The sequence below is a fragment of the Struthio camelus genome, chromosome 2 (genome assembly GCF_040807025.1).
Source record: "Struthio camelus isolate bStrCam1 chromosome 2, bStrCam1.hap1, whole genome shotgun sequence".
Classification (NCBI taxonomy): domain Eukaryota; kingdom Metazoa; phylum Chordata; class Aves; order Struthioniformes; family Struthionidae; genus Struthio; species Struthio camelus.
In genome coordinates this window covers 51,671,457-51,815,635 of record NC_090943.1, presented here as the reverse complement: position 1 = coordinate 51,815,635, position 144,179 = coordinate 51,671,457, and the positions used below count along the sequence as shown (strand labels likewise).

The 144,179-nt window shown below is 40.5% G+C and overlaps 2 protein-coding genes across 9 annotated transcripts; one reads left to right on the top strand and one right to left on the bottom strand.

Moving 5' to 3' along the window:
- Positions 1-13,885: 13,885 nt before the first annotated feature.
- Positions 13,886-20,467, top strand: CCK (cholecystokinin). 3 transcript variants are annotated; one of them, XM_068935682.1, is made up of 3 exons: positions 13,886-13,974; positions 15,077-15,334; positions 19,670-20,467. In XM_068935682.1, the coding sequence occupies exons 2-3, from the start codon at positions 15,079-15,081 to the stop codon at positions 19,804-19,806; spliced, it is 393 nt and encodes a 130-aa protein (XP_068791783.1). In that variant the 5' UTR covers positions 13,886-13,974; positions 15,077-15,078; the 3' UTR covers positions 19,807-20,467. The 3 variants fall into 3 exon arrangements, with proteins under 3 accessions (XP_068791783.1, XP_068791784.1, XP_068791785.1); XM_068935683.1 differs by having other exon boundaries at positions 13,912-14,058; XM_068935684.1 differs by lacking the exon at positions 13,886-13,974 and adding an exon at positions 13,983-14,095.
- Positions 20,468-27,748: 7,281 nt separating this feature from the next.
- On the bottom strand, positions 27,749-141,081 carry TRAK1 (trafficking kinesin protein 1). Of its 6 annotated transcripts, none has more exons than XM_009687799.2 (17): positions 140,962-141,081; positions 116,126-116,418; positions 99,346-99,540; positions 67,489-67,565; positions 64,096-64,212; positions 59,333-59,433; positions 58,434-58,542; positions 56,677-56,755; positions 56,112-56,242; positions 55,511-55,585; positions 54,191-54,328; positions 52,494-52,570; positions 50,653-50,889; positions 49,420-49,736; positions 44,577-44,906; positions 35,589-35,691; positions 27,749-30,681 (listed from the first exon to the last, which is right to left on the bottom strand). In XM_009687799.2, exons 1-17 carry the CDS (start codon positions 141,045-141,047, stop codon positions 29,883-29,885), a joined length of 3,264 nt encoding a protein of 1,087 aa, XP_009686094.2. In that variant the 5' UTR covers positions 141,048-141,081; the 3' UTR covers positions 27,749-29,882. The 6 variants fall into 6 exon arrangements, with proteins under 6 accessions (XP_009686094.2, XP_009686098.2, XP_068791781.1 ...); XM_009687803.2 differs by lacking the exon at positions 140,962-141,081 and adding an exon at positions 127,142-127,305; XM_068935680.1 differs by lacking the exons at positions 99,346-99,540; positions 116,126-116,418; positions 140,962-141,081 and adding an exon at positions 84,439-84,780 and having other exon boundaries at positions 44,751-44,906.
- Between the last annotated feature and the right edge of the window lie 3,098 nt (positions 141,082-144,179).

Below are 144,179 nucleotides of genomic sequence, written 5' to 3'. Positions count from 1 at the left end.
CCAGAAAGACTATCATTTTATGATCAAAACCATACCATTGAAATATTGAGTTGATTTCCAGTTACACAATAAGTAACTGCTGGAAAAAATTTTTGTACCCATCTTAGTTTTGAAACATACCAAATACTCATGAGCTCCCTCTTGTTCACTTTCAGAGTATGCCTACACTGAGAAACTCCTTATGTGTTCCTGCATAGTGGCTTGCCAGCTAGCATTCATGGATGGCCACTGAGAGCTCTTTGAAACTTTTATTATCTATTGCTCTAAAATTCAATTTACATTCCCATCTATATATAGGCAGCAATTTCCTGTACCTATGCTGTACAAGAGGAAAGCACATTTCCAAAGAGAAAGAGAAGGCGAATTTAACTTGCTTCCTCTCGCTTCCATTGTTACAGACTTTATAACACAGGCGTGAAGATGCACAGTCTGCTCCTCATTCTTTCATTCATATGTAGGCACACCGAACTCTTGAAAAATGCTGTGATCCCAGCCATAGACTTGTGTCATCAGTATGAGAGAGAGAGAGCAAAAGCAAACTATTAAGCTCTGTCAGATACTTCAGAGGATTCTCAGACATGCGATAAATTCACAGCTCTAAGTATATGAAATATTCATGTAGATACAATTACAAAAGATTCCATTATTTATCATGTCCATTCACTCATACCCTGTTACAGACAAAAACACTGATATTTCTACTATCTAGTCCAGGTTCTATCACAAACTAAATAAAGCAAAACGCCTGTGTGTATGGGAGAGCGACAAATCTCCTATAACCCACGTCTCCAACTTGCCCTGGCATCATATGTTGACTCAGGCCTAACACAGGGAGCTTGATCCAGTAACAACAGACCTGAGCACCTAAAAATTCTGCTTCATAATAATATTTGACTAAATGATTCCTGGTTCCTAGAGTAGAACCTAAAACCCTCAGTGAGTCAGCTATCCTCCATATGGCGCTTATAAAGAGTATGATCTCCTGGGGCCGGAAAGCGGGGAGGAAGTCAGTATTGTTTTATTTGGAGCAGGCAAACAATGAAATACAAAGGATAAGGATGCATTTTAAATTTTCTCCTTCTCAGAGGCTGCAGAAAGACGTCTCCTGTAGCTTGGGATCCAGGGCCCTTACCTCACTCCTGAAAGCTGATACTTACAGACTTTCTCTAATAGCAATGAAGCAGTGTCACTTTTCTGAAGCATAGCTAGAGGGGGAAACGCCAGTTGCAGAGGTTGTATCCATTTGTATGTAGACAGTTAGAAGTAGGATGTGGCAGTAACATTCATTCTTGTTAAACTGGTATCAGCAAATAATTTTCCAGATTCACTGAGCTAAGGAGGGAGAGCACAGTCAAGTGCTATGTTTCTTAATCATTATAGGAGAAAAAGCAAAGTACTATTCACTAGATGGAGAAATAACTATGCAAGACTAAAAGGAGACAACTTACTGATTTTCTGGGGAAAAAAGATGTGTTCTAGCCGGCTACATCATCCCTGGGCAAAACTAACCTGATCTTGGAAGATCTGTTGCCCACTTCTCTCCCAGTTTATATGCTTCACGGTGTTACGTGGTGACGTCAAATTATTTGCTATTTTCTCTATAATCAGGCTGCTTTTAATCAACTGATTGGCAGGTCACACAAACAAGAGGAAGGTGAAGGAAATCTGACATTTGACTTTAGAAGAAGTTCTGGGGTACCAGCCAGAGCAGTGAGACAAAAGCAAGGGAAAAACGAAAGGTCTACAGCAGAGCTGTGGGAACATGTACTAAAGCCACTTTGAGCACAGATAATTTACAGACCTAGAGGTTTTCTGCTGTGGCATGTGATCCTCATATTCAGAGGTGCTCAAATCTTTCGAAGGGTATCTGCAGCTTCTACAGCTTTTACATCTTAAAAGGAATGTATGGGGGCGATACACTTTGCAGTGCAAGGTCTTACAGGTAACCAATTGGCTAGACGTACGCTTAAGTTTGTTTCTAAAATGGCATAATGAAATACTCTATTGATTTCCTATGCTGTTGGGCAGTATATTAGACTAAATGCATAACACATGACACTATTTACACTGCATCTGTCTTCCCAAGGAAGTATTACTGTTTAGAGAATGCTTTCCAGTCCCCCATGTCTGCAGGTCTGTCTTCTGAATACTGAATGTTTGTTTCTCTCACACAATTTTGTACTTGGAAGGAAATATCCTAAACCCCATCTTAACCATAAATGTCCTCAGGGGTATGGAAGAAAAGATACAGCTAAAAGCTCAGCAAAACTTTTACAGTAACAAACACTGATGAACTGCAATATTCTCTCTAATATTAGTATACAGTGTCATTATTACTGTCTTACACTTCTTCTGCTCAGGTATTGCAGTTTTCTATAGAATATTCCTGCCTAAGGCATAAAGCAGAGCCAACTTCTCTTCTTCATTATTTTCAGCACTGAAACAATTATTCCATTGTGTAAATAACTTCAGAGGCAATGTGGTCATGCCGCAAAAATCTTATTCCCATTTGGAATATCTGTTATTCATATTCAAGGTTTGTGTGCAAACCTCTCAAAAAAGACACTGGAACCCTCTTAGCATTTAAACCACCTCCAAATTAAAGAACGCCTCCAGGGATAGGGTTTTAGATGAGGTCTATTTCTATTTTTAACTTTATGATAAACTAGATGAGGGAAAAATGTTCAAGCACCCGAAGATTCAGAAGCCTCAGGCCCATTTTCACTTAGTCATCAGCATCAGAGCTCCAACACGCCTATGTCACTGTGGCGAAAGGCTTGTAGGCCCCTAATTCACTACGATAATCTTAAAAATAACTTTTTCCAGTCACATAGTAGCAGGCCTCAACAGGGCAAAATAGCAGTAGTAATAAAGTTGGGTTGAGGAATTGCCTGTTCTTTGATTTTGTTTTGAATACAATATTTAATATTAGACCTTGCAAACAGTCTGTAAAACTGAAACCGATTTGTAAAGCTCTCACCTCTATAAACCTTGTCAGTGCATTTTCATGTGAAATATCTCATTCTCTCTGTAAAAGCAAAAATCCATTTTGGCATAGGAAAAACATACATAGACATTTTCTGCTTGAGGTGAAAAAAAAAAGAGCATGAGGAGAGAACCAGTCCCAAAGGCTACTTACTCTCATAGATGGAAAACATGGTGCCAAGAAAACCTCAGCTACTGCCTTCCCCACACCTACACACACATGCACACAATTGCTTAACCTTAAGGGAAATTTCTATTTGCTAGTATTCCAAAGGAGCAGGACTTGGCCCTTAATTAATGTATGGTGAAAAGGCTCTTAAAGAATTACATGCAAATTATGTTAGAAACACCAATAAAAGCAAGCATAAAACTGGAACATTCGGAAAGATCCTCCTATGAGGACTGCTATCTGTAAGACTTTGTCTAATATCTACAGCTACTGTTATCCTGACAAGCCAGGTAGTGCAGGAGGCATCACACACTCTGTTTTGCCATTAACTCCACTGAGGAACACACACAGAGGGTTGCCAGTCTCCCCTTCTGCTCTTGGTGGAAAGCTGATCCATTGCCTCTAAAATCAGAGAAATGCTATCTGCTTCTGTTTTCAGCAGCCAATCTTTTAGAGTGGCTCTCTGCACATGGGCAATGTTTACTTTATCAAGGAAGCTCTTGGACACTACACACAAGCGCTGGCATATTGTCCCGCTACTGCTAGCTGATACAGCACAAGGATTAAAAAACACTGAGCTGCTGAAAAATGTGAGTCTGACCAAACAGACAACCGAGTGTTGGAAAGTAAAAGTAGTTCAGCCCAAACTGAACATGTTTCATTTCAAAATTACTCATATTCAGAAATACTCATATGATACTCATAAGGTGCATATGATGAGCAAATAATGCTCTCATTAAACCTATAGTTCATCTGTCTCATACTTATTCAGCCTCTGCGAGCTTCAGAGTCCTTACCAAGGATGAAACATGGCTGTGATGCACATGATGAATTGCTGCTTCTCTCTAAGGAGAGAGGTCATCAAGGCAGTTGCAGTTCAACAAACAGTATACTCCATGGAGGAAAGCAGAAGTATGAATCACCTAAACTTTGCTGAAGCTTTGCTGGAGTACTATAATGCTTGGTCCACATTTCAGGGCTTGAGCTGAAACACTGTTCACTGTGAATAAGGGTATCAGAATCAGGCCCATCATAAACAAGGAAAGCAATAGAAAAATAATGCCAAACAAGGTAGAACATAAATAGCTAAGTTATACAAAGAAAACTTCATCTCGTATTTGTAGTAAGATAACACGATCGTAAAGAAATATGATGATGTGAATTTCTGTTCGTTTTATGTGAGCCTTTGCTTTTTGTTTGTTAGTTATGAATAGATGAATTTTTACCAGATAAATGAATATTCAGGAGTTGCTCTCTGTTCTTTTCAAAATGCAAAAAATAACACTACAAAGATCTATGTTTCAATTTAATTGTGCACTTAGAATAAGTGCATTATTTAATGCACTATTATGCATTACTATGTGCATTATTTAAAAATGAAAGGCTTGGCTTTGAATAAATTCAAGATAATGATTTAAACTCCTCAGTGAAGAACTTTTAAGATAAAACCAACAAACTACCCTGAATTAATCTCTCTATTATGTTAAAATATGCCAGAAGTTTACATTATGATTAATCTGAAGGATTTGAGAGTATGTTGTTCGTGACCTGAAATTTTCTATGAGGAGAGTATCACAGAACACCAACCCCTGTACTGCAATCGGTGGAATGCTGAACAAGAGTGCCATTAGATCCAACACTATATGAGCAGAGATGAATATTTCAGATGAGGTTGTTCTGCTTAAGTAACCAAAAACTACTACTTAGCAGAGCCTACGTACATCCAAACAGCGGATGCTGTATTATATTGCCAGAACAAGAGGACAACGTGTACAGTCCTTACAAAGTTGACAGTTTTATCTGTTTTGTTGTCCTCCCACTGGCGTTCTCTCCTGAAGAACATGCTAGTATGACTGTGTCCCCACACGGGTCACACTGGGAACTCCAGCATCCTTAGGAACACCTGTGCCTGGGTTATGTCACAGGTGGCCCTACCGATCCCAAAGAACAAATACCGCGCATACGTCACCAGGCAGGCAGCCACCACCACTGCCAGTCAGTGCGGGAAGGACAGGACAAACAGGACATACTCTTTCTGCCCATGTGACTTATTTCAGACTAAGACGAAGCAAAGGCAGGGAGGAATAACAAAACAAAACAAAACAAAAGACAGAAGCAACATGAATTTCTATAACTCTGCCTTGAATAAACATACACAGACAGAGGAACAGGAAAAGGAATCACTGAATTCCCTTCTATTTTCTATACTTACATACCTGACAACAGCTTTTCACTATTGGCACTAGGTCCTGAATAGACTGTAAATAAACAAGCCACCATGTTACATCAGTGAAGTCATCAGTAATCTTGCTATTTCATTTCAGAAGACTACAATCAAGACAGAGACAGCTCATTCCAACTGTTTTTATCCCTGTTTCCACAGGTCAATAGTATTAGGTAAGTACAGCCAGGACCTTGAGCCAGCTCTTAACCAGAGCAGACTTTTGGTGGAGCTCATTTATTTGTTCTAAGACCATGTTAAATAAAATAGAACATTAGTATGGTGTTAAATAAAATATATACTAGTATTATCAAACAGTGAGCCTATGGCATTGTTGCCATATAGGACAATGTCATGAATCAGTCTTTTTAAATTTAAGAATTGTCAACCTGAAAGCAGATTTATTTAAATGCCTCATAAAGTTGTGTCTTTCATGCCACATAGCACCGTGCAAAACAGCTGATTTTAAGTAATTCCAGACTCTACTCTGAATACAGTATATTTTTTTATTTAGAAAACCCTAATTTAGAGACAGATAGCTAGAAACAATAAAAAGTGAGCAGCATGGAAGAAGTGAACAGCATGTAAAAAGTGAGTAGCATATAGCAAGCCCTCCTTGCTTCCAAAAAATTGTTCCCTCTAAATTTAGCTATACTATCTGGGTAATAATTCATTTCTGTCAATTCTGTTCATAGTTCCCAGTGCTTTCAAAATGTTTTTATGCAGTAAACTGTCTTAATTTAGAAATCTTCCATTTTTTTAAGGGAAGGTTCACCCACCAGGGGGCAACTGAGATGGGGGCAACTGAGATGCATTCGAAGTAGATGCCTGAATTAACTCTCTCTTTTTCCTCAACCTTTGAATCATTTGAGCTGACTGAATCAATTTGGCCTGCTCTTAGAAATCACTAGGATTAGGGCCCACATTCGAAGCTGTAAAGCAGTTATAGTCGTCACAATGAGAAAAGTTCAGCTGTTTCTGAGCATTGAAACACTGGGCCACAAAAGATGAAGTGTTAGACTATGGAGTCTCCTGGTTAATGCTTCTTTCCATCCTGATTTCTGGCAGGTAACTACCCTGGTACATCCAAGCGATATCGCTGAGCAATCAGTAAAGGAGCAGCCTTGCCCAAAGCGGGGAACATTGACACCACTCAGTGGGTGAGCCCAAGGGCCTCCAAGAATCTCCCTTACAACGTCCTTATATCAAATTCCTTCCTTGGGCTCACTGTACTACAGTCAGGGTTGTTTAAACATGTCATCATTATTTAATCATCCCATTCCAGCCATGCAAAACAGCTACGTAGCATCTACACCTTCCATGGACATTTCTGGCACCTCTATTCTAATCAGAATTGTCAGAACAACAATTTGTATTTCACAGCCAGGTTAATTCAATTTCCTTCCATCTTACGAAGTACAATTTAACAGCAGAAGTGAAAAAGCAAGACTCCAGCTGTTCCATGCACTTATGTCTCAAACAGAAAGCCTCTATCTCCTCCGAGGGCACTGGGAGAAAAAAAAAAAAAAGTCTGCCCAATCTGTCTAGTGTCAAATTAGTTTGTTATCCTTAAATTCTGATTCGGACCTTAGCATAGATGAAAACATGCAAATGTATGGAAGACAAGAAGCTAATATATGGTACTTGTCATTTATAGAGCTCCCTTCTTGGGATTTTAAACTGTTTGACGAACGTTGATTAGTCAGACATTCCCCTTTTACAGGAGAGGGCTGTGGGGTGAATGACATCTCCAGCAGCATTCTGTTATTGCCACACAGAGGAAAGATGCTTTCCCTCTGCATGCAGGTGGCGGGGTAGGGAATACATCTGAAAAGTACAAAGTACTTTCCAAAAGTACAGTGTGTTTCCTTTCTGTACTAGATTTTTTTATAATAAATAAATATATACATTGCAGTGTGTCAGACTGTTTTCTCCTACATAAAAAGAAATATTAATTTTGCCATAAAATACAGTTATTAAAAAGAATGCATAATCCCGTTTGTGTAAAAAGATTCCAGTATGGGTGAACACATATACTTCTTTCGTAGACAAGAGTGTTATCATAGCTGCTTTCTCAAAGAGTATCTGATGAAGCAGGTACTTCAGGTTTGAATGGCAGACAACACAAGGTCTGCCTCAAACTTCTCTGAAGAAGGGCAAGGACTCTACTGAGGATCATTGCACACATCTCAGGTGTAAGAGAGAGCGAAGAGAAGGTGAGAGAGGGAAGCTCAGTCAGATTTTCAGTTTTAGACATATGAATGTGACAAAGCCTGGGAAATCACAACCCTAGGATCTCAAAATAGCAAAGAACAAGTTCAAAGAACAACAAAGCAGTGTCACAACAAAGCCGTTTGGGACATATTTAAAGGTGCGCCATCCTACTCCTGCTAATAAATCACATGTGCACATGTTTATATAACCTCTGTCTTTACAGGAGCTTAAGCACATGCTTCAATACTTCACAAGATTAAGGGTTAAAGCACATAGCTAGGAATGAATTCACATGCTTTAGGCACAGCTAGCATAGGAAGTCGTTTTCTCCTTCCTTTTACACTGATATGTAACAGTTATTTTTTATTATTTGTTTTGTCCCATTTTTTAATTGAAATGTACATGGTAAAGGAGCAAAGGTATGCTACAGACAATAAAGGAAAAAGAAGACAAGTAGTATACGGCAAACCATTCCACAAAGCAGGCATTAAAAAGACTTCCCATTCTTCATGAGTGACTAATTATTGCACTTTCATTTTGTGCTTGTCAGCGTTAGCCTTCATGCACCTTTTCAAGCACCACAAAACCTCTCAAAGTACTGCTGAAATCACAGAGAATTTGTCAGAAACAAACGTTTTATGTACCTTTGTCATTTTCTCTAGTACTTTGATTCCCTTTTCCAGTTTTCTCCTTGCACAAAAGCCTCTATCCTGCAGTCAGATTTGGAAAATATATAGCCAATTTCCACATAAGATCATGGCTTTTTTTTTTTCACAGAGAAAAAAATATCAAAAAAGAAAGTGATTTGGGTTTAGGTGATCTCCTAGAAAATGGTTGACTCTAGATTTTTCTCTGTTCCACTTTATCATATGCTCTTGAAACCACAGAGAACCCAATTTGGAAATATCATGCAAAGAAGTTTCACAGCTAACCTATAGGAAGTCTACACATCAAAGTGTCTAAATTTCATAGAACAGAGGTTAACATCTAATTTTCTAAACAATTCAGCCCTACTCCCAGGAAGTGGGATCCTCCTCTTATTTTCCTTCTTCACGCAACTTCAGGATAATGTGGAACTCTAAGATAACGAGCGAATTTACATTAGAATAGGTAGCTCACATCAGGAGTGCCCTTTTGAAGCAGATTTCCTGATCATTTCGACTTACTGCACTTCCGCTTGCATTGCAGAACAGACTTGGAGTGTCTCATCTGGATTCCCTTTGAATGAAACTTGAAGTGAAAGAGGGAAGCCAGGAGTACACCCAGCGCGTTTCAGTTACTAATGAACTTTCAATCCCTGGAACCAGAGGAGGGCTAGTCCTAAGCAAAACCCCTGAAACACAGATAGGGTGGGTCTTCAGTCCTCAGCACCAGCTCTGCTGATCTGTTTCTCCTGGACCCCAGGGTTGATTTGTTAGGTTGAGGCACTGCTCTGCAAAAGATGTTCAGCACTCCTCAGGCTGAGGTCCCAGACTTCTTGTAATTGCATGCAACACTCCTGTTTGCATTCTTAGGACCAAAATTTCTCCCTCAGTTTCTGGGGTGGCTCCAAGCAGAGTTTATGCAAATTCAGAAAAAAAGAGATTAAAGGGAAAGCGTTTCGGTCATTTGATAGAAATTACTGAACTAAAACTCAAAAGGTTTGAAAAAATGAAAGGCCAAAAATGCAATAGCTGAATCAACACACCTCAAAACAGTAGCAGAACAATGTGCTTCCTGTCTGAAAACGTATTCAAGGCTGTGTTCATACATCTATAACCCATGCAGTTGGTCCAAATAATATATTCACCAATTGGTCTGTTCGTTCCAGAAAATTATACCATTCCTCTCCCTGCTACCCTTTGCTAATTCTTGCTACTTCATTCTAAACACCCCAGCCACCGCTCCATCGATTACACAGAAAAAATAAACTTACTCCAACATAGCAAAGCATATTACCATTAAGTATCAAGGTCCAAAGGAAAGCAAAAAAACACTGCATAGTGATAATCAGAAAAGGATATAGTACTCAGAAAGGAAAAAATATGTTTCTTGTTACCCTCCTGGGCACAGGGTTTCCTCAAGTCCCACAAGATAGCCATCTGGCTTTATCCTTCACAGCCTAAATTCCCAGTATACTAATACTTGTCAGTATACTACTCCTCATTTAGTATTCAGCCTAAAAAGTCTTAGAATCCAAAGCCACGCAATAACACGTAGTGAGTAAGATCCATATGTTTCCTTTTGGGCTAAAAAGAAAAGGCATCAGATATAGGCATCAGAAGTTGCTATGCTGTCCACATGGCAACTGTGCTGTTGCAAACTGCACATGATATTGCCATGAAAAACACATACTAAAGAGACAAAAGTCACATGCACATTGATGGAAATGAGGCATTGCACCGCAATTGCATGCTCACTACAGTAGGAAAGAGCAGGGCGTTTCCAAGCTCCTTGCCACTTTCTGCCACTCACAGACCAGCTCAGCAGCAGAGAGACGATGAGATATTAATGCTCACAGCGCCTTGCTGCACTCTGCTATTGGCACCGGCCACCTCTCTTGCAGAACAGGCATAAGAAAATATGTGCCCGTCCCTTGGGGCTCACGCTCACTTCTTGCTTCAAGCCCATCTCTGAGCTTCACACCAGAACAGCTTATACTCAACCACACGTTCTCTTTTGCCACCTCTGCTACATGGGGGAAAATCTTTGGCAGATAAATAAATAAAGCAGTTGAGGGTAGAAATATCTGGATTGTGATGGGGGGAAAGGTGGAAAAGCTCAGATCCTTTAACAGAAGCTTACCAGAAAACCTATTTAAAAAAGCTTGCAGCCTTTAAACTACAGTGTCATCTAGCTGCTACCTAAGAGGTGCATCTATTTTAATGATTTACTGCATTGCAGGGTTCTTGTTGGGTGTAAATTTGTTTTGCATCTATACTTGGAGTCTAGCAGTATTGCTCAAGCTCTGGTTCAATCAAAACAGTTTCGCCCCCCCGAGGAAGTCACGCACCACAGCAGTACGTAGTTCGCCCCAATTGTAATGGCAGCACAAGACCCACCTGCAGTTAACAGTCTACAGACACGTGGTGCAGGTCTAGGACGAGCAACTCATGAAAACTTGGGTCCTGGAACCATAACAGAGTACTGCAAATCAAATGCTGATTCTTTCCGTTTTGTGCCACATCAGTCAGTAATACACAGCCTAAGCTATCCCAAGTGCCAAAGTCCTATGATCACGTTTTTCAACCTGTAACAGGCTTTCCATTCCCTTATCTGTCTAAAATAACACTAAAATGCCAAATTGACACTTATTTAGCAAGAACTAGTGGTTTCACACCACTTCAAACTTTTACTGAAGGTAACATCAATAAATCAGAAAATGATTTCTAAGACTTTTACATACTGGTATTAAGGAACTCACTGGGGAGAATTTAGTATTCAGAAATCTATAATCAAAGTTACAGTTTTTGACAGTGCAGTACCACTGACTTTAATAACTTGACGTGATGCTGTAGCCTCACTAATTTTATTCATACACCATGATGCCTAAACAGGGAAAAGAAAGAGGGTTTTGCAAGTAGTATAAGAGAGCACATGGGTAGCATGAGGCAGGAAATCTCCTGCTGAACTCACACTGTTGAATCTCTGACTCTTTCATTGCAAGCACAGATATTTGATCGACTCAGAGGTACAGCGAAAAAGGTAGTATATGATCTTTTAATAGCACAGAGATCCCGTACAATTTTTATATGCATGTAAATGTCCAGCAGACATTCCTATCTTCACTATTTGAATTTTTATGCCACTAAGCATATTCTGATGTTTTTGTCCTGTATTCCCATGTGAACATACAGTTCAGTAAGCTTGGCTGCTCCGCTCCCTCTCCACACACAGAGGCTTTCTCTCTGCTCATGTGGAGCCCTGGAGTTTCAAGAAACAGTGACAGGAAGACACAACAGACTCAGCAGCAGCAGCTTTATGAACTGTAAATGTTTACATTCAATGGATACCCTGTCTTATTGCATAGTGAAATTTACCTGTCAAGAAATACACAACTTCTGCCAATTTGAACCAAAGGGAACCTTCTGCGGACTTTTACAAAGACAAATTAATAATCGAACTAATATTCCAAATCAACTCAAAGTAAATGAACTTGTTCACAGAGATAAATGTGTCAGATTAAATGTTTGCATTTATGTTTATACTTCTGTAATACAAATTATGCATAGCATGTATTACTAAGTTCTCTGTCATTCTCTTCTATTAAGCTTTGGACTGGTCCTTTGAGAACTCATTATCTACACTGAGTTTCCCAGGGACTTGATATGACTCTACTAGAATTGCTACTGTCTTGTACTTTCCCAGAAAGATTGTGATACTTTTCCCAAGAACGTACAGTTTGACTCTTGACTATTTAATCGTCTAATATCAGTGAGCATTTTTCCCACCAGGGCCAAATAGTGAAACTGAGTTATCAGCAGTATTATTGGTTTATTCAAAGACAGAGCCATTAAACAAGCCCATTCCCCTGGAGGGAATTGCTGGAAGTATTTCAGTGTTGTTCTTCTTTGCTCTGACAATTCCACTTCAACTTACTTTTCTGTTTTCAAAGTAGGTTTTGGTTTTGGTTTGTTTTTTAACTTCCTTGGGATGGCAACTTCACCCAGCGCTGGCACTTATGTGGGAAGACAAAAAGCAGTCCACAGCTCAGTCAGAACATCCTGTTCAGTGACAAATATCCTGGTTAGAGGCTCACAGTGACAGAGCTTGTGCACCTCCATCCCCATCACCCCGTCCCACCACCATCATCACTCCCCCGTCCCACCACTGTTCCCATTACCCTCTGTCCCACTACCATCCCCATCACCCACATCCCACCATTGTCCCCATCACCCACTGTCCCACCACCATCCCCATCACCCCCATCCCACCATTGTCCTCATCACCCAACGTCCCACCACCATCCTCATCACACCCTGTCTCACCACCGTCCCCATCACACTCTGTCCCACCACTGTCCCCATCACCTGCTGTCCCACCACTGTCACCACCGCTCCCCCGTCCCACCACTGTCCCCATCACCTCCCATCCCACCACCATCCCCATCACCCCCACCACTCTCCCCACCAAGGCGAAGCCACAACACCCCTCTCAGGCCAGCAGCGCTACCAGCTGCGCCGGGATGCCGGTGGCTGCTCTCCCTGCGCCCAGTGTGCCGCAGCCGGGCGACACAGGGAGCGGCAGGGGTCCGGTTTGGGTGGGGACGGGGCCTGGCGGTGAGGGAGCTGCCCCGCAAAAGTGACAGCGCCTGGGAGAAAGCGGCTCAGCGGCCCTTCCTGGCAGCAGCAGGCTGGCTTTCTCTTGGCCCGCTGTGGGGCACCTTCCTGCCACGGGGTTTCTGCCTTTCGGATGACTTGACCCCTCTCTTGCACAGCAGGCGGTTGGCGCTGGGATGCCCCTGCAGGCCCGGGGCAGGGCTCGTCCCGCGGCGGTGCCGAGGAGACGGGGAGCAAGGGCGGCTCCCGCCAGAGCGGCCCCTTCCTAGGGGCGCTGCGCCCGGCCCTGGAGGGTCCCCAGAGCTGCTGCTTCAGCGGGGTGCCCCTCGGGCCGGCCCCCGGCCCAGCCGCCGCCGACACGCGGCTCCCAGGGGAGGCTCGGTGCCTGGTCAGCCAGCCAGGCTCTTTGGCCGACGAAGGAGCCGGGGTGGCAGCCTGAGCAGCGGGGCAGGATCACGCCGGAGCCCAGCGCCATCGCTGCCCGTGGCGCCCTGCAGCCCGCTCGGCCCCACTTGGGGGGGGGGGGGGGGGTCGGTGTTCCCTTTCCCCTCTCGAGGTCTGGGGGCTTTTCAAAAGAAAATGAGGGGCCCCTTCTCCTTGAGCAGGCGGGAGGGTGCGCTCGGCACAGCCGAGAAAAGCCCGAACCGTTTCTTCCCCCCCGAAAATAAACGCCGGCGCGTGTCAAGAGTGAAAAACCCGCCGCCCCCGGGCAGGAGCCGCCACCGGCAGCCCCTCACCGCCGTGTTTGGGCTGAGGGAAGGCGGGGGGGAGGGAGAATCCCTTGGCTGAGGTGTAGTTTTAAAATCTCCAGCCGCCAGGCAGCCGGCGCTCGGGCTGAGAGTTTCACCTCAGCGAGGGCTGAGAGCCCGACGCGCCCCGGCGGGGGCCAGGCAAAGCCCAACGGCGCCAACCGCCGCCGCCTCGGGGAGGGGCGCCCCGCTCCCCCCCCCCCGGCCCCCGACCCGGCTCCCCCCGGCCCGGCGGGCGGCGGCGGCTGCGTCAGAGCTGTGCAAACAGCCGCCGCCGCTATTTAAGGGGCCGGCGGCAGAGGCGGCCCTGACTGAGTGCCGAGCCTGGGCGCGCACGGCCTCGCTCCCTCGGGTCTGGCCTCGGCGGCGCAGCGGCAGGTAGGCGGCGGCGGCCGGCACCCCGCGGCGGGCTGGAGTGGGACTTCAGTGGCGCTTTGATTTCCTCTCCCGCCCTGCCGAAAGGTCGGGTTTTGCGCACTGCCAGTGTTTTCGGTCTAAGGTATACGGGGTGGGGGGGGTGGCGAATGAACTTCGTGTTTTTTTGGTTTTTTTTTTTTTTGCCCTTCTTATGAAATTGTAAGGCGGTTGTTCGGTGCGCTGTTCAGGAACTTAAACTGAGTCACCAGCTCCCGTGCAGGTAACTTGTGTAAGTGGGAAGTAGCCTTAAAGCGTTAAGCTTTAGCTACGTTGTTTCGCCTGTTTTTACGGAGAGTAATTTTTATGTGTCCGGAAGAAAAGCCTGTGTCCGTTTATATAATCAAATAATCTAGCGAAAGGACATCGTTTTTTCTAATATTCGTTTCCTTAAGGAAGCAGCAAACAAAAATCATTACACTTGAGCTCTCTGCTTTACATCAAGAAGAGTATTGCCACGCTGCACGTTATTTCTTACTCCCGACCAGCTTTTACCACCTCAACGGTTAGATCCAGTGCTGGGGGGGAGGTTATAGATTTTGGTTTTATTTTCCTTCTGTGGCTGCTTTCCTCCTCACTGTGTGACAAGATAAAGCCTCTTGAGCGCTGCAGTTCAAACCAAAGAAAGGTTGCTCGAAGTAATGGCTCCGTAAAACTTTTCAAAATCAAGTATTTGCAGTAACAGTGGGTTTTAGCACAACAGCGGAATAGTGGTGTTTTTTAATCCTGGGATTTTCCTCGGAGCTGGATGTGTTTCTTATGTTTTAGTGAAATGCAGCTTCCAGAAAAGCGAGGAGGAATGGAGTGAATCAAGGAGATGCTGCACAAAGCACAGTGAATTGGTTTTATCCCTTCCTGTGTTACTTAACAGCCCACAGATGCTTCTGCCTCTTACCCAGGGATATTTAACTATTAATGTACATGTTTTCCAGCTTAATGCTGATCCCACAGTTATCCCTGTTTAAAAAAAAAAAAAGCTTGCTCAGAAGCCGTTGCCTCCAAAAATGAAGGTGGGGATAACATAAAATATCTGATCGTTTTAACCCCTGATTCCTATTCTCTCCAGCAATGTACAGTGGTATATGCATCTGCGTGTTCCTTGCTGTGCTCTCAGCAAGCTCTTTCGGGCAGCAGACTGCGGGCTCACACAATGGGAATCCACTGGCTGCCGAGCTTGAGCAGAGTTTGACAGAGCATCACCGGCACGTCCGCGCCCCTTCATCCACCGGCCCGCTGAAACCTGTCCCGCGGCTGGATGGAAGCATCGACCAAAGAGCTAACATTGGTGCTTTGTTGGCCAAGTATCTCCAGCAAGCCAGAAAAGGTAATAGCCTACTTCCTATGCTGCTTCTGCGTTAGTGGAGTTTCCTTCAGAAAAACCTAGATGTTAAGGGAACCCTGTCATAGTCCAGCATGGATTACCACAGAAGATAGGAGGTAGATTTTTGCCTAGTTATTCCTGAAGTAGAGAGCATTCTCCTTTTCTGTTGTTGCAAAACTCTGCCAAAAAGATTTTTCACGTATCATCCACTGGCTGAGAGCTGGGTACAGGTAACAGGAAAATTTAAACCTCCCTGTCAGGTTCTAGCTGAGCATTTATTTATTTATTTTCACTTATTTTCATAGCCTTGTAATTATTTTGGTATGTTTTGCAGCATGTTTTATTTCACCCAAAATCTAGTAATTGCATTTTCTTGAACTTTTTCATTTAAAAAACCTCCATTCCTCTTTGAAGTTAGGAGAGCAGGAAAGCTTTTCTGTGGCTAAATACAGACCAAATGGCTAATCTTTCCTCAGCCAGGAACATCCACAACAGGGAAATCTTCTGAGTATTGGACTTTCCATGTAGTTGTTCTCAGGGAGAAGTTACAAAAGCATGCGAGCTTTTGAAAGATCGGAACTTGCATTTATGAACACAGTGCTAAAGCAGTGGTAAATAAAAGTGTTTGCTTCAAAATGTGTCAATTCCTATTTGGTTTTGAGTCCCAGGCAGCCTTGGAGTACAACAGAATCTTGCAGTTACTTAAAACCTCCATGGCACTGCATTTGTAACAGGGTGTGAAGCACTGACAAGAGTAATGGAATTTGAGGGCTTGATTTTTTTCTTATGTGATATAGTCATTTAAGGAAGAAACTGTATTACATACATGAGCTAGCTAGGGAAAGAATAAAGCTGTATAATAAAAGTATATATTTTACATGCACACACACATATGCTGTCTGTACTATCAGTAGATGTGATGGATCAAAATGGTTTCATATAGTTCCCCGTTGAAACTCTCCTAAAAGACACTTTTCCTTTTGAAGTATCTCATCTGTGTATTGCTTTCTGTCTGAGTAGAGTAGCACTGCGGGCAACCTAATTGCTGTCGACTCCATGGGAGAGAGATGGCTGCCAGCCTCAGCAAAAGCCACCACGCAACTTGTGGAGTTGCACAAATCTTGTTTACTTGCTATAGCTTCTGGCTGGTCTATCTCTGGTATTGCAGGGGAAAAAGGACATATTAGAAGCATAGAGGGCTGAAGAGAGAGACAGTAATTATGATGACCTGGACATATGGACATTGTGTCCATATGGACACAATTGCTTAACTCACAGACCCAGGCTCTGTTTAGGATGAAGTTCACTTTACGTAAGTAATGGCTTTCTCCTCTCCTGTCTCTCCACATTACCTTGTGCAGTTTACTTCATCTTCCCCTCCTGGTAGCCTCACTGCTGATCCCTGCACTAGGCAGAATCCTTTCCTTATTTTTGAAGGAGGTCTGCAATTAAGAGATCATGTGCATTTTATACTTATGTATGCCGGCATACACACTCATTTGTATACACGGAGTATGATCAAATTAGAAACAACTGAAAAAGTTGTTTTTATTCTGAGAGACATCATCTTATGTTAGCAATTCTCACCATGTCTGTTAAGGAACTCACTTTTAGCAGTTCCCCTCTCCTAATGGAAAGGCAATTCAGATACAAAGTTCCACAATTTGATGCTATAATTAAAGGTGCTACTGGATAAGATTCTTAATTACAGGAGTCTGCAAAACAGTCTTCATCACCTTTCTCCAGTGTGGTTATTGTCACCCAGCTGCATGAAAATTGAATTCGTTATTCTAGTTTATGTGACCTCTTAAATTTCTAGCTTAAATGGATGAAGTGAGAAAAACACTTTGGATTTAAGCTATATTTCCCTAAGTATTATACAAGGGAGAATTTACTGCATTTGTGTTTGTAGATTATATATATCTAATTAACCCTACAAAGCAACTGTTAGCAGATGGTGGGATTCTTGTGACGTTGCTAAGCTCATTGGACTCTGAATTGCAAATAAATTGGCTAGTAGAGAAGAGACAAGATTTGCAGGGACAAAGCAATATATAGTTAACTTATAACACAGCATATAGTGTCCTGTCAACTGTGTTACAATCATAACATTATGTTATGTTCCCATTTAACATAAAGCCTCTGGGCAACACTTTAGAAATCTCTACAAAACCTGTCTGCTGTATTAGTCACTTTTGACTCCCTGGCCAGATCATAATACACTAGAAAATTCTGTTGAGGGGAAAAGAGAGCGTTGGCTAGTGCTCGCAATGATCAGTGATGGCATTTGCCTTTGCAGTTAATGGAAAGGCTCATTTTAGCTGATACTTCCAGTGATAGCAGTGACAGAATTAAAAATCTCTCAGGACAATAGGGCTATACAGCAGCATCTTTGCCAAACTGCTACAATTTTGAGGCTGTTTGTCGTATGTTGATTCTGCAGTGTCTGCAGGCCATCCTCAGTTATTTGAGGAAAGGTAATTAAGGTGCTGTTAAGAAATTCATTTCATTGTGTATGACCCTTAGCTTTCAATAACTTCATCTGCAGGCTTTACAGCATGAATCTGGCACTGTGTAGGTGAGACATAGTAGCTGTCAAGTCAGCAACGCACACATTTATTATCCTCTAAGGAACCCTTGCCAAGCCAGACCATAATGGCACCAGGGGAGCCATTGCAGCCCACAGGCCACTGCAGGCTCAGAAGTCTCTTAAATATCAACATCTGAGTGATGGTTTTGCTCCGTCCTAGCACTGCCTGATGACAGTGCCAAGAAGCCATTCTCATCAACTTTAATTACATATTTTGAATTATGTATGTGAATTTCCTGGGTTTTGAAGGTTAATGGTAGACGAATGTTCTTTTGTAGAGAGAATTTTTTGCCCCCTTTTTTTTTTGAAATATCTAAAACACTGCTGTTTCAGTTTTATGCCACATGCTTTTTACTCTCCTATCCCTTTGCAGCCACTAAGAAAGCAATGTGGGTTTGGATTTTTTATGAATTATCTTCATTAGAGAGATCATTTTATGATAAAAATCTTGAAATATGAAAGCACAGACTGAGCAAAGATTTATTCAAAACACAAGAAACAGTAAGCAGAACAATTGTATGGATTTGGATTTGTGGGCTCTGGCCTGGGCTTTTTTTTTCCTTTTTTTCCATTTAAGTCCCCCTCAATCCTTGGTCTGAATTAAATATTAGTCTATTGAATCTCTTCATCTTCCTCACTCAAGGCTTAACATACAGCAACAATTAAGATGAGCTTAACTTTGGCAATTTTCAAGGAGCACAGAGAAAAATAACTTGCCTTTCTCCTCCATTTTTAATTACATAATGTGGTGATATCAAGCTGGAGCATGATTCTTTTTTGAAGCATAAATCCCCCTTGCAAATAATTTGGGTCTTTCATCTCCTTGGTGCCCTAAACAAGGATAACAGAAAGACTAAGGCAAGATTAAAGATCAGCATCCAACATCAATATGAGAGGAGTTACACAAGCTGTAGATAAGTAATAGAAATGTTACTGTTATGGTAAGCCATGTATGGGGATATCTGTCAGCAACAGCATCTCTAGCTGTAAATTCCAGCCACAATGTTCTCATTTTCAAGACTGTTCCCACTTCTGAAAAATCTGGGATTCATAATTACTGCACTTGTCCTGAAGTTGCCTTATAGGAGCTCCTGTGCTTGTATTCACTGTTCCTCAGGCAAAACAGGGTTATGGGCAGGAGTCCTGGCTCAGGCCTGAGTCTGCTCTCAAGCAGAGTTATTTTGACTCTGGAATATTCCTCCCTCTACCAGCAAACAAGAGTGCACTCCTGTAGCAAGAATGGGAAACGATCTGGACTTTCTTCCTCTTTCTAGTGAGGTGGCAGAGGAAAGGAAACAAGGAGAAACGCACCCACATTCCTTCCAGCAGTCTGGAGCAGACAGGGAGACAGTGATTTTTCCCCCCCCAAGGGAGCTGTACAGAGACCAGCAGCACAGCTCCTGCCACTACTTTCTTTACAATCCCAGGGCACTCCCTGCAGTAACAGACAAGTGCTGAGTGTTCACTGCACTGTGCTAAGTTCAGAAGTGATAAATGCCAGAAACAAATCTGCTTGGTCCATTTTCTGTTTCACATTAAAAAAAAAATCACTTTCAGGGCTTCTCTCATAACATTTCTATGACATTTTTCCCAATGACATGACAGCAGTGTTATGTGGTCTGTGTAAGTCAAGCAGTTGCAGCTATTTCATGCCAACATCTGTAACAAATATAAAACAGATTAGAAAATAGATGAACCTGAAAAATGTGTGCACTTATTCTCTCCTCTCCCCATCTCCTCCTCTTTAGGTCCTACTGGAAGGATCTCAGTTATGGGAAACAGGGTACAGAGCATCGATCCTACGCACAGGATAAATGACAGAGACTACATGGGCTGGATGGATTTTGGACGCCGCAGCGCTGAGGAATACGAGTACTCCTCCTGAAGAACCGCACACTATAGCAGCAAGAAAAAAAATCACACTCCCATGTCTGTACAGATGGAGAAAAATTAATTTGTTGTCCTCTTCAAATCAGTGTTTTAAAATATATTATGTACTGGATGTAAATTTGTCTGTAAGACTATACAATGCAATATATACATATGCAGAATTTTCCAGGAAATGTTTTCTTTCTTCTGTGGTTTCTCATACACTGATATTATATTAAAATAATTTCACTTATCCCTTCTTGTCCTGTCACCACACACTGCTGGGTATCTTACAATAAAGAGAGGCAGGAAAATCCATCAGTCTGCAATGTAAATGTATTCCATGTGTTAAGTAGTCAGATGAATGAGTCCCTTTATAAAGAAATCTTGTAACGGTCACAATAGTTGTGAACGCTAAGGAGAACTTGTCCAAATGTAAATACAGTAGTGCACTATTGCCAGAGAAGGCCAACTGTCTTCATGGTAACCCCCTTTGTAAAGGATTGAGCTTCATACCAAACCCACAAGTTTATGGTGAATAGTCAATACCGTTAAAACTAAAAGACGACGACTAACAGTGTGTTTCACCTTCTTAGCTTATTTATTTTATATTGTGAACTAAATGTGAAAATTCTGCACACAGCTACGAATCATGGAATAAACAGAGCATTCCTTGCTGTGTGGTGAGCTGAACGTTGCTTTGGGGAAGGGGTAAGGACAGCGGTGGAAACGCAGCAAAAGGTGACTGCAAGGGAGGGGGGAGGAGGCACTAGAGTAGGTTAATCACGGTGTAGTCACAGGAAATAGTGACTCCCGGGTTTCACAGAGGCAGCCTGAGTTAGCTGTCTGCCACTTGGTGGGGAGGGAAGGAGGCTGACTGTGTCCAGCCCTTTCCTGACAAAAAGAAGGGCAAAGAGCTCCACGCTCAGCCAGAGAGTAGTCTGTGGTTGTCCTCTGCTAGGTGCAAAGCCAGCAGATCCCAGGAGGACTCTGCCACGTGGGCCCCCTTGCCTGCTGGAAGGCAGGCTGGAGAAGTTGTTCCACATTCACTCTCCTCCTCTGCCCCAGATAACACCTCTTGCAGGTGCTGGATCGGCTAAGGAATTCCCCTGATGGACAGAAGGAGGTGATTTTGATTTGCAGAATTTCTCCCAAATGTGTGAGTTAATAAGAGGGGCTTAACATTTTCATATTCGGGAAAGCGCGTGCTTGTCAAACGAAAGAGACAGACGAACGTCTCGGCAATTTCTATAGCTGTTGATAGATAAGAACAATGCACAGAAAAGAACAGAAAACAATTAAGAGTAAACCAAAATTCTACCAAAACCAAGGCTGGAAAACAAAATAACTGCTGAGCACAGCAAAAACAAGCCAAACATTTTGGAGAGTTGTTCCTAACACCAGCAGAGACACCACCAGTAGAGCGCTGTAAAATTTTGCAATGCAACAGATACTTCAACAGATGGTAACAGGGAATTTTCTTTTTTAGTAATATCAAAGTTCTCTTTCTGTGGCTCTCATCTTGCAAAGCCAGTGCAACTGCGTTTCCATATGAACTTTTCTTCTTCTCAAGCTCCTTCCAGTCAACCACTTCCCAGGCCGCCTATTCTGGCTTTTCTCAGCTCCTTTCCAAATATAATGAGCCTGTAAATACCTTGTATGTGCTCCTTACTTTTGATTATTGCCTATGGGAGAACAGTCCAAAATGCTCTTTTTTTTTTTTCCAACACTTTCGAACAGGAGATTAAAACCAATTACATATTTTCAAAAAAAGGAAAACACAAGCTAATCTTAAAAAAGCATATATTAAAATATTTCCCACCAAAGTGGTGGGTTTTTTTAAAAGCAACTTGCAGACATTTTACTTTTTTTTAAGTTAATGACGGGAGTGTTTAAACAACACTAAAAATGTTTCTCTCCCTGGCCTATTTTTTTAAAGAATGTAATGTGTGCGTGTGCGGGAGGGGATTTTTATAAACCTAGGATTATTACCGGAGAATGTCATCATGAGAAAAAAAAAAAAAAAGCTCTAGTTCTATTCTCCCTCTCATTTCCTGCAGGCGGCAGAGCGGAGCGGCAAAGGCAGTAACCCGGCTTTTCCTCCTGTTCCTCTCTTCTGAAAGTCACCCGAGATGCCCATGAGCATGAAGGGTCCTGCGTGCAGCTGGCTGACCGTGTCAGGGCTTTGGCAAGCCCCCTCTGCCAGAACAGAGGGATCCCACCGTTCCCGCCGCGCGCACAAGCCTTGCTTCACCACCGCGCTGCGCACGAGGCTCTCGGGTAAGAAGAGCCCTTCACGACCCCATGTCTCGAGGGTGAAGGCCAGGTCCCCGGAGCGACTTGAGGGCTGTCACTGCCCTAGCGGTTAGCAGAGCAGGGCCTTTCTGTACCCCTGACAGGTAAATCACTTCCCAGGCACCTTTCCCAGGTACAAAATAACGCTCCCAATGCCAAGCATCCACCAACATTGCTTTTGATCAAACATTTGCTCATTTTAAATTGTAAAAATGGCAATTAAGGAAGAAAATGTATTTTCATGAAAGCTACTTTCTTCCCATCATATCATCGCAAGCAAAGCTTGTCTGGTTTTCAAAGTGGTTAAGACAGAGCGCTATTTTCTTTGCCAGCCCACTGACAGTGTGACATTTGCATGTAATCACATTTGTCGTGTTTCCTGGATGCTGGAGAGCTTCAGACACAACCTGGTCTAATTTTTTTCAGCCACTGTGCATGCCACTTTTAATATTTTAGCTGTGCCAGTGCTGTAAAACAGTCAAGGGGAATAAAGGGACTTGCAGTGATTCACCCAGAATCCAAATGAGGACTTAAAACATACTGAATTTAATAACTTGTTACTTATTAAAGTCTTCCTAAGAGACTATGATAAAAAAAAAACACTACTTCTCTTTCACTGAATTAACCCAAATCAGTCTGTATGATCAAAAGAGGCCTTACGCTACTTGTTCTGCTAAGAAAGCCAAATACCTCAGTGAACACACGCCGCAAAATGAATGGGACTCCCTGAAGCTGTGGAAATATAGCATTTAAGAGTGCTGCGCTGTACCTGCATTCCCGTGTCGCAGCCTCCCTCCGTGGTTCAACGAGGAGCACGCACAGCCCACGCGTGCATTAGCAGCAAGGCAGAGCTTTATTATTTCCCCGCAAGAGAGAGTCATCACCACCTGAAGCGTGGGGATCAGGATTTAGGGAGTTTTCAGTCCCAGGCTCTGTCATCGTCCTTCCCGATGGCTCTGGCCAAATCTCTCATCTACCCTACAACACAGCTGGGAAGCGGTCAGCCCTCCTTTCGGCTCTTGCCTATGACAGTCACTATAATAAAAACAGAATGCGTTTGGGAGAGCTGCCCCATCCCAGATGAAAGCCCAGAGCACCCAGTCACAGTTGTGCTTCTCCCCAAGAGCCCCCCTAGGATCCCCACGGTGAACGCTCAGTCGTATTTCTGCATCTGGATCCCTGCTGGCGGAGGTGATCGGTTCATTTGGATGTTTTTCCTGTGTCCAGGGGGCCCCCTTCAGACTGGGCATTGAAATAAACTGTCAAAATATAAGTGCACTTTTCAGACAGCCTGAAACTGCCAGTGCGCATTACCTGTGTGCGGACACGCGTCTTGGATCAACCTGTCTCTGTGCCTTTTAGCAGAAAACAGCCTCTTTCTGAGCCCAGCCTGGGCAGGTGTTGCAGTGCCCGGCCCTGTGGAGATGCACCTCAAGGCAATGCAAAGCTGCAAAACCAAAGCACCTGCTCAGGTGAGGCAGGGAGAGGGAAAACGAGGCAGGGAGAGGTTCAGGTTTGCAGTTTTGGATCTACAGGTCTAAATTCAGCCTGGATTCCCCTCTTTGCTTCTTATAACCCAGCTCAGAACTAGTATACGATTTTTGAGATGTTGCTGAGATAAAGACTAGGGAGGCTCAGCAGTACCTTTAGCGCAGGGAACGTCATCTTCATTCTCACTCACGGGAGTAACAGTTTGGGGGCAATGGCAGGAATAATTGAAATACGTGGAATTGTCCCATTACAAAATAACACTGTTCCTGGAGGCAGGGAGGAGCAGGCTATAAGTGACTTCATGAAATCCTCCCTCTCCAAAAAATCAGTCGCTCTTCTGGGTGCAGAAGAAATTCCCAAGATGGGGAAAGGTTGTAAAAGCTGTTGCAGCGCCAGTCAGTGGCTGGCTGCCCTGGAGGTGCTGACTGGAGGCAAAAAGGGGGTCAGCAAATCTATGAAACTCCATCAGCTCTGGTAGCTGTACCACTCATCAGGGGCATTAAGGAAAGCCACCCCCAGGCTGCTCTATTTTAACCCAAAGGAGGCAGCAGCCTCAGAAACAGAGTGTCTGCAGCTGTGGTACATGCTCCCTGAGTCCCACGAAGATTTTGGGCTGAGAAGTGTCATGCGGGTTTCAGCACGTGCTGCATTGGCGGTCGCACAGCCTCCCAGTGCTTGTCTGGGAGGTGAGTTTACTGACGCTGCCAACTTCTTGACGTTGAATTTAGCCTCAATGCTCCAATGCATCCCTATGGAAGCGTGTGTAGGGGCTAAATTAACACCGGCAAAATGGCAAATCAATACCTTTTTACATTTAAAGACAATCTGTTCTCTCTATGGGCTTGATTCAATTAATTGTATTCCAGCTTTATTAATTTAATTTCAAACCAGGTGCTGGGAAAACCTCTGTGAACAGAGAAGCTTCCTGGAAACTCCACGTACTTTCCCATGGGAGAGCCTGTGGTTCTGCCCTGGCAGGGCTCTGCATACGGCAGCTGTGGAGGGAGCCTGGAGGTGGTAAATATTCCCTGTGGGATGGAGGGGAAATCCAGGCAGGTAGCCTGGACAGACATGTCAGAGACATCCTTTCCCAGGAATGCAACCTGGAAGCCCAGTTCTGCAGGCCCTGAAAGGAATACTAACCCTCCAAATTTTCATGCACATTTAAGCACAAGTTTCCTTAGAGTTCCAGGCCTTTGGGAAGGTTGGATCTACAATTCACTTTCAGATATGTGACAGCTTGAAAGTGAATATATTCACATCCACTCACTTACTAAACGCAATTGCTGTTTGCTTAGCTGGCACAGAAAATGCATAGCTTCAGATAAAAAAGTGAACAAAACCAGTATTACATGCATCCTTCTGGATACTTTCAAAACTATCAGGAAGTAACAATACAGCACAAACAGCAAGCCCCATGCATTCATTCTTCGCAATCCAAACATTTAGGTTGCTGTAGGAAGCAGTCGTGCACACCAGCAAGGATGGGCTGGGGGGAATAGCTATCAATTTTGGAAGGGGAAAAGATGCAAATTCAAAAGGGGTGCCCAATAAGGCTGCTTCCTATTGTCTATATGTTACACTAAACTCACCTAGGACCTTGTCAGCCACGGCACAGCAGCACCCAGTGCAGCTGAGCAGGAAGTTACAGCTGCTTCAAGGGCTGGGTAAATGACAGCCAGATCTCTCAGGTGACAGGATTCAGGCAGCCAAGCAACCAGGTAAGGGTTGCATACAGACAGGGCTGTAGCTGCAAGAGAGATGCGCGAGAATCCCAATGCTGCCAGTGCCACAGGGGGATTTTTCAGCCTCCTATGTCAGAGCAATTTCACATCAGGGAAACAAAGCCGAGAAGCTCTTACACAGTCAAAGACTAAGGCTGATCCTTGGCTACCTAGGCTGAGGACCTATGGCTTATTTTGCTTGGCTGTACATCTTCCTGTACCGGAGTGAAGGAGGCAGCCCTTCGCCGCACCGTGAGCACTGCAGCAGCTGCTGTGGCAGAGCAGCTCCTCCTGGACGAGAGGCTCCCAAGTGATCTGTGCTGGCGACGAAAGCGCCGAGGCGCGCTGCTCTGAGCAGCGCAGTGCAGCCAGCAGGCACTGCAGATACGGCAAGGACCTCCAGGCCAGGATAAATCCCACTGCGTACGCACAGCTTGTACAATTGAAGACGGCGTGCTATCTGGCGTAAGGCAACAGTCTCCAGAACCAGCAAGCGTTTGTTTTGCAGCCAGTGAGAGCTTGCAGTTCACTTACTTCAGGCCTGAAAGATCATTGGAAAACACCCGTGCAACCAGCAGTTCCCACCAGAAACAGGTGGGAGCTCAGGAGGCGGGCAGTGTTTCTGCATGGAAAAACACAGAACTGCACAGGGCTCTGCATTATGCTCAGCTTAATTTTCGTCACTCACACTACTGACTTACACATCTCTCTAGGTGCAGTCACATCATCTAACCTTCCTGTTCTCTTCTGCACATTCATTTCTTTTCTTTCAGTGATATGTCACTGTCGCTTATGCCCCCATTGCACTCTCAATGAGCTCTGAGATTGAAGCTTCTGACCAACATGACAGCTGAAAGGATTCAGAAACGGGACGCGTGTGGCTGGGTCCTCGTAGTACAGAGGCATGGGAAGGTACCACACAGTGCCCCAAGCTCCTGATTTTGTTCACTGCAACATCCACATAAAATCCATAAGCCTGTAAAAAAGGACTAGACTGACTAGTTATCTAGTCTGACTTACAATTCAAATCTTTTTTTTTTCTAAACTACGATAGGAGAAAATATATCTTCTTCAAAGTGCTTATGTCTTTTAACACTACAGTCTTGCAACAAGATGCATGCAGGTAGACTCTGTGATTGTAAAAGTCTCTCCAGTTTAAATAGGAGTCCTTTTAGGCTCGTACCTCTGACCATAAGTATTTGCTTTTTAGACGAGGGCAGGACAAAACAGATCAGGTCCAGAGGAATCGCACAGTATCCTGATACAGGACTTATCACTGACAGAATGCAGTTTTATCTGAGTAAAATTTTTCTTTTTAAACCAATTACCTCCTTAAGCATCAACTTTCATTAAGAGACCTCACTACTAGTACTCTTTGGTGCTTCCTCAGTATCTGTTCTGCACGTCTGTGACCCTTTCCAGATTTCCTTCCCATTTCCTACTCATCAGAAAGTCCCAGGGCCACTCAGCTTCTCCCCTTTGCTGAAGCAGTATTTAACTAAGCTGGTCCTCAAGTGTGGCCTGCTGGAGGCACCATGCTCCTCCTCCCAGTTAACCATTAACTGTCTGATCACCAGATTCCCATCAAGCTGTTTGACACACGAGAAGGATCTTCTCTTCACTCATGGACACGATACCTGTATGTGCATAGTCTAATTCAGCACCAACCTTTTTCCACAGTTGTCTTATGGAACTATACCACATTAATGGAAGTTTTCTAGAAGTTATTTTGGCATCTTTGCTCTCTCTTTTTTTTTTTCTTTCTGCAGCAAGCTTGTGGTATAAATATTATTCTTTCCCTCCCCACCTCACACATACATCCCTCTCCTCAATATACGAGGCTGCATTTTCCCCTAATGAATCTTCCTATGATTTATTGCCTGACTACCCCATACTCCAGGGAGCTCCTTTAACCATTACTTAGCTCTCACAGAGTGTGCAGCCTTTTCAAGTTTCACATTATTTGGACATTTAATCAGGGAGCTGTTTCCTCAGTAATGAAGATACCAGCTAACAGCAGACCTCACTTCTGTCTCTGCTGGAAAGCACAGGATGTTTCTTCCTAACTCATCTTTGTGCTTTCACATTTTGTCACCAGAGTTTTTACATCATATTAAATAGGAGAGTTCACACCCCTCTCTCAGTCAAAATACACAGATCATGTCACATCCAGTTGCTTTCTCCCGGAATTCAAAGGGGAAAAAAAGTGCATCCACTTCAGTATTTTTTCCATTTTGACCTGAGTAAGTTTCATCCGTTCCGACAGTCTTAAGAGTCTCAAAACTCTTGAACCACTTTTATGTCTAAGAATTTAAAAAACAAACACGGTGATGCCTTCTTGTTTTGCTTTGATTGAGGGATGAAAGCAAGGGACAAAGTTGGGAGATTTATCACCTTAGAAAACAACAATAAAAACTTCAAACAGGAAGCTGAATAATACACAACAAAGCAAATTTTCTGTTATTTTATTGATATTAGTGAAGAAAATTTAAATTTCATCTTTTCTGATGTGTTACAATTGCTTTCTCTGGTGGGTGGACAACTCCTACTGCTTCTTTAAAGACTAAATAATACTTCCCAATTGCATGATTCACTTTTACATTTTAAGTTCTCACGTGGTATTGCTTTCTTTCTCTGGGTATATAAAATGGTCCATGTAGTCCATGATTTTTCAGAATCAACTGTTACTCTATCTACTGTTTTAAGATACATTCAAATAAAAAGATACTTAAATTTACTTGCAATAAGTGCACACATACGACAGCAAGAGAGCTGATGACATTTTACTAAAACGTTTTAAGTTCATAGAATAAATAGAAGTCTTCAAACACATGCAGTAATTGACCGATGTGTTTTTTTCTTTCTCAAAAATATCCTCAGTGTCCATAGCACTACCATAACTACTACTTCATTCAAAAAAACCACCCATCTCTCATCACAAAGACTAAAAGACAGTTTCATTTATACAAGAAATTATCAGTGCTAATGATTTAGTAACAGTCTGGTACAAACGGCAATTCATGGCAATTACATGTAGTGTAATTATGGTAACAACAAACAGGGAGCTTGATTTAAATGTCGCAAGAACTGCAAGAAAAAGAAAGCAGATGTTGACCCTCTCCCCTGCTTGCTCCCCTCCCTCCCCTCCTTAAAAAATTAAGGTCTCAGGCTCAGTTCTAGAAATAAGCTCCATCTTGTCCGTTTCAGTTCCAAAATATTTCAATTCTTTTTTCCAAGCACCTAGCAGAAGTTTGGGAGAAACAAGACAAGAAAATTCCAATATAACTCGAGATCTCCTTGCTGTAACCAAATGTTGTGCGAGGTCTTTTGTTTTCTTCCAGAAAAAAAGCAGGGGTTATGTTTGGTTTCGGGAGGTCTTTGTTGTTGGTTTTTGTTTTAAAACACTGTGGGAATAAGTTTTCACATACTTTTACCTCTGCTAAGGTCCAGCTTTGGATGGAAAAGGGTTATTTGAAAAAAGAAAAGAGGAAAAGGGTAGAAAGTATTCTCACCTTGTTTACAAGGCCACTTAACAAATGGTCCTTGACATGCATCAAACATGTAGACCAATGATGATCAGTTGCTTTTCCAGCTTGTACCATTCCGTTACTAAATGTTTTTGTGGCTTCTCTGCTGAGGTTTCAAGGACACCTTTTCCTAATACTGTTTTTGCTACATGTTCTTTTATGATACTCTTATCTGTCCATGTGTTCCGCAACTTTGACTTCTAGGAAGTCAGCTGCCATGTTTACCTCATCAGTTGTGAAAACTGTTTTCTTTGGGGGCACTGGCAAAGTGTGTTTCAATGGCAGCAACACATGGTAAAGCATTTTCCCCTCCACTATCCAGTGCAGCATTGAAAAAACAAAACAAAACAAGTCACACAGCCAAATGAAACAGCAGCGGTAGAAATATGTCAATGTTCCAGGTACCCAGCAGGCCTGCTGACCTCAACACAGTATTAGTTCAAGTTTATCATACTAGGGGGAGGAGGGGAACACAGAACAGAAAAAGAAACTTCTTCCATTCAGGGGTAATAGCCAGGCACTCCAACAACTCAGCTCAACTCATCTATAAAGGCAACGTTAAAACTACCAAACGCTAAACTGAGCGCTTCCTTCAGCATGAAACAAAGCATAAATGCTCCCATGCTTCATGTGATGTAATCTGAGGTCTCACGTAACACATTCAATAACTTTCCTATGTGCCTTCAACTATCAAGTTAGGCTAGCTACAGAATTCACTTTTTCTAGTCAAGTTATTTTTTGTTGTTTTTCTTTTGTTTTTCAGTGCATCTTAAAAAACCTTTTCAAAAGGTTAGCAAGTTAACCTTAATACAGCAATCACAATGCAGAGCCTTTTGCACTCAATTGAACAATAAAATAATCCAATTAGTTACAATAGATCTGGTATATATTTACACATTTTGTACAAATTTTACACATTTCTCCCATTAGGCACAAAGTTGATTTGTCAAACTCAAGAGGCAATGAAGGGCTGGGGGCAAGGGAAGGGGAAAGAGGATCGGAGAAAGAATCTCAGTATCTGTATTTAAAAAGACTAGCTGTAAAAATAAAGTCCTTCATCGTAAGCTAGTTTGCTTCGGGAGCTTGGTTCCCATCAGGATTCCCGAAGTGAGAGATGCTGGGCCTTTCATCTGCATGCTAGAACCCACCATGGTGGGGAAGCTCCGGTTCCTTCGGATGCCTGTGTTCAACTGGATGCCCCCGATGGCACTTGTCACAGCAGGGCAGCCCAATGGGAGACCATCTGGTGCCAGGCCTCCAGGAACAAGGGCCCTCACTGGTCCTTGTGCCCCACAAAGAAGAGGTCCCTGGTCATCAGTTAAAGGAGAAGCTGGCATTTGCCCTGAACTCACGACTTTGGCGATGCCAAACCTCTTGACTTTGTCCACGAGATTAAGGTTGGAAACAGACACATCAGTCTGACTCTCACTGTTCCTGATGCTCTTTTTATTCCTCACTTCCTTCAAGATTGAGCTTGCAGGCTTCGAAGCCAAGAAGTTGTCATAAGGTGGGCTGGTGCACTTGAATTCAAAAGACGGTGGAGAAGACGACGGTGTCTGCATAGGCGAGTTTGGTGGAGTGGAAGGAATGATTGCCATTTTAGGGGTGTACGCGTTCAGTAGGGTGCCTTTGCTGGCTCTGTCCCAGCTCTGTGGATTGTACACTGCTGCCGAGATGCCCCTTTCCTTCAACAGCCACACCAGCCCCAGAGACGTGCTCATTGTTGTTGTGGATTCCCGGAGGTTAGTGAAGGATTCTGCTAAACTCAGACGCCGAGGAGTACAGGGAGTAGCCACTGGGGTGCCTTTCAAATTGCTAATGCTGCCACAAGCTGGAGTAGGTGCTGCGTTAAGGCTGAAAGCAAAGGAGGAGTCAAATTAATCTCTCTACTAAGGTACTAAAACACCGAAGATTTTTAACCCTGAGCATGTAATTTTATCCATTTTGAGGGTGCACAGGAAACTGACATTTCCCAGGTTCTCACAAATGTGATGAGAAGTACAAAAACATCAAATGCAATTCTTCACTTTGTATACTCTACCAGTCAGTCTCATGGGATTAATACATTCTCCAACACATTTATATCGATAAACTATTAAATCAACAGGTTTGTGATCAACAACTCCGGTTCAGTTGTTTTTAGTTTTGTTGTTTTCCTGATCTACAGGCTGTCCTAACTCCCAGTTGCTTCCATAGGACAAGGAAACAGGGTGGGACTTTGACCAATAACATAAGTAAGACAGATTTGCTTTTTTTAGTGTCAAATCTAAGCACACAAAACTGCTAGTCATTCTAGTAATGCTGGGTCATGGCAGGGCCAACAGCAAGTAGGGGAGGGAACATATTTGCTCCAGCAACATTTGTAGTAAAGTTGCTGGAATTTAGTACTGTCACCAACAGGCACTTCTGTAAGGTCAAACTCTCCTTTCCTTCTTATGCTTTGCTGAACTTGCTGACATTTAACAGGGTGATCTGACTTTTGAAGGAGATGAACGGTGGTGGCAAAAATCATCAAAAGAAGAAAAAAATACAATCAAGCTCTTGGCTGTCAATCAGCTACTGTGTAACTGACAACTCAGCAGCAACCAAACATGACAAACATTCTAGTGTTAACTCGGTATAACATTAATTTCTGTAGTTTGAAACAAGGCTAAACTTTCCACCAGCTCCAGTTCTTTCTTCTCAGCATAAGCTCTACACAGGCAGTGGATGAAAAAACATAAGTGGGGAACGATCTACACATTTAGAACAACTAACAAACATTACATACATATGTTTATTGCTATCTTATTGCAATTTTTTTTAAACATACGCCTGTTGATTATTAGAGTTTGGGATTTCTTGAGGCATATCAAATAGCATTCACTCTGGAACATTATTCTCTCCCCATAAGCCAGCCATTCAGATGAACGTGGATGCAACTCAGCATCCATCTCCAAAGAACTACTAGCACAAGGGAGACGTTTCAATTCCTCTGCGCCACAGTAAAAGATCTCATGGATACTGAGGTTAAGTGTTTCTGGCACTACATGGCCACACTTAAAAACAAAAAAAACAAACAAAAAACCACCACCACCCCCAAAACAAAAAACCAACACACACTTTATTATTAGTAACAGACCAGGTTAGCCACAGCATGTTTACATGTGAATAATCCCTACTAAAAATTTATGGCAGTCCAAGAAACAGCACTCACTGATTAAGACATGGTTTACTCTGTACTCTGTTATTTCACAAACAAGGAAAGAAAAACACTCAAAATTCATGTCCGTCTGGGAGAATTCCAAGGGCTCCCTGCAGCTTTAAAAAAGCTTTTTAAGTGTTTCTAACCACGCAGAAATGTAGCTTTTTTGCCACATATACATACACAAAAAGGTGAATTCCACAGTAACGTTGCACAGATATGGATTCATCCCTCTAAGGGCACTTGAAGAGTCAGGAACAATGAAACACTGATGCTAACCAGAGTTCACGGACCTAACAGCTCACCACTGCTGAAAGAAGGAAATCTTCCCCTTCCTCTTGCCAGGTTAGCAAACAGAAGACACTCAAAGAGTCACACACACACACCAAAGCCAATGCAAGGGGGGGGGGGGGAAACTAAGCAGCTAGGTGCAGGGATGGGGAAAAAGAGTGGAATCTGCCCTTTTCAGCAGAGCCATGCTATTGGATGGGCTCTGCCATAACATACAACTTTAACTTAAGGTGGTTCTCTGTATCAAGAAATGTATCAAATAGCCACAATGGGACAATTTGGTTGGATTTCTAGGTGTAGAGAAGCCCCAGGTCAATGAATGAATTGCATTTTTTTGTCCATACAGGCATAAGGGCCAGGTTACATCTTGACTGGAATTTGCAGTCTCTCTTCACCCTTCAAGTTAATGAACTCTGTCAAGCCAATGCTACTGTGAATATAAAGTTAGACATCCCAGATTCTTTTGTTCTGAGCACCACATACTCGACGATCTTAGAAGACCAGTCTAATAGTATTTAGCAATCAGCTGACAGGAGTTTCAATAACACTACAAACTCTGGTCCAGTGATTTCCTGAAAATCAAAACTACTTTAGCATCTTTGAGACATGCCTTAATAAAGGGAATATTAGCCCAACGCTACAACATCAAGTCATATCTTCTCTCCATTGCTACATAAGATCTGACCAGCAGGATCTCTGCAGTGATTCAGTACTGTACCAACCTCTACAGAACGCAAATGCAACTGCTGAAGGATTTTTATGCCACAGTGGTGATTCAACAAGTCATCCCATATATTCCTACATGTAAATGGTAGTGAAATACATGTTTGAAAGAACTACTGAGAGTGCCATTATTTGAAAAGCAGCCTTGCTACGCAGTCCTGAAATTTATCTTCTTGCACCACCTCGTGGGTTTTGGCTGTCAATGCATGCGGCAGACAGGTACTAAGATCTCGTAACATTTCCTTCTTTTTGCCTGGCCCGAGATCAGTGGCGGGGAGACTTCCCTATAGCAGAGCTAAGGAGGCAACACGCACCCACTGTAACAGCATACACCGACACTCTGAAGGCACAGTTGAGTGGAACGGAGAGATCAGTTCATAATTCTTCTCTTAATCACTGATTAAAGTTGCATCTTCATAGCTTAGAGTTTATGGTGGCATCACTAAAGAGCTATGACAGCCACTGTGTGGCATCTCCCAGAATGGCTAACCAGAGAAGTACAGAAGAAGTGTTGAATAGCATGAGGGAGGGAAAAGAAAGAGGAAGAGAACTTTGTTAACTTACTCCGACTTTCTATGGTGCTGGACCACACACATTTTGGAAACTCAAATACAAGTGTTAGCTACCAGGCTTTTAAAATTTCCTAGTCATGAGAAAACTTTAGCACACCAATGGCTTATAATTACAATAGCTTCATTCCGTCCAGCTCCAAGTTTCAGCCATATAAATATTTAGATTAGTATTTCTACTAATTTGTCAGCAAAGGTATACATTACAGTGCAATAAAAAGAAGAATCCCTGCAAGAAAGCTATTGCTATGCTGGTGTCGCTTTGTTTGTTTGTTTTGGCATTGCTTTCACCGGGAAATATTTTCCCCATCAAACTGACTAACGTTGCATGGCAGCCTAGATGCAATTACAAAAACAGACCCAAACTGGCCTCAGCAACTGAGCCCAGTGACAGTCGCAGAGCTGGATCTAGAAAAGAAACAAACAAATGAGCACCTCACTCAGCTAGATGAAACTTAGTCAGGTTAGAGCGTAACCTGGGTTAGAGGTTAGGTTAAAATGCAATCAGGTAGATAAATATCTAAGCTCTTTGGGTTAGCTGGTGCCACACACACAGTAGCATTCCTTCTACATGACCCTGCCAACACAGACGCTGCTGGCAGCGTTGCTCACCCCCTGCCACGCTGGGTCATAGTGTCTGCCCTATATCTCCTCTCAGCATAACGTGACATAATGCAGTTTCCTCGTCCTCCTCACATGACCTGTGAAGAATCATTTATAGTTTAAGGAGCTCCTCGTTACCATGTCTGCGGAAAACATCACCTTATTTGGTCTTTTTCCTCCTGAACAAATTATGAGCTTTGGGATAAATGAGGCACCTGAAAATTTACTGAATGTAGCTGTCAGTTATGGTTTGTTAGACTGAGTAACCAATATAATCAAAGAGTATTATAACCATGATTAACAGCAATTCCATCAGTAAAAAGAATAAAGGAATTGCAGCTAAGAAAAGGATCTCTAAAGTAACAGTGCTGAACAAAAAGGAAGACAGAAGAGGACAGAGAAGAGAAATCAGCTAGACCATGATTAACTAACTACATTCAGAAAAAGAAACTGAAGTTACATTTCATCATCATTTATTTCCTTCCCATGTATTTATCACCTTGCAGGTGCTCATATTTAAATCCCTTACTTCTCATGTGTTCCTTAGGTAGTCAGTGCCCACCTGCTGTCTAAACAAGCCTAGATACATCATTTCTGAACAGGTACCTACACAGTGCTACACTCCCACATAGGAGCTGAAAAGGGACAGAGAAAGCAGTAAGGTATTGTTCTTTTAAACAGAAGAACACACTTAACTTATTTTTGACTTGCTAAAGAAGGAAAGTTCCCTCTTTAGGTACAAAATTCATTCACCTTCTCCGATTCTCAAGTGTTCACCTTCCATAAGGCTGTGCCTATACACGCTAATTGCTATTATGAAGCCAGTCCACTAGTTTCAGTCTAGCTACTATTAATTCATTTCAGACAGTTACACCAAGGAACAGAGTAGACAGTTCCATGTTTTTGATTAAGTCATGTACCTCCTGGACACTGTTGAAGCATCTGTTACTACACTTCACCTCCTCCTCCCTTTTTGTTCTGTACCAAAGATTTCAATTCCTCCTCCCCAGATGGGGGTCTCCACTGTTTTTGTTCAGATGAGATAAGAAATTCATACTTTGGTCAATGCAACTCTGATCATTCATACAGGGCCTATAATTTGTTCAGATGCAAGAGTAATCAGCTTTGGACACTGAAAGCCAACTTAGTTATATCTGATTCTGCAATTTTTTTAACTACAGAAAAAAATTTAAGGTATTTTGGTTGGCTTTGTAAAACATTATACATGCCTCTCAAGTAAAATCAAGTTGGAGGAACTAGAAATGAGAGGAATAATTTAGGGATCTGTTATAATTCACCAGTGCGGCTAATGCTTTTCCTTACACCATTTCCTCCGGGGGCGGGGGGACTGTGACGTAGCTGAACTTTTGGCCAAGATGGGAAACCCTTACCTTGGAGTGACTCGTGTGAGTTCATCGGAAGGGTGCAGAATGCGGCAGGTGGTGAAGGTGAAGGTGGAGTTGGTTTGTGACATGCACTTCCCAGGATGAGGTACTAAATTAAAAAAAACAAAAAGCAAATTCTTCGCATTTTGCACAGAAAAGGAAAAAACCAAACCTCTGTGTGTTGGTATGACAGATGCAAAAAGTGATGAGGTACCTCAGACAGGATCAATGCAAGAAAAACGAAATACACAAGCGTCACAGTGTTATAAGAGATGCTTGTTCTCCAAACAAAACAAATCTAGGACTCCAAGGCCAGTGCTAAAACGCTATGCTGAAACTTCCCCACCATCACTACCATTGCAAGCACGTCTTGCTCAAAACAGCTTTAGACAAGACAGTGCTTGAAATGCTAGTTCTCATCTAAACTAGCAGCTTTCATCAGAGGGAAGTTACAACAACCATTTTCTAGTACCAGCTCAGGAGCACTAAGATCTTCTGAATGCTCAGGCATTTCAGGTTTTAGATTGATCTACAAAAAGGTATCCCCATTACTTTTCTTTTCAGTAGTGGATCCAGCTTGCTAATGCTATAGGAACATACATTGAAGAGTTGGGTGTGAGGGGTATGCATAGAAATAATGAAATAGCCACTAACTATTTGACTTTTCACATCCACAATAAGGAACTGGCAGTTGTTCGGATCCACTACTGTACATCTGTGACAACTCTTTTGTGCATGTGTTTTTAAGGTTGTTTAAGAACGTATGTCCTCAGCTGCACTATATAGCAATTTTTGAATATTTGTAAATAGTTTAGTAAAGCAATTTTCCACAAATACAGCTGTAAAGATGCTACTCTGTCAGATTATCAGTAATCTGGGGAAGAAGCAATACAGCTCAATTTAAAACAAAACAAAAAATAAAGCACTTAAGCCAATTTCGTTTTTCTTCGTTGTGATACTTTTATGGATATATTAATTTGCTGTACAACGCAGCTGTGGCCATTGCAAAACAATCAAAAAATTTAAGAGCCATGCATCTGTAAAGCCGACTGAAAACCAGAGTTAAATATTATATCAAAGATATCATGATTGCACAGGTTATCTTAATAACCCAAATTAGCTGTGATTAAAAGACATGCACAATAAAAACTGTGTGCAACTCCCTCCCTCTCAGTTCCGCCCAACCCTCTGAGCCATTCCCTGAGTAAGCCACATTTTAATACCACAGTACGCAGCTATTAACACATTGCAAAGGACAGACAGACAGACCAGCTGGACCAGACACCATTCTGAACTTCCAGAGATGCTTAGCAGAAGCGAGACAAGTCTTAATTGTGGCTGTGTTCCCTTTTTCATATGAAAAGTATCACAGCTCAAAAATAGTGTGTGCAGTTAGGTAGTCCTTTAAGGACACAGGAGATCAGCAGCGTGTGAAGGGTAGAGCATGGGGAGTGTGAACAGTGGAAGCAGAAGTAGTGGCTAAGCAAACAACGTGTGACTCGAGCTAACTTGTTCCTTTAATCAATACTAGGATGTACCACTGTACATTAAAGGATAATAAACAAAAAAAAAAACCCACCCCACCCACACTGGAGTGTCATGTTAACACACTCAAATGTCAGCACGGCATAACAAAACAACAAGCTCTACTTCACCTCCAGAGACGGTAACTATGATGCTTCAGGAATCCAGTTGCTTTAGAGATTAGTGTGAACAATATAAAAGCTATTACAAGGGAGCACAGCCTAGCAATCATGATTTTCTCCACATTGCAGAGAGTTAAAACAAAATCTGGAGAAAAAGCTCAGATAACGGGACATTAAAAAATTGGTTATTTAGAAAAAAACAGAAGATTTTGACACAATTAAGTAGAAACAAAGCAATTCTCCCTGGATGATGAATAGAGAACAGAGTAAAGCAATGCTAACATAGGATTGCAAGCTCAACCCAAAGAAGCACATAGCTGTAATATAGGAATTACATTTCCCCAGTTTGTCATATCCATTGGACATTCCCTCAGACTGGAAACAGGCACACTTAAAATAACACAGCTGCATTAGCAAAAGCAAGACTCATTGCCATTAATGAGTCAGAGATAGGAGAAGGCTGCTAAAAGTAGAGAAGTCATTGATCCTAGTAAGAGGAGACAAATCAAAAGTGATCAAAAAAAATTTCCAAAGATGTATTCCACCCTCAAATACCACTAAGAAAGTCCTGTACCAGCTTCATCCTCCTTCAGTCAACAATGGGGTGTATCATATTGCTGTTGCATTTTCCATCCTTTGGACACAATGCAAAGGGAGTGAGAACCTGTTGCTGTAAACGAACAAAGTTCATAACATGGAAACAATGTGATTCATTCCTAACTGAACAATTTCACATAAGAATAATGAAATCCTGAAATGGTATAAACGTGTGAAGAAGTAGTGAGCAAGTTTATAACAACAGAGACTATCTTCACATGTACAGCAAACCACTGTTTTAAAATTAACGCTGAGCAATGAAGAAAACCAGTGCAGAGTTTAGGAGGAAAATTCTTTTCAGTATGCAAAGCTTATCTTTCCAGTAAAGATCTGCAATACCAATGGCTAAAAGATTTTATCTGCAGAACCCTTCTTCCATCTGTTTTACACAGACTTGAGTATAGGAACATCTGCTCCATGTGCCCATGGGTGTAAACAAATACTTTTTATTATACCCTCTTTTTCAAACAAGGGGATGATTAACAATGAAGCTTCATATCTATATGAAAAACAATTTGTACATAATGCAATGTTTAACAAAGCATACAGAAACATTATGTAATTTTACGCATCAGGAAACCACAAACTAAACTCTGGATGCATTTTTCCCCTAAATTAAAAAAAAAACCACCACCCTTCTTTATCTTTTTAAACTCTCAATCAGTTCTTAGGCATTTTGGAAAACAAGCAAAACAGCCAAAAAAGAATCTTCTGAGCACACCACTGTAAAAACATGTTGTAAAATACTGCAAAATAGGCAGGTACTGCTCAAGAAGCTGACTGCAGAGAGCTCCATCTTCTGGTCAAGCAGAGCCCTTCCCTACTCAAAGCACAAAAGCTGATTTTACACAGCTCAGAGCTGTTTCAGGTCCAACTTCAGTACTCTGAGCTTATGGGGGCCCATTTTGCTTGGTGCAGGCAGACTAATGGATGGATTTGGGATATATCCTTCTGCTCAGGAATCCTCAAAAGACCAATGGACCTAGGTTTTCAGTCAGCTTGTGCAGAGAAAGGGTCAAAGTTAGAGTAGAAAGACTAAGGGCCTGTCCCATTCACAAAAAGGTGGCAGTGAGGAAGGTCGAACGTGAAGGTTGAACGTGAGGAAGATCTGCAAGAGCTAGCTATACTAAAATGGTATTAACTTTTGTAATATTGGGTCTTTAACTCTGTTAGGTGAACAGTGAGGAGGCAGAGAGCTGAAAGGGGCCAGTATATCTTTGTATTACATAAACATCTTTTTGTCAAATACAGAGTTACATGAATACAAACTTAAAAAAAAAAAAAAAAAAAAAAAAGCCTTCAGAGTATGACTTGATCTAAAGTGGCACAAGGGTCAGGTTTTATTCCAGTGTTGAAGCAAGCCACTCTGATCATCATTTCTTTTGCATGCTTTAACAAAAGGAAGAGACCTAGTTCTCTGGTCTTCCATTAGAGTGATAAGTGGAATATGCGCACTCCCTTAGCATGGGCTCATTAGACAGGGATGAAATGACAGCTGGGCCATGGAGTCCTTAGACAAACAGATGGTGCTTTAAAGAATTAAAGCTTTGTTTTATTGCTCTACAGGAAAAAGCTCTGCCTGCTTTGGAAGAAGATATTCTCCTCCAGTGGTTTCATCTGGGATATAGGCTATAGACTTTAGGCATTCTATGCCACCAACTCTATTATCGGGTAAGGTGGAATTCCTGAAAACCAGGTGGCAAAAACATGCCATGAACGTAAGCAGGGCAGGACAAGATTGCTGCTTCATATACTTGCCAAATTCAGCAGAGTTCATCCCCTCCAGACAACAGGAGATGAAAACGTTGATACCCAACGCTACCTGCACTGAAAACTCCTGGCTGACAAAGCAGGGAGAATATGGGATATGCTGGAGCTGATGCACGCATTCAACTTTGCATTTGTATATACCACCTAAATATCTATTGCATATCATCTTAAATACATTCTGAATTGTAAACAAAGAATGTCTATAGTAAAATACTTCACATAGGTGAGAAACACTCAAGCTGCAAAGTTGAGCTGATTTGAGTGAAAGCAGATACAGTTCAAAAATGCCTATTTAAGCACTCAACACTAAGCATTCAAACAGCCTGTGCTGGGCTAGGGCTTTATTTCTGCCTCCCATCATCTTTTCATAGTAGTGAGTAGTAACGTTCACAGAGAAGAAAAGCAGATAAATGTGTTAACTACGAAAACAAAACAGAGATGTGTGATAAACACAATAGCTGTAAAATATGAGCATGGTGTTATCCTGAAGTGGTATAGGTACCTCCCGAAAGAAATGTTCTTCGGTAACATTGGTTTCAGTGGTAACTGAATGCTTAGAACCTCCAAGGAGCCCTGTTTCCATGCCACGAATATCACTCTGCTTATGTTCCTTAAACAAGTGATGATTACATTCTTTTCTGAAGATACATATTTCTGGACTTTCCATTTATTTTGCCTTTCAGAACTGCAAGAAATTAAAAACCGAACAAAGGCAAGTATTCTTTGCATAGGACTTTCTTAACTTTCTTTTAGCGGAAGTGTGCTCGTCATATACATACAATCATGAAGTACAGATGTAAAAAGACATGATTTTATGCGGACTAAGATACCTGAATCAAGAGTCAATTTAAAAAATTTTAGAAGTCAAAATTTTAACAAGCACAGATCTCAAATGCTGACAGTTTTCTCTTAAAGAAATAATTAGCATGAAATACTCATACCATCTTAAAAAAAGTTATGTTTAAATATGCATCAATACCTCAGTTCTAAGAGACGATTTACAAAATATATTACTTTTCAATATAATGATAACCTCTTAAAAGCATACATAGCAACCCTGTCAAAAAACTACTCGGACTTAAGGCATTCATTATGTGTTTTCATAACTCTAGGCATCTATTTGGAAAGGTGTCCAGGTTATTGTTAAGGTCTAAAAATGAAGTACGGAGAGCTGATCCTGTAAACCCATGTAAACGCGTTCCACTGAAGGCAAAACAATCAATGGAGCTAATAAATACAAGTATTGAAGGATCAGTTCCTGTACCCAATTAAGCATATCCTGAACTCGAAATAAGCATAGCCCTTTTAGCTTCAAAAAGGCTTTGTGATTTTTGTTTGTTTACATAAGGAAACATGCACCTGAAAGATAATGAATTTAAAAATAGACTCTGTACAGTTTTATGATATACTAGAAATTATTTTAAATAAAAAAAAATATATTGAGGTGACTAAAAATCTGTGCTGCAAAAGTTACTTGTCCTAGATGATATTAACATAGCTGTGTCCTATAACTTTTTCACCATTCCAATTATGCTGAAAGTCTCCATTCAAGTGACACAAAAAATTCAAACAGTTTCTGGCATTAGCTAGAACTGCACAATTCTGGAATTTACAATCCCCAGTCAGGATCCTGAGCCCACACACAATTTGGTGGTTTGTAGTTCCAACAGACCAACTGCAGGTCATAAAGTATGCTCGTGTTACTTTCTTCTAAATATCTTCAGTGCCATGGATCGGGATATAATCTATGTTGAGGAAGTTACTTGTTATACCAATGCATACTACCGTTCTTTCTTTGGGACAGAAAAATCTAAGGATCATAGCTCTTCTTATCTAGAAAACAGAACGATTCAACAGAATGATTTCTGACCATCCATTACTCAGCAAGAAACAACTGACACACTGTTCTGAATGTATTTATCTTGGCTGCAAGAGATCTTTGGCACTACTAGCAATGTTTGCTTTCCTGGTTCTAGACGTTAAAAAGATTTTTCTTAGGGCGCATTTCAAATTGACACAGAGCAGCACTGTATTACCCACAAAATGGCACTAAGAATAGCACCTCAAAGTACTCTGCTGGAGAACACCTTCCTTGCAAAAAGGTAAGAGAGAACCTCCAAAGCATACAGATCAAATGATGCAGACGCCTACCCTAAAGATTAAGATGTTATACACCTGCTGGGAGTGATCTCTGAAGGCACTGTATTTCCAATAACGTTCTGTTCTCACATTAGAAGAGCCGTAGCTACAGACTGGCAGACTATGGCCTGCCAAAAGCAACTGTAGGGAGGTACTTGCCGACTTTTATGAAGCTCTTCAGCTAGAGTTTTCACAGTGGAGCTATCCTTCGTTATGAAGGAGGACACTACCGCTAATCGTTTTATCTAAGACATATTCCTTTTCGTTTGTTTGTTTGATTTTACTTGCCTACTCTCTAGCAAGACCTTATTCTGTACAAAGCCTGGAATCTCCGCAAGATCACGCGAGCGATGAGGTCGCAGTCTCGCGCTTGTGCCAGCGCTCTACAGAAACCACGTCCCTACCGCAGTGGCACTGGCACAGAGGCCCACTCCTCCCTGCATGGCATTTCCTAGCAAGGAACCACGGACAGGCAAAAAGAACGCTGAGGAGGCTTCTCAGGAGGAAGAAGAGTTGTGTAATATTTAAATACAAAATAACCTCATAAGCTAACCAACCCGTCTGATCTGGTAAATTCCTCTTCAGCAGAAAGACTGTGCATTCTAAGTAGTACTACAACATAATGCACCTACTCTAAATACATCCACAGTACCTCTTTCCATGTATACTACCTGACAAATTGCTTCAACAAGAAGCAGATATGGCAGTATCTTTACTTCTTCATTTGAACAATGCAGCAATAATATCGTGGTGGCATGTGGATACTCTTAAATCCTGTGCAGCTGGGCCATTTGGAGGAAGGGTAAAGACTGAGAAATTAAAGTTTTAGGTAGACTTATTTATTCTACACGTAAGTTACTCATTTTGACAAATTTCTGTATTCCTGTAACGTATTAAAATCATTTGGCAAGCAATACAAGCTGAAATGACATTACCAGCAGGATAATTTTGTAGATTTTTAGGTAGTTGTCAATTTCTAAGGCAGAAAATATGCTTAGAAATCCTGAGATAACTAGAGTTCTCCCAGACAGTATCAGGAGGAGCTAAGATATAACCTGCTCTACAGTGACCTGTATCCAGATTGTAACGGAAGAATAAATGGAGGGGAAAACAAATCTTTCTTGCCAATTCATAATCACAGGGTGAGTCTAAATTTGTTTTTCTACTCCAAACCAAGAATTCTCCCAAATCATTACCCACATGTCTTTCTAATCCGTTTTTTAAAAAGTGTATATACATACACCCAGATACACATACATGTGCATATATATGCATGTGTGCATATATAAACTCCATGATAATAAAGTTTCACAACTTTTAACGTGTTCCTGTGCTTACTATGCTTAGAGTTAGAAAATTCTTCCCCCAAGATTTAACCCAGATAGCCTTTTCTTGTGCAATTATTCTGTCCTGAGTACATGAAGAATTGCTTGTTCCCTTCCTCTCTGCAGCAACACATTTTAAGATACATGATATCTTCTCTTGAATCTTTTCTTCTGAAGATTAAAAAAATGTCATGGTTCATAATCCATGTTTTCTAGATCTCCAGCTTTTCTTGCTTTTTCTTATTTGGACTCTAGGAATGGTAAACACCTGGACAACATCCAAAACTACATACAACTGTAGCCGAGGCCTTATTTATTTCCATGTTAATTAATATCATTGTTATTATTAAAGCTAATGTCATTGTTATTTCTGGACAATGGATTTCATAGGCTAAACTAAATTTCTGCAATGGAACAGGAAATTGAAAGATTTGGAAGAAATTTAATCTTACTACAATTAACTGCAAGTAGCAGCTTATTTTCAAAAGCTTAGAGCACTGAATTGCTACTCTTCAGTGAGAGCTGAGATGCTCTACACTTCACAAAAGGAACAAAGAAATATTATCGTCTGGCCCCGAGACGTCATCTAATATTCCAAAGACTGGGCAAGCAATAAGTTATAATTTACTCTAGAAAAAGGAGTGGGGGTGGGGGGAGTGTCCTCATTTAAAATAGCTATATGTAAACATGACTAAATGTAATTCTTCACCTATGGAAAATCTTACCAAAGACTAGTGCTCTTATAAAGGTTAAGCAAACAAACAAACAAAAAAACCCCAAATGCATCTACAGTCTGAGCACCTGCAGCCTCATACCATAATGGACTGCAAAAATCAGTTCAGAGTATCTAATAGACCATGCAGCAGTGAGTCATTTAAAAATACTTAAGTCTTAAAATGGCATAAATATAAAGGATAGAGTTTGAGAACAACATGATGGATGGGAGATGAGGGAAATGTCATTCTTCTCCACATAAAGACATCCTTTTAATTCTTTATATCCACTGAGTTTATCTCACTGAGAATTATCTCACTGAGAACAGGTAACTATCTGAGGTAACTGAATTCAACCTGCAGAACTGCTTTGCTTCATTTTCAAGGCACTATCTGTTTCATGAATAGTCACGAAAATATCTGTACTATAAACATACAAAATAGATAGAGCCTATACATTATATACACTGAAGGGCGTGCCCTGAATACACGTACAAGCCTCATGCATGCCAGCACAAGGCTTTGTGAACGAACCACTTCCTTTTAGCAGCCTTCTCTTATCAAAATAGAATTACTGACCACAAATGCTGTTACCAAAAAAAAAGTCAAATTAAAAGATTATTAAAGAAAGGATTTTTGAGCTAATATTAGAATGGTTATGTTCTAACTATTGCACGCATTAACGTGCGGACACTACACACAAAGCAATACTATGGATGCTGTTCTGGAGAGATGTAAGAATGGCCCAGTAATCAAAATCCTGTAAAGACGTCAGTTTTACTGGACTTAACGAGTTTCCCTCACCAGACCCCTCATCATCGTCAGTCGTGGACTCCTGCATCTCCTCTGTGAAAGCCTGAGATTGGCTGGGGTTATTCTTGCTGTCTGAAACAGTCACTTGTGCTTGTGACCTCTCACCTGAGGTCTCTGTGTGCTGAACTGGTGTCGAGGTAGTTAGGCCCTTGTAAGAAACGTCACCTGTCTCATCTTCCTCATAGTCATTAAGGCAGTACACTTCATCCAGGTCGAGGTCCAGGGTCCTGAAGCCCTTAGTGACAACCCCGGGCCTTGGGTCCAGGATCCCACCCAGGTGAGGCTGAGCCAGCTGTTGCCAGTGGTGCAAAGTGGCAGAACCTTGAAAGGGAACAGAAAGAGAACCAAAACAAATCAGCAAGCAATTCCAGATCCAAAAGGCAGCAAATCTCTTTATTTATGCAGAAATCCAAATCTCATCCCACTAAAGGTTTGGAGCTTCCACGAACTGGCTTAAGTATTTCTAGGAAGACATGCTACAAGGCAAAACTCCTTCAGTTACTCTTCAGCATTTCCAGACCAACATGAAGTAAACTGGTCACATAAGCACTAGACAGGCTAAGCCTAGCAGTCAGATGTGACCTCCTTGTGCACATGCACCTCTCCTCGTCTTCAGCGTTCTCATTCCCTTAAATTTATGGGATTAAGTAGGAGTAAGAATTTATATTTAACAGTCAAGCTGAGCATCACCACAGAAAGCTCTAAGAACACATACCACATAATCCTGCATTAAGGTCACATGAAGAAAGGTGCTAAAAACATGCTAGAATTTACTACCAGTGACTAACAGGACAATAGTAATTACACAGATTGTACAGCAATTTTTGCACTCTAACATATGTTAGAAAGCCACATCAATTCCAGGCACATATAAGTAGACAATAGCTCTGATCTACGGGTCAAGTCTAAATACTTGCATGGCTCTTCTCTGAGCCCCTATGCTACAGGAAGTCAGTACTCTGCAACCATATGCTACTGTACCTGCAGCTTCATCCTTGGCAGAAAAATGTTTTGAGAGGAAAGAGGTGCATTTTAAAGAGAACAGCATTCAATATTCAATGTTCAGTATGAGACAATGAGTCAGAAAGAGCAATATGCCAGGTTACACTGATACATACACTGAGACGGGCCCACTAAAATCAGGGGAAGTTTTATCTGATTCCTCAAGCAGTACAATTAAACACTGCTCACAAGAGCCAAAACTTTCCCATGTGTGCCCACCAGTTACCACTGCATAACACTTGGCTTAAAACTATTCATTCTAGGTCCTGCAATGCAAAACAAAACATCCTTATTTACGTTTCTGCCAGCTCAGCTGAGAGTAGTTTTTGTTGCCATGTTCCCCAGCAGAATACAGACACATTCAACAAGCTGACACGTGTCAGCAGTATTAAAACATTAGGAACGTTCAATTCTTTGCATGCTATACGTAAATTATAAAAGACTAGTGAGTAGGGAAGGGATGAACCTTATGAAATACATTATTTCACATCTGAAAAAAATCCCAAGGAATAAAAGCAATTGTCATTTCACAGTAAGAATACTGAATTACAGGTAGCAAACAGGGAAAACTTCTCTCTGCAGACCGACTGAGATAAGTAAATAGCATTGAAAAAATGAGTCTATCTCACTGTTCTTAAAACTTTATAATTTTTAGGTCATCATGAAAAACAAATGAAAAATTCTGCAATACAGAATACTTTGGATTTGCAGCACAAGTTACTTTGGATGAACACTCCAGTGTGTGTGTGTGTAAGTGTGTGTGTTTAAGAATGTGTGTGTGTGTGTGTAAGTGTGTGTGTTTAAGAATGTGTGTGTGTGTGTGTAAGTGTGTGTGTTTAAGAATGTGTGTGTGTGTGTTTAAGAGTGTAAGAGCATTTATATATTTATATATATGCGTATATAACTTTGAGGAGCTAAATAGTACCTAGACTAATTGGTACTCTTGAGGCTCAAGAAGTAAGAAGCCATTACAACTCTAAAATAAATAACTATAAGGAAAACACACACACACACCCCACCCCCTTTAGCTCATATTCATTTCTCAGTTGTCCCAAAGGTCAGGTTTTTGCACTTCTACATTAAAAAAAGATTCCAGAATGTGAAGAAGTGCCCAAATATTGCTGAGTCCTCAGCACAGACTAGGGCTTCACTGTATGACTCTACTCTCAAAAGTTACAGGAAAATACCAAAAACTAAAGTCTCCTCCTGCATGCAAGTACAAAATCCTGTTGCTGATTTCTTATATGTATAAGCTTCTGAGGAGATAATCTTTTTTACCTTATAGATCACTGAAAATGTATATGCATAGAAACTCTGCAGAGTACAAGCATTAAGTTGACAATATTTAAACTATTTCCTGTGGAAATATATTCACCACAATAATTGTATTTTAAGCTTTAATATTTCTATTGATATTGCACATTATCAGTATCTTTTGGAAAATGGAAATCAAAACAGGTACAAAAAGGAGGACGTCCGGAGTTTCTCGGCACCTGTTACTTTAATCTTGATTTCATAAAACGTCAGTAAGGGAGTCTTAACTTTTCCATATAAAAACTTAAGTGCAGAAAACAATGTAACAGCTGTCAATGTTCTTATGATTGGGAGCAGGGAGGAAGAACCTAAAGGAAGGGGAGGAAATACAGCATTTCCCCTATATTCAATAACAGACACTGACCGCACAGTTTTGTAAACTATCTTATCAAGAACAGTTAGCATGAAGAATTAGCACGGAAAAGTGGGACTGCAAGGCTGAAGTGAGCTGAAATTTAAGAGCAAAATGAGCATCTGAATCAAACAAGTGACCTTTGTTCTTCTGTTCCTGATACCTGCAAGATCACGTGTGTAGCGTGGTGGTCAAGGGAAGCTTGAAGTGTATTGGTGCCATGAGTGCAAAATGGGTGAAGATATAATTAGTCCAAGGTTCATTTTTTTTTATATAGGACATGGGGAGCTCTATTTTGTGCTCATGATACCAGAAGCTGTAGGTTCACAGTAATAAAAAAAGACTATGTATCAAAAGCAACCGAGTCAAAAATCAAGCAGTCATCTTATTTGACTGAAAAAAAAAAATTCTTTTAAAGGTAAAGGAGAATAGGATTCATTTCTTAGTACTTGTGTCATCCTGTTTCTTCTATTGTGGGATTTAAAAGACTGCTTTAAAGGGGCAGAAGCCACTAACCCAAAATTTAACATAGAGTTGATTTTTACTTCCATCATTTCTATGGCATAAGCTCCCTTAGGAAAATGATAATAAAAACCAAAAGGCACAGCTACTGACAGACTGTATTTTGCCACACCAGTGTTAAGTTACCCTGTTTACCCATGAAGTTTAAGAAAATTTTAAACCTCCTGGAAAATCGCTAGGGAAAAGCTAAGCTGAGCAGAGTAACTGAATCATAAACCGGTATTTAACAAAAGATAACAAACACCAAACTTATCAAACAGGCAGATACCAACATGTTACAAATGAGATGCAAAACAAACATAAAAAGTATTTGCAAGGTTCAATAATTTTAAGGAAAAAAATGAACAATGAACAAAACTGGGGAAAAAATAACAGACAGATAGAAAGATGAAGACTAAGAGTTTATTGGAAGAAAAAATCAGATATAATGGGATGGTGACAGAAATCTATTACAGTGGTAGCAATCAGTAACTGAAATGAAGTTGGATCATCCCTTTTCTCATGTGATACAAGAATTTTTATGGCTGTTTGAAAGCAATCGAGAAAACAAACTACTAAGAGCTATTAAAGAGAATGGACCTGCACACTGTGGTAGGTATTTTCATTTGAGCAGGCAGATGTAGCATGTCACTTTCCTCAATATGCAAAAAAGGTTATTTCTGTTTCTGAAAGTGTCATGCTAAATGCTCCTTACAGCTAAATTTGTTCTAAAAAAAAAAAAAAAAGCAATTAAAACATGCAAAAACAGTGCAATGTAACACAACAGTTCTGTTAAAAAAAAAAAAAAAAAAAGAAAAAAGGAAAAGAATCCCCCCCCACTACGAAAACAAAGCTAAATCACATAGATACCACTTCTCTGAAGTATATGAAGTACTACAGCAAAATAGATTGATTTTGTTTAATCCTGAATGAATTTACTCAATTGAACTGCAAGCAACAGCTTGAAAAGAGTAAAGAAAGCCAGGCAGACTACACTACTTCTATGTGTTCCGTCTGCTTTATTAGGTAGATGACAGAAATGTTATTATCCCCAAAATAAAGCTCTAGCCCTGACTACCAGCTACGTAAGAAAATATATGGATGAAATTTGTCTAAAATAAGATGGTACTTCACATAGGAAACCAAAGTCAGAGACTCATGTCTGGCAATTCAAGACAGCCAATTGAAGTCCAGAAGCCATTCTTAATCACAAAAGTAGTCCTGTTAGACCACCTGGAGTACGTGAAATTACTTGTAAAGGTCTTTGCAGACACTTATTTGCAGAACTGAGATTTAATGAACTAAACTGTATCTTCTAAGTACCTACTAATACTCTGTTACTCAGATTTCAGATATCCAACAACCTTTCTTCTTTAAGTATGAAATAGCAATGTGAAGATTAGGTCAGCTATAAGGCTGCACTACTGAGGTACCTGTGATCTGTAACATTTATTTTACTCCATTGGCTGGATTTTTTTCCTAATCAGCTTTTAAGGCTTGTGGAAGAACACAGTAATTAGAAGAGTTCAAACCAACAACGTGGATTACTGTCTCTAAAGTAAAAAGAATATGTATTGCAAAGATTTCCTGCTTTCTGGTGGTGGATGAGAGACCACAAAGAGTCACTAAGAAGAACAGATAAAGGCCGAGGCCCTTTGTTATCACCTTCTAGGGGTTTCACAATCTGAAGCTTCTCTGGCAGGTAGGATCGACTGCTGATAGACATTCCTGAATATCCAGTGAATTCTGAAAATCTGGAGTGAGTTCCCAGTGACATGATGCTCTCCGTGGGAGTAACGGAACCACTATGGAGTTCACCCTTTTCCGCCAGTTCCCGCAACTTCCTTTCCTGCTCTTCCTCGAAGAACTTTCTCTCCGAAAGGTAGTTCTCTCGCCTAAGGGACAGCCTACGAAGAGCAGTCTCTAGGTCACTGGAACCTGGTGTCCCCGGGGTTCCAGGCTTCTTTATTCTATCTTCATTTCTAAAGCATAGCAGGGGAGGAAAACAAATGGAGGTAAGGAGGAGACAGATACTTTGAGAAGCTTAAAGCTTTTGCACAACAATTTTGAGACATACAGCAACATCTTTAAATATCTGCGTTTGGGATCAACATGCTACTCTTCCAGGGGAGCTCAGAGGTAAACACTGACACTTTCTCTCTTTCATACCAAACCATTTTGGAATCCTAGCTCCTCGTGGAAACTCCTGGCTGGAAAAGTTGTGCTTTAATTAAAGAGCTTCCTCTTACACTGAGATGAGGGGCTCCTAGCTGTTGCTGGTCTCACATTGTGATACAAACCCAAGTAAGCAGGTCAAGTCTTACCCCTGGCCAATGCTGCAAGAATACTTAATGAGTCACTGAAGTATACTGCACTAGCAAATATTCATTGCTTGTTTTGGGATATTAGTATATGTAGTGTATTGTGGAGCTTTACTGGGGGATGGAAGAGTGGGACAAACTGCTGGAACAGCAGAGAGTCCTGACTGGTTTCATTCAGGATTTTTCGTATGAGGTTACCTACTTTTTTGTTGTTGTGGTTTTAGGATTATAAGAGTTAGTTTTGCTGCAAGTTAGATCAGAATTTCTTGGCATTAATGCAAAGCGGTGAAAACATAATTAGTTTTAAGTGCTGGCCCACGTTTTCAAAAGCAAAGAGTGGCTTCGTGTCATCTGGTGATGATACATCTCAAAACAGGTGTGATTTGCAGAGACTGATACACAGTACTTTATAAAAGCCAGACTTATTTTTCTAAACTGAGTGCTAAAGAACTAAAAGCACAAAATCAAGTCACTTTTGAAAATGCAGGTGTTTTAGCCTGCACAACGTGAGACAGAGGAAACACTTTGCCTCATATATCAGAAAACAAAAATAACAGTCCAGTTCTGAAGTACTCACCCATTGTCAGCAGATTCTGTCTCTAGGATGATGCTATTGGTCTTGTTGTCTATCACAATGTTGGAGATGTCTCCTCCATAGAAGCTGGAACGTGGAGTGCTGACACAGCTAGAAATAACTGAGTTCATAGCAGAGGACTGGTTAGAGCCTGGAATATTCATTGGCGATGGAGTCATGGATCTCTGCTTGACAACTTGGTTTACATTTCTCACCGTCTCGAAGACCCGCTTCTGATGACTGACAAGACATACGTATAGTTAACAATCACATGGTGGAGCAACATCTTGCCTCAAGAGCAGAGAAACAGGTAACAGCTCATTAACAACCACTTATATTGCAGCCCCTCCCCCTAAGCCATCTTGTCCTTATAAGCATCTGCAAAGAAGTTTATATGGCAAATATCAGACTCTACATAATCTGGCCATTACATTCAATCCATCAACACAACACTTTCTTCGTTCTAAAATATATTTTAGATAGAACATTTGGGAATTATGTGCACAGACCCTCTCAAATATTAATATAAAATTATGTGAAAGAGCATTTCAGTGAATCAGCTAAAAACCTCGTAAAGCCATTGTGTGGAAATGAGAACTTGGATTAACTCTAGTGCGTGTCCCTAATGCAAGCAAGTCTTGTATCTTTCCTTTTGTAACCAATTTCAGATACATTATGCAGCCACAGCCTAGACAGAGGCTGTCAAGGCTGGAAACCTAAGTTCTGACCTACTTATGCCCTGATTCCAAAACTATGTTCATTTGCTGCAGGATTAAGATCTGATGATACATCAGCAGAAACATTTTGAAAAAATAAACTTTCCCCACATCACATTACAAAAAGTGCCCTTGCAGCTTTGCTTTACTGCTCAGCACTGGCTGAACACAAGAACAGCACACTCATTCCAGCTTGAGGGTAACACTGCAAGAGTGTAATCAGTGACAGTATGACTTATGCTATTCAATGTCATTCAAATTTCTATCTTTTTGCCCATGAATGCTTATTAGTTGCATCCTCTGCGCGCAGCCTCCAAGTCTACAGTAATTGGTCTTAGGAGGCTGAATTTAAGAGCATCTACCAACAAGCAGTCCCACAGAGCTTAGTCACCACCACCAATCAAATAAGTAAAACCCAGAGGAAGCTTGACACTGAAAAAGGTGTCCATCTTTGGTAAATCCATACCAATGGAAAAGACATTTTGAAGAAGTCAAACTAGCCCTACATTAGACAGCTCTGGAAGGATAAAAGGATCCTATGGGGCCTGAGCATGCTCACATCTTTCGGGTAGCCTTTGTAGAAGCCTCATTTACAATTCCTGCCTCCTGCTCAGTCAAGCTTTAAGTATTTGCTGAGCGTTGCTTAAATATACCTAAAATGTTTCCTGAAAGCTGCTACTTTCCCTGTTTTCACCACTGTTCTTGTCAGAACCTGCATTACGCCAATCATTACCTGGTAATTTCTGCTATGACACCCTAAGAGAGGGCCCAAATAACTGAATTCATCCCCTAACCATAAGCTGAAGAAATTTAGCATGATTACATATAAGAAAACCAATCCTTTTTCATTCTCGGTCCCCATTTTCCGCAACCAAGAATGAAGATAAAGTTCCAAAGACAAGGTAAAGCCTGTATCTGGGGGGAGTTGTCAGCTTAAGCAGAAAATACAAGCACCCCAATGACTAGGCAATTTATTTTCCTTCATTCACGTGCTCCCAAAAACATTTCCTTCTAAACCTCTAGTGTAATTAATTTAGTGTTTTTTCTTTCCTATCAAACAGTAAATAACTTCAGATACAATCAATCAATTTCTTAAAGAACAGAGGAACCAATTCTTTTCAGTCGTACGCCAAATCAGGAGAGTCAGGTTCATCTAAATGCAGTTCTTTCCTCATTGACCCTTCTATCTCTGCTGCCAGAGAATCCTGTTAAAATCAAGAACAAAAGGAAAACATGTATCATAGTTTTAATAGGCATTCTCAAACTGTCATTCTAGACAAAACACGCAAGTGTAAAAAGGAAAACTGGAAAGTTGGAAGACTAATGACTGTATCTAGATGAATAACAAATGATAACTGTTAACTTCGTATTGCTACAGTGCTTACCATCTGAGGAGACGTATCAGACAGCGTTTGACAAGAATATCACAGAGTATCAGAGCAACAACAGAATCCAAGTCCTCCAGCTTCCCAATCTTTATTTCCTGCTTAGTAACGCTCTCCTTCATATAGTAAGTTTTGTTGCAATTTGTTATTGTTTAATACATACAGAAAACACATTCTTCCCTTTCACAACATTCTCCCCACATACAGAGGGGAAAAAACAAACCGAAACAAAAAAAAAAAAATCCTCACTGATCTTAGCATGAAGCGTTACCTACTTCACCCATACAGTTAAAAGTGACAGGCTACCAGCTCCTCACTGCTGCTCTTAACGTATTACTGCCTAAATGGAAGTAAGTACAAGCTTTAAGTGACAAACATTCACAAATCTACATGACCTTCTGTTCCCTGACATAAAAATGACTTTCAAACTTTTAAAGACACACAAACTTATACTAGCCCAAGTATCCTTTTCTCAAACAGCTTCCAACTATATTTGAACAAATACAACTTTTATTAAGAATACCTGTACTTTAAATTGGCTTATGCTCAGTCTCAGAAGGGAACATAAGAAGGCAAGCTAAGACTTTATTGACAATTTACATCTTGTTAGCACAAAGGTAATCTATTTGTGTGCTTTGTCAGAGACAAGGAGGGCCAGACTCTGCTGCTTGATGACGTTAATACAACCCAAAAGAATCTTCACAAAGTCAATGCCCTCACAAGTAACGAGATTATTCTAGAGAGACACGGGCAAGCACAGCCAGGCATGGAACTCATTAGACAGTTCTATCCACTCTTTTCTCATTTGGTTGAGGGTACTGCCCCGTTCCCATACTTTGAACATACAATATCATAATCAAATGAAAGTAAGTAAACAATATTGATAACATATCAGTGAAGTTGCCATAATAAATATTAACAACTATTCTTTTAACGAACCACTGAATTTTCAATGGCCCTAAAACAAGAAGGTATGTGCAACCTATTCAATTATCCAAGAACAAGAAAGTATACCGTGACTAGAAGCCACATCCAGAATCCATTAGGTATCAGGAAACTATATCTCCCATTTTAAGAAAAATGGGAAGCTCCCACTGAAAAATCAGCCACGATAGCATAGGAGATGCACAACAAGGATGTATAGAACTGTGTAAAAACCCACTAACGCTAACCAGGATTCATAGCATGAGTATAGCAACTTTAGATCACGCATAATCCTGCAATAAAAACAACCAGTTGCACAGCATCTTTGCTTCAGAACCAGGTATGCAGAATAGATCATTTTGGTATCCTGTAACACTATACATATACATATTTCACTCTCATCAAAACAAATAAACCACCCATGCTTATGCCTGGCCTAGCATCCCACCCCTGAGACTAATTCAGATGTAACAAAAACTTATGTTTCTTTTGATTGCTTTTTAAAAATCTGCTCACCATAGGGAAGAGACCAAGAGAGTGGTACCGACGTGATATGGCATTTGGCATAGTTTTGTTCCTAAGGTTTTTCAGCTCTTCTTGAGCCTCATGAAGCATTTCCATGCACTCTGCATACTTGTCTTCCAGCTCCCGCAACTATAACATATAGAGGAGAGTCAAAGAAAGACCTTACGGGCTGCACTACTGTCACAAAAAGCCCACAAATTCTTTTAACACCGATAAACAGTAATGGGGTAGGAAAGAACACCCCACTGAAAAGGGAAAGAAACCCAAAGAGTGCATTTATATATCAGTGAAAAGCATGATGATCAGGAATGGGTAATAGGAAGGGAATACATAAAGGTTTATACTGCTGATTATCAGAGGCTGAGGGGGGAAAAAAGAAAAAAAAAAAAGCTTGCTCCATTTCTTATCCTAAGTATCTACATGAAGCCACTGTCAAGGAGAAGATACAAGGCTAAAAGTATCTTCAGTCTGATCATGTACAGCAGTTCTTATTTTCCTAACTACTGCCATGACCACCACAGGGGCAAACAGCAGGAGAAAAGGACATGACATTTTACTGCGTTCCAAAGGACTCAAGACAGTTTTAAAATCCAGACTTCTATATATAACCTCCAAACTAAAACCATGCCTTATTTTTAGCTTCACTTTTTCAGGAAACAAAGCTTATGCAATCACTCTGTCTTCAGATGTCTCTTGGTCTGTGTGCCCCCATAGTTTGAGTTCATCAGCTATTTCAACCAAGTTCAGCAGATGGGCAGATGTCTTAAATACTGCATTCCTATAAGGACAGAGGGAGATGTCCTAAAAGGCCCATCTGCAGAAAAAGCTTCAACTGGCATTCCCACCTTGGACACCAAGTAGTCCAGCTACGAGAGATGTCCAAAGGAGATCAGGCTTTATTCATTCTATTTTGTCTGTTTTGCACATGTGAAAGTACAACCCGGAAGATATGCATGAGTTCTGCACTGTCCTTGAGTTTACTCACTGAGCAGACACAGTATAAATGAGCTTTTCTACGTTATTTCATTTTTCAAAATAGACCTAAGCTACCAGTAGAGAAGTCAACCTCTAAAGGGGTTCCTACATAGCCCATAAGCCTCAGCTTTTCAAAATATGTGCCAGTTGAAGGAGGCGAAAATAGGATGGAAAATATTTTGAATCCTGCTGGGAACACAGACATTCCTTCATTCCTTATACAAGGGTAATATTATTTAATGCTTCTGATCCAGCTTAGATTAAAACTCTCATGGTGAAAAGTGAACAGCCCTTGTCCTACTACTGAATTATTCTACTAGTAAGCATTGTACTCACTTCTGCTGTGAGCTGTCGCTGGGCATCTTTAGCTGCTCCCAAATGCTGGACAAGTTCTTCATTTTCAACTGCACACTAAAATAAGCCAAAACATGGTAGAAATACTGTCCTGTGATCAAGTTTGCATCTTGCGCTACAAGTAGGAAAATTCTTGACTTTTCTCATGACTGTCTCTGCAGCAATATTAGTCCACAATAATGTCAGTTTAAAAACTTACAACCATATTTTAAAATTTTAATACAAGTGAACCCAGAATCAGTCTCTGCCCTTCTAAACGAACATCCAAACCCTGAAATGGGTATCTTCCCACTGAAATATCTATACTGATATGTTACTGAAGTCTTTAGGAGCTTAGTACAGAATTTTGCACTTAATATTTAAAAACATATTTAACTATCATATTTGATATAGCACGTTCATATCTTTCAATAAACTCCTATTTTCTAGTCAAATATGTTAGATGCTTAACAACAAAAAAAGGATGCCCAGATGAGGAAGGTGAAGAATTTCTCTAAAGCTGTAATATACATAGAATTCTAACTCTTCTTCCAGCTACAACTGTGGTGAATCGCAGCAATAATTTTGTAATCGGATGCCTTACAGCTTTTGCCTTTTTCTGCAGGTCAACTATCTGAGAGAGAAGATGAGTAATTTCTTCCTGTTGCCGGGCAGCGTCTTCGGTTTTCTTTGCTAACTCCTCCGAGATATTGGCAATCTGGATGTTTGCATCCCCTTTAAGATAAGTGAGGACAATTAACATTACAACACCATAAAGCAGAAAAAATAACTTCTTTCAAAACATCACTTGGCGCAGCAGAATCCCTTCCCAACACACAGCAAGGTATTTTAGAAAGGAACAGTAATGACAAAAGCCTCACAAAACAAAACACTCATGCTACAAAGGAGATTGTACTTTCCCTTAACGCTAACGTTTTCAATACAAAACTTTTCTGCAACAGAAAAAGTTTATCTTACAGTCAGAATTTTCTGCTGTGCCTAATAAGTCCACTGGAAAATTTCTCCTCGTAACTCTTTATAAAAGAAAAATTACTACAGGTGTATGTCTGGGGGGGGTGGGGGGGAAGCGGAAGACTGATTGATCTGTAGCTCAGCTTAAGCATCACAGAACAAAACGTCAGACGAGAAGAAAAAAGATATGGACATACTCAGCTCTTTTACACAGTCATTGACAAGCTGTTGTTCCTTTTCTTCATAAGTAATTGTTTCCGTCTTCAGCTGACAGGCCTGTTCAAGAAATCCACATCAAATATGCTACATTAGCACACTTGTTCTTTGCCAGTCTGTTGCTGCATTTCCATCTGCTTCAGAAAGACAAGCCTTTTCAAAACACTCCTCCAGAAAGACAGTGCGAAACAACAGTTTTTTGCCTGCCTTCCCTCATGCTCTCAAAAACGGGGCCAGGTGAACCTTCAGCAGGGACACTACTGGGTAGAAAAACTTGCACCGTTATCGCCATGTCACCGCTAGGCGTCACCTGCACACTTTCAGTAAAAACAAGCCCTAACAAAAGACACCTGGGGAGTTTGATCTGCTCACTTGAACATAGCTGGGCATTATCACAAACTAATTAAATGCTTGATTTAAATAATGAATTTGAAAAAAGAAATAATTTAATTCAGAAAGTATTTGAGAAAAGCCTGGAGCTGTAACTATACATCCCACACAAATCCTTAGCGCTACCTCCTTCTCTGCTTTTCTTTTCCCCTCTGCCTCTAGGAGCAGCAAGAGGAGCCTGGCTGCACCCAGCTGGTTCTGTCCAGCACCACTTTGGTCGGTCTAGCATATTCCCAGCGCTGTGGGCATGTACAGCCACTCACCGACTGCAGCTGCACAGAGCAGCCCAGCTCTCAAGGGTTGCAAACCTGGCTCCCAACTGCACCTCCCTAGCATAGACTGCATCTCCTCCCTGGAAAGGTAGGTAGTGCCGTACAGGGTTCTCCTGATTCAGTGGCCCTTTCAGTTCTAACCCTACCTTCATTACTCTCAAACCATCTACCGCTCATCCTCTTTGCGCGACTTCTCAATGATGCGTACAGCATTCTCCGTTACGTGGTGTCTTGTCCAAAGATGTGACACTACCTATTTGCAATGGGCCCTGCATTTGCAGCAGAAAACAGGAATGACACTCTTGTTTCTGTACGTTCATTCTCTGCTCAAAAGTATTTCTTCTGCTATATTCTACCATATAGTGGAATAGTTTGCAAACTTGCAACATGCTCCCAAAGTTAACAGTTGTATTGAAAATTCATATAAAATTACTGATGGGACATTCAATTGTAAAGCATTATTTCTGGTAGGCAAGGAACAGGAGGAACAGAAAAACTATAACAAAACTCCCCCCCAAACCTAGCGCAGGCTATGAAACAAACAAAATTAACATTGTTACAGATAAAAGAAAAAAAAGCACAATATTCTTAAAATATTAATGGCTTGACCTGAAATTCATAAATTGAACATATTTAAAGCAAATTTAGCCTACCAATTTATATTTTGACAAACACTGAACTTGTACGAGGCAGAACATGCCAGTCTGCAAACTTCTGGAGCTGCAACGGAAGTCACCCCTAGCCTAAAAGGTCAGGCTTTTAAGGAAGGTTCCAAACCACGATGCTGTACTACTCCACAACGTGCTCACACTGCAATGCTCCTCGAGGCTGCACCCTAGCACATTCTATTGGCAAAGAAACTATGAACTTCATGTAGCTTCCGTGTTCCAGTCTTCCTTCATTTAGAAGGATAAAAGATGGTGATTAAGTAACTATGAAGAGATCTGTGTCCCATGCGGGATTAGGTACTCCTATTTAGACTCCCTTAGAACTTTATTAACAAATGCTTCTCAATACCTGTGTTATGGCAATTAAATGGACAGTTGCATTAAACAAAACAAAGGGAGTAATTTCACCTCTGATCTAAGCACAACATTCTCTTCTTCAAGGTCCTTGAGCTTCTTTTGAAGAGAATCCAAGTGAAAGTAGTTCTGGACGGAGGAGGAAGATTCATTCCTCTTCAGCCTTGTAACAAAAACAGTTTTAATTCATGTTTTACTTGCTATGTGGCCAGTCTCACATGAGAAGGGACTGAACAAAGGTCTCAAAAAGCAGTCAGTGTCACAGGAAATACAGTTTTGTTCATGACAATATGCATAGGCAATAATATAGCTTCAATGAATTTTGAAACAGAACACAACTTTTTTTTTTTTCAGATAGTTCCTCACACTTATGGAAAAATTATTCAGCCAAGGCTATGAGGAAAGAAACAACCTTTCTAGATGGAGCAACTTAATAGCTTCCTGATTAATGCTGCACATGTTTCCCCAGTATGCTGCAATAACTTTGCAGGCAAGGGCAGACAGTTGCCTCAAAGCCTGCAATGCTGCTCAGGCAGCTAACTGCCTCGAACACACTGTAAGCCATGCTCCATTTCCTTCCCTCTGCTGCTGAAAATAGTAAGGTATTTTTTGCAGTGTCTCAGGCACAAAGGTCACTCACGTAGCTTGTTCACAGGTACGTGGCGCAGTGAGGTGCAGTAATGGGGACCAATGTTTGCTTTACTGATACAATGGGCCAGTTCCTGTAGAAGTTTGAGTGCTGCATCAGTGCTGTACTTTCTCCTCCTGCCTCTTGTTGCCACCTGCGTAACCAGATGGTCCAGCCCAAACCCTTCCAGCTGATGCCATGCACCATCTAAGTTCAGAATCCCCTTAATAGCTCCATTCTACAGATGGATCATTTTGTTACCTTTGTTCAAACTGCCCCTGCTTACTACCGGATAAAGGTTCAGTGTTGCAGATTGATAACTTACGGTGTGGAACAGATGGACTCTGGCTCGCTTTCTTCAGCGGCGCTGGTATAGAACTGGAGCAACTCATCTTTCATGGAGAGCTCATGGCGCAACTGAGAAACCTGCACAAAGAAAGAGCTTGGAGGTCTCTAACTTGCTTTTCCAGGCACGTTCGTAAAAAAAGAAACAAAACAGACTATCAATTAGTCATCCCTCCAAGCATCATCTTCTGACTAAATCAAGATGCCAACATCGGAACAGACGAGACCCAGTTCCTTTATTCCTCAGAAATGGGGTCAAGTATGCCTTTAAAATGGCCATTTTTTTTTTTAAAGTAAAAAAAGTAATTACACACTGCTATTAAAGAAGGTGAAAGCGACAGATATTTAAGATCAGCAATCCTCATTTACTGTTGCACTACCCTTGATTCAGATCCACAGAAATAGATGGGTTTCAACAATACTGCAAAAAAGTAATACGACACAACCAAGCCAAAATACCACTTTCTTTACCATTTTATGATGATTGTCACCACCTGGCACAAATACAGATCTTGTCCACATTTTTCCAACCTCAAAAGACTTTCAGACAAAATTACAATACATCCATTGTAAGGTTACATTTGGGACTTCCTTGCCTGTTGACCTGCAGCTGCAGAACAACAACATGCAGTTGCAGGGCTGCTATTCTATGGTTGCTGCAACTATGAAGGCTGCAATTGCTTTCCAAGTCAAGTTTGGCGCTTTGATGACTCCAAAACTTGAGTCCAGTAAAGAGAGCAGTATGTGGGAGTCCCGTATTTAGTATATACATGTACTAACACGAACAAAATATGTCAAGATCAGCTCGTTAAAATACCCCGTAATTGTCATCTAACCTTGGTTATTTCATATTTTCCAAGAAAAGGCACTGAAGGCCAAATTACACAGTAACACTTATGCCACTTCACAGCCGCAATTTAAGTCCTCCGTGGTAGGAGATTCAGAGTTGCATACGTATAAGTAGCATTACCAGAGCAGAGAGGTCCATTCTCTTCCACTTGCACTGCAAGACCAGTTTTCCCTTTCCAAAGCACTAACTACAGAACATACTTGTTTTAGCAGACTTTCACCTTTTGTATTGCTGGCATATTTAAATTCCCAGTTATCCTGGCAAAGGACAGAAGTCAGTAAAATAGATTTAAGCTCCATTTTCAACGAAATAAAGCCAGCTTCAATGCAATAAAGCACTTAAACTAATCATAATTCTAAGGAAACAAGGTCTTTTACTAAGATTACTTGTGTGGAAATTAGATGTGTTAAAGCACCAAGTCCTGCACCAAGAAAATGAACAGAGCTCATTTTCCCCACCTGAGGGGCAGATATATAGCTGAGACAAAACAACAGTCTACTCCCTTCCAGCATATTCTAGCTCAGCCTCCTCAAATAGTAAGGAGTCAGACACTGACAGTGGATAGGCACTGGATCATCTCTAGCTTTCAATGTACTTTTTTTTCCTCCAAGAACTAAAAAGACTGGGCACACTATTTTCCAACTCTCCAAAGGGAGGTGAACAGCTAGAATGAGTGAGCTTACAAAGTAGGTGTGAAAAAATTCACTGCAATAGACTTCCTGCAACACTTCACTTGGAAATAGCTTTTTTTGCATTGCAAACTACAGGATTCATTTTACATACAGACAGGGAATCTTTTCTAAGCTCTTACAAGCCACTGGAAAGCGCGCCCTTTGGAGCGAGCGCCACACTCTTAGCCCTTAACAACATATTGCCACCAAGCGATAGGGACAGAGTTCAACACAAGGCCCACGCGCTGTCACCACGGCTTGGGCCCCAAGATTTCATCTCTTCAGGCTTTTGATACACTCCCCCATCCTGAAAGCTTCGCTCTGCTTCAGAACCTAGCTCACAAGAGCAGTCCTTATCATAATCGCAAACAATGATTTGAAGACTCCAGCTCACTATTTTCCTGACAGATTGCAGCTAAATGCTTATTAGGTCAGAATTATTCCCTTTAAATGAAAGCATCCAGTTAAATTGTACGTAAATAACACACACACACAAAAGTATCCAGCCAAAAAGTATCTATCTTCCTCACTTTACCTTCTACCCTAAGAGATCAAAAACATGTTTTCTTTTTTAAGTCACCATTCCGTATTATTATTTTCCTTTTCCTTCCCTGTCACTTTAAACAGAACAACCCTGCGAATGCTTTAAAATAGCTATCACCAATATGCAAGCTCTGATCTGTGACCCAGAACTACAGCAACGTGACTAGACAGCTGCATTGTTCAGATGTTACTCCAGGTCTGAGGTGATATTACTTGAGCAAGAAAAACTAGCTAACATAGTGCTTGAAGCTCTGCTTTGTTTGCTGCAGAAACACATGACAGTTTGAAAAGAAAAAATTAGCACGTGTAATAAACTGAAAAACTTGGAAAGAGTAGGGCAAGCAAAAAACTAACAACCTGCTACATTTCAAACTAAACTGACAGTCCACACTGCTTTTGTATTTAGCTCTAATTTCAAAGGAGGTCAGATTAAATTGTAAGTGGAGCTATACGTTATAGAACGTTCTCCTCCCCCACCCCCAAACCAACCATACTTTAGGCAGTTTTTACAGACTTTTAACAGCCTAATTTAATTTTTTTTTCTTTTATCCCTGGCCTGTAGAGTTGGTCTAAATTATCGTTCTATTCAAATATCCAAAATTCAGCTTTAATGGAAGATCTCAAGCCTACTGAAGAAAGGTTTTCTCCATACAAAAGCATCATGGCTTTACAGCCTAATCATATCTGTGCCTCAAAAGCATCACTTTCTGAGTCAAAGACGACTGGTGTTGATGAAACATATGGCCCAATATAATCCAGCCACCTGGCGTGAAGCTTATTTCTGGTAACCCTTTTCCTAACCTTGCTCTTGAGTCCCTTTGAGGAAAAAATAGACCTGGCAGAGGCAGCCCATTCCTGTCCCACACCTTCCTCAAACTCCTCCATTCTGCATGCATGGAATGAATGCCCTGCCCTGCCCAGAGCCCTTGTGTGTATGCCTAGTTAATGCCATATTGACCAGTGCACAAATAAACTAATCTCTCACATGATGTGATATGGACAGCAAGCAACAGTGCAGCTCTGGCACTGAAGAGAATTAGTTTTCCAGGCCAAAGAGGGGGCCACAAAGGAAATTTTTCCTGTGTGCATGTTCTGCCACCACTTATTGCAGATCTGGGATTGCTCCACACACACTTTCTTCATCAGCCCATTCCAGATCTAATTCAACACCCCACATTCCTAAGAAGTTTCATTAACAGTCATTTTCTAATTTTTAAATCCACAGTGGTTCATTGTTCTCTTGCTCTTCCCTACAACTGTGGAATTTCTCTCCCCCTCTTGCTAAAGGCTACATATGGGTTAGGAGATACATTTGCCTCTAGCTCAGTCGGTCATCAAATCAGCAGAACTTAAATAGCAATGCTTTTAGTTACAGAGAGAGACCTCTCAAAGCATCCTGTAAGGTTCCATCCAAGATCCACCCATTAGAATCTGCCAGTACTTACAGCATCCTCCGATTTCCCGTTCAGAGGAATTCAGTAAGAAATTTCAAACTGCATAAATACTTGATTAAAAAGAGTGTAAAAGCATGTAGAAGACACAGGACGTTATTTCAGGCATTACTTCAAACAATACAAGTTTTCTGCTGTGTTTATAGAGGACACCCATTTAGGGAGACCTGCACTATATTCTGTGTTTACCAGAAGTCCAAAATATTATTACTGCAGTCAAAAACTTAGACAAATGTGCATATTGCAGCAGTCTACCAGCCCATGCTTTAACAGATTCTATTACAGTTCCCTGAAAAAGAGAGACTGCAAAACCACAAGAAGCTGTAAGATCTTAGCAATCTAGATAGAAGGTAGCAGGTCACAAACAATAACCCTTTTCAACGCTTCCTAACGTTGACACGTTCACATATACAAAGTATGTTGAATAAAAATTATCACAAAAAACATTCTGAACCATCTGAACAATGGAGTGTATGAGATTGTCTATGAAACTGGCCCAGCACAGAAAAGGCAGAATGCACATATTTCACCGAGCATGTGCTACTGGAATCTCTGTAAATATAAGTAGAGATTAATCATTCATATATATATATTTTTATATACATATATATATATATATTATAATGATACCTAAACCATACTCTGTTTGAGAAGCAAAGGGAAGCTCTATCAGTATTCAAATGCTATGTTCTAAAAGAAAAAATTCAACTCAGCTATGAATGGAAAAACATTTGAGGAAAAGTAAATAAGAAATAGTTAAAAAGGAAGAGACAAGTGAGGACTGAGAAAAGTTCAGGGAGAAACAAGGGAAGAAAAGAAAGGCTGCACAAAGGGAGCTGGAAGAAGAGAATGAGAGTTCAGTGAGATAATCAGAGGGGAGTTATGCATATAGAAGGGGAACAAAGCAAGAACAGCTAAAAGAAAATAGTGGGTAAGTGACCCAAAACCAAAAGAGCAGCTAGTTGGAGGAAAACAAAGGAATCTGAGGCAGAGTAAAATTCAGTGGCTTGAGTTTTTCCTCCTATCTCCCGATTTGAGGTAATAAGTCAAGTGACTTTTTGGGTCACATTTCTAAAAATGAACATGCTATGAAAACGGCTGACCCACTTGCTACAACTGAGATGGACCTGCTACCGACAGGTTGCCCAAGAAAACTATGGACAAGGTGAAGCTAGAAGGAAAAATCTCCCCAGCACTGCAGATACCACGTTCAGGTGTAAGAGCTTACCTCTTCCCTGATGTGTTCTACTTGCTCCTCAAGGAACTCATTTCTTTCTGTCAGTGACTTATTCTTCTTCAACAGTGACTGGCCAATCCGAGCAGCTAATTCTAAGTCCCGTTCTTTCTGTGAAGCAAGAATAAGAGAAAGCTAATTTCAAATGTTTTATTCATGGAAGGGTGAGAGAGGGAGGGTAAATCTGTGATGAAAGGGAAGGAAAACACACTTTAAAAGATTTTTTCATTGTGTGACACGGCTTTTTTTCCTCCTAATTTTCTTGTTCTATTCCTGCTTATGTTACACCCACATTATTCAGAAAAAAATTGACCCACAGAGTTATTGAATCATATACAAGAAAGCACCGCCTCAAGGTCTAACATAAAATGACACAAATGAAACCAAACCTGATTCTCTTTATTACAGCTCTGAGAAACTACTAAGGAAAATTACTTTATCCTTGTTATGCCATTAGTAGAATGCAATCACAGAGCTCTACAGGTTACATTTTAAGGATTTCAGAAACACAGCAAAAATATCAAAAAAAGCAGACTTTCCAAAGCATTTTGCAGTTTCCACTTGGTCCACCTGGAAAAAAAATACAGCGCATGCTGGGCAGGAGCAGAAGCCAAGTCCACGACACTTCATGTTCAGCTCCTTATGAAGATAAGGAGCTAAGTACTTGGGCTAAGTACCTCCTTAGCGCATTAAGCGTAAAGGCAAAAAATAAAAAACAAATCCTATCCCCCTCCCTTTTGCAAACGTCTAAATTTGCATCAAGTGGTCCTTGTCATGCCGTGTTTAACGCCCATCCCCCCCCATCTCTACACACACAGAATTTCTCTACCTGGAAATAACCCAGGTAGACAGTTTACCCCATGCACTAATAAAAATTAGAAGCCTATCCTGTTGATGTGTCCTTTATTTTTGCAAAGCTGAGACCTGGGGTTGTAATCTGTCTGGGATAAGTGCACAACTTTGCACCATTCATTACGCTTTTTTATTACTATTTTCCTATTCAATTATTAGAACTTTAAAATAGCAGGAAAATGGCACTACTGTTAACTCCCCACTTATTTTTAGTTGAACGCCTTCTGAGAAATAGTTTTCTGCCTTTTGCATATTTACTGAAAATACTGCTTTAGGCTTATTCACCCTAGTTGACAGCCATCTAGCTTTTACGGCTATTGTTTGTCTTGCGTAATGTGTACGTTAATGACAAAAACCTACAAAATCTACAACCACTGATGATACCGTTTGAAGTAAAACAATGAATTTGAATGAAGAGGCTTTCATAAGGAAAAAAGGAAATTATATAATAATTGTTAATAATCATTAATAAAAAGATGGATTCTTGATTACTGCTGGATCTACAAATACTATTTTCCAAATGATTTTTGAAGATCATGTTTAAATTTGCATTGAAAGCCACTGGCATTATCTAGCCATAAAACATATAACGCATAAACTTACACACAATCTTTCAGAACAACAGGTCCCATAAAGCTATAGAAAACCTGCTGGTTTACATATTGGGCCAATTTATTGTTCAGGAACTTGGCTCCCTTCATAAATGCAAAGTGGAAAAAATACATTGTGGCAGCTTTTACTCTACAGAGGAAGGGCTGGCTACCTAGCAGCAAGGTTTCTAACCTCAAAGTTACAAGAGTACTATTACAAGAGCACATGAGTATGTCCAGGCTCTTTTAACTAACCTCCCTGCATTTCCTATGCAATGTTTAGTGATTCCGCTCTAAATCTCAGCTGCTTTACTATAGCAATGCAGGTAATAAAAACATTGAAGCTAGACACATTTACACAATACTTAGAAAGGGAGGAGAAAGTGGGTTCACTGAGGAGTTGGCTCCTATTCTTATATCCAGACAGGCCTGATGTTACTCCCATTGCTCAGCTCAGGCAAACAGCACAGGTTTTTAAACATCTGCATGCATGTTGTTTTAAAATCTCTTTCCTGCCTGCCAGAAAGAACACTATCTTTTATCTTTCCAACTTCATAATACATTCATCTGAAGTTTCTCAATTAGAAGGCCATGGAGGAGGTTTTGGGGGTGTTTTTCCACTTGCATATGTCAAGGTAGCAAAAGGAGCTACACCTTACCAGAAGAGATTAAATATGGTTGCAGGACTTAACACTGTTATTTGGAGAATGAAGGCAGGAGCCGTAAGTGCACGTTCGCTTAGAAAAAAGTGATTAAATAAGAGAAATGGTCAAACAGAACTAAAAACCTCACTGAAAAACACATTTTTTTTTTTAAAAAAAGAAACACCTATTACATGTTCCCCCATCTTCTCTTTGCTCTCATGCAGATAGGGAAGAGCACCAGATGCTTTGAAACACTGGCTCAGCATATCCCTCTAGCATTGCTCCCATGAGTGTGATTTCTGGATCTATAGACATTTGGCTATGTGCACTCAGAGAAGGAAACAGTTTTGGCCAGATGCAAAATGCTGCATTATTACTAGAAGGAGCCATGCAAACAAATGCAAATCAATCTCAGCCAAACAAAACAACCAAGGGAGAAGGACCCAAACAGGTAACAGAGGATTATTACAAGTACATGGATTGCTCCAAAACAGGCCTTATCACTTTTATCTGGTATCTCAAAGAAAGTCGTTTTAAAAGAGTTCAGCTCAAAGCACAAAACGCAGTGCTAAGATCAGATTTACCTATGGCATGTGGGGGATGCAAGCATTCCCATGCTTGTCCCCCTTCCCTAGAGGGAGAACAGATCACCCAACACGTCCTGGTTAGCAATTACCCTGTTTTTAACATTGCTGTCAAAGAAAGTACGCAACTACATATGAAGGCTTAAGTCATACTCAGCCAAGACCTAATGAACTTAATACTATTGCAACAGGGATTACAGTTATAACAATTTATTAAAAAAAAAAACAAAATCCTAAGGCAAAGAAGAAAAAATTCAGAGACAGATCATGAGAAATTTTTGAGTTTTGTGCCACTGCTTTTCTGTGGAAAGATGCTGGGATAGTAATTCTGACAACAAGATTGCTTGTGAACTTCCCTTTTTTATTTTAAAAGACAATAATGCATCAATAATAATATCAGCTTTATATGCAGTGTAAAAATACATATTATATTTTCAGATGACTTCCCCCTCATTAGGGCAAATATTTGGCCAAGAATAAGCTAAACTGACATCAGCTGCAAAATAAGCACAAGTAATGAATTCATGACTAAACAAGTGATCTTTACTTAGAAAGACTATTTCTCTTACCAATGAGATTATGTGTACATACATTCAGAGCACTTGTTCTTCCTCATCTGAAAGCAGTCCACCAACTAACTTCAATATTGGTACCATTTAATTTCTGTACTACTTTCTCAGGCTTTGTAATAGGTTCTTAAAGAGATGCAATACTTGCCTCTTCAAGAAGACGTGTAACGGCATCTATGTCATTGTATGTTTTAGTCATCTGGCCCACTCTTTCAGCACATAAAACTGTGAGAAGACAGGAGAAAACATAAATTATACTGACAATACAATCAGGGGAAAATGTATCCTTTAAAGAGTTGAGATAAGCCTAAGTTCATCTTAAAACTATTTACACAAGATTTTGGGTAAATATATCAAAACCCAAATGAAAACAAAATTATACCAAAGCTTCAAGTTAACTTGAGAAGAATACCAGTGTTTCTCTTCTGTAACAGGCAATTGCTTTTGTCAATGGCAGAATAAATCAAAAATCTTAAACAAGTTCTCTGAAGAAGCGTTCCAAATTATTAAAAACCACCAAGCAAAAACAAAAGACACTCACTCACTCTCTCTCTCAAGGAAGAGATGAAAACAGGTGCTCTTAAATACATGACTAAGATTCTACCGTGTCACCTAGACACTCTATTACATGCAGTACAAGCATTCTGAGTAATTGCGATACTGTCAGTAACACTGTTCACCATAAAGATGCAATTGGTAAGACCTGGCATCTACTACATGAGACAGCAAACACAATATATGCACATAAAATAAATGATTCTTATATTGCAGTTACCCAGACCATACCATGGTGACCAAAGCATTACTCATTAAAATCCTCAACTAAAACTGGGCGAGATGTTTAATCACTCAGGTGGAACCGGGAGTTTTGTTAGAATGAAGTAAGTATGCGGAAGTTTTGTCTACCGCCAGAGAGCATTCTTTAAGCAGTCACACTGACTTGCTTAGGAGTCTACACCACTGCAATTTTTTCTTTTTCCCTCAAAACCACCACTAACCCGAGGTAACAACAGCACCTGCAGCTCCATCCTTACATATTCCTTTATTTTCATCTGCATTTATGTCTTACACCCCTTAACTCCGAACAAAAGGACCGTTAAAGTGAGATGAGTCAATTACAGAAACTACTAGTTAGCAGAGGGCTGTAGGGCACCCTGTTCTGCAAGGCATTTACCTGGGGCAGAACGTCAGTCACAGCTGAGGCTGACAGATGGGCTAACGTCACTCTAACATGCGTTCAGTTGGATTGGGGGGGGAGGGAACAACCTAATGCCTGCCTCATTAGCTTTAAGGGGGGGGGGGGAGGAGGGGGGAAAAAAAAAAAAGGTGCATTGAGTACAGTAATGTTACCAGAAGACAGTCGGTCAACCTTAGTAAAAAAAGAATGCCAGATTTACAAATACATAGTATACATATATATAATTTCCCATTTCCCATCAATCACCACTAAGGCACAAAAATAATATATCAAGCACAGCAATGCTCTGGGTATCCACTAATTTTTTTTCCCCCCATACTTAAAAATTCAAACTACAGCAAAAAGTGAACTTTTTTCTGTTTATCTTCTTATTTCTCAAATTCTACTTCTGAGGATCAAATCTTGAAAACCTTTAAGACATTTAGCGATATCAGTAGTCCCAGTGAATTCCAAAGAATATCACTGACAAGCGTTCAAAAGTAGATTACACTTACCCAAATAATTAAGTCTACAAGGAGTAACAGTTGGAAGTTTACACTTCAAAATTAGATCAAAATTACACAGCAATATAGAGAGCGTATGCCTACATCATTGTACAAGCAAAAATAAAAAGCATCTGCAAACTACAACCTATATGGCCTACTTTGGGTCAGTTGGCACTGATAAGGTTTCCACCAGAAACAAACTCTAGTAACTTGCAGAGAACATGAGCTACATTAAACAAACAGTGCATTCAGAGAAGTTTTCCATAAAAGCTCCAGAGAAAGAGATTTACATTTACAGCATAACCTCCAAAAAGCCTATTTGCAATGAAAAATTTAACCTCATAAAGATAAATTCCTAAACACAGTTAAGTACGTAAGTCATCCAATAAAGTGTCTATCAGAAGCCCTGCCACCAAGGGTTTATTTTCCAAAACAGCTGTGCACTACACAGTTCCCTCGGTTACAACATTCCCTCAGTGCTATAAAACAGCGTCCGAGATAATCACTAGCAAGCTCATTATCACTTAGTCCCCAGCACTAATAATCACCACTGATTGTGGCTATGGCAACCTGACACCACCCTAATGAAAATGAATGTGTAACCTTCCTAACATCCAAACTGCCAACAGCACGGTGCTCCCACAAACTGAAGACAGTCACTTGGCTGGGAGAAAGAGTGCTCAAGGTTGATACGTGTGGCTGCACACATTCCTCCAGAACTTGCCATTTAACTGTTAACAGGAGGATATCACCATAGTCCAATAGTCAAAAGCAGATTCGATAAACATAACACTGGAACATTGTGCCGCACATGGGTACGAGGTTGTTTTTTTTAAATCAACATTTTTGAGGTGCAAGGAAAAGGTGAACCTGGCAACTTCACACATGTAAATAGGAGATAAAGTGAAACAGTCATTTTGAACTCATGAAAGCTGAAAGTGTTGAGTGCCAACAAGCCACAGAAACCACCACAGCAAAGACTTACTAGTACTAAAGCAGTAGCGACCTAGTTAACAATGGCTTTTGTGTATAAACGTCTACCAAACATCTGACTGCCACTGTTAAAACCGAGGTCTTTGTATACAATTCTGCCAGGGTGAAAGAGTTTCAAAGCAGAAACAATATTATGCATCCTCTTGAATGCCCAAGTGGAAACTTAAACTTCATTAGATTACATATAATAAAATGCCTCCTCTGGTCAACTGCCTCCTCTCAACATCCCCCACCATGGATCACAGCAGAAGTTCAGAGCTGCTAAACAATAGGACGGTCTTCCCTTAGGAAGGAAAGCAAACTTGCAAAGAGATGTTGCTCTCCATCCTTTGGAAACCAAGGCTTACGGGGAAGAGGAGGTTAAAGAAGAAAAATGATGAAGGAGTTAACCAAGAAGAGAGAAAGCAATTCAGCAAAAGCGTTTAAAAAACCCAAAACAACATCGAAGTACACAGCTAGTCAACCTGAACAAACTACCTGATAAACACTTGGCCAGTTGCTAATGTAGACATTTTATTTTCCCTACTGCCCCAAAAAATCTACCAAATGAAAAAGATACACTATTCCAAGTAATCAATGCTGTGACTTGATCAGTGAAGAATGGGGGGGGGGGGGAGGGGGGGAAATTAATCTCCAGTTCTCTAATGGAATCCACTTAGTAGCTTTCTAGCCTGCTTGAGTTTCTGATGAATACATGAGCCTGGTAACACTACCGGAAAGATAAAACAAGAGCAAATGAAGGACAGTGTACTGTAACATAAAGCCTACAGTGCCAAATTAATGACCTCTTTTCTCCTCACTCACAAACCAGCAGTATTCTTGTTCGAGGGTGATAGAAAGTGCAGTGTCTAAATGCATGCATACAAACATCCAAATCAAAGACACTTTCTCTCTCAGTTTACAGAGAAGGCTGTTAGGCAACAAATAAAGAATAAAACAAAAGTCTGCAAGCAAGCAGAGGTATCATAAAATTCCAGAAACAAAAAAAACAGAAAACAAATTTGGTAAGCACTCTGAAGCAGATATTGATATCACAGATCCAAAACAGAAATTTTTTTAAAACCAGGCTATTTTCATGACTGCATTATATATATATGCAATCTGGAACATATTTGTGTTTCACAGTTCTTGGGTGTTTTAAAGCCAAACACAAACATATAAATGATCTGCAGATCAAGTTATGTCCTCCACCTTAAAGTACCTAGCACTATACGTGCCAATACCTTCATATGCAAATTGATGGGTAACCACATTCCTGTGCTTCCCAAGGCAGTACAGCTGAAAGGATGTACTCTGCTTTTATTTCTCATCACCCACCTAACACAGGTCTGACTGGAAGCTTCTTGCAGGCTCTGAGCTCTGTTTTACTAAAGCACAGACTCCCAAGCTGAAGATGCTCAGGCAGAAGGGAGGGAAGCAAGTACCTCCCTGAATGGCACCCTGAAAGCCACATACAGTCACACAGCACGCTGCTTACGGAGAAGTATGTTTCCAGGAACAGACAAAGCCATGGAATAGAAAGGAAGCAAGAATATGACTACTGTGAGCTGCTGCAATGAGCCACTACCTCCCAAACAGGCCATTAAGAGGGGAAATCATTGAAAGGCATTGTCTTTCATTTGTTCTTGTTTCATAGGTGTCCTCAGCCCTTGCTCCCCGCATCGCCTAGCCAGACGTAACCCCCAGGAACAGGGCTTGCTCCTTGAGGCATGCCTCCTTTCCCTTTTTGAGACCTATCAAGTTAGGGACAAGTTAAACAACTAGAAGCAAAAAAGAACAGCTACAGTTGAGAAGTAAAGCTAAGCTCTCTGCCCTGCTCCTCTTCCCATCTATTACTAATTGCTGGGAAACAGGATTAGAAGGACAGAGACTAGGACAAAGTTTGACTTTTAGGTCAGATAACACTGCCCTGTATAAATTTGTAGAGTCCAACACGCTAGGCCCTGGTGCAAGGTGTCTTCCTTACTACAGGAAGGTATTAAGAAATTACACCAGGACAAGGGAATAATGTTCAGGGCTGTGTAGATCTCCAGGAATTTTAATGCCTAAACTTCTTACTGCTGAGGTGACAACAGGAGAGAAACTTCTTGCTTCTTTTCATGACAATTCCCTGCCCAAAGCCTCTGACTATGGCAACGCCTACTGTGCTCCTTTATCCTTCATCAGTCATGAGCAGCTCTGCCTCAGGAATACCTCCAATCCTTCCCTCCCTTCTGCTCAGAGCTCTCTCAAATCATTGAAAGTAGGATGGTAGCTCCTTCACATGCTAAGTGCCACCCACCTAGACCTACACAGCAGGCACAGTAATGCTGACCAGCTGCGCTTGTTACTGTCAGATACCACTTGGCAAATCCATGAGCAATCAGAGACCCCCGCAGATTCAGACTCCTCAGCTCACATTCGCTTCATTTTTGAAAGGCTATTTTTGCACTCCAAAAGATAAAGCACTTGCTAAAAATTAAAGCTTCAGTTCTGGAGGTACTGATAGGTTTGCTCTGGCACGGATCACTGTCAGCACTACACTGACCTGAGTCAAGTGCATGAGGGGTTCCAAAACTGCCTTATTACATATTTTACCTTCCAAGTAAACTCAAAAATCTGCCTAAAATGCACCATCAGCTCTGCTTCTGACCCAGACTAGCAAGATTTTACACATTTTAAGGTCAACACAGTAGTTTCTCCTCCACTAAAGAGGTTAAGTTTTTGGCAGCCCAGGCTAGACTGGGGCAGAGGCTTCAGGTCTGCTATGGCTCGCCACATTTGAGGTGGGCCTGAGAGAAACAGCCATCTGAATAGGTTAAAACTTTAAGAGACTATCATCACAGGAGCTTGGAAAATGTGCTTCTGGGGCATGACTTGTTATAAGCTAAAATTCAAACATAACACACCAGCAATTCCTACTGCCTCACACCTCCTTCTCCCAAGGCCCAACAGCCTGCCAGTACCTCCAGAAGGCAGATGGAGAGTTCACCAGGGGGCTGCGACACTGGTTAGAGGGATAAAGACCGGTCACAGCACGCCAACTGCTTCACAACTGTCAAGGCACACCGTGGGCGAGCTCCATGGAGGAGTATGAAAGAACATAATGTTGCAAGCAGTATACAGTCAGCAAGTACATAATAGCAAGGTGGAAAATAACTACCATACGTCCAACAGGTAACACCAATAGGTTTTTTTTGTTGTTTTTTTGTTTTTGTTTTTAAAAGGGTCACAAACTAACTTGCTGTGATTTCAATGGCACAGTTTGCAAATGAAACTTTTAATATTAAAGGTGAAGTTATTGATTCTTCCAGGGGAAAAAAAAAAAAAACCCACACCTTGTCATTTAAGCTATGGTTTAAAGGGTGTCTACTTAATGAAGTTTCTCATATACAGTATTCAAACAGCTTAGTTTCAATATTAAAGCCTCACAAACTTGAGATTAAGTAATAATGTAGGCCTGTATAAGGAACAATCACGCTATTTCCTCCCAAAGGATTATGCCCAAACACTCACATTAGTAGCCATTTCAGAGTACTTCCTTAAAAAGGGGCACGAATTCTAAAAAATTTTCTGGTGATGAATGAGAATCAAGTTGAAGGAAATCTCAACCAGAGCGTCATAAATTTGTTGCTTCTATTAGCATAAATACATCTCACATACAGTAACTTGCAAAATGTGGCCACAAAGCAAAACTAAGATAAGGAAAAATGCCTGAAAAAAACCAAAAGGCTTTACCTTCTTCTTGTCTCCATGTTTGGGCCCCACAATTCATCATCATCTTCAGAGCATATACCATTTACTGATATAGCTCAGAATAGCTCTTCTGCCAAGATGAGAATCCTGAGAGAAAAGTTTTACATTACTTACTCTCCACTATCCACTGAATTACTGTCTTGACATTCTCCTCCTGACTCATCTCCATCCATTTCTTGTCAGGAAATATCCGCACTGCAGCGCTTGCGATTTACAAGCGGCCTAAAGCTTAAACCAGGATCTGGACTGTAAACCTTCAGGGTTTCTGAAGAGTTTTTAAGCCTGTTACAAGCCTGTACTAAAAATCCATGCATTGTCCAGCTGTATCCCTCTCCTAAATGCATCATCTTTTCTTATTCTGCCAGCTCTCTGGAGGGGATTGGCTGTGCCAAAACTTTCGAGAATTGCTATTCTTCATTTTCTTTGCTTAGGGTTTGAAGATCCAAGCCCTTTTAAGATCTCAGTTCTAGTCAATGTCTTTGGAAAATAATATCAGCATTTAACATTTTCTGCAAGTCAGACCTCTGCCATGCCTGAAAGTTCAGATTCCAAAAGCGATCATTAAACTTCTTTCCTCCCTCTCTCTTTTAAAAATTTGTTTAAATTAAACCTAGGCTAGATTCTTAGCCTGCACTTGTTCAGCACTTCAGATGAGGAGGGATTTTAACATAATTGTTCAGTAAATACACTGGAAATAGTAAGGATAGGCTGCCATCACAGCTCCTAAACAGGTAATAGCCTTTACCTGTCCTACCTTCAAGCGCAAGAATCAAAACATAGCACCAGTTTTACAATGATCTGACCCAGCAATACACTAACCAAGTAAAGCTGAAAGACTGTCCTTTCACAGCTCTGCTTCCTATCGGTAAAAACTGAGCAGACACCATCAACAGTTATCCCTGCACAAAGCTTCACTGCAGCTAGCTCACAGAAGACCTTATCAACCGAAGTTAAGTAAGCACCTTGCTGTTAGGCAAATAACCTACAACTCTAAAGCACCACACTGACTCTAGGCACTGGAAACAGCTTCAAAAGGTCTAGGCAGAATAGTCCTATCAAGAGTTCTCGTTCTATAATGCCACCCTGCATAGTGCCAGCTCTGAGACAGAGGCTTTACAAAACTGGACTGAGGCGCAATCACAGAGTAAATGTTGTGACAGGGAAAACTAAATGACCCCTGAAGTAAGAGGCAAGCATACATTTTGCTCACGGAACAGGTAAATCAGCAAAAGGGCTCCTAAAAACATTTTATTACCTCTTATTTTCATTAGCATTTTAACAAATATGGAGCAAATAGCAAAATGGGTTATTTCTCCCTTCTCTGATTTTCATTTCTCTGATACAGAGACTACATAGCTAAGTGTTTCTTCTGCTCAGCATGGGAAGGCTACACGCTGATGTCTCCACCTGCTTTTCTCACAGCATGGGTTGGCTCATCCCCAACACAGATACTATCATTAATAAGAGCACCCACATACAAAGACATAGAAACATCATATACTTTTTTGTACGTTTATATCACTACTACACTGTGACCTGAACGTACAGGTGGGGGAGAGAAACATCTTTAAAAGGCATTTCACATGCACACTGAGCTTCTGAGAGGAAGGTGCTACAGAAACACAAGGCTAAATTTATCCCGATAGAACTCTGTATTTTTCTTTTTCTTGAACTTAACAAGAACAGCTTCAGATTATATTTAGATCTCCACAAAAGGTAGAATTAGTAGCAAGAATAGCATTATGTATGTTTCAACCACCATTTAATCACTAAAAAAGTAGGAATCAAATATAACAAAGTGCGTTGGACCACCTAGGTACCAATTTCCACCCTGCCCTAACCCCTAGTTTTCAAGTTTCCTTTTTACTACTGTTTTCTCCACCATCTATTTCGCACGGACAGGCGAGTTTTCTTAATTTCCTTCAAATACATACAATAGGGAAGATGGATAGTTTATCAGGCAAAGAGAAATATTACTGAAATTTAGGTGGAAAACATCAGTTCTGTGAGTGCTTTTTTTTTTTTTTTTTTAAAAAAAAACAGGAAACATATAAACAGTTCAAGTCCTATGCAACAGGATTCAAAGAGAATCAATGACCAGAAAAAGCCCTTCTCACTCTGAGGCTTTGGATATAGGAATTGTTTCCCTCGTTTCACAAAATCACTGCTTTAGAGAGATGTTTGCAGCACACAAAATAACTTAAGAGGTGCATTTTGCCTTTTGTACCTGATGCCCTGGACAAATTGCTAGGCTGGTTGGCAGCAGCCTTTGAATGGGAAGGTAACCTCGCTCTACAGCATGTGCGCAAGAGGATTTTTAACACACCCATATTCACAGTGCCACTAACTGACCTGCAGTCCTACAAACGTCTATTATTTCCACAAAGTGCAAGGAGTTTTTTGGGTGTTTCGGAAGCCTGAGGCACATAACCAAAAATTTGTATTGTTTCTGCGTACATACTTCTGAGTTCATGCTTAAGAATGAGATTGTTGCTTTGTTCTTTTGCTCATCTTTAGAAATAATCTGTTGCGAGTGATAACCTAAAACATAGTCTCATAACACATAAGCTGTTCATATAAACAACTCCCCTACATTTCTAAAGAAAAATCATTTTCTAAATCCAGTTTCATTATGAAAACGTTACTGCATAACCTACTTTTGTTGCTCATGTATTTATTCTCCAGGAAGTCTATACAAATCAAGATTCATCCTATTCATCCAAAGGAACCAGGTACACATTAAAAAACCAACCTGTAACATTTAGTAGGTCTAAATCCACACACATCACTGAAATCACTCATACATTGCCATTTACTAGCATCAACACTTAAAACCAAAGGTAAAAAGTACCTTCTTCCAAGATATCAAGGTTCTCCCAGTTACACTTGCATGCTTTCTCACTTTCCTTTGCAGAGTCATATTCAAAGCTTTCCTCTTCATCTACTGACATTGCTGAAGTTATCCCAGATAGACACACTACGATGCCTTAGTCCCACAGGAGGTGCGAAGCCATTCCCTCTGAGACTACATTTCTCAGGAGAGCAAAGCCAGGTCTCCACAGAGCAGGATACCATCTTTCTTCACTCACATACTTGGCTAAGGAGCTCCTGAGTGACTGGGTATTTGTTCTTAGCACAAGGGCTTTGCATTGTACAGAGAGGGTGGAGGAAGGAAGAGACCATCTGCCTAATAATTACTACAAGATTTACATTGCTGCTCGTACCAGCTCTGAAAGTAGGCAGTTCTCACTCAATAGCTCTATTAGCCTATTTCATACAAAGTGAAGGCACTGACAGCCTCCACCCCGACTTCTCACTTCAGCAAGTTTTTCTCTTCTCAGCCCCTGCTTTTCCAGGTGAAGTGGTAGCTTCCCAGAAGAGTCATAATAGCAACAAGGAAGTCTGCCCCAGCCTGACAAAGGGTGTGCACCTTCACAAAGTTAAACCATCCAAGTTGCCTAGCGCTACAAGTAACAAATTTCACAGGACTAGTGAATAACTGAAGACTGTATACTTAAGACACACTAATCCCATTCAGAGGGGAGATCCTGAAAATTGTAGCTACTCACTACAGCATTCACCACACAGTAAAAGCCAACGTGTGGAGATTTGGGCAGGTGGTAGTTGTTGTTTCGGGCTTTTTTATTCCTTTCACAAAAAGGCCACGCTAGTACCGAGCATTTAACTGACATACCACGTCAGCTCTAAAATACCATGCTTTCTGCAGTCAACTTCACTCTTCTGGGTACTGTGGGAAATGAAATATCTCAAGTCCAGACACAGCACCCTGGTGAATTTTCAAGGGCATGCATATCTTTTCTGTTCTAACAACAACCAAAACCTCTTGTGCTCAGATCTCTTGGTTTCCAATGAGCTCTGTTTGCTGAACTTAAGCATGCATGGGACACATTCACTTTCTCATTTAACCTTTTGCAATTACAGATATTTAATGTTTGCCAAGTTGCCTCTCTTACTTTCAATGGCAGACAGGTGCCCTTTGCCTGCTGCAGAAATCATTCCTATCTGGGCGTTGCCAGAGAGCAACGCACCCGCGGGCAAAGCGGAGGGATGTGAGGCAAGGGTGGCCCCTTGCCCTTGGAGGGGGCAGGACTGCTAGCAAAGGAGGCAGACAAGCATCATGAGCCCTTAGCCCTCTGGAGCAAACCCAGGGAAGACAAGAGGGGAAGAGGAACACAGCATAACAGAGATGTAGAAACAATTCCTCTATTTTTTCCTCTGTTACCCCTTCTCTAATGGTGCAGAAGTATTAGGCAATACAAGAGAAGGCACAAATTCTATGCAATCAGCAAGTTATTCTGCTGGAAAATTTTAAATTCTTAATGTCTATATACAGAGAAAATAACGTTTATATAACAATTGCCAACAGATATGAAATGCACAGAAGTGCTGGCTAAGAAAAGGAATACTGAAATTTTTGAATAAAGAAAAATCTTACTTATTCTTCATATTACCAACTTGACTTTTGACCGTCAAAATTTACCGCAATATACCTCAGCAGCTCAAGGATCCAGTTGGGGCAAAAAAATAGGATTGTTCTTCTCTCTCCATATCGTGACATTAAAGATGTAATTTTAATAATAATTTGGATTCTTTCTAGTTTCTAATTTTTTAATTTTGCACTCTCTTCATTTCTCCCCTACAAGGATGGCTTAAAACCTTTTAATAAATCCAATGGAGGGTAAGAGTCATAAGTACCCCCTTGCCTCCAGCTTCTGAGGCTTTAAATAGTTCCAGGACTTGTGATCATTCATAAACATGTTTGTTACAAGCACAGTGATGTAAGTTGACAATGTTTCTCTAGCTACTGTTTCCCACTGTTCATATTTCTCCTTTCATCCATTCAGACATGAGAAGTGAACTTGATACTCTTTTCAGAATCAGGCCCTGAAACAAATTAATCTAAACTCCTCTTCTGTAATACTTCCCCTGATTATTTTTTCCTAACAGATAGTTTATTATTAGACTTCACTTGTTGCTCAGCAAAAACCGTGCTATTAAGAACTGGAAAGAATACAGAAAGTACCTCTCCCAACTCATTGGAGCATTTAGCTGCCACTAAGTTTAAGCCAAAACGCCATGCTTTGCAGGCTTAGGAGACTGTTAATGTTACTTAACTCACTTGCAGTGATCTTTCGCATTGAGCCCTGTTAATATAGGAATATTTACATTCTAAAGATTAAGAGCCAGGTCTCTTGACAGATACCAAATAAGAAGCAGCTATGCATATGGAACAACAATGTTAACTTGTATGTGATTCTGAAGAGATTTTCTTATCAGGAAAGATTCAAAGGACATTTTTAATACTTCCTGTGAACACAGAATCAAGGACTTAAAGAACCTACCAAATCAAACATTAATTTAACAAGTTGCCACTGCTAAGTAAATTTGTCGTATTTACTCTAATCAACTCACTTAGCACAGAGGCTACCTCCACTCTGAATTAGCTGCTAAAGACATTTACTGCTTCCAGCAAGCTTGTTAAGTGAGCTGCAATGCATCAAACCTTCCAAACACACGCTTCCTCATGCAGTCCTTGTACTAGGCAACAGACTGCCTTCACTAATTCTGCAATCAAGGAGATGCATAAACCCGGATCTGGTTTGAAGGGTGCGGCTGGACACAATATAGACAAACATTCTTATCCTGACTCACTACTTCCTAGAAATTCCAGGGTATTCAAAACACTATGACCTCCTTTTATCAATAGAAAACATCTAGGTTTTCACACACAATCACCACAATTAACTAGCAATAACAATGCTGCATTTAGCACAAAAAGACTTCTCCATGAGCAAACAAGTCCTGAAAACAGCAGCTGAAACAGCAGCACCTGGATTTCAAAGAATCTTGCTCAAGAAATATGGGTGTTTGAGGGCTGGGGTTTTTTTTTTTGGGGGGGGGGAAGGAGGAAAGAATGAACTGGTCATTGAATATGTATTTCTTATAAGAATGTACAGTCAAGTAAAGAGATTGTTCAGATGTTTTCAGTTCTGCATGTTCCACTTTCTCAAGGGCCCACCCAAATTACCTTTTGTCATTCAACCTAAAGGATTTTGAAAAAGGACAGCATGTTACTTCTGCAGAAAGGGACAGAAAAAAGCTGAATAGATGAAAGAAAAAATACCTCTATATTGAAATATAAAATTAGAAGCAGTAGCTTAGGTCCGATTGGGTAAACAATAAAGACTCAATGGATGAACAGAGAAAAAGAAGTGACATGGCAAAACCACAAAACTAGGAAAATTTTATCAGCAATTGCATGAATATAAGCAAGATACAGCCACATTAATCAAGCACGGAGATAAAGGATGGGGGAGCACATCGTCAACAACCTAACAAAAATTTTAGCTGTACCCCTGGAAAACAAAGGTTATTTCAGAGATTGCAGACTAAAACATTATTTCAGAGATTGCAGACTAAAACATTATTTCAGAGATTGCAGACTAAAACATTATTTCAGAGATTGCAGACTAAAACATTATTTCAGAGATTGCAGACTAAAACATTATTTCAGAGATTGCAGACTAAAACAATCTGAAAAGTTCTGACAGATTTAAATGGCAACATCCAGTGTAACACCCGAGTTACTCTGTCCACAGGGATGGAGACAAAAGGGGCTAACGCATGAAGGAGATAATGAATAATCACAGATGTCCAGACATCAGTTGAACTCGTATAGTAAGATAGCAGGAGTCAGACATGCACGGTTTGAGCAGGAAGGTTTACTGCACCATCCACAGAGCAGGCAGATGACTGGTACGCGTTTGTGCGGTTACCTGTAAATAAGGTGCACAGAGAAAGAAGTGGGGAGATCCAAGAACTCCCACTAAGAATCACAGCAGGGGATGTGAAGCGTTCTCCTAATGCTTCCTTAAAGAATGGATCAAAAAGGAGGAAAGAAAATTGGGACACTGACTCACACCTGTAAAAGCAGACTGATATAAGCAAGAGGATAGGCACAGCCGTGTCTAAAGAGGCTGACAGGTCAAGGAGAAGAAGTATTAACATGTTAACTATTGACCAGGTAAAAAGGAAGCTACAGAACTTGCCGATAATAGTTGCGATAGAAAGGAAAAGGGATTAGAGGAGATGAGCTCCAAATAGTAATTGCAAACTGATCAAAAGATTAAACATTTCAATACGAGGAGGATACAGGTAAGAGTTAGAAGCTATGGAGAAGAGCAAAAGTAGCGTAAGTGATAACAGAAATATCAAAAAAGTGAGATAAAGTCACTTGAGCAAACAAAAGAGGTTAGAAGCTTTGGCATGTGTGACAAACGGCACACACTGTGATGGCAGGAAGGGGAGGAAAGTAAGATCGTTTTCTCCAGAAGAAATTCTGGAACAGTAAAAGACAGAAGGAGCCAAACACACACACACACTTACCTGGAATTACAGGGAGTGAACTCCCAGGCATTTTAGTGGAGTTGTTTAGCTAGAAAGAAAGGAGTAATGGGAGAAACTGAGAAAAGAGTAATTTGATACAGAGTCAACCTGGATTTCTCTTGGAAGAGAAGTAGTACTGCTGTCCTGTTGGAATAGACTGTTCTTTGAGAGGAAGAGAAAGACTGGGGCAAGAAAGAGGCACAGGGAGAAGGATGTTCATAAAGATTCTTGCAGGTAGCTACTCTTATCTGTTTATCTGTCTGTTCAGGAGCTTGGGGCTTTTTTGGGTGCATGTGGTTTTTTTTTTTCCCCACGTTGTGGGAGGTGTTTCTTTTTAGGAATCTACTTATTAAAAAAACCTCCACGTAGAGAAACTTGAATTCTGAGAGAAAGTGACATTTTATTGTCTTCCCACCTACTGTTACCAAAAATAAACTCTGTAAAGGACCTTACATAAAGGGATTACTTCATTATTCCAACCTTAGAAAGTCCTGAAAGATTTGTAAAACTCAAGTTCGAGCATTTGTTCATTTGCTTTTGCAATGTTTTCAAAAAATAAAACAAAATTACTGCCATCAAATGCAAGTTGAGAACATCATTACTATGCTGGTGCCTATGGAAGTTCAGTTAAATTTGAAGTTAACAGAGTATCTCACTTCATTTTCTATTCAGTTAAACGATATCATTAAAACCTAATCCTGGTGCAATTACGGAATGCCTTATTCCTTGAAAAGTAAGAAACCACAAGCTGCTAAATTATTAAAAGAGTAAAACAAAAACAAAAAAAAAATCACACCTTTTAGACAAAAATCCAAGTCCTCATATCATTGACAAAGAATGAAAGAATAATTTCACCAGAAAAATAATTCTGTAGGGTAATTCCTTGGGAGGCTTTTTAATAGTTTCTGTGTAGTTCTTACTCCTCTACTTTTTTTTTTGGTAGATACAAAAGGAAATAGGGCAGGATTCATGATTGAAAGTGCACACGCATCTGAGCTCCAGAGAGTCCACGTATAGTAGAGAAATAAGCTCTCTAACTATGCTCCATCTTGTCTTAAAATAGGCATTTAAAACAGGTCAGCTGAGCTGCAATTGCCTATCACGCTCGACTGCTTATGAAGAGAATCTCAGGCAAATGACACAGGAATAGATGTTTGGTTCCTTATCATGTATCTGTCAAGAGAGATGAATCTCTTATAAGATGTAACCTGCTCCAGGTTTTTGAAAGAGCTGTATTTTTTTTGTACTTTGAAGATGCTTTTTACCTCCCAGTACAATCAGAATATCTTTCTCTATCAATAGGAAACCTGAATGCTATTTTAAACCCAAATTCATATGCCAGTGCCAGAGTATGCCTTCCACAGGCCTTCCCAAATCCTCCTCTTCCTCTCACACATGTCACCTGGGAGAAGCAAATGAAAGCTAAAGACCATGTAGTTCATTAAACCTTACAAGATTGCCACTGACCCAAGACCCTGAGGCAGGACTGACAGCATTATCCTTTGATTATGCTTAAATCTTGATGTAATAAAGCATTATGCCTTACATGCAGGAGGCATGAATACTGAATGCCTACTGAATACCCAACTTGGCTTTCTCTTTGAGATATTTGGGAGTTATTTGCTCTCTAATAGCCAGGCAGTGCCAACCGCAGCTTGCTTTCTGGAAGAATCGTGTTGGGTGAGGGATCAACACCTGCAAGAAAACTTGCAAGCCCAGGATCAGAACAACCGCTACGGTGCTCTTGAGGTCCTGATCCCACAAGGTATTCAAATGCTTTCCCAATACCTGTTGCTTATTCCATTAGTGTGGAACTCCCTTAGTTTCTCCAATGGAGTACACACCTTAAGTTCTATATCTGGGTGATGTTCTTAAGAGCAAATTGATGAGCAATGGAGCTCTCAACTCCAATATCCAGACATGCCACACTTTTGCATAATGGACAGTCCGCATAGAACCATAGAAAGAAAAATAAAAGAAAGACTCTATATTTAATCTGAAAAAAATAGCTACAATTTTTAGTGACAACATAACTGTTCTATTTCTTACGCTTCCAAAACCAGGCCATCCCAGCCTGTTACATCATGCAGATTAATCAGATTCTGCAGCATTTACTAGGGTTAAACCTAGAGGAGGAGAGTTATATAATAGATTCATCCAACTAAAAGTGGTCAGATCTCAAATAAACATGCACATTTCTTCTTTTTTTTAAACACATTGACAGTAACAATCATTTACATGCAGAAGTTCAAGTTTTACAAGCTTCTGAAATTGCATTCACTGTTCAGAAACAGCACAGAGAAACAACTGGAAGCACATGACACTAGAATGCCACTCAAGGCCTTAATAAGCCACCCAAATTTTGACACATACACATCTTATTATTCATGCCCCCTTCAATACTATCATCAGAACATTATGGCCATACATCTTTGTGTACAACCCACATCCCCGGGGCCTAATCTCCTTAACGCTTTTCATTCTTTGCTTCACTGTAATCTTGGACTTGCCTTATTTTAGCCAAGCTCTTCAACCAGAATACAATCTAGATGCAACTATTGCTTTCCCAAGCCTGTATTTTGTTTCAAAGAGTAACCACTGAGCACTATGGAAGCAGAAGCTTGATTATTCCATTTCAAGATTTTAGTTTTAAGCCTTCCTTCTCCTTCCTTGCATGCCCTCCATCAGAAGACTTATGAAAACATTCTGTACTCTGATAAAGAAACGATCAGCCATGCAAATAGCAGAAAAATCATGAGAGGCTCAGAAAATCATGCTTGCCATAATCTGTAATTTTTCAGTTCAAAAAGTTAATCTCTCCAGTTCTAAGCAGCTGTGGCTTTATATTTTTTTCCACAGAAAAATAACCAGAGAGAAAACCTGCACTGTCCATTACTGCACACCAAACATACCTATAACCTCACATCAGTAATGCATAAAAACATAAAGACTTCAATTGCAAACCAATACAGAATCTTATAGTAAGTATATTTAAATCCAGCTCAATTAATTTTATACATACAGTTAGCTTTTCAAATATTCCTCCTTCTGCCCAAGGAGAAATCACACAGTGCATAAGTTGCTCTGCCACTCCCTCTCAAAAAGAGAAAGCCATATAGCACTCTCCTGTAGCATGCTCACAACAGACACTGAAGTGCAGCTCTGCCACACAAGGGTGCTGCCTTTTTCAAGGTATTTCATCTTTAAAAGCATAGAAAAAAATGTGGTCTTGTCTTATAAGCTCCAAATTCTGCACCAAGAGACTAGAAAAGATATTTACCATCCGTGCATTCTTCATAATACCAGTCCAGTTCATAATAATCTGCTTCAATAAATTTCTGCATAGTCAGGATCCTTCAGCAATAGAGATGAGATTTCACCGTGCTGCTAAGGTCACGTGAAATGCAGCCATGCTTCCCTGCCTTTACAAAATACTGTATTGCAAGAAAGCTTACAGAAAGCTGAAAACGAACTGTACATCTTCAAGGAAGCTGGAACTAAACTGAAGAGGATGGGAAGTGGGGGGAACGAGAAAAAGAAAAAAAAGGCGCGGGGCGAGGGGGAAGGATGCAGAAGGGAGATTTAGAAAGCAGATGCCCTGGCGGCAGCTCTAATAAAGAAGCGCTGCACAGGAGCCTTGGATGGGTGTTAACAAAGTCATCCTATCAAAAGGCTGAGACACTGACGTGGGGGACACACACCACTGCTCAGCTGCTCCTAACTCATTCCTTTCCTCCCCGCTCGCCACATCTCTTTCAGGCTCGCACGTTGCCATGGAGACAAGCCGGCTCCAAAAGAGATGCAGAGATGAAGGAAATGCATTTTGCCATTTCTGGCTTTACAGCCTAGTGGTGACCCTCCACAGTGGGGAAGAAAAAAAAATCCTTGCATAGAAAGATTATCGACACAGATCTCTGCTGACTGCTCGCGAAAGAGCGGCATCATACCCTTACAGTTCACTGGGTACATGCAGTACATTAGTAAGGAAAATCTAGTCCATTACTACTCCTCCCCTACGCTTTGATAAAAGCCTGCCTTCCTCATGGAAAATGAAACTACATTACTGCTTCGCGACATTATTCTGGGCTGACATAATAGAATCCTTTATGCATACTGCTATTGCAGAAGTGACAAACATAAAATGAAAGAACTAGAAATACTGGACAGCAGCACATTTCCTCTTGAAATAAAGCTCATCTACTTTCACCTTCACCATGAACCACTGGCCTGTTTTTTCAAGCATCTAAGCTTCATGGCAGGGAAGATGGCGTTAGGACAAACTTTCACCATTCTGCATTTCTAAAAACGCAGAATTCTTTACATAGAATAGCTTAATGCTTTTCATTTCCAAAACATTTAGTGCAAAAGAGACCTTTCTTTCACATCAGCCAATAAAACGGTGCTTAAGTTATTAGAAGATAATCTATTTGAGGACTAGATGGCATTAAATCATCATAATCAAATGTAACATTTCAGAAATGATGCCTTGAATCTGCGCAGGTACTGAAGGACTGACATCCATTTGGTTAACTGCCATGTTCTCCTTCGCCCCTTTCTCCACCCCTTCTTCCGGGAACCGTATTTCTTTGTGAACACCAGTAGAAGCTTTGGGATGCAGAAGCTGCAATATATCGTAATAACACAAGATAGGCTACATTGGGACTGACCAAGCAAGCGCTCATCTAGCCCAGGACTTGGTCTCCAGCAATGGCCATAAACAGATAAGAGAGAACCGCCAGCCATACACAGTACTTCCCTCGATTGCCCTCCTAACCTCCCAACTTTTCAGCTTCAGAGATTTCCCCAAGACAGATGCACTTTCTACTTCTATTAATTCTGAAAGGACTTGTCCTAGCTGTCCTTGAGCCCATGTACAATTTTAGTGCCTCCAACAGCCTCTAGCAAGGAGTTCCTCAGATATACTACTAGCCATGATATGGGAAAACACCACCTTTTGTTTTGAAATTCCTCTTGCAGAGCTGGGGCTTCAAATCAAGTAAGTCTGAACACTCAATACTTCCATCCTTCCTAGTCACCTGTGATTTTGCAGATTTCTAATCTCCCTCTCACTCATACCTTTTCCAGGTTGTTGCCACTTATCCTACCCCCTGACTAGTACCACTCTGCCTTACTGCACTAAAACTAGATGAGGAATAGTCAAACTGCACAGAAAAATATACAGCTCCCATAACCACATTATGTAATTTCAGCTTTACTAGTATCAATAATTTTATTATTGCAGCAACTGAGTTTGGGGATTACCACATTCCTTTTACATATTGTGGGCTGAAGCACAGATGAGCAGATTTTAAGTATGCAAGCACAAGAATTCATTGCGTTTGTCCTATGATATAGTAACCTATATGACAATCTGCACAGAGTTTGTAGTTTAAGGGCCTCTACCCATTTATTTAATTACCGCTGACTAAGATTCATTGAACTTCTTCCACTACATAAAATATTTACGTCTAACTTCCTAGACAGTAGGAACAAGGGTACATGGCTCCAGACCACCGTGAACTATAAAGATTCACATGTGCTGAAGTACTAGAGCTCCTGTGCAAAATACAACACTCCTCCCGCACCCCAAGACGTTTCTGGGCAGGGCAGCAAACTGCAGTCCAAGATCACCCGTTTTGTTCAGCTCCACTCTTGCGTCCCTGTCCTTCCTCCTCCCCAAGGCAGCCTTACCGTCCTGGGCCAAAATCTGCAGGTCACCCACAGTGATGTCGATCAGCCTCCAGACAAGGAGATCCAACATTTGCACCTCAATTATTGCCGGTGGACAACCGCGTAGGGACAACATCTGAGGAAATTTAGCCAACTTGCTCTAAGTTAGAAATACTGCCATTCTTGGGCAGACTAACTCTGAGCAAAGAAACATAGCCTTAATCAAGGTGCTGTCACACTTACAGCACCTCCTCCTCCATTTATAGCCAACCTTATAGGATATCAAAGCACAAATCCAACAAGAACTGAACACAGGGGCTATGCCTGAGCTACAGCTTCCGGAATGAGGGCTGTTGTCTGCCACATCTGCTACTCCACACCCACCACAGGCCAGAACACCACCTTCATGCCCTCTTAGCCTTTGAGCCTTACACATGAAAGGCATAAAAGCCATTTTTATTTCCCCACAGAGAAGAGAGGCTATCCCAGCCATCATTTTTGTATCAAGCTAAGCATAGCCTTCCTGAAATCAAGATATGCACACAGAGGTAACAGGGTCTAAAAAGCGAAACATAACTTCATTTTGACAAAGATTACACTATTTTTGGCCGACTGGACTTTTGCATCATATGCTCAATATTGATGTGAAAGCAGTAAGATACACACATACATGAACTTCAGATTGGTAAGTCAAACGACTATATCAAGAGGCCAGAAAAAAACCTTTGGACACGGAGAAGTGATACACATCTTGGAAAAATAATTCATATTTTGAACATTGTGAGCATTTTCTCCAAATGTGAACAATCTGTCCTCACACTGCACATGCCATATTGCAACGCACAGGAACATGACAAGGCACTCCAGCTCTAGCTTAGTCTTGCAGGATTTCAGAGCTACGCATACTCACAAGGAGACAACTGCACTGCTATTAAATGCAATTAAGGCTGCACTGTTAAAATATCTTCAGAGAAAAATAAAGTTCCTATGGCAACATTAACTCAATTGCTCTGCACATAAGCCATTTGTTCCACTCGCAATATTTTTGTCCAAAAGGTAATTTAACTCTGGTAATGGTTTTAAACAAGCATTTAAAATAGAAAGAATGTATATTGGCTACCAGCTTAAATTGCTGCAGGAGCTCTCTCCTTTGTGTACCCTGAGATTTCAAATGAAGGAAATTTTAACATACTGGAATTTTCTTTTCATTTTCTTACACACACTTCAGTGAGAGAGGATAAAAACAAAACAGTTTTAAAATCTTGGGTTTTCTGCCCATGTTTTATTGATGTTTTTCTACAGAGTTAATTGGAAATGCATTGGCTTACCCCAGAAAGGCACTATCTTTCTCTGGAGAGAATCACTTATGTTGTCAAAGCATTTCAGAAGGCCTCAAGAGACATAGAAAGATGGGGTTAAGTGACATGATTATCCTTGCCTGAAGGCAGAAGCCATGGACAGTAAGACTATATATCCAGGTCTCCAGATGCAAGCATCTCTTCAATTATACAAGCAAGGGTAGATATATCATGATTTGTGGAGAGGGGTGTCAAGTCAGGTGTGCAAGTCTGGCCAGGTTCACAAAACAGTTGCACATCTGCAGACCCTCTTTCAACCTCTCCAGCCCTAGTTTCCTTCCCACAGCTACATATCAATTTCCATTTATGTAAAAATTACCAGAATGGTACATTTTTCTGGTGGGCTGCTTCTACAAACACTGAACTTCTATGTATTCAAATCTCCGTATTATAATACTGCATTTGGCTGTGGTACTACTATGTTACTTGCCTAAAAAGTTAACCCGATATTTGAATTAGAGACAGACTTCAGGTAGTAGTTCTGCGATTACATGTGACTTGTCACTTACTTTGGAACAGGGGAAAAAAAAAAAATAATGAGTTTTCACATTCATTCAGCACTCCCTTCCAGCTACTGGATTTTATTCTACTTTGTGTTTAGCTTAAAAACTAAAACAAAATCTCTTATTTGATCTCCACAAAACAAAATACAGAGACTGATCAAAAATTCCAGCTAAACAGGCTGAGTTCCTTAAGTCTACAGTTGCAAGGTTTTTGGGGGGCAGAAACGTTAGCTCAAGAAGTTCCTGTGCCCTCTCCTCCTTCCCTTCTGCTTCAGTAAGTCTGTGCTACAGGCAAACTTACCCTAACCCATAAGGCCAACACTGTAAACTGGATCAAAATTAAGCAGGTCACAAAACAAACAAAAACAAAAAAGCAAACCTTTCTCTTGTTTTTGAAGTGCTATCTTTTAACAAAGATAATTTCAGCTACCCAATACAAAAACGTGGCCCCCAAGAAAGTTTGTAGAAGCACACTCACAAGGACAGTGAACCACACTGCTGGGGTGCAGAGAAGCCGTAAGCCGTCTCTGCTGGTAACGAAAATACTTGAAGAATGTCATTATCGTATTTCACTATGAATCATGCTTTCCCATGCCTTAGTCATTCTTGGCCATCTTCTCTGAACCGTTCCAAATTCTGGGAGGATCTTTCCAAACTGAACAACAGAGCTAGATATAGTATTCCCACACCAGCTACAACAATGTATTAGCCTCCATTCATTACCTTTGGGTCCCCTTTCTTCTCTCGGCTCTAAGCACCCTATTAAGATGCTCAGATAATTAAACGTCATATTCTTTCATTAACTTTCAGGGTCATTGCCATAAAGTCTCCCATCCCATTAACACCATCTGGAATCTCTGTTGCCAGAAGAACAGCTGTATGCTCCACCATTATGCAATGCATACTAGTCAGGTTTTGCCCCAACAGTTACTTTACAAACTGACATTTTAAAATAGACTTAAAAAAAAATAAGGATAAGAAACTTTAAAGAAGAAAGCAGAACAAATAAAAGCCCATCTGATTTCCAAGGACAACCTGGTGCACCCCTACTTCTAAAATGGGATCTCACTTATTGAAGTGAAGAGTTATTGGCGTTCTATCCTCTAAAAGAGCATTAAACAGGAGTAATTCTATGAGTGCATCTTCAGTAAGAATAAAACCCTGCAATTTCGGACAAAGTTCTCTGCCAATATTTCATTTAACAAGAAGTTACTGGGGCTTGCTTAACCTGAAATGGAGTGGAACGGATTAGTGAAAGCATTGTACCAGCAAATTTCCAAGTTCGTATTTAGGAAAATGAGTGCTTCAGATTTGACTGATACTCTTTAGTCCAGACGAGGTTACTACCCAGATCTTCAAAATGGCACAGATACCTTTTACAGATGGGACAGAGCATGAGATACTTCTCATGTTCTCTTTAAGGGCCAAAAGGGCAGGCTGACCTCATCTAGTACAGCCAAAAGGCTCTTCTGATGCAGAGGAGATTCTCAAGTGCTCTCTCACTGAAAACAAAATGATTTACCTTGAGGTAGGAGTGAACAGATGAAATTAAGTTACTTATGGGTTTAAAAAAAAAGAAAAGAAAAGAAAAGAAAAAAAAAACCCACACTGTCTTGACCATGAAAAATTCCTCTCTTCCTCCACATTATTACTGTAGGGTATTATATTTGAACACATATGAAATCAAAATTGGTGTGGTCTTCAGCAACCTAATTGCAAATCAAGTTGTCTAATTAACATATCACTGGGCATACTTAAATACAGTGACAACATTATTATAGCACGAACCAGACATTCCTATAAGAAGCTACATTTTGAGCTAACACTCACACATGCACAACTATCCAGCACAAAGAAACGAAAGTAAAGTTCTGAACAGTTAGATTTTTGTAAACTGTTCACCCCTTAGAAATAACGTAAACTGAAACACAATTTTTTTTTGGTGGCTATATTTTTCCAGAGATAGCAAATATGTTTGTAAAATGAAACAGAGTTTAACAGCACGCTTCACTAGGAAGACAGAAAAATATTACAGTAACAGAGTTATGACCTATTTTTCTAATAAAGAATAAAAAACGCACGAAAGGTCACAATGGCAACTTTGCAGAAGAGGAAAGGAATGTAAGTTGCATTACACTGAAGGGATTTTAATCTGCTCCTCTAAAAGTCCAGGCCCATGATGATTCATCTTCATCCAAGTAATAGGCGGGCACAAAAAGAAGATGTATTTCTACCTTCTTAGATTGCATTTTGACATGAGAGATGGAATGACACTTAGCTTATATCATACATTCCCATATCACAGTTTAGACTGGCACAAAAGACATCCTATCTCAAGAACTTAATGAGATCGGAGTGATTCAGTTTGTTTATTTGATTATGGCTTTAGGTCAGATCAGCTTTCTTTTGTTCATTCAGTACAGGTCAGCTCAGTCTTTAGTTTGTATGAATAAAGAAGTGAAAGATTTGTCCTTGAGAGTTTCTGAACGTAAAAGAACAGCTGCAGCCCTAATATGTTACTCTGTTACTTCCAAAAGGTATTTCCATTCAAGTGTGGAAATCCCATTTCTTGAGGGCCAGTTAAATTTTAAAAATTAATTCTTTCCATTATCAACCCCAAGGTATATCTTAAAACCCTAAAAAGGTTGCTAACAAGCTGTGTGGATATTGAAATATCCATCTTCATGCCACTATCTTCATAAATTAATTCAAAAGGAGGGCTAAGTAATTCTGTGTCTGTCCTCTCGAGTGACATTCCCCAGCTGCTTCTGTGACTGCCAGCCCATATGCGGTTGGGGATTGGATTGATGACCTCAAAAACAAAAGCCACAGGAAGGCAGAAAAACCTACTCTAACAAGTCACAGCAGCATAGCTAAGGGTTTTTGTTGACTCTTATTTTGTATGGATCAACACAGAGGGAAGCCCATCACGTTTTGGCCAGCACATAATAACCCTGCACCAGCCTCAGCATGTTAAAAATCTCCTTGCAATTTTTGGATATGTCATTTGGAAATCAAATGCCTTGTCTCCTTAATTTCTAAGGCCTCAGAACTTTAATGTACTCCCAAAATAGTGACAATGGCAAAACCCAGTGTGCAAATTTGATGAAGGTTAACAGAATACTATTAAGTCAAATGCTAGATTTTAAAATTCCAAATATAACTTGTTTTTCAGTTGCTTGAATTCCAACCAAAACAAATGAGTTGCATAAAGGGAATCCCATAGGAATGAAACAGTCAACTGCAATCAAATTTTGCCTAAGAGTTTTGACGTAGGTTGTAGAGGGAGATTTAAGATAAAAGATTCAAAATAATATATAGTTTTATATAAGTACATAGTTTTTTTTTTCCCCCCCCACTAGAGAGAAATTAAATCCATTTATATCAGGCAAGATCACTATTCTTGTTTTGATATCTTGCAACATATCTCCATTTTATTAAAAGGAGTTTAGGCAGTATAATATTTTGCTGGAAATCGTAGAATATTACCAGGATCAACATGGTATAAGGTTGCAGTGTTTCAGATAAATTTTTACTTAATTAGTTTGCCTTCAATAGCAGTAAAAAGATTACGGAGGTTCAAACAATAACAATGCAAGAGTAGTCCTTTCTCCTGCAAAGTACCAAGAAGCAACAATCAAAGTTTTTCAGAAATCAACATTCTGCAATAGTAAAGATCAAAAATATTATTCAAGTATTATGATCAATTTAAGAAATCTGAAAAAGGCATTGAGAGAACTGATTTTATCTTACTTTATAGATTTGTTGTTTTATTGTCTTTGAATTATCCTGTATTGTTACTTACATTCAATATTTCCATAAGTCTACAAGAACAGAACTAGCAAAAGCATAAATCATAGGATTATTAAGAAAAACTAATTTTCAAGTTGGATTTACCAGCAGAGAGGATCTAAACAGAGAAGCTAGGCTTTCAGTAATTAAGTAGTCTTGGTTTTGAGGATTCATCTGAATAAAAACGTATACGGATCTACATACTTATGTGTATATACATATATATATTATATATATGTATACACACACACACGTATATAAATAAAGAATTCAGTTCTTAATTGGAAGAGCCCTTACACTGTGCAAATTTTTTTGATTATATAAAAAGAGATTTAAAGTAACTGAGAAAGAGACAAAAAGAGTTGCTTTTACAGTCCTCCCAAATCATAATTACTTTGAGTGCCGAGATTATTGTAAACTTGACATATTACAGACACTTGAATTCATTTTAGATGAAACTATTCTATGCTGCAGAAACGCACAGTAAGCAATGAAGTCAAATCATCAGTCCTGCTGCACTAAGCCTTCCTTTTTTTTCCTCCCAGAAAGGAACAGTGGGGAACAACAGCAAAAAGACACCACTTTTCATCACCACTTATCTTTTGGAAATGCCTACAACTAGGGGCAGAAATGAGCCATGAAACACCTGCAGTCTGCTTCAGCTCCAACAGATCTGGCCAGTTGTTTGTAGCTGGTTCAAAAATTCCTGCACTGCAAGAGCTCGACCTGGCTGGTCACTAGGTCTTTTCTTATAATAAAGAAGTGGTGGCTACGCAAGACATCATTTAACATGCTAATCAACAAAAACACCAGCACAGAGAGTTACTAAATATATTTTTAATAGACAAAAATGAAAAGAGGAAAAAATTAACTGCTTTTTTTGCTGCCCTGGGATTTTCCAAGTATTAAGAAGTACCTACCTACTCAAACCATAGTTAAGAGTTTGCCTGCCTAGCTTTACAAGGAAAGAGGCAATGGGAATGCCTTGAACCCTACCTATTAGATGTCCAGAATACTGCTACTGCTATTAATTAAAAAAAAAAAATCCAAGAACATATGCATGAGACCCACTGCTAAGCCACAAACTACTGCCTGTTTCTCTAACTATTAATAATCCATATGCTAAATAATTGAGTGTTCAGCAAGCAGTCACTAGATGCACACAAATCATTTTCAAAAACACTAACTGAATCAAAACCTCCACAGCTGATGACGAACACTCTACAGTTTGTGCTCTGAGGAAGCATTGAAAGCTATTATATATCCTATCAATCCCACTGAACTGGATCACACCTAGAAACAGTGGCACTATGTCATCTAACAAAATGAGATTGCCTTCCACAGTCAAATTTGAACAATTGGTACACAGCTGTAAGATGCCCACCATCATCACATGCACACCGAGCCACACTCCTCAGAACTCCCACTGCTTTTTTATCTTAAGGTCACATCTTGACTCAGTTGCAACAACTACACATCATTAAATAGGTAGGCAGAACACGTTCAGTGAACTGGAGAACCAGAAAAGAGCCAGTACTAAGGTACGCTCCATTGGCATACAGCACTCGGACAACCAAGAAATGAGTGTAGCATAAATACTCACACCATATAGATCTTTACATAAGAAGTCTTGCTAGTCTAGAACTTGGTAATCAAACTAGTTTAATCTCAAGTTTCTCACTATGCACAAAAAAGAAAACCTGTGGAAGATGTTTTTGCTTCATTTTTCAGTAAACTGAAAACCTTCCCACACCACAGTGGCTTTGCAGGCTATTATTTCATTGAAGCTCTCTTCACCCACCCATGCTTGGTCTTATCTTTGGGTATGCATTTAATACTTTTTTATATTTTAAGGACAAATAATAGAAAATAAGAATAGGTGGCATTCTGTGAATTCCAAGTTACTTTTGAGAAGAGTTGTACTGCATGCACCCTTTACAGCAGGGTCCACTGTGCCATTATGCTCTACTGAAGAGGGATGTACAAACCCAGGGAGACCTAAAGAAGCAATCAACAGAAATTGAGAACTGCAGTCCTATCATGAGTACTGACACTCATTCCATTTACAATCCACATACACAAAATACCACTTCATTCACTCAAAATGACAGAATATTTTTCTAAATTCAATTGCTCCCTTGTGATATGCTTCATAGGGTGAAAAGGAAACACAACAGAAGTCTTACACTATCATCCTTTCCTTCCCCTCCCCAAAACAGTAATTATTAGTCTCAATAAAACAAATACAGGTGAGCACTAATAGCTACTGATCTCCTTTCTGACTGAATGAAAATGCACCTATATACTGTAATAGCTTGATAATACACTACTCCAAATGCCCATCAACTCTTCAGGAAATCTCCACCATTTCAATGCTTCCCTCTTAAAGGACAGCAATGCAATTGCCAATACCACTATTTTCTAAGTTACTCCTACACATAATATTTCTTATGGATTCTCTCCTGGGAGCAAATGCATACACAGATGAACTCGAACTACAGAACACTGTCACTACAAGAGATGTAGATTCTTCCACACGCAATGGTCTTCGGAGACATCTGCATTTTATCTAAACAACTTCAGGAGCTTTCTTATGAATTATAAATGTATTATTCAGAAACAAAAAAAAAAAATCACAGTCAAACAGCCATATGGTATCACAAGTTTCCTATTACCAAGCCTGATTTATAGAAAAAGGGAATTTATAAAATGCATAAGTATATGTGAGAATGTAAGTGCGTGTGCCCAATACAAAAATCATATACTGCAATTCATATACATATGAAGTTTTAAATAGCAAATAAATTCTTTACATATACAGTCAAGTACTGCCTGAGACTATCAGAGAGAGATAGTCCACCGAGATTAAGATAAGCTGCACTACTTTCTCAGTACAGCTTAAAGTTTGATTTGCAAACCCAACCAAATCAGAGCATTTTACACCATATTTTTGGTGAAATAACTTTCTCCCCTTCATGTTGCCATTCTGAAGTGAACAAATAAAAAAGATAGTACAGTTTGGGAGGTATTTACTTTCAAAATCAGCTTAATAGGTTTGAGATAGCTAAATTTTATTTATTTATTTATTTTTTAAAAAAACCAACTTCAGGGTACTTCCCAAGACTTTACCAGAAAGGCATTTCAGGAATTACTGAGTAGAGATTTAAAATTTTGTCATGATGATTTCAAATTCTAGAAAAAACTCTGCCAATCAAGTTGTACATCTACATCTACATGAACATGCACTTGATCATGTGTATACACATATATGTACCCTCCCTTTCAGAAAATCCCACTTTTCTCCTTCTGTGGACCCCTCTTTTTTTTTATTTTTTATTTTTTTTTAAAGTAATCAAGCAGTAGGATTCAAAGGTTCAGAAACCCATCTTGTTCAGAAACTTACAAAATTAGTCAGGATAGAGCTGGAGATATGGATGATTATCACAATCAAGTTAAAAATGTAAAAGTCATTGAATATGTTACCGGGCCACAAACGTACTCCAAATCTACAGCAGACACAAGGAAAAGTTACCCTCAACTACAAAAAAATAAAATAAAATAATCAATCTCAAATGCCTTTTAAAAATGATTTTTAAATAGAGGTAGAGGGAGGAAATACAATTATGACCAATGGAAGATGGAATTTCCCTTTCCCAAATCCAGTTGTTCATGCTAGGTATACTAGATATCATTAAGGCAGGGAGTGACACTGCAAGATTCATCATTTTGATACCATACAGATAGTTTCCAACCTTTGTGTTTGCACCTTAACCGGCTTGGTGAGATATGGCATTATAAAATATTACTCTTCCTGATAAGCACAACATAGCAATCTCTCAACATAAACAATAAGAAGCTTTGCAAAGACATGATATACACATATATTAATGATGCATATCGCATGCAGAAACATCTCTCTCTGCCCAGCATTCCTCAGTCTGTGAACATTTCTTAACTAAAGCCAGACCATATCTTTCCCTTGGTACTTCTTCTGAACCCCTATTCATGTTATATCCTGACAAACACTGTACCACTCAGGACCATAAACAATTGTAAGATTTAATTTCACATCTAAATTATTCTGCATTAGCCCAAGTGTTAACATCACTCTTACTTTATTTGAGTGTCTCTAAGAAGCCTAAGGAAGGTATAGCAACATTCTGTAACAGGGGACGTTTTAATTCCAATAAAAGTATCTATTTTATAGTAAACACTCCCAGTTGCAGCAGAATTCATGAATACTTCCTTGGCTTACAGAGAAATCTGACAGATGATAAATAACAAAAATGAAAGTTGTTAAATTTAAGTATAGTTGCAGGTGTCTTAGACCACACAGGTACAGTTTTGTGAACAGTGGAAATTTGTAAGTTGGTGCTAGAACTTTTCCAATAGATAAGTTCCAGCAGTTGTGGTCACCCCCTTGTAAACGGGTTTTAAAACCGAGAGAAACTGCTACATGGAAAACGGGCCACAATGCAAGCAGCCACTCCCTGGAGAACAGAGTGATAGTACAATTCACAGGTCTTTTCTGTCAACGTGCTTAAAATAATATTTTTGACCGTTACTTTTTCACAAAGCAGTATTTATAATGAACATTGATTTCCAAACATGCCGAAGTTTTATGATCTTGCACTCTCGCGTGTTACACGGCTTGTTCACAATAACCAAACAAGGGTACTATCAGAGATCTCAGTTTCCAGGCTATCAGCCCAAATTTGCTTAACTTTTTAAGGTACTATCTATGCACAAGTGTCTGTACAGAAGCAGTGAGGAATAAACTTTTCTTTATGGAAGTTCTCCTTGCTCAGTTCCTCCTCTTTAAGCAGTTAATTCCCCAGTGAAAATAGAAAACACACACTGGGACAGGAATTACACTCATAAGGGTGCAGTCATTATGCTTGTGAGCTAAGAGCTGGATAAAATTGTTTGAGAAAACACAATTTCAGGCAGCTACTGCTACCTGAATTCTCTGCTGTAGGTAGCTTCATTTTGTATCCGTTCCCAATAGCCATGCAAGTTTGCAAGTGGCACGCCCCACCAGCATCTCAGCTGAAAGAGTTGGGATGCTTCCACACTGATTTTTGCCCGTCTTGCACCATTAGCAGAACATCCTTCCTGTGCTTAATGAGACAGTCCCCCCACATAAACAAGCTTCTGGACAAGACAGAACTAATCCAGCTACTAAGACTTTGGGAACTTGACATTTCAAAACGTTTAAGCCAGCTTGTGTCATAGTAATGACAGCATTAATGGACTGATGCAAAACAAGGAGCTGTAGGTACATTTGATTTCATAGATCGGCTTCAGTTTCCTCCTTCCCCCCACCTCAAACTTCCCATTATTCTTGTTTGAATATAAGGAAAAGCATAAATAGGCTGTCTACCAAAATACTTAATGCCTGTTTTATTGAAGCATTCAAGTCAGTACTCAGTACTACCTATTTTTAATGCGTTTTACTACCAACTTTGCTCCTTATAAAGTGAATTCGCCAAGTGCTTCACAATGCAAAGCAGCTGTTTTCGCAAAGGTTTGTGCTGAGTCCTGTAACTCATCCCTGTTGAGCTCCACAGTGCCTCAGTAAGTCTACCTAAAATCTGCCTACTACTATACTCTATATAAATCTACTAGCACTATAGGTATACCTACTACAGTTTTAGTACATAATCTATAGGCTTGATGCTCTGCAGACTATTTTAACATGCAACAAATTCAGAAGTGCAACCAAACTGCATTTTCATGTGAAACCATAGAAAATGGAAGAAGCCTTTAACCATAAATTGCTTGATAAATCAACAAATGGAGGAGAAATCGTAGAAGTCTACTTGCACAGCTAAGTCAGCACCCACAACAGAAGAAATCAGAGACACACGAAGCCAGTCAATGTAAGAGGATCTGGAGACTCAAGTGAAAGAAAAAAAAACAAACATAAAAAGCATCTGAACTAAATGCTCCATTTGGTTCTTCACAGAGAGATTTTCACAAGTCTTTCTTAAAAACTTGAGCTGCAGAACAGTGGCTTAACTTCATGGAACGATGATGGCACACAGTGGCATCAGACAACAGCGCAGTGTGTCAAAGAGCATGTTCAGAATAAGCAAGTAAGGTAACAGGTCTAACCTTTCTACATTTTATAGATGTAGAAATTGCAGTCTCTTGCCCAAGGGAGTTCACGTACAAAAGAGCAGTGTTTCACCAATGGTAATTTAGATAAAGACTAAAAATAGTTTTTAAATCACGTATTATCTTCTTACCTGCCTTGCTTTCCCTTTCATACAAGGGCTGACTTAAGGAGAAAGTTTTGAAATGTGTTTTGTTTTCATATAAAAAGGAAGCAATGACTCCTCAGTTTCTTCGTTACTCAAATATTTAGAATTCACAAGTTAAGCCTTTATCAGGGAAATATCATTATAAACATTTATTATAACATTATACATGATTATAAACATGTACATGCTCAAACACATAATACCCGAGACATTCAAAATCTAAAAAAGGAAGTTTCCAGTCAACTAGAAGTTGAACTGACACAGGATTTAAAATCTAGGTGCTTTCAGATTTTTCCGAGAGCCTCCCTTCTACCAACCAAAATATAACGAAGTGTCTTACTTTAAATTCAGTTACACTTGGTGGTAAAGGCTACGATATTAGATGAGGTGGAGACGCACATGCACAGGTTACAAACGCAATGGCTGTTGTGATTAAGTGTTTCCTTTGTTCTCTATCCACCACAGACCTGAAGAGAACAGTAAGTGGCAGATGCTTGTCTTGCTTTTCGCAGTTTTAACAGGCTACATAGATGTTTTAGTGAAGTTACCAAAAAAGGCACTATTTTATTCAATCTTCAGTACAATTTGTCTGACTTACGGAAGTATTTCAAGGTCTCTTCTATTTGCTCCGTTGTTAAGTCAATACTGGCATCAGGAGAAATGAGAGGTGTATGAAGCCAGTCGTCGTGGTCATAACCATAGATTGTATCAGCTCTTAGCTTGTAATGCGGCAGCTGTTCTTCCAGCAGACTGATGATTTCAACTTCAGGAAGATCGGTACTATTGCACACATCTGAGGAGAAACAGAGAGGGGACAGTCTGTTAGTTACTTTAAATCAAATATTTCACATATAAGCTCGCAAGGATGTCAGTTTGCTTCGATACCATCAAGAATTGTCTGCATGTAAAGAACAGCAAGATATTAATTGGTTTAGAAGGTTTGACTAGCCTAAATTATCAGAAAATGGAATATTTACTAGCACAAAATATGAGGGTATGCTCTTAGGGATGTGCAGGCCATCAGTTGAGGAATAAAGGGAAGGGAAAAAAAAAAAAAAAAAACAGTGAATGGTGGCAGGGCGACCTGAGCATCGAGAAAGGATTAGCGCATGTAGGAATTTACATTTGCGATGTGCTACTTGACAGATTATTTTTAGTTTGTATGCTTTACGTTTGTCCTTAACTTGGCTTTTGACCACATTTCAGTGGCACTATATTTTGCCTTTGCTGCTGGCAGACTTTTCTCAAGAAAAAAATTCCAGGATCGAAATAGCAGACGGTGTCATAGTTCACACTAAAGATGAAGGGGTAAAGCTAGCTGCAATAACTTTTAGGGCATGAGTCGACACCATTTCCAGCTGCATTCTGTGATATGAACCCCTCATGTTCAGAAGACTATCAAGCCCACACACAATTTTTTAAATGGAGACAGACGGCTATTAACAACTGTAAAAATGCTGCAATTTAAATAGGACATTCAAATTTAGGAGGGGAGGTAACTGACAAGTTCTAACATAGGAAATTCCAGTTCACCATAAAGACAATCCTTTTCCACCATGACAGTGGAAAGCCACACAACAAAAGGTAAGTTAAACCTATTTTGTATGAGCTGGCACCGAGGAAGGCTGCTCATATGCTGTACAATACAGTTCCATCTTTAACCAATGCCATAACTCTTAAAACCGTTGCTAAAACTCACTCCACAGTAAACAGTGGAAACTGCCAGGGCCCTGAGTACACTCCTAGGTCTTCATAGCCTTGACCAGGCTCACAGGGGACACCCCCACTCACACATCCTCTGCCCCACCGGGACCCCTCTGTCCACCCCCAATAGGTGTTGTGGGTAGGTCTGTGCCCAATCGCTAGATTGTCAGTTTAAACTGTTACAGCCAGCACCCTTGCCGTGCGCAGGGACAGTGGGACCACGCTCTGCTGGTGAGGACATGGCCCCTCCTGTCTTGTGGCTACCCACATCTCCCAGTTCACCTTCCCTTGTAAAGCAACCCCACTGCTGCTGCTCCCTGACAAAGGTACCCCTATTCAGAAGGCATAACCTCATTATTGCAGGAATAAGGCAGAACTGAAAGCTGTTGGGATTAATTTTTGTCTAACTAAGAAGTTACATTGGCAAAAGTGTCACCCCAAGCACTGAAGATGGCAAGAACATTACTACCCTATTGGGCCACAGAAGATAGGGAGCTGAACTACAAATCACCTGCTGATATCCTTTACTGGGTAAAGCCAAACATAGCTGGATACACTCCCTAACCATCTCATTTCAAATACAAGTGACATCCTAAGAGCACTGTCAACACCTATTGTTCAGGGAACATTTCACAAAAACTACACACAAAGAAATGCCCAATATAAACGGACAGAGGCTGCGCTGATCACAAGTTACTTTGCTCATAACACACATACTAGTATATCAAAAGTGGGAACTACAACAACTCCCAAACTTTTAGTACTTAGCCAGGGCCAAACATACTACACACAACATCAGATTTTTTTTTCTTTTTTTGGGGGAGGGGGATTCTAAAAAGTTTGCAACAAAAGCTTGAAACTGCTGTATAGATAACAAGCTATGTCAATGTGCCATAGCCTGCTGATCTGCTACCGGGCCACTCAGCTCCATGTTTGGTTCCCCCTACCCCAGCTTACTGAATCCCACATGGAGGGAAAGCTGTTGACTGAAACTAAAATCCACCAAGGGAAATCAGACTATACCTTGGAATGGTCCACAGAGTTTATTATTATCTGTTAAGAGGTGGCCTCTTCTGCTTTCACTCAAACCGTTCTGCCATCAGTTGCACACACCCACTCACGTGTTCCCTAATACACATCCTTTTGTAATGAAGTTAGCAGCAGGAGTAGGTGCTCATACCTGCAGCAATGCTATCTTTACAGAGCTCCGTACAAATGCATTAAGTCAGCCCGCATGCATCATTTTAAGGTGCCCCTGCAGCCCTCACAGAGGACAGCTAACCTGCACAAAGAAATAAGACCTTAAGCCTAAGTTCCAAAGCTGAGAACTAACCTGTAAATTACAAGTCTTTCTTCTTCCCTTGCTACCTTTTTAATTGCTGACAATGTCCATCTTAGTGCCTTAGGGCCTGCAACCATCTAGTTCATAAAAGCCAAGAGGATTTTCTAAACGTTCCTGTTGACACCCACTCAACTTTTTAAGGACATGAGTGCTCACGCAGTTGGTTTTTCCTTCTTTTGGCTGAAATGTTATGTTTTCCACAAGAGGAAAATTAGAAGCCTACATAACCAAATTGAGGTGGTGATCTTCGGAATAGGGAAAAGTAAATTATCTAGGAAAAAACAACAAAAAAAAAAAAACCATCACACTTCTAAATGCTCTCTGCTTTTAAATAATTTTCCAAAAGAAATGGATTGACTTTATAGACTGAAAGTTTCAGGAAAATAATTTTGTGCAGTAAATTAGCTTCCGGTGTCATAAAATGTAGCAAAAAATGGAAACGCAAGAGAAATTGCCACCAAAATGTTAGGAGAGGAAAGAAAAATATATATATGCACTCTTAAATGAAATTCATACAATTTTACTGCAGAAAAGAAATTCATGTGAAGGCAAAGGACAGGAAATATAAGATTTATAGTGGAATACTAGTCAACCAGGACAATTTTTTACTGCTCTGTTGTATAATGGGCCCTGGGTGCTGCTGAGCAATTCAGAAGGCTTAACAGTGGGGAAAAAAAATTTATATTAATAAGTAACTGGAAAGACAACTTAGTATGATGCTGTTGACATTAACTTCTATTGTGATTTTAAAATCTGTATACCAGCAGGAAATACGATCAGGCTCTGATGTAATCACCTATTCAGAAAAACAGGTCAGAGTAATTACACTTGTGTATGACTAAATGTTAGCACACCATTTAAATCACAGCAACATTTTTAGTGCTATGATAATGCAGTCTTCCCCTACACTTTCCCTCCCCACCCTTTTCCAAAGGGCAGGCACTTGCAGTTAGTTATGAGCTGGCTCAGCGACTAATGCCATCCCCCATTCTGAGATACCACAGTTAGACTTCATAGAAAACTCTGATAATGCTTCCAGATAAGATTAAAAATGCAAAAAAACTAACTTGTTTAACTTACTAATATTTATCTATTCCAAATACCCGAACCATCTTTTACGTTGTATGATTAAGTTCACTAGAGTCTAAGATTCTGTCCAACAGTTTCATAAAACTGTTGCAGCTTCCTCTTGTCCCAAACAGTAATTTCATTGTATTGAGTTAAATATAACGCTTTAACCCAAAGCAGACTAATTAATCATTAATATAAATGATTAGTAAAATATAGTTGTGCCATATCCTTGTAGATGTCTCTCTCATGGACTTAGTATTTCTGTAACCTAAGTAATTTTGAACTTGCAACTTTCTGGATGTCCCAGGCAAATAGAAAAACTTCTACAAGTAAACTACAGCCAACTTGGTTAAACGTCTCTGTCTTCGGAACTACAAACTCATGATTCTAACTAAAGTGTGCATCATTAGAAGTTCTGCTTTTTAAAAAAAAAGGGTCAAGAAGGAAGAGATTTCTCTTCTGCATTCTGCAGAAGTTTCCAGCTTTTGGCACTTCACAGAATTACATATAAACAAAGAAAGTTTGTTAATTCTCTCCTCCTCCCCTATGATTTTTTTTTGCGGGTAATATGTCCTACTGCTTTGCTGTCTTGATCGTTCAAATGTGGCGAGACATAAAAGAAAAAGTAATGTACATGCATGAACATCCATCTCACCTCTTTGTGGGGCAAAATATGTTTCTCCATGCCCAACTCCTAGGATGATAAATGCTTAGTTTGCTTTACAAGAACCTCTGTAACTAACCATTCTCTTTCCCTCCGATTTCCAAATAAGATTAAAAATTACCTCAAAGAATTTGGTTTAAAAAGGGGCAGTTTTGTTGCTTTCATTTCTAATCTTCTCCTTCTATAAATAAGATCCCAAACTGGGCAGAACGATCCAGTTGAGTTCTCTTCTGCATTTTTTTTTCTTACTACTTCAGTATCTATGGGATAATTATCAATATTAGTTTGTTCCACAACTTTCAACATATCTCCATTTGACTGGTGCATTTCCTTCTTCGGGCCTCTGAAACCTCTCCATCCTTTCTCTCCTAACTGTTTGAAGACAGTCACTAATGGTTCACTGATAGTTTCAGCTTGTTTACATTTCCCCCCCCCCAGAGGTGTGTTTGTTTTTTTTTTTTATTTAAAGATTTGCTAGACTGAACACCTTTGACTTCATTTCATCTGCTCTATCTCTTCTAAGGAACACTCCTTATCCATTTAAAAAGGCATTAAGCACAGCAAGTTACCTTTTCTTTGTGGAGATAAGAGACTTCTTTGTGGAGGTTGAAATGGAGATGGCATTTTTTTCCTCCCTCTAGTTTTTCCCGTATTATCTGTTGTTTGATCCCTTCACCATTAAGTATCAGAACTTCTACTTGCTTGTCCTCCTCCTGTTGCTAATGTTTTGACAGAAATTTTTTCTTCCTGTACTGTTGTGGCCTCAGAGAGCCTTGAAAGACCTCACTCACTGAGCAGTGAACCAGAAAGGGCACACAGTCCAAGCTGAACACCAGACAGAAAAGAAGTCGATTGCTTTTTCCCTTGCCCTGAAAAGATCAAGAAGCTCACACTCCAGCCAAGTCCACAAGATTAAAAAACACAAACAAACAAAAACCACACACCCACAAACACACACCCCAAATCCACTTGGACTCAATTCAACGGAAAGCACGTGGTAGTCGGAATGGCAACTCATGCCAATTAGCAAGGGACAAAAAAAGGTTAGATGGAGAGGGTAAAACAGAGGCACAAAATGGTTTCACATATGCAACTGCACTAAACTTGGCTCTTAACTACCAGTTCATAAAAAATGTAGGATCATCTCTTTTGGGAAGGTCAACTTAAACCATTTTAAAGAAGCCCAGATTTTCAAAGAATGTACTACAGAACCTCCAAGCAGTGAATACTGCCACCTGGTGTAAGAAGAACCTTATTAGCCAATTCCTGTAAGCCTGAAAACACATTGTCATACACTTTGATTAAGAGAGGGTTGTAATCATTTTTTCCGTGTGCAGTACCAACAGCTCAGTAGAATCAACCTTCTCCAGTACTCACCAGCTTGAGCTTTTGGGCCTTCTTAAAACACTCCAGGAAAAGTTGCAGGGCTTAGTTTCTCTCAAGACATTGCTCTTTACACCTGGACACCAGGATGAGAGCCATGATCAGGTACCAAGCACAAACTCCCACAGCTGTAATTGGAGCAAAACCTACAAAGAAAATCCCCCACGATCCCAACCCTGATGAGAACCATGCTCAGGGCTGTGCTCAAGAAGGGACAGGACAGTGCATACAAGGGAAAAGGAGAAGAGTCATAAGAAAACTACTCAAGTTGTACTGTTCCTGGAGTGCTGTGCTCCAGTCTCCTGGGCCTGACTGAGGACAACTAGCCTGCAAACAGCTTCAAGCACCGATGCTACCATTAAGCATCTGCTCTAAGAAAAGGGAAAATCAGCACTGTATGGAAGCAGTACGTCCAGCAGAACAACTATACTTTAGGCATGGCTTTGCTGAAATGCTGGTTTGCTTGGTGACTTTCAAAAATAAGAGTTTTTGTCAGCAGGCTGTATCACCCAGCCTGAACATCTCCTCAGAGGACTCCACTATGTTGCCCACCTCTCAGTCCTCAGCCAGGAGGGGAGGGCCAAATTCCCCCTCTCTTAAAAAGGGGACTCAGTTGTCAGTCTCAAGCAAATTCTTGCATGTCCCACAACAGAACTAAAGTTTCCTAAATTGTCAGCGTCCTTGGGGGTAGTTGAGGAAAAGGTAGTAGGTAAGAGCACAGAGAAAAACAAATGGGGAAAAAAAAACAAGGAACAATCTCTGGAAGAAGCAGGAAGAACGGAGAAATCTATCGCTATGCTTCACGGAACTGCCTACCCCTCTCCCTGGCTCTCAGTCACCTCCCCTTCCTTCTTCTCTGCCCCATTGCTCCCCTTTGACATTTAACTCTCTCTTCGCTTTTCATTAAGTGTTAAATGTCAAGTTTTAAGCAGAGAAAGTCACTTTGAAAATGGCTGGTCAATACATAATATGTTTAAAAAAAAAAAAAAAAGCACAAACTATACTACCTGAGAAAGGTCAGTTCCAGTGCTAGCTCCCTGTTAGGTAAGGAAACTTGTCTGCAGAACAGAACTACTGCATGGAGACTAAAGTCCAGTCACACGTAATGTATGCAACTAAAGTTCATCACTTGAGACTATCCGTTGTTAAACCCTAGTGATTTTTGACTGCTATTTTTGCAGCATGAGACATGTACACACACACAGAGAACATGAATTGAAAACCAAAACAGAGTCCGCGTTCTCAGAATCCAAGGCTCAGGAACACTTGTAAAAATCCTGTATACCTCTGTACAAAATGACATAAGATTCTGTAATATGTGCACCTTCACACAAAATAGAGTAGAAAATGTAATGCTTTCAAGTAGGAAGTGCCCTGTTCATGATTCTCACTGTTCTGTACATCCCCCCATTTTTAAATGGGTGAAGGAACATGCAACTCCATAACGTTAAAAGAAGTCCCACTTCATCGGGCTGGGAAACTCCTGAAAATTCCGTCAGAGAAAGGTCACCCAACCTAGTGTGACAACCAAGCAAGATGCCATAACTCTTTTAGGAGTCTCCTTTCGGGTCAGGCCATACGCCTAAAGCCTAGTCATATTCCAGGGACAGAAGGAAGAAAGGTGGTCTTTCCCTAAATGCCTGTCCAGCAGATACTTCCCGGTTGTTTAAAAAAGTCTGAGCACCTAGTTTTCCAGTACTTACTTTCAGTTTAGACAATCATGGAATCAACTGCTCACTGTAGTGAGCAGATCCACATAAAAATGAGATGCAGAGAATAGAGAAAGGATAGGTAAGAAACTTCAGCCTTGCAATTAGGCTGCTTGCTAGCGCGCTGTAGAGGAACATACAGTCTGTAGTTGCTCATTATTTAAGCTCTGTGGGCTGACACAGAAATGGACATTAAACACTAACTGGGGTCCAGAATTACAAGTATTTCTCAGACGCTATTTAGCCAACAATTAGTCTGTACATACACATAACACGCCAAAAGCCAGGACTTACCATGTTCCTATTCAACTTCAGTTCTAAAATGGACAGGATGTGGATAACTAATGAGGGCTTCCAAATATAGTCCTGAATAATAATTCAGCAAGAGTACATACAGGGCGTGCGCTTCAGTGTATAGGGTGTAATTAGCTTCTGGGACAACGCAAAGAAAATAATTCCTAATAAAAAAAGTTCACCTTCTTCCCAACTCACTGACCTGCCCAAAGGGAAAGATGCCGTTAGCATTTCAAATTGTCAAAAGCCTCTCACTGCTGGCTGTAAAGCTAAATTACAGAAAGAAAAGCTCTGCAATAAGAACAGTGCCTCATACCTTTAAACCAATCTCTTGGTTTGATCTCTTCAAACAGCCAAGGCAGCTTCTGTAACTTGACTCACATGACAGGATTTTGGAAGTGGCAAGTCCTGCCACACCTTTAAAGTTGGTTATCCAGTGGTTTTTCTAAATATGGAAGATAACTGTACACAGCTCAGTCTTCCATGGGAAAATAAAACACCTTGCACCAACCTCAAGTATGCCAATTCTGAGCTGCCACAGCGATGCTTCGGCTGACCTGTAATTCAAGTGCCGCCTGTAGCCACTTATTTTGAACACAGAGATCTCAACTGGACTTCCCGCCTTGTACAGGTGGGGCATTGTAGGAAGGGCAGGCAATATTTATGGTAGCCATGTGGGCTCACTGAATCACAGAGCACAAATTCTGAATGAGAAGTCCAGCCCATGGAAAAGGAGGAAGCACCCAAACAGAGATTCCTGTTATATTCTCTATGTAATGCCACGTGTCATTTTGACAATCTGACATTTTAACTCAAACAAACTCATGAGGGCAAGGAGAGGAATAGGAGAGGGAGAGACTTTAATAGCTAGCTCCCCCCCGCCCCAGAGAACAAGTCCAGCTTTATCATGGAAAAGAAACTATCTTCTTCCCCAAAATTAAGTGCGGGGGGGGGGGGGGGGCATAGCACAGTACATACAACTCTCCTACTACAAAGGAGAACTGGTATGAAGGCAGATCATTTAATATCATCACAAGAATATTGCTGCCTGTGGGGGCGGGGAAGGAGAAGAACCAAGCTGTTGTTGCTCCAGTTCTGCCATAGCAGGCACTGGCCAAGCATGTCTGTGGCGTGGACAAACCATGGAACCCATATAGTTCCCAAGGCTCAGACTACATCTGCATTTTTGGGTATATAAAGCGCTTGCATTTCCAGCATGTTACCTTCTTTGGGAGGGAATTCTACTTAAATTTGATGACGGAAAGCATTTTGACAAGACAAGCCAGGAGAAAACTTGGCTTAGCTGGGAAAAAACTCCAGATAAAGATGGGGACAAAACAAGGAAGGCAAAGGCCAACATAATAACAAAGTCTCTGAAAACTACAGCTTTGTTGTGAGGAACATCCTTTTGACACTATGTTATTGGTTAGGTTAAAGTCTCCCTACTTTGATATCATCCCACACACACACACTCCTGTCCGGTATTAAAAAGCTGAGACAAATCTTGGTGATGAGAGGTCATTAAATTAGTACATTTCTACAGCACATTATGCCACCAATTTAAATGAATTTTGCTTCAGTACGAAAATGTTACCCCTGTAGACAAATGCAACTATATTCATGCATTTCTTTTTACATTAAGCAGAAAATAAAAGGAAACACCGCCACCAAAGGCCATTCTTTTAGAGCAAGAACAAAAGCTATTCATTTATCAAACACATGCTGGCAACACACTGTTTAGCAGCAGTAAGAATAAAACACATTCATTGACCATTAGCATCTTCCAGACCTCAGCAGCAAAGACAGACTGAGAGTGTCTCAAGAAGGCAAAGGAACCCATTGATAAATCACAGAGTACGTAAAACCCTCAAAAACAATTGTTCTTTTGTCGCTTGCTGTTCAGGCCAGGTACAAAATGCAAGTATCAGCTCCTAAAAGATGGCCATCAATGAAACTTAAGTATTGCCATAATCTATTCTTAATTTTTGCTTATGTACCTTGCTCTTTACAGATACTTGCTTTAACGGAAGATTTTTTTGTTTTATGATGCACAGATATATGCATATTGGAGGAAAAACAGATAAAGCTACACCCAGATTGCAGGACATGGAGGAAAAATAATGGAATACAATTGTTTTCACATATCTGAAATCACCAATAACCAAATGTAGTTTAGTCTTCTAATGCTGCTTCACAGATACTTGCCCTTAGAAATTCATCCTCCAAAGTACAAACCCAAAATAATGATGAATACTTGTAGCTCCCACTCTTCCCTGCTCTGAGTAAATTAAACATTTAAGAATGACAAGTATGCATCCCAAAATGAGGGAAATCTAGAAATGGAGTAAAAGAGGTCACCCTGCACTTCAGTAATACCTGCAGTAGCTTTCATGACGTCTCAAGAATTGAAAGTTTACACAACAAAAGTCATAATATGTCATACTAGAAAGTCAGCAAGAGCGCCGGACAAGTAAGTAACATAGCAGTAGAATGCTGCTTTGGGAAAAAAGGATAAACCTTTTCAAAAGAAGAAGGAAAAAAAAAAGGCATATGCCTGGGATACAGGTTAAGATGTAGCGTAACAGCCTGTCACAAGACTGGAATCAGGAAAAACGTTGCAAGTTACTGGCAAAGAGTAAGAGCTAGAAAATGACCGAGACAAAGCAGAATAAAAGTAAGTGGGAGAAGCTGTGCGAACTTCATGCAGAACCTACCAAAAGCCAGTCAGAAAATTCAAGCAGAAATAATGCTACAGCAGGCATAGAGAACAAGATTGTTTTGTTACAGTATGCAAAACAGAATTAAAGATAGATTCAGAGAATGGTTGCGGTCATGCTCAGGGAGTGCTCTCTTTTTAATATTACTAGGATATCTGAGAAGCTTTAGAGAAAGAAAGAGCAATCAGAATTTAGCAATAGCTGTTTATATAAAAAAAAAAGTAGGAAAGAAGGAGAGACCAACGTTAAAGCCAGGTTTATGGGATGAGGCTGGTAACAGCAATAGCAGAGTAGCTGGAGGGAGGTAAGAGCCTAGGTTCTCAAACTTCATTTCAAGGAAAGACTAAAAAAGGGTGGGAGACGGCTGAGGTGTGAATATGAGGGAGGTTTTTTCAAAAGCATGAAAGTGGTGGATAAGGTGAAGGAAGAACTGATTCACCAAATCCTGCATAACTAAAACTAATAAACACAGAAACCATCAGGAGATCAGTGTAAGTACCACTGTACACAGCAGTTAAACACCTGGAACTTGTCACCAAGGGTAAGTGCGTAGACAGACAGAATCAGCAGGTTCAAAAAGGGATTATACAAAGTCATGGACAACAGAGTCCAACAACAAATGGACACTAGAAGAAGTAGGCAGGGGTGTACCCTCTATATCCCTAGCACAACAATTCTGGATGATGGGGATACATATGCTGAGAACAGACTACCGAAAGTGGCTGGACACACACGCGCCCCCAGTCTTGCATCTACTATTGCCGCTATCAGAGTCCTGAGCTAAACGGACCACTGGGCTGACCCACGAGTGCATTTCTTATGTTCTTAGTTTGAGTTCCAAATTGAACATTTCCACCAAACAATGATTTTATGCCTCTTCCCTGTTTTTTTCCTCAGGTTTGTGGATTTGAGAGAAGAGGTATCCCAGGACAGCAATTGAAAAAGGAGACAGTGTTTATTATGTCCAAAGAATACCCACAAAAAGAGAGAAAAGTAGTCATAGCAGAACTCAAGAGGTTCAAATGGACAGAAGCAATCCAAAGTTGTTACTATTTGGTCAATGCTTTCGTAACTGTCTTTTAGAGGCTTAGGGGACAACCACCACCCAAGACTCTACCAAACACCACGCAGTACCCTGGCTCAGCAGGCTCAGAACACCAAGCATGAGGCCTGGTATCTCTGTCACGCAGAGCAGGACAGCCACGGGTACCAGATTTTCTTACCTCCCACATTATAAGATTAAAGCATTCTAGCAACAACCCACATCACTGGAATCCTTTAGGAGCCATCTTGGGATAGTCAGCTTTTTCAGGCTAAGAACTGGAAAATTAGAAATTCAGCATTTTGAACAAAAGCATGCACCTTGGACAGTATGGCATTGGGGGGGGGGGGGGGACAGGAACATAAATCCTGTAGGCCTTAGAGATACCCTTTAAAATTAAATATCTGAAAAAAAATGGTCAGAGTTGTGCCAGATGTCTTTAGCATCAGTGATCAAAACTAGCAGACTTTGCCATGAAGAGCAGTAACATTTGATGGAAGAGAACAGAAGCTCCATCTCATATGAGAAGACAATTAAAACCCGAGTGGAGGGGCTGGGGGAGTGCTGGAGAAACGCGGAGAACACCCAGGGAAAACTTCCTTCTCACAAAAAATCTTTGTTGTTAGGAAACGCTGTTATGCTCGACAGCAAGAGAAAGTTGCTTTCTCCAGATATTGGTCAACGCGGTGAGCCCCATAAGTACAGTAAGGTAAAAGCTTAATTACCCACAAGGTCAAACACTACCATCTCTTCTCAGAGAAACCTCTCAGTAGAGAGAAAAAAAAGGAGTTTCAAGGTTTGGCCTATCCAGTGACATAATTTCATTTGAAAAATAAGAAATAAAATAGAAAAGACACAGAACAGGTTATCATTGCAAAAAGCTTCCCCAAAAACCCTCAGGAAATTACCCAGAATAAGTGACAGGCGGAGAACACATTCCTGACATGCATTCAGAGAGTGTATTTAGTATAATGAATGAATAAATCGTGGAGCTAGACAATTTAAATCACAGTCCATTCATTCTCTCCTTTTTCAGAGAAGGATGAAGGAAACTTGCCTGGCATATTAAATAGTTAGCTCTTGAGCTATAGAGTATGCCATGCCAAAGCCATTGCAAATAGTCTTCAGACCTGCAAAAGTAGTCTGAAAGTTAGCAACATTACACATCTTCAGTCAGTTATGTTAGTAGCATTTTAAGAGAAATAAATAAAATAAAAAAATCACAAAATGAATTGTGATAGATGTTTGGATGACGGAAGGGAAATTCTGTACTGCAACAGTATTTCAGAGCTCCATCCCTGTTGCATTGTCCACTTCAGGCAGGGCAGCATATGTCTGAGAGTAGCTGATAGACAAGGAAGAGGCAACGAGGCTAAGAGGCTTTTATAATTCACAAAATTGGAACATTTAGCAGCTGACACTTAGTAGAAATACTCCACTTCAATATGTCAAGATTACAGCCCTTCCTCCTTTACACATATACTTACACACACACACAAGTCAGAAAGGAGGAGGTTCCCCCATCCAGCTGGTGTTTCCCTCATCAACACCTGACTGTATCCAAGTTACAGTGTGGACACAGTCTCCACAGGCACTTTGATTCCCTTTCTAATAAAGCTACACTAGATGGTGCTACATTCGTATTTGTACCTTTACATTCTCAAATAAATGGCAAACAGCAAGAAAAAGAAAAGCTTAAAGAAGAAACTATTGGGATGAAGTAAATGCACAGTACATAGAAGAGCAGAGTGCCATTTTCATGTCATACAGCACTGGCCCCACTGTTCACCAACCTCAGACCCGGAGTCTAGTGCTACCCACCCTATTTTCCTGTAGGGGTTCCCCAAGTGGCAGCAACAGAAACTCCATAAATTAGGCTGCATTGAAATTTTCACTTAAAGCTTGATAGAATAAGTGGTCCATCACTAATGCTTTTTTTGGATAACTTTTAAATATTCTCAAAATATATTATTTTCAGAAATGGCTCCAGCAGCCCTATTCGTCACTCTACGCTCAAATTAGTTAGCACAAGTTCAGAATTGTATACTTGTGCAGACATAACACTACAGTTTTAGCAATCACAAGCTTTGGATTGCTTTGCTACCATCAAACTTGGTGGGAAAGAAGTCTTTAAAGGGTGCTGCCCTCCACTAAGCAGTTACACTGGCTTAAGGAAGCTTTTCCTCTCGCCTCATTCCTCTGTCACCCAGGCCCCTCTCGCCCCACTGAATCCCTCAATTGTGCCAGAACAACTGCTTTTAGGCCATGCAGTAAAACAGATCAAAGGTGTGATCCGGCCGCCCTATCTCCCCTCTTCCACAAGGCGGGGGGGGGGAGGGGGGGGGGAAGGGGAAGGGATCCAGACCAGTTCCTAAAAATAGCTCAAGTTGCAGTCCCAGAGAAATCTGCACAAGCACAGCTCGAGGGTGGTTTGGGGACAGGAAGTGTTAAAAGCTAACCCTGTAACCAAGAAAACATGCCTAGAAGTGGAACGTGGAACGCACCCGCAGCCACGTTGCGGAGCACTTATGCCCCAACCAGGAACGGACACCAGTACTGCTGACCGAGAGCATTCAAACGCCTATCTACTACCAACAACAAAGAGAACAGATGAAAAAAAAAAAAAAAGGAAAGAAAGAAGAACTCAAAATTCTTTGAGCACCAATGGCTTTTTTCTTGCAAATTAAAACAGCAGTAACACAAAAGCCATATAATTTGTTCCTAGACTTAAGTTATGTCACAGTCAACTTGAATTTCACTATCACGGGGGGGAGGGTCACATTTCAGAAAGCATCACTAGACAGCACTGCAGCTTAGTTTCCCAGTGGGGTGAGATTTTTTTATTTTATTATTTTATTTTTTTAAAAACAGTGTTCAAGCATTTGCAAGTACTTTTGAAGATGGGAACATCTGGGTCTTAATCTTAGACTAAAAGAAAACAGATTACCCTGATTGATGTTTGAATATCCCTGCTCTAGTCAGGCTAGACTTGGCATCATAATAAAAATTACAATACATACAGATCTGAAATGAGTAATTTCTCTCTCATTGAACAGTTCAAAGTGCAAGTGTTGCTGACCTGTTAGTCAGGCCTATATACATATACTGAAGTCTCAGACAATTCTCCTTTCCCCTATGAGTATCCCTCTTTTCGCTTGTTTCAAGTGAGTTTCAAGTGAGCACACTTTGTACCAGTACATGTTCCATTTTTCCTCTGACAAAGTAGAGATTTTTGTGGAGCAAATATGAGAACAATTCCAAACTCTTGGTTTATGCCCTTTGACATCTAAAAAGCACAGTGAAGAGTCATGACTCAGAAAAGCCCATTTTCAAAAAAGAAAGCTATTTCTACCGCAAGTCTTACAGTCTTGTCTCTAGGTTACATACAGTGTGAACTTGCTGTTGCAGAACAGCTAACCATTGAAAAAAACAATGTTATGGGATCAAACCACGTTTGGCTGACAACCAAGCAAGAAAAAAAATTCAGAAAGTATATCATGCCTGAAAGAATGTGAGGTATGAAAACATGCATTGACTTCAACTTCAAAAAAAATTACTAGCAAAAATAAAAAGAAAAGAAGAGAGTTCACCTTGCCTTTTATGGAACCATAATCAAGAACTTATTGATTCATGGAAGAAGTGGGTTGTTCAGGCACGTAGTCAGAAATAGAAAAAGAAATGTTAACGTCTTGTTGCTTGCTTGCAGAGGGGAAGGAAGAAAAGATACAAACAGCAGTACAACTAGCAGGAAAGTTCCTTCTGCAAAGGACTTGGAAAACCAAGATACGCTATCAGGAATACATCTATGTAGTGCTTCGGGTTTCTAGTCTACCTACTAGGGAAATACCTAGAGGACAGTCAAAAACGTGTGACCAGATTATACACTAACCACTCAATAGATCTGAAGGTTATACAAGGGAGGAGGGAGGAGTTTGTTTCTGTTAACAGAACATTTGATACAGAAATGTACCTGATTGGAAGTGACCTCAGTGTTGATCTTGTTGCTTTGCTTCTCAAGGCAAAAAACACTCAGCTTTCCCAACAGCTGAAAACTCACCCTCCATGCCCCACCTGGTCTTCAATTGTGTAGTGAAGCAGTATGCTTGGCAAGCAATTCCTGAGTCCACAGGCATTGCCTCACCATTTTTTTTTGTTGTTTGTTTTAATTAAAACAATAATTACTTAATTGTGCTTTAAAAATAATGGAAATAGAAAAGGCAGGGGTTGAAGATTTCAGGGGATAGATTAATGCCTAAAAGCAAACTTCACAAGGAATAAAGCCAAATTCTAGCCAAAGTCTTACTTTGTCATCTGAAGTTCTGGGTAATTCTGTCATTAGTTTCATCTGCCACATTAAATAGCCACTCTAAGCCTCTTTCTCTATTCACAAGAGCGTGCCCTGTACTGATCATTTTATCCTTAGACCCATCATTTGAAACAATAACTGCTATGTTCCCACCCCACTCCCCAGTAGGACCTATGCATGTGTATGCCCTTATTTCTTCCATTACTGGGATGCAGGGAATAGGAACATGCAGTGCATCTCTCTCCTTTTTCAGAGCATCAAGCTTTAACAACTACACAGAAGCTGGGCAGAACTAAGGTGAAGCACACTACAAAAGCACTTGCCGAGAGTCAACGTCAACTATCTCTCTGACCCACAGACGATTCCAAAAATGGCTGGATATACTGCCATCTGGCAACCAGTTAGAAAGGCCCCCAATCTTATTTCTGTTTTTCCTCAGTCTTCTCATTCCCCCCCTGCTGAAAACTCAGCCAAATCCCCAAACACTCCCAAAAGACCTTGGGAACTGACAAGGTCACAGTTTCAAGCAACCTTTAAGCTAGAAGAAACCTCACAGCTGAGCCAAAGCACACATTTGGAATGGAAACTGCCTGTCATTTGATGGCCATATCAGTGACTAAATTGAGTTACAGTGATTATTCAAACACAGGAAAACTGGGTCAACTGACCACACCATTAAGAACTGAATTCTATTTAAATATTACGTTTAAACACATATTCCATTTATTTGTATGAACCCTGTGATAAAGACACTTAACCTTTCATGCAAGCATGCAGGAGCTGTTTCTTAACTATTACAGTTCCAGAACTAATGTAGCACAACCAGAACACTTTTGAAAAGCAGAGGCAGACAGCTGAAACATCGGATGCTACCTGCTGTTCCTCCCATCCCCTTCTTGGGCAAAGTGATTCTTGTGTCAACATAAAAATCTGAATTACAGTGAACACTAGGACAACTATTCCATCATTTTAAGCTGTAGGATTTTCTTCCCCTTATTCCTAACTCTCAGTTGGTCTAACAAGAAAATAAGAGCGTGCAGAACAGCAGCAGCACTAACCATGAACCAGACATCTAACCAATGGCTTAGCAGCTTAACTGCACAATATAAGTATATCCTTCCCAATATAAAAGACTATATTGCTTACCAGTAATGGTGCAGGCATCTCTGTACTCTCTGCAGTCTGGTACATCATCTTCCACTGCTTCACTTACATAGTGTTCTTCATGAATGCCTGTGTCACAGGCTAAGACTGCATGGTTTGACAGCTCTGAAGGAGGCACTGCGGTGGCCAAAGTGCAGTCGTGCAAAGCTGTGGCGTCCAGCTTGGCAGGTTTCAGAGGGTTGTACAAACTGCCATCAGGGGGACCAGCACCGGAGACTGGGTCTGGCTGGCACAAACAGAACTCTTTCTCTTCACTAGAGTTGGCTTTGAGAATTCTGCAAAACACGGAAAAGCAGTAAATGTTTAATTCAAGCCACTCCAAACAGTGGAAATTAAAACAGATTAAAATAATGTCCAAGGAAAAAAGTTACCAAGACAAATTCAGCAAACACTAGAAAACAAATAACTCTGCACAGAGCAGACACCACTCTTTGAACCTTGTACAGTTATGTCCAGCAGAAGACTGCTATTTCTTGCACAGTGTTATTTACCAGAATTTTGCCTAGCCCACCTTGGAGTAAGCATAGTCCATCAGCCTTAGGATGCCTTGACTCATTCACCAATGACCTTTCTCTCATCTCAGCCAAGGGAGAGCTATATGCAATCCAGGACAGCCCGCAGCGTGAGCCATGCTGTGCAGACAGACCCCATATCAATGCTTGATTTACTGATGCCTTAGTAACATCATCACTTGAAAGTGGTTTATAACAAACAATGTAGAAATGATTAGGAGCTGATAGGCTTATCTTCTCTATGAGATCAGCCTGCATAGCCTGGTCCTGCCCTGCCAGACTGCGTAGCCAGTTGGTATCTTTGCTCCCTTTCCAGGGCACACAGGAAACGGGAGTAAGTGAACATGTACTGGGTTGGGGGAGTATCCTCTTATTCCTACTCTCAGCGCTTCAGCGTCAAACAGGGAACAAAGACCCTCCAAGACAGATACTGATGATGCTGGTTAAGATTAAGCTCGCCAGAAAACAAAGGGAAAAAAAAGCAACTCCTACCCAAAAATCTCACTGAACCTTTCAGATAAGGGGCTAATGGTACTGCAATAATTAGTGGTATGGTACTGGTTTTGGTTATTAGCACTGTAAGAAAAGATGCAAATTGTCATTACTGCTGGCAAAAGAAAATACAATCATGGCCTTGCAGAAAATCAGACTTGGGAAACAACTTCCAAGGCAGGAAAGAAAGATTGCTGAGCTGCTGCTTATACCTTATTCTGACTGTGTATAAGCAAGAGGCCACACAAGAATACCCAGACTGCACTGGAAAAGCAGAGAGTCAGTCAGCAAGACAACACAAATGCATTGGTTTGCAAGTAGAAGGTGTGGAGGCAGCTTCATATGCATGTGCAACAACATAACATGCTCTGTTCAGTGCTTCACTGAGAACCAGAAAAAGTGTTTGGGGAATCCTATGGGAAAGGGTAGCTATCTTCTGGGTGGTAGAAATTCCCATTCCTACCTTCTGGGGGTAGGTACTCCCATTCTTTCGGGGACATCTGGCAATAAAGTTACAATATTGTACCAATTTTTATATCTTCTTTTCTCAATCTATTTTTCCCTTCCACCACAGACATAAGAATGACAGAATAAAATTTGCTCTCCCTCTCAAGGGGGACCAACAATTTTTTGTTTACTCTGAAATTAGAACACCACCAGTCGAAAAAGGGAAGGGTAATTTTAACTCAAAAAATAACACCTCACACGCATCATATTTCATTAGGTTTTCATTAGGTTTTCCTCAATAGCATACATTTGTATTTCTGCATGGCATGGAATAACCTGAAAGTAAGTCTCATATTCAAAGGCTCAAAGCCTGTATTGTAAAATAGTCATAACAGTTACAGGAAAAGAATGAGATAAGACAATCACATTTTTCCCCATAATCAAATGATACAGTTATGATGGCATATTCTCAAACAAACTGTAGCAACCAAAGAGAAAGTTTCACATGAGTGCTTTAATAGAAAATCTTATGGTTCCCCTGCAGAGCATCCATTATTTCTACACTAGTAAAGTACATATTGAAAAGAACAATGGGGTCACTTGTAATGATTATTTTTAAATTGGTCTCCTTTCAATTGGCTCTTCTGGAATAACAGGAGAGTGACTACTAAGTCGTTAAAAAATTAATCGCTTAAATAAAACTAGAATTAAAATGCAAAACTTCATTTTTCCTCTGCATTTAAAATAGAAACAGCATAAACTATAAGCAAGAAAATATACCGGCAATGCACAGATCACATGATTAAAAGAGGGCTTCATTTTGTCATAGTTCCTGTCACACGTCTGTGAATCATATTTGTTTTGGGAAACTGCTGGATAAGTTTGTTGTTGCTAACAAGAACACGTCTGAGAATATTTTACCAAAAAGCGTGTCTAACAGGACATTTCACACCATTCTTACCCTTCTCTCCCCACTCCTCCCCATGCCCTTCCTGCCTTTGCAACACCAGGAAACCAGTAACACGTAAACCCTAAAAAGTGAAACAACATTGATCAACAGAAGTGTAACTCGTGGGCAAAAGTCTTTAAGTGAGTTTTGAGGATCTGAGATTTTATATTTCCACCTTTCCTGGACACTCACTGATATTCAATATTGGACACACCTAATCATCTCTTCTCATTCACCACATGTTGTTATCTCCTGCACGCTCCTGACCACAAATAGGTTCTGTCAGAACCTAACTTTGGAAGTTTCCCTAGACTCCTAAGTCTCTGTTGAACGAGTTTCACTTTCCCCTCCTCTATTCAGCTTAACATCCACCTTAGTGACATACCATTGCACTTAGTCCTCCCTTTTCTGAAAATTGCACTGCAACAGTTTCTGCCTTTAACTTCACTGCAAGATAGAGGGAAAAAAAAAGAAAAGAAAAAGTGCACCTAAGGGAAATACAACCAAATACAGCTTAACAGCTCCCAAACACCCAAAAACAAGTCAGTTTGCATGATCCACTGCAGAAACCATGCAAAATTTATGTGAGAAAGAAATTTTGGATTAAGGAAGAGATTTTTGCCCTAATCTTAAAACCTTGTATCTTAAAGTAAGATACAAAGTAAGTATAGCTGCCTGTGCTTGCTCCCTTTCGAGCCTGACTTAGTATCATTGCTTTCCATATATACAGTAGAACGAGGTTTGGACTGTATCTAGAGGATCCCTAGAGGCACTGCTTGCATGGCTTCTCTTGCAAGACAGACATTACCCCCCCCAATCCAGGCATACATTTAAATTAGAAAAAAAAAAAAAACCCACCATGCACCCAAAAAACAAACAAACAAAAATCCCCTACTCACCTTACTCATCTAAATTTTCCTGTTGCAGAAAAATAAACTACAACTGAGCATATTCACCCAAGTGCCAAAGCAGCCATTAAGAGAAACGGGCCTATTCCCATGAAATACCCTCATTCTGGAGATCATCTCCATGTATGTGAAGGACAAGAAGGTGATCAGGAGTAGTCAGCCTGGATTCACCCAAGGGAAATCATGCTTGACCAATCTGATAGCCTTCTATGACGGGATGACTGGCTGGGTCGATGAGGGGAGAGCAGTGGATGTTGTCTCCCTGGACTTGAGCAAGGCTTTGGACACTGTCTCCCATCACATCCTCCTAGGTAAGCTCAGGAAGTGTGGGCTAGACAAGTGGACAGTGAGGTGGATGGCAGAGCTCCGAGGATTGTGGTCAGTGACACAGAGTCAAGTTGGAGGCCTGTAGCTAGTGGTGTCCCCCAGGGGTCAGTCCTGGGTCCAGCCTTGTTCAACGTATTCATCAATGACCTGGAGGAAGGGACAGAGTGCCTCCTCAGCAAGTTTGCTGATGATACTAAACTGGGGGGATTGGCTGGCACACTGGAAGACTGTGCTGCCCTTCAGAGGGACCTGGACAGGCTGGAGAGGTGGGCGGAGAGGAACCTCATGAAGGTCAACAAAGGCAAGTGCAAGGTCCTGCACCTAGGCAGGAATAATCCCATGCACCAGTACAGGCTGGGGGTTGACCTGCTGGAAAGTAGCTCTGCAGAGAAGGACCTGGGAGTGCTGGTGGACAACAAGTTGACCATGAGCCAGCAGTGTGCCCTTGTGGCCAAGAAGGCCAATGGTCTCCTGGGGTGCATTAGGCAGAGTGTTGCCAGCAGGTCAAGGGAGGTGATCCTGCCCCTCTCCTCAGCCCTGGGGAGGCCTCATCTGGAGTACTGTGTCCAGCTCTGGGCTCCCCAGTACAAGAGAGACATGGCACTCCTGGAGAGAGTCCAGCGGAGGCCTCCAAAGATGATTAGAGGGCTGGAGCACCTCTCCTATGAAGAAAGACTGCAAGAGCTGGGCCTGTTCAGCCTGGAGAAGAGAAGACTGAGAGGGGATCTCATCAACGTGTACAAGTATCTGAGGGGAGGGTGTCAAGAGGATGGGGCCAGTCTCTTCTCCGTGGTGCCAGCAACAGGACAAGAGGCAACGGGCACAAACTGAACCACAGGAAGGTCCATCTAAACCTGAGGAAAAACTTCTTGACTGGGAGGGTGACTGAGCACTGGACCAGGTTGCCCAGAGAGGTTGTGGAGTCTCTTTCCTGGAGATATTCAAAACCTGCCTGGATGCGATCCTGGACAATGTGCTCTAGAGGACCCTGCTTGAGCAGGGGCATTGGACTGGATGATCTCCAGAGGTCCCTTCCAACCTCAACCATTCTTTGAATCTGTGAAATATGAACATTTATAATAATTCTTTAGTCCGACACACATCTGCATATATAGTAGTAATAACTAGCAGACAACACAAATTGTTATTGCAGTGTTTTGTGTTTACTCCTCACATCCAAACAAGCACACAATTTACAGGTCAAATTATGACTTTTCTCGATGAAAATAGCACACATTTAATTCTTTCTTTTATATGTCAACAGAAACCCGCACACAAAATTTAAATAACTTTTCTACTCTACCCAACATAACATAATCCAGCTTTTGCCTCAGTGGCTGGATTGGCACCATTTCTAACCATCTAAAAACGGTGACAGTTTGGGGTCAATATTTCTAAAGACCAAGCTCCGTTTATTTAATTTAGAATGTTTGAACTTATTTCTTAGCTGTAAAACTGTTTCCAGAAAGAGCACAATTCTCTTAAGTTTATCATTTAAATATTTTTAACCCTGTTACATTACTCTGCAGAAAAACCATTTACAAGCTATTTGATAAAGGCCCTAATTTAAAACTTGCACTTTGTAATAGGCCAAATGAGCACTGCTGAAGCAGTAAGAGCAATGGCACTTTTCTAAAACCCCAGGAAGATAATCATGTAGAGTAGAGTGAAGACTTGCCCCTGCACACCTTGCAAGACTCCGCTGTACAATACATAGATGTTTGTCTAATTCAAAAAATTCTTAAAATACAGAATTTGCATAGCCATATGTAAAGCTTAAGCGGTATGTACATCAGTCACCACTGTCATCTAATAGTATACCTACATCATATTTTGTGCTACAACCACAGTGTAATGGAAGACTTGGCCAAGAAGTACATTGTGTACTGATGGCAAGAGTACCTGTGACAGCACAGATTACAAGACCTAAATCAAAACTGAATTGTGGTTAGGCAGCATCACGTGCCATGTTAAAAAAGCTACCCAGCTACAGGTACCTAGATGAGGCAGTTCAAAGTTGAGCTACATCTACATTAGATAACAGCCAAATTTGGGGGGGGGAGGGGGGGAGGGAAGCAAAAAAAGCTTTGAAGGTTTTATTTTCAGTGTGTTGGAGGGAGAGGCTATTTCATACAAATGCAAATAAAACAAGCCACTTCCTGTTTCAGTCATCTGAGATTTAAGTTTTTAGGCAGTCAGGATTAAATGCAACCTGAGTCTAATTACACAAATGAATTAAAGCATTCCTTCCCCCTGCCCTTCCCCGACCTCCCTGAAACCAATAAAAGAGATGGAGCCACCCAGTGATGTGCCTATCCAGGGACCAGCAGCGCGTTATTTGTAACCTTGTAACACTGTTCTCACTACCAGCCCTTAGGGCAGCAACAGCAATTTACTGCAGTCCAGAAGCATCAGAAATCTTGCAAATAGCATGCTACCCAAGAGCCACAAGCCATAGCCCGTGCCAATTCAGTTTTCAACAATTTTTAGTTATCTAAGTTCAAAGTCTGAGGATTAAAGAATCTTTATATTCATTAGTCTAAAATACCAGCTTGACCACTGCAAGCATCTGAAAAATTAAAGAAATACTTCTCTAAAACAGGCAAAGATATCTTCCTAGTGGTTCCGATTATAAAAGTTTCCTTTCTTCATTGCTTTGCTGCACATGCTCTCATACTTTGCATACCTTAACAATTTGGTTCAGAGCAGCAGGATGGTTTTGAGGCAAATCCCACCTCCATTTACCATGAGCTAGCTGGCTTCTCAGGACAGCTTTGGTGCATACAACTTGATTCTTTTCTGAGTAAGAGAACCTGCAAACCCATCCATCCCCAAAATGGGCTTCAAATGCAACCTGCTGAGACTTCAAATAGCCCTGGGGGCCACATGACTGCAAGGTTCTCTGACACGTACCTATTACTTTTCTCCTGTTTCAGAAAGCTTCGAACTACACAGGTAGCAGGAACACTGAGCCCAAGGCACCAAGCTAAATCTAATCCAAAGTAATCCTTGCCCCCCAAACCAATAATGAAGATGTAAGAAAAGCCTCTGTGCCAACAGCTCTGGTCTACAGATCCATCCCTACTGACTAAAGTACTAGCTTTAGACAGAGCCTCAGGGTACCAAGGGATTGAGAGCTTTCCACTCTCAGCATCTACAGGATCAGAGCTCTGTAGCTCCAGGCATTTTCATTTACTAAATGTGAAGGTTAAACATTTCAGAAGGTTTCAGGGCGTGCAAATTCCCCCCTCTTACGTACTTGCAAGAATCCCACCTGAAGTGTTCTTCCCTGTTTTGCACACCACTTGGTAAGTCTGCTCAACACCACTGTTTTACTAAGTTTGCAAAGTCATTTTCTAAAAAGAACCCTGAAGCTTCTTGTTTACAAGGAAGCCTTTCTTCAGATGTAAAACACTCCATCCAGACACTGGAGCAAACCAAAGCCAGTTTTTCTGTCTGGTCGGTAAAATAGATTAACATCCTGGCCTACATCCAACAATTTGGAGTATACTCTTCAATCCATGGCTTGGAATAATCACCGAATCTGACCAGAGCAACTTAGTAGGATTTGCTTCAAGCATTCAACTTGCTCATACTAAATCAAAACTTGCATTTGCAAAAGTCTTCTTAAAAAAAAAATTAAAATGGTTTCTTCACTAAGTGACTGGGTGAGCAGGCTCAAAAGCCAGTCAAAATGCCTACATCCATTTAAACGCACTGTCAGATCATGACGAACGAACCATTTGCAATGAATAGGTCTGGCTTGAAGATATTTAACCTTTAGATAAAGACTGTATGTGATCCCAAATATTTTTGGGCTTGTTTTAACCTTGTGCCTTATTATATACACCCTCTTATTTAAATCATATGGTCCCCTCCTTCAGAAGCTGTGTTTTAAATATGCAGAACGTTGACTGCTCAGTTGAACCTCTCATTGGAGGGACATAAACAGTCAAAATATCATAGATGAGTGACAGAAAATGACAAGCAGTTTATCGCCAAACATGAAGTACCATGTTTCTCACGTTAGAGGAGATGAATTCCCCCCCCCAGGAAATTCAAGGGACAAATATTTTGGACAACTTTGTTTCTCCATTTTGCTTTAAGGGCTGCATCTGGTGCCTGGTCACTCTCATTATTTCCTTTACAGGGTCAGTACAAATCTTTCACTGGCTGGATGGGGGAAGGATAGAGATTAAAAAAAAATAATAATAATAAAAGAAGTCTGATTCTTGCCCAAAGAGCAGAGCACACTTTACAGCCTAATGAAACCAGAGGGAGACAGGTTACTGGAAGCAGCTCCTAAAACACATGCTAAAGGGGTATCAAGTCAGGTGCACAATGAGAACCATCACTGCAAACACCTGATTAAGAAAGTTCATATTTATTAAGAGTGAATAGCTTAGCTCTTAGGTTTAGCAAAGAAAGATTCAACAGCACTAGAAGTCTTTCACATAGAAAGAAAATATTTAAGACAATTAGTAAGTAGGGTTTTCACAGAGGTAACAGCTACAGCTGGGATACAGCAACATGCACGCTGAGGAAGGACACATTACTTAAGTCAGTCTTGTGCCTCGTGCGGTTGGGCTCCAATCAAGGGCTAAACTACCTAGGCAGTAACACAAATGAACACCAGTTCACATTCAGACTACAACCTTATCTAAAACCAGTCAAGAATCTTTTTTTAATCAAACATCTTCCACAGACTACCTTGGAGGGAACACAGCCTCTCTCAACAGGTTGGCTTTATTTAAAAAAACAAAAACAACAACAACAAAAAAAACCACACACACACACACACACAACCAAGAGCATGAAGCCCATGAAGGTATCCAAAAAGAAAATAAGCCCAGGATAACTGCCAGTGACACAGCAATGTCATTTAACATTTAAAAATTGTTACAAACTGTTAACTGTTACAAAAGAAAAGTCAGAATATCAGCAGTAATAACCAAAAGAGGCTTAAGTGACAGCATAAATATGTAAAGCATAATACCTGAAACTCAGTGTCCTTAAGGCTGCTGTTGTGACCTTGCCCGGCCTCATTTTGACTGCTAGCTCAACCACCAAGACTGAGACATGCTTTCTCAAAAAGTAATGCAAGTCAAAACATCACAAATAGAAAGCCCCATCCATAACAGAGGGGGGAAAAAAAGCTGTTCTCTGCAAACCAAAGGTTATCACCTCTGGGCCTTGGCCTTCAGCACGAGTCCATCAGCCTCTTCTCCCCACAGAAGGAAAAATGGAAGCATGGTGTAAGACAAACCCTCCGTACAACCCTGGCAGCCGTGGGTGCACAACTGCGCTCTCATCTAGCTTTATGTAACACTGCCCCTCTCTGAAGTTCCTTGATGCAAATACTTTAAGACCCTATAATTAGTTCTTCCTCGTGTAAGACTTCTATTACATTATGAGCTTTGTACGGCTCCTTCTTCTTTTGTTTCATATAGGCCACCACCCTCCCCTCCTTCCCCCCCCCACTCCCAATAGTGAATGAATAAACTGAAAACATTAAAAGTTGGCACATCTCCTTCCCTGCAATGCATCATGCTACAGGCTAGGAGACCTCTGCTAGACACATCGTGTACCTGTCTTGGAAAGAAAAAACTGCTCCAGCCCCCACCACTAGGACAGAGTGTTTGAGAACTGCATGTGCAGTAAGAAGGAATTAACAAGGTAATAAAAGAAAGCTCAGAGGTAGAACAACGCTAACTATATCTCAGACACATACTTCCTATTCACATTCAGGCACACGTGAAGCGCTTGCTGAAGTAGATCGATGCAAGATGAGTCCAAGGGCCACCGTGCAATACTTGCTGAGAAGAAAGAGAGGATCTAATAACTTCAGCGGATGCTAAATCATTTTGTGTTGGGCTCTTGCTGTGAGTATGCATGAACTCCTGCTCACACACAGGCAGTACCCAAGCTAAATTACATGAAGGTAAATTTCAGTACATTAACACTTACGCTGCCTGCCAGCGTGCCTGGTAACCCCACTGGAAAAACTGCAGCTGTCAAGGATTTGCCAAACAGCCCAGGTAGGGGAGAAAATACTACACCAGCAGCAAACCAGACCTCCAGATAGGATGGGTGGCAACAGTGAAAACAGAAACTTGGAAAGTGTTTTTTGTCTAGATAAAGAGCACAAAACTCACCAATTCTCTACTTTTCTGTAGGCGTTAAAGACCTTCAGAATAAAGGTATGTATTCACTACTGCTCTTTGCTACTGAGAAAAACCATAGGATAGAGGGGTGGGATGACCATAAGTTCTCTGGAATTCAGCAGGGGAGGTAGTAACACTGTCTGTACTCTCAAATCCCAGGCCCATTTCCTGTCCCTTGAATCAGCGAGACCACTCGCCAAAGGCAGAGCAAGGAAAAGAGGCACAAACATACCAGACACCAACCAGCTACCAGTAAAAGGGAGTGGGGGGGGAATGACATCCATCCACCCACAAACTGCCCTACCAAGCACTTGTAGCCTAGGTCTAATAAAGCATGAGGAACGTAAAGACATTCAAACTGAAATAAGTTACCATTCCAAGCCAAAACTCTGATCAGCAGGCCAAACTGTATCTTCTTCCTCAGGACAACATGAAAGAGTAAGTGAAACCAGTGAAAATAGCTGAAAGCCCATGCTGTAATAATAACGTTTGATAAAATCACCACCACCCCCCCCCACACACCATCCACTGTTTAAACAAAGATACAATTAACCTAACTGCCAACCAATTAGGGCTAAGTGTTTCAGTTATGTAACCCTAAAGCAAAGAAGGGACTGACTCAAGCCACAGATATTTATCATGACTTAAAACCAGAGAAAATAAAATTTTCATCTTGTTCTGCATTACTGTTGTTATTCTGCTATTATAGAAGGATTTTTGAATTTCTCTTTCCACACTGATTTTTAAGAGTCTATGTAGAGTTGGAACGATTAAAAAAAGTTCCTGCAGTATTAGAGAAAAATTAAGAATTAACATAAGTTGTCAGTACTCTGAGTTTTGATAGCTGAGCTTTTAAAAATATTTACATAAAATATCACATAATGGAACCACGATTGCTGCTTTTCTTTACTATTTATGACTGCAGAGTTAAAACAGGAGGAAGAACCACCAACTGAATAAGAAAATGAACCCTTGCAAACAAACCCTACCTGCTGTGTCCTGATCCACTCAGCTTCAGACCGAGTTTATTGCTTTGGATCAAGCTGAATAATCATATAAAGAGACAATTAAAAAAAAAAATCAAAACAATCTACTTAGTAAGAGTGACCAGATGTTTTCTCAATTTTGCAAAAACTAAACGTTTAAAGTTCCCTATTTCTATTAGAAGCAGTTTTAAGGATGACTGCTAAGACGCTTACCTCCAGTGAAGTTCAGACCACCGGTTCCTGCTCGAAGACACTAAGCAGCTCTGGTTTTGCTCATCAGCGCCAGCAGCTCTCACTCCCCAGCAGTGAGCCTCCCCACATGCTCCAGCAACTGACACTACCCAGCAAGAACCTCCCTTACTCTTCAGGGTTGTCTTACAATCCTAAAGATGCACACTGCCCTTCAGGATCTAGCCCAGAGTTTCTTAACTGGCTGTTAAAAAAACCTGCATCTCATACTCATTTTCTTTTGCCGTCTTCAAGCAGTTAGGAATGGGAATAACGCTTTCTATCATATGATCTTTGAGAGGGTGCAAGTGAACTGACCCCATCTCCATCACAGACTAATTCTAGCCCCTCTCTAAAATTTTGGGCTAGGGAATGCAGATCACAGCCCTCTTTAGGGAAGAGAAAGCTGCACCTCCAACACCAGTGCATACATATAAAGACACTGGCCTTAAAAGTCAGTTTAGGTACCACTGCTGTGGAGTGACAGAACAAAACTATTTATTCCTAAGCAACCAGGGTCAGGGGCCTTGCACAGTTTACTCCAAGCCTTGGTCACATGGACTTCTCGACTGTAGAAACATGAGCTGCTAACACGGGTGCAGCTCAACACATACCATTCCAATGCAGGACTACTTTCCTTCTGCTGCCATAGAAGCTAATGGCTGCATCAAAAGGGAAAAATCTCACAGCAGTTCTCAAAAAACTTACAATAGGGTTTATTTTTAAACTGGCACAACTACTCTTTCCAGCCACTTTCTGCTTATGAAATTTGCGTGCAAACATCAAGAATGAAATAGGAAAATAAGATTTTGGTGTTTAAAGCTTGCTCTGTATACCCAGTACATTACCATATACATGCATCTGTGTTCTTGGGAACCTAGGAATGTTTATCTTAACAACAGGCTGTGGAATTTAAGGAAACTGGGCCAATTATCTGTGGCTTAATGCCATTAAAGTTACACTAGCAGAGAGAGTTTGCATCAGTGCTCTCAGCCAGGGGCATTAACACAAACCTGGCAACTGCAACACTGTGATATCATCTGTAACAAAAGATAAATAAAAAATCTCCTTACAAGGGAGAACTACACAACAGCACAAGCCAAGGGGTAAAAAATACAAGTTAAACTTACTATGTATGAAGTTTTGCTTCATGTCCAGACTGAGCTATCTTAATTATGCAATGACGCTGAAATCCAGCATTGTGACTTTCCCAAAGGGGAACAGAAATAAAAATCTGAAGTCACTCAATACTTGCAGAGCGATCAAACTGTCCTAAGCAGTCTGGAAATTTAATTTTGGAAAATAATTACAATAACCCTTAAACATGGTGCTTTTTAAGGTTGTCCTCAGACAAACTCCTGTATGCAACATGTATATTCTCCAAGATGGATGTCAAACTTCACTTATTCACTAAGCAGGCATGGCACAAGCAGTAGGAAAGCACTTACCCAAACTGCCCCCTGCCAGCTACTGCTCTATTGTACATCTCTGTTGATGAAGGGAGAACTAAAACTACTGTAAGCAGACTAGGCAAGCTGACTGACCTGCTTACCAGCCAGGTATCCCACGTATCAGCATGCCTTATGACTTATTCATATCTTATCACTCAGTCAGAAAACAGTCTGGGTATACCAACAGCCTCAGGCAAGCAACCAAGCCAGCTCGCAACAAGGAGAAATAGTTCTTTAAAGACCCTCATTCCTATGGCTTGTAAAGTATGAACACACACACATACCTGCCAACAACTGAATCGGTAGCCTGAAATTTCTCCGAGAGCTCATCCCCATTTTTCACTACAGTATCGAAAGCAACCCTGGCACGGGCATGAGAGGAACTGGACAAATTCAGTACAACAGATGTGTCTTAATCCTGAAAGCACACACACCAGCATGCAGTTTGTAAGATTTGCAAGTATCAGAAATACAGCGTTTGAAGCATACTTGCATTTCTTCATTCAACTGAAAAACTACCACTAATGTGTTTGATTTTCTGTGTTTCCCAGTTTAAAAGAGAAAAGCATCTCACAATAGAACAACATAATGATGCCCAAAAATTTCTTCCTTCATGATTTTCATCATCTAAATTTGGCAAAGCTTGGAAGTGATTAGTTTAAGGAAAGCAAAGGTCCTATCAGCCTCAGAAGCACACAATTCAGATTTATTTTTCTTGACTTATGCACACATTCTACTATATCAAAAGCAAGGTTATCATTTCCAAGAGTCAGTTTCCCTCAAAACAGTGAGGGTATTTACCCATATGTAAAACAAGGACATCTTCTGGACTCTCAGTGCTCACGGTTACATTTGAAGAAGATTATAAACTTTATCACCGTAAGGAAGTATCACTGAAACCAAAGTAATAGTAAGACATTCTTAAAAACTTCTACACTTTTTGCTTGCGTACGTAGAAGCAAGCTTCTGTCAAGGGAGCTCTGGAAGATTCAGATTTCTAAATCAACAAGCAAAATGGAAAGCAAGGCCTGTGTGTACAACCCTGAATATAAACACAGGATTTCCTGAAAGGAATGAACCTCTTCTTACCTTCTTTGTAAATTCCCTGTGTAGTTTGCTCATTTAGTGCACAAACTCTTATCTGAGCTAAAACAGGTAAAGAGAAGCCAAGATTTGACAGCTGGAGCCAATAACATGAGAGTGCTTTGAGACCGAGCATATTACTTCTAAAATGTCATCATTTAATCTTCACAAGGGAGAACTAATTTTAGGTTTTCTGTCCAGTACATTTTAGGAATTTGCAAGCACCGGCTCTTAAAGCTTTAATGTACCTTTCACTGGCAAGACAGAGTAAGGAACTCTGCTACTAAAAAAGGTCTTGGGAACAGCTTAGTGCAGCTTCTGTGCAGCTCAGTGTGGCAAACAGAAAAAAAAATAACTTTCATGGAAAGAGTCGCACATCATTACAACAGAGCACCAAAAAAAAAAAAAAATCTTCTGTACGCTATATGAGCAATGACTTCCCTGAAATGAAGTCAGCCCAGGATTTAACTTCTGCTGTTCTCGTAGAAAAGCTTTTGATCCAAACTCAGACATGCTTTAAGCACCAGCAAGCTGACATACTACAGTACATCTGCCTGAAGGTTTGGGATCCAACAGACTCTTCAGTAAGATATCCTCTAACACCCTTAGAAAATAAGTCCAAAGGCAGTAGAGGTCTCCAGGCCATCACTTGCCCCATACAATTAACAGTTGTGGCTTGGTTAAACAAAGTTCTCAGTCATCCTTTGGTCAGAAAGTAAATGCAGTACTCCCCAAGCAAAAAAGTTCTTAGAAATTAAGACTGTAATCTAAGCAGGAGACTAAAATATTTTCCCCCATCAAGATGCAGGGTGTTATACATTACGGCAATTCCTACTGCAAAGTAGAGATCTGGGTACACTAGACACTTTTCCCTTGGTGGTCAGATCCAGACTCAAGTTTTCAGAAACATACTGTTGGTTTGTACCAACTGCGGGGTCCAGCAAAGGCACAAGCCCATTTCTGCTATTCTTAGCATTTTTTGTTCTCTGTAGCCCAAAAGCACACAGGCTCTTACACAGAAGCAAGCTGCCAATCCAAGGGGACCTTCAGGCATCTTCACGTTGCCAGCAGTCAGTCAGGAATGTTCACCATCAGCTGGATCTGTCACTTAAGAGCCCATAGAAGAATACAGTGTTATAACGCCTCTGTAGGACCCATGGCTCACAACAGCGTAGCTGAATTTTCACATCCCTGTCCCCCACCAGTGAAGAAGAAAAAGCGTGCATGTACCTCACTTATTAAATAGAGAATAAAGATTCATCATCAAAACACCCTATTGATATTCAGCACTATGCTGGAAACTCCATGACCAAAACAGGAAGCACAGTAACATTTTCTTTTCTGGGTAGCATATTCAGATCATGCACTCCACAGCATTGTCCACGATTACAGGGATGTTAGCAAACTTCACTTCCCATGATTCAGGCCTAGCAACAATTCCCTTGTAAGCTTCCATCATCGCCAACACCAGCAACTGATTTGCCAAAGCCAAAATAAGTCACTCTCCCGCATTTAAAAAGGGATACAGCCCCTCTGGGGGCACGTCCTGGTGAAAAGCTACATCAAAACCTTTCTAGAGCTCTGCTTTTCATGACAGAGCGACAGACACACAATTCTCATCACAGACCTGCAGTTTCACTATGCTCTGCTCATGCCCTTGCTGCAAAATTGCTGTTCAGCCCAGACTCCATAGTCACCAAAATCCGCAACAGCTGCCTGCACAGCCCCTGCCCACAGCCCACATACTCGATGCAACTTGAGTAAGGCACAATTGCCACGTTCTCAGCAGGACGGACCACTGTCGAAATGTCCTCTTCCTCAGTCTAACTGCCTACCCATACTGACTGTGGTAGAAACAAGCGTAACTATTAATAAGCAGAAGGAAAAGGTCATCAACTTGACTTAGATCCATGACTTTCCAGGCTGAGATCACTTGCACAGGATGCCAGAAGGGCCAGGTACGACACCAGTTTTCCCAGAACGTACCATGAAAGTGCATGGAAACACCACAATATACACCTGGAAGGTCTCCTACCAAGTCCTACTGTCAAATGAGTACTAATACTCCCATGTTGATATGGGATAGAAGGGTGTTCTACAACTCCTGCTGGTTTCAGCTAAACCCATGCTAAGTCTACAAATTGGGGGGGGGGGAAGCAACACAGAACAAGTTCAGCATCAGAAAACAAAGCACCAGTTGTTAATTTGTTTTTTCTTTTTTTTTAAATTTTCTCCTTCTAAAATTTGCTAAGTGTCATTTCACAGGTTTCTGTTCTTCTCCAAGCTTTACACTCTGTTAAATATTTTCAGGTCTGAACACACAAAGTCCTTCATCAACTTTTTGTAGGCCTCTACATAGAGATGCCAACTTAATAGTGCAATTAAGAAACATACAGATGGCACAAAAGAAGATGTTTACTTCCTACTGGAGCACATATATGATTTCCTGGCATAGTATTTGGCTGCAGGAGAAGACTTCCAGGTTCAGACACAAATTTTTCACTTTCCCCTTCTTATTAAATGAGAAGTTTGTTTTTGCAGTCATGTGTCACAACTATTTCATTGAAAATATATTAGTCTGTCCTGCTCAGTGCTGTAGATGCACAGTGGTAGGGCATAATCCCACACATCATGACAGAAAAAGTTTGAGCACTGCTTTGTCCTTGTTCTAAACATGTCTGCAGACAGTACAGCTGCACAGCGTTACATGGTCATTCACGCTGCAAAGTAAAAAGTAACTGGACAGCACACTGGCCACATCATTCCAGCGCTCTTCTGGATAGCCACCAGGCCGAGTGGCAGAGCTACACATGCCATAAGCCACAAGTCCCAATGCTACCACAATACAGTTTGCGTCCTGTCGTCAGTTCCTCTACATTCAAGTTATGAGGCGTGATCTGGAAAAAATGGCCACCAAGTTCTAATCATTATGGTCTATGTTCTTCAGACAAACTACAAACAGTTGTAAAAGCAAGACTGAATTTTAGCTAACAGTATACTTTGGCATCCATCTTAGGAGAAATAGTTTTATTGGCATTAATAGACAACTTCACTAGAATTATAGTACGGCTCTACATTTATTAGTACTGTAGTCATCTGACAGCACACATTTGTTCCAAATCAGTCACAGGCACAAGATGTCATTCTTATCAAATGCAACTATGCAAGTCTGCAAATCACCCAGAACACATGCTCTACGTGACACTTTTATGACAGCAGGCAGAAAATACCTGGTCCCACATAAAGTTTGTGCCATATGCAGAACTTTCAGGGTTAAATATCCTGCACAGGCAAAGTTGCATGACCAGATTAATCCCAACCAAAGCTGCAAGACTGCACAGGAAGCACAAGGTTCAGCCTCCATACAATAATCTTGGCAAGTCCAGGGCCTGCCAGTCAAAAATGAAGAAAAATGACGTTCACCACAAGTGTCCTGACTCGCTGGTGGAAAGAGATACATGTTTCTAAGACATAATTCTTTCAAGAGAGAAAAAGCAATAAAAACCTTGTCACATCAGATAGAAGACACTACTCCTTGGAGAAATATAGCATGACACAACATACAAAACTTAAAAATAAATAGTAAAAAAAAGATAGCTAGTCTTTCACTTCAGCACGCGTGCAAATGTTCGATTTCATGAAATGTTACTGTACAAAACATTGCAGCAACGAACACAATTTAGCTTAATCTTCAGTGTCCCGACAGTAACAAAATACACATCACTGAAATGTTTCTGCTATGTGGCAATGTTCCCAGGTGCGTCACTTGAGAAGTTTCAAACTGCTTAAAATTCCATTTTAAATTCTCTACCTGTAACTTTTATTTGCACAGTTAAACACAAGTGAACAAAAGCACAATCACACAGCCATGCACATGGAGACTGAAAAACTGGAGATAACCTTTGACTTTCTTCTGCACTAGGACAAACTGTATATTAAAAGTTAAAATAAAAAGGAAGAAGGGAGAAAAGCACTGCAATATATTTAGGGAAGTTTCACTAGTTATTTTCCCACCAGGAATAACAGCAACTTTCCTACCCTGAGTTCAGAGCATAGCACACAAATATGGCTGTGGTAGAAAACTAGCACAAAGAACAAGGCAGCCCAATAGTAAGCACACTTATGTACAACAGTTCTGTGAATAAGAGAGACCTACCTGAAGCTCATGAAAGTTTCTTAAAATATTTTTTAACATTAAAAAGCTGCCTGTAGCTGAGCATCATGATCAAATTCAAGGTTTCGCAATTTACAACTACTTCCTCTCTCAGAGATATTGATGTCTACATGATGCTTCCTTAGTTACTGTGCAATCAGATTAGTTTTAAGTAAAAGGAGTATACAAACCACTAATCACTCCCACTCCACCTGAACTGTCTCAGGTCAGAGCCTCTCCACTAATCCATGATGAAGAGCAGCAGTTTCCTCAGATTAGTTAAAAGGCCTCAGTTTCTTAGGATACTATATATCCAGACAGCCCTTGAACTTCACCACAGTCAAAAGCAGGAAAAACAGGCAGAGCCCCCTCATGCAGTTCTACTGATTTCCTCCCAATAACAAGAGGATTATTCCTAGGCCAATGTATGCTTTCTTGATCAAGCTAACCCACCTGAGATACATGCCTTTACTTTACAAGTTACCAGGAAATATCAGCATAATCAAAAATAGATGCAACAGTTGGAAGTGAAAGTTACCTCCCCCCACTCCACCATTCCCAAGGCAGCTCCCATTTACAACACTTTGCCAGGGCTCTGTCCCTCAGCAACTCTAACAGCCTGACCAGACCATTAAAAATAGCTTCTCGACTACAAGACACACACACTATCAGCAGAAAATATTTCTGCAGACCTAGTAACAGGCCCACAGCTCAGTCTGGTGACATAACAGACTACGGACTCAAACTAAGGAATGATTTGTCAGGTTAGGAAAGCCTTATCACAGACAGCCCATGCCCATCACAAACAGACTGGATGGGGTTTTCCTCTTCAAGTAATAGATGCTTCACAAGCAATCTCAAACTGTACTGCGATTATTACTTTTTCAGGAGAGTAAGGATATGGCAATCAACATTGACTGTATTTAAATACGTTAAAAATCACCAGTAATCTCAAGTACACTTAAACATATTAGCCTGCAATGCAGCAAAGTCTTCAACAACTCTGTTTATGGAGGTCTTCATAAGCAACATGTAATAAGGTACATGACACCAGGGCAATATTCTCCACACTTCACAAAGCGTTATTACATTTTGCAGTGGAAAAAAGCAGGGAGGGAGATTAAAAGGCTTGCCCAAGTCACTTTTGTGTTAGTATCAGCAATGCGGGTTCTATTATTTCATTGCATGCTATGAGCACTAGTCCAGGAAAAAATGCATGTGAAATCCTTCATTACCCAAAGTTCCAAGATGCACAACTAAAAGACAGTTAGCATCTCAGAGCTGCGCAGAGGCACGTCTTTCTGTCACACTTTCAGATGGCTGAAGAATTTCGGTGGCATTGCATAAAATGGAAGAGTACATTAATATCAAATATACCCAAGTTGCTTGTCCTCCTATCTCCAGATCTAAATTCACTAGTTTAGAAGTGAGGGCTGAATGGAATAAATTATTGACCTGAGGCCCAAAAATCATACACAAAAATTGTATTTTGAGAGGTAGTGGTAACAAAACCTACTTTTAAGAAAAATGAATCATACAGACTGAGGCTGTCCTTCATATAGATGTTCACTCAAAAATCTAAGGTAGCCATTTATTGCCAGGAGCAAAGCAATGCACCATTACTCAATAAAATCAAATCATAAATATTTCTCTCCTTCCCCCTTCAAAAATTAGTTTTAGTCTGATAATATTATAATTATTCTTAAATTATGGTAAACGTATATGTAACAACAGCAACTTGACAAGAAGGAGTAGGCCTTGAGACACTGTGTGAAATGGTATACTGCACTGTATAGTTCTGCTCAAGTGCTACCTAAGGCCTTTTAAACAAAACAGCGAGAAAATCTCAAAACAAAGAAACAAACGTACCGCACCACAACATCTTGACCTACAGCATCCATGGTCTAGATATTTTATTTCAGAAGGAATTTGATACCTCTCAGAAATACACAAAAGTTAGCAAGACTGAAATTCCACACACATAACTGCCCTCTCTGTACAGAAAACATTTCTGCAACTTTCACCAGTCACTTCTAACTGCAGACAACACTGTTACTTATTCTAAATGGATGGAACAGACTTCTTATGTTATTACAGAAAAAACTCTGCAATCAAACACTGACATCCTTGGTCTGACACTTAATCCCAATCTTATTCTGTGAGGTTTGCAGAAGTTAACTTTGTTCAGAGAACTTACATAGAGAAGCATCCAACATGGATTTACAGATGTCGCTCCACTGGCTGACAGCTGACATATTATCAGTGCTGATGTTCCTGCGAAATACAGGTCTAATCCCCATAGACAAAGTTTTTAAACATGAAGATATCCTCTTCGGCCTGCTCTTTGCTGTTCAGGTATTTTAATTCTTCACATGGAAGACAAAAGTAACTTTCACAACGTCACCTTGCAAACTGATTCACCATTTGTGAAGTTATATATCCATAACCCCAGAAAGTTAACACAGTCACAGCTGATGACATGTAGGGGCTCTAACTTTAAGCAGCCTGAGAACAAGATCAACAATAGCTACTTTAGACTTCGAACAGCATGCTTCAGAGGCATTTTTTTCCCTGTACAGTTAAAATCCTCAGCCGCCTCCACATCAACAGTACAGTTTGACCCAAAATAAATTCCTGTGCAGAGCCAAAGTGATACAAACTACAAATTTGTGCTTTCAAGTATAACCAAGATGTGCAATCTATTCCCATACATGTCTCCCTTTAAAGTAAAGGTTTGGAGTGCTTCCCTCCCCTTGCCAAAGTCTAACCCAGATATGAGCGAAGCAGGACTTTCCATGGCTACTGTAAACATACAGGGAATCCATTCTTCCATTAGTTTTTCCCATGACACTTTCACTGGAGGGCAAGTCACACCAGTTGCATGATGACCTTCCTACTGCTGTCATGTAAATGACCACTCCAGAAACACTAAGTTCTCTGAATCAAGTTAAATATTACTGCGCTGCTGACGGAATAGATACCATGTAAAGTCACACTGTGGGGAAAGGGAAACATACAAACAAAGCACCACTTAGGCGCAATTTAAGGAAAAGCACAGAAATCCCACTGGATTTGCATCTTTCTTTCAAAGGCAGAGAAGAAAGAAGAATTTGACTGACTGTAGACTTTGCCATTTCAAGATAAACACATTCAATTCAAGTTTTTTGGGGGGTGAGGCTGTGTTGGTTTTTTTCCCTCCAAGGGAAGGGGTGACAGAGGATAAGGATGTGTCTGAACTTACCTAGTTTCCACTCAACTCTGAGACAAGCATTTTCCCTTCCTCACACTTTCTCTCTCTAACCATCCCCTAAGAACTCTGCTTATGGGAAGAAAAGCCAGTTCGAAAGTCATCAACGCTTCTCAGCGAACTTGAGGATATCCTGACCAGAGACATAAGTCACTTGATTTACCTTCCCCAAAAAAGTTACCAGCAGCAGTACCAAACAAGTGCCCTGAAGACCAAACTTAGGATGCCCATGCTATAACTCTGGAGCAACTCCACTGAAAGCTAACTAAATGAGAACAAGTCAAAATACTAAAAGGCTGGTTTTCCTTCACCTTCCCTTGTAAAATCTGGTGTAGCTGTGCACTAAAAATTGCCATTGTATTGTACTTCTTGAGGCTAAAGAATGGGGCTAAGGGGAGGAAACAATCTAGCCAAAAAACAAATAAAAATAAGCTCAAGGCCTCTTATATCAATGCACGTCTAACTTGGAATTTCCACATGATATCTGAGCTATCTATATTACGTTTCTCAGTCTTCCACTAAATTAAGCTCTTGAGTGGCTTAAAGTTCACACTGTTTTTTTAGAGCCTAACTAGGCAGCTGATTGCATTCCTTCTGCATCTCCTATATTGAAAGTTTTCTTGTCAGCTACATTTTTCATCCACAGTTCCAGCTCTCCTCCTAATGAAGCCTCGGATGCGTGAAATCAAATGACAGCATGAAAAAAAACCTCAAAGGTATCCTCTTTTAGAGCCAAAGGATTTCAGAAGGAGATGCGATCAAAGAGAACAGTGCCACAGTTGATGAGGAAATAGCTTCAGTATTTAAAAATCTACAAACAAGGAAATCTTAAGGTGAAATACACTCCTATCACTTCTAATCCTCAGGTTTTCCCAGTAATGCCTGTAAAGCCCCACAGCGAATAGCAATGCTTTCGGGGCAAGCTATGTTGCTCTAAGAGGCCACCTATCTATTTCAGCCTTTAATTTCATATTTGAAGTGAGCTGTCCCAGAATAATCCAAAATAAAATCCTAGAGTCTAATAAATGCATTAGAAATTATAAATTACTTTCAATATTTTCCATTCTGTTTAAAAAGTGCATTAAGATGAAATTACTCTTTCTTGCAAGTCTCCAAGGGCTGCAAGTTTTAGTGTAGACCTGGTCTTTGCTTTTATCCAAGCCTGCTTCACACTTCCAGAACCAATCTGCTCACTGAACAAGACCTCAAGATTAGAGTAAAAGCTTCCAAGAGCAGAGTCTCCTCTGCCTTCAACTTTCTCCTTATAGTCTGTGTCAACGCTGTGTTTTGGGACATCTTTCATCAGAAAGAAAGAAAGCTGATTTCCACTGTAGTCCACGCCATAGAAATACATACATTATCAGCAACATCCAGATTAACACAGAGGATTGGGGGGTGGGGAGGAGGCAGGTGGGGAACTTGTAGAAGCCTTTTTGAAGCAAGTCATTAAATTCAACCACAGGAATAGCACCTCCATATTTTATAGATGGATTAAAAAAAAAAAGTGGGGACTAGTTCTCAGTTACTATCATGAATGTGTAAGCCTCACTAGAAGTAAGACCTAATGGAGAGCAGAGAGGGTGGGTAAGTGCACAAAGAGAATACAAGCTCTTTGAATTCACAGTACCTTCCTGTTCTGTACTGCAGGGCAAAAAGGGAACTTACAAGGGGAAGCCAGCCAGGTAACAATGAACAAGGAGAAAAAAAAAAAACCAAACAAACACACACAATACACCCCACACTATCAGGTGAATTCAACTGAGGAACACTATGTTTTTCAGTTTACCCCCTATGGACAAAGGCTCCAATTAAAATGCAAGCGCCCTTCAGTTTTCTTAACAGTGCAAAGTAATACTACTCCAGCTACTCAGGCTAGGAGGAAGGAAGAGAGCAAAAGCAGCTGACAAGAAAGGTATTCTTTCTGCTTTAGTATGGAACTTCATCTCTGCCTAACTACAATTACATTCCCACAATTTGCAAAGTCTTATTACAGATACAAACAGACTCTACAGAAAACTCTCATTTCGTTCCCTCCCTTTCCCTACAGTTGTCTAGAAACAGCTGCAGGGTTTGTGAAGCTTTTTTGTTTCAGTGTTGTTTAAGTTTTTGCAGGTAATGCCAGGCCAAAACACTTCTATAAAGTTAAAGTTTTAAATTAAAAACTTTCGATTAAGAAGCTTCAGCTTCGTTCAGGCCAGTCAATCAAAGATCAGGGAACAGCTACTGCAGACCTTGTTTCACAGCTATAAAGCTCCCAACTATGGAAAGGCCCTTTAAACTGTTTTGGCTTCAAGATGAAATGGGCTTTGCAACAAAGAGCCTATGAACAGTAAAGTTAAATTTGATTTCTTCTTTTAATTTGATTATAAGCAGTTGCAAATTTTTACAGATTCATTAGATGTACCCATTCTTTAATTAATAGAGTTCAGACACAGCCAAATTGTGGGGAAGTAAAAAGAATTAGCAAACTATATTGAATTGATCTTCATTTGAATATAGTAATGAAGATTCTTACACTAAAGTTTGTTGGTAAGCAAACAAATCCACAGCAACTATGTCTGCTAGGAGGAAAATAAAAAAATAAAAAAAACCCAGCTTTCCCACCCTTCTGTCACCAGAACAGAACCAGCACTTAACTTTAAGAGCAATCTAGAATTTCAGAGTCACCAAAATCTAAAAAAAAAAAAAAAATTAGCCTTATTCTTAAAATAACAGACTTGCTCAGAAAAAATGGCTGATACTTTCCAAAATTCATGCAGTAATTTGTAGCCATTTTGCTTTTTCAGTTTGAAAGCTCTGATTTCAAATTTAAACATAGACAAGAAAAACCTCAAATCACATCCAGCAAGTGAGCTTAATAAAATGATGATGTCCCCAGCACAAGTCACCTTCTGGAAACCAAACAGTCAGATCTAAGCTCCTTCCATTGTAACAACAAAAAGAAGTCTAGGATACCACTTAGGCATCACCAATAACGTACTTCAGTAAATAGACTTACAAGTTACCAAAGTATCTATCAGCATAAAAAGGTTAATACACATGGCATATAAATATTAATACATATTTCTTGCTTCTGAAACTCCAGGTTCACTGATAGGAATCAGTGGTAAATAAACCACCCTATCATTATCCTGCAACTATCCCAAATAACTGCAATTTATTTGCAGCTGAAAGCCCGCAAAGCTGTGCAAATAATTCAGCTTGCGCTAATTTACCTGCTCCCATCATAGCACTTATTTAAATCATCTCTTGCAAATCCTGTTTAATAATGACTTAAGACACCTGATGCCCAAAGGAGATACACCTGTAACCTTAAAAATCTTAGATAGCTCAAATTCCTATTGTTCTGTCCTCAAAACTTACGGGGACAGCATTTTAGCTAACATGACAGTTTACTAGAACTAACTTTAGACCTTGAGGTACAACTCGAAACAGGCAAGCAGAGAGAGGGAAAAAACAGCCACAGCAGCTACCTTTGACCCTTTCAAGAACACTGCATTGTCAATGCTCTTACAAACAAAAAAAAAAAAAAAAGGGAAACAAAGCGTAAGTCTTTCCTCCTACCCCACCAGCTAAAACCTGTATATGACAATACAACAGCAGCTCAGCTCAGCATTATTTGAGAAAGAGGCCAGGCTGCGTTATCCAGTGCAACAGTTGGAAAACAACGTTCAACTAAGCTGCAGAGTAAGTGATTTCAAAAGATACTAAAGCAGCATTTGCCATGTTTTAAATCAACTCAGACAAAGGGATAGAACATGGATAGCGACAGCTCTGCACAAACACCACCTACATACTACATTCAAAGCAAAACCCTGTGTGGAGAGACAGACAATATCAGGGATTACAACTCTAGCAGCTGTTGCTGTACCTGATTTTCAACTCTCTCTGCTCTTGATCATCTGCATGGCATTCTTCCTTTCCCAAGTCTTCTCTCCCCCCACAGAACCTCACCATTCGGCTAGCAGGCTCACTTCAACAGTTGCTCTGTTTGCGTTTCCCCCACACGAACAGTTCTTTATGCAGTAAGGTCATTTGAACACAACTGTAACTTTGGCTCATGCGCAAGTTTCCTCACCCTCTCCTGGCAGAGCAGCTACACAAACTACCAAACTGAGTCAAAGAGAAAGGGTTAGACTACTCCTCTCTCGTCACAGTCTGCTGCATTAAAACCTTGATCCTTTGAGTACATTTTATAATATCTACAGTCTTAATCATATCAAGGATTTTTCAGGCTCACCACAGAGCAGTACAGACAACTATATGCAAACTTCCCTCTGATCACAACAGATATTAGTATATCCTTTCCCTCTAAACACCCTATAGGAAACACAGGCAAAAAATAGGGACATTTATCAGAGTCATGAAAACACTACAACATATTTCCACAGTCTTCACAAAAGCAGTCAAATTTATCCACTGAACAAAATAAAGTAATACTTTAAAACTGCATACGTTTCAAAAAACTAAGGTTTTCTCCTATGAGTCTTGAAATACTGGTGGAATAACAGAGCTATGTTCTCATCTGGCAACCACATAAGTACTTCCACAAATTAAGCCCTGATCAGTTGAATTTTTCCTTTAGAGGAAAAGACCTAGAATCACAAACCTTGCCACCCTTGAAATGGCACGTTTTGCACAGAACGTGGCCTGTCCCCTCAGCAAACTTCGGGTTTTAAGAAATTGAGAAAATTTTCTCATTCTTCACAAAACTATGGGGCAATTTCCTGTCTTAAATTCTCCTGCAAGATGGATCACAACTCTCCTCAGGCCATCTCTTGTTCCTTCACAACCAGTACAAGTTCACATTTACAGTTTTGCAGCCCCCTCTTCTCCCAGTACAATTGTTTGTGGACTGGTCCAACTATCAGTTTCAAAATAGAGAGAGGATGCTCATATTTTTTCTTCAAAGGGAAAGTCCCTTGAAGATAGTCTTCAAGTCCCTTGAATGATAGTCTTTTGAATCTTGGTAAATATGAAATAAAGACTTCCTCCCTGCAAAATCTCCCCCAAAAGCAGATGCTCCTTCAGATAAAATAAAGGATAATCTGACTTTAAGCATTTCTCATCCAGTCCTGCTGAAGCAATCTTCCCACTCATCCCCAGCGAGCCAGAAAATGAAGTTCAATTGTAATTATTCAAGGACTCGTATCTACATTGATGTTTATTCACAATGCTTCCTCTTAGACCAAGCTTTTGGATGCTGTCAACCTATTTCCGACCAAACAAAGTCTTCTTACTATATATAACCTTTATGCTCATGCATTTAGTCAGACTGATTTGCATTCAATCATCTTGTTATTCTCCAAATCGAGATTGAGCTTAACCATAGGCCTGGACGATGGCCAGTCTTTAAGGTACAAACCTTCATTTATTTTATCAGTGGAGCTGCAGACAAACCCAATACCTTTTCAAATCACTGTTTGCTGCTTCATGACAGTTCTGACTCATGCAGTTTTAACATATTAAAGCACAAGACTGTTACAAGTACCAGGCAGTAATTACAGACATCTGAAAGTCAACACATGGTGAAAGGTGAATTTCATTAGATCATTTAAATTCATAAGTGTAAGCCCGCTGTCACGTGCGCCTATCATGTGTACATAAGATGTACACTTCATCTTAAGCTTGAACACAAACACCTACACCTGCAACAGGATAAATTTAATTATTTTGGTTTTGGGCCAGAGAGTAAAGTCAAAATTTAATGTAATAACAAGCGCAAATCTCTCATAGGTCCCAGTAGCTGAAAAAAACATTATACATCTCCTATTTCAAAGGAAACAGCTTCCCCTCTCCAAGTTAGTTATTACTTAGTTCACTGCTAGATAGTCCAAATTTTTCCAGCATCATGGATTTTTTAAATATATATGTGTATAAAAAAAAAAGGAAGGGAAGGGGGAGAGGGGGAGAATCCCCTTTCTTCTGCAAGAGCTGCAAAAACAAGAAAGAGGGGGGAAGAAATGCAGCGCTAGTCTTTCAGGAAACAATATCAGTTAAAGGCAAGGCAGAAACAACTTTCACAGCAACACACAAATATAGCATTTCAGTGCTCAGGGCATGGAATAAAACGCTCTTTAAATAGTGAAGTTTCAGAGACAAGTATTTTCTTTTCACCAACATAGAGAACTACAGAGAAAGATTTCCTGTTCATCCTGTGTGCAAGTTGGTATTTCCACAGATGTTGTCCTGGTATCCTAGTAAATAAGAGTATATTGTACAATTTTTTTTTCCTTTCAATTCATTTTAATTACAAAATTAACATTTTCTAAGAATTAAGAATTTTTCAACCAACGTTTTTCTTTTAGATTTTCCACAGTGTACACATAATTGCCTTCTTTCATCTGTCTTGCCCAGGCATCTTTAACACTAAGAAGATTTGCTGACACTATAATCAAGAATGAGCAGACAATAAGACTATTTATCCCTTGCCAGACTGTGTCATTGTTCAATATTCAGCAGGATAAATAAATATTTAATTCTAGAACTGGCTGGCTACTAAACCTTGTACAGATTTACTTGGGTTGATTATTTGGCAAAGTTAATTCTCAAGCACAGATCTCTGCTTTGTATATATTTTAGGCAGCCCCACATACAAGATGCCCTTATGCAACTGTGGATGAGAATTGCCAGACCAGCACTCCTCAGACCTCCAAGGCGCTCCATTTCTCCTTAAATAATTGATTTGCTGTTAAAGAAAGGCAACAAGAATATCAGTTATTTGTCTTATTTCCACAGTGGAAAACTAATTTCAGTTAAGACTCTCTGCTGAACAGTATCTAGGTAAATTGTTTCTGAATGACCACTATCCTTTTTTTTTTTAATTATTATTTATGAAAACAAAAGGCATGTATAAATGCCAAAGTGTATGTCAGTCAAGCTAAATGCAGTACATGCATACGAGATTAAATCCCTACTAAAATGCAATCAGCTCCGTTCCTGAAGGATAGCAGACAAATAGATAACAGGGTGAAAAGGGAACAGTAACAGATTCTAACATCTGGGCATTACCCCAGATTTTGCAAAACATAACATGTGACCTTCATTACCAACAGCAAGCATTTTTTTGATGCTGCTTACAAACCTAGA

Coding starts and splice junctions, on each gene's coding strand:
- CCK (XM_068935682.1), top strand. CDS start 15,079: ATGTACAGTGGTATATGCATCTGCGTGTTCCTTGCTGTGCTCTCAGCA. Junction 15,335..19,669: donor TCTCCAGCAAGCCAGAAAAG/GTAATAGCCTAC, acceptor CCTCCTCTTTAG/GTCCTACTGGAAGGATCTCA.
- TRAK1 (XM_009687799.2), bottom strand. CDS start 141,047: ATGGTGAGGTTCTGTGGGGGGAGAGAAGACTTGGGAAAGGAAGAATGC. Junction 99,541..116,125: donor AGATGCCTGCACCATTACTG/GTAAGCAATATA, acceptor GTTTCTCCTCAG/ATGTGTGCAATAGTACCGAT. Junction 30,682..35,588: donor CTCACACGAGTCACTCCAAG/GTAAGGGTTTCC, acceptor CTTTGCTTTCAG/CCTTAACGCAGCACCTACTC.